Here is a 144,179-nt window from a genome sequence, read left to right on the forward strand (position 1 = left end):
GGGACAGGGGCTGCCGGCCCCTCTGGGCTCCCGGCCGCGGCGGCCCCGGCCTGGCCCCTCCGCCCCGCGCACCTCTGTCCCGCTGCTGGTTCCTCCCTGGCAGATCTGTCCCTGCGCTGTGGCAGGCGGAGAGGAGAGCTCCCGCAGCCCCAGGAGCAGCGCCTTCTCCGGCCGAGGGGGCTCTCCCGGAGGGGGCTGTGGGTTACTGCTAGAGAAATGAGGTATGGTTTCTGTCTAGCGGCTCAGCGCATCCTTCCCTGGCCAGCGCCGTGCTCCCCGGGCCGCAGCCTTGCAGGGAAGCCGACCAAGGGAAACGTCGAGGAATGGAAATCCCATTCCCCGGGCGCAGGACCCGCGGGCCAAGGCAAACAGTCCCTGGTGATTCATGCGGTGTCTGCCACCGCGGCGAACCGGTGGGAGTCTCCGTCGGGGAAAGCGCTGAGGGAAGCGTGAAATAAGTTGGCCAAGTAGCAGGGACCGTCGTTTCTTAGCTGACACAGCAGCGGCGCGGTCAGTAGTCCAGGTGGAAAAACTAAGTGTGGGGTTTATATCAACACTTACGGTATTATGTATGAAGAAGAAAAAATAAAATTCTTGCTTTGTTCCCAAGCAATTGTGATTTCTTTTTCCTGGCAAGCAAACAAACATACAAACAAACCCCATTGAAAGCCATTTAAATGGCAGAGGTGAGCCGGACTCACTGTCACTGTCCAACAGGAAAGATATAAATCGCCAAGCCATGCCACTTGCAGTACATCAGGTGTCAGAGTCCGACAGAGGAGACTTTTACCCCTCAGAGTTGCTGGAATAATGAGTAACTCTGGCAATCCACACAGCTACTTTATGTAAGTTTTGTGAGGAACAATTAATTGCCTGTGATGTGGGTGTACAAATCTAATCTCTAAAAGGAAGCATACAGATAACAAGCAAATCTAAAACTGAAAGTGGTTGGATTCACCTTATCTTTAATTCTGAGCACTGGCTCCTGAACCTTTCCTGTAGGAGAGAAAAGGGAAAAAATAAAAAGGCAGCTGAGCCCTGATAGACATTATAGCAAACCCAGCAGAGCCAAGTGCAGAACAATTCACCCATTCTGTTTCATCCTTGTAAGGTAGCATAGGATGAGGCCCCAGTTACGGTGCTAATTAATGCTCTGCTGTCTGAAAATACAGAAACCATACTTCCATTTCCCTGTGCTGTGGCTTGAGGCATCAGCTGAGTTGCCAGAAGAAGACAAAAGTCAGGAGGAGAAAATGTTGTGACAAGATCATGTGAGAGCCCAGAGTAACTCTGGTGGCTTTAGCTCCAGTTTATACAGAAGAGAGCCCATCACTAGTGCTCTTCCCAGAGGCCATGCAGCCTGCTGCTGTTGGCAGGTTGAACACGTGGAAGGTGTCCCAGTGGGAGTCTGGAGGAAAGGATGATAGCAGCAAGTCAACACAAAGCATCTCTTTGTTTCATAAGAGATAGCACAGAAGACAGGGGACTTTTATTTGACTTTATTTGACATTGGTATTTATTTATACCACACCAGAAGTACTGTGTAATCCCCACTCAAAGCCTCAGTCTCTTTGCCACTTTTCCTTTCTCAAATAATGAGCATCTGTCCTCCACTCCCATCATGTGACTTCTTTTTGATTTGGGAGAGCATTTGTTCAGTCTGTCTACATTTGATACAATGGGTAGAGGAAGATTGGAAGATGTAAAGTAAGAAAAAGCTGGTGGCTTCTATCAAGCTATGCTTTAATATACAAAAAATCAAAAATCTGGCCAGAAAAAAAAAAATCAGGCAATTAAGCTTCATGAAGATTGCTAACTAGATACCTGAGATTTGAGTCCTTTACTGTCTTCTCAAAATGCCTGGGAGGATTACTCTCAGTCTGGAAGCAGTGATGTAGGCTGCTTCTCAGTTATCACAGGCAACCTCTTAATATAAAAAACACATTTCAGAAAGTAGATTTTACATTATAAGCAGGTGCTTTAAGTAAAACAGCAGTGAATTCATTTTCCTCCTGCTGTTAGAGGACTGTTTCAGACCTTCACAGTAGTTAGACACTTCCTACTAATTTCAAGTCTTAAAGTATGGCCATTTTGTATTTGTTTCTTAATATCAACATTGTCTTTAAACCTAAAGATCTCATTTTGTTCTCCAAGGCTTGCCTAGGGCATTTAGTTACAGCAATCATTTTCTTTTTCAGCTTTCACTCGTTTCACTCAGCAAGTTCTTGCTGTGTATGTTGCTCCTGAGAGTGTGTGTGGCAAAACTGATCACGATACACCATGCAAGCCCTCTCCACTTCTCCTGATGTGGTCAAGGATTTCATTATCATTTTAAATGGTCACAGCCCCACTGATGGCTGATGGTCACCTTTGTGGTCAGTTTATATGTGCACCTACACCTGTTTGCCCTTGGATTAATCCTCTCTAATACATGATCTTGAGCATCTCTTCCAATCTTAATGATTCAGTAATTCTGTGATTTTATACTATGGTATTTCATCTCTTTTCTAGTTCTTTAATTTTTTTTTTTGTTTCCAACTAGCATTCCTAATTGTACTTATTGTAGATATCCAAGTAAATTATTGATTTTTCTATCTTTTGAAGAAAAAGATTTTATCTGACTATGAGTGAAACTTTTTCTTTGGGTTGGATTCAGTGGCAGTATTAGAAGTATCCTTTCACTACCTAACCAGGTTTAACTTAGCTACAAACCATACCAAGATACCACGATTACTACAGATCTCATCTCATACCTTTTTTTTTAACTGCAGTTTTCCTTTTATGCATTTTTCTGTGAAATATCATCTTATATTTGAATGGATTTTCCAGATATTTAGGGGCAGGGAGAGTTGATTTTTTTCCCCAACATTACCAGGTACACATTAAATGAAGCTATTCTGTACTTACAGTATCATATCTACTACTATCTAGTAGTATTTTCAAGAAGCCTTTCATCATTTATCCTATCACTAAAACTTCTTTTTCAAAGTTTTCTTCTTCTTCAGTCTTTTGAAACACAGTGATTGGTGCAGAGCCAATATATTGGCAAATGCCACCACCACCACTAGTGGCTGTGCTACAAAAATCATGTTTTGAAGAGTTCCTAAGGTAAAGTTTCTTGACTTTAGGTAAAAGAGAAGATTCATCATATGAGGCTATAATTTAGAGATGCTGGATACCATCCTTGGGCATTTTTTTGGTACTTCCAACCTAAATTTTTCCATAATACTGTCACTCAGTGCAGTACTCACAAAACTGGTAATAGAATACAGGATTGCTTAGGGAAACAGATTTTGTTAAAATATCCCTTTTTTCTTTCTTCTTTATGGGCTATGAAAGGATCAATACGGGGTTGAGTGTAAGCATTATACACTTGGACATTTCTTAGGCACTCACAAAACACTATTTTGACTAGGGAGCTATAATGATGCAGCAATAGCTTTGCACATATGAAATAGATTGCAAAACAGATGATAAATTCCATCTGTATGTGAGCAAAGAATACTTATTATGTGAGTGTGTTTAAAGTGAAACTCTGCAAGGATAAATTTTTGACTCCATAGTGCTTTAAATTCTTTATCCACAACATGAAATAAAACATATTCTATTTTGGCTACACCTTAAGGCTCTGAATAATTCAAACAGACTGTTTAAAAAACCTTGGAATGGGACAGCAAAGAACTGAAAGAACCATTAGAGAACTGGAAAATATGCCATGCAGTGAAAAACTCAGGAAATGCAATGCCTTTAATAACTCAGATTTAGAAGGTGACTTAAGGACACCATATAAGTATATAAAGAACAAAACTTCACAAGGTGTCTTCAATGGAGCCAACAGAAATGTAATAGCACTTAATGATAGAAACCTGCAGACAGAAAAATCAGACTAGAATCAGGCTGGTTTATCTACATCTCCATCCTTCATATTTTATAACATTTTGTAAGGGACTTTTTTTCTCCTTTGCATTTTTTTTTTACTAATACAGAACTGCTATTGTAAAGCAATCCATAAATTAATGCAGAAAAAAAAACCAGTTTGGGGTGATTCTTTATCTTTTTGTATATTAGAGACTCAAAAAAGTTCTTGTATTTTAATTCCAAAAGTGATACCTAGAGAGCATATTCAATGGTTTTCCAACCTTCAAATTGCTCAGTTTCACTGCTCCCTTGGTGCCTGCAGTTCTACATTGCAGACCATGTTTTCTACAACCTGTGGAGTTGGACATTCACCTCCTGCCCTGGCCCCAGGGGGATCTGGTATGGAGAAAGACACCAGTTTGTACAAGGTTGGGCAGGCTGCTGCCCAGCTCATGCACAAGCTCCCTGCAGCTGTTTGGCTGCCTAAGTTCCCCTGTGTGCTCTTACATCACAACCAGCAGAAACCAGCAGAAATCTACACTTCACAAAAAGCAGAGCTGGCTCCTAGTGTTTTTTGCACGACAGTCTGAGGTGCAGGTGTGGCATGGCTGCTGCTATCTGCTGTTTGCATAGAGGCTTGGAGCATCTGTCCTGGAAGAGTGCCTGAGAGCAAGCACAGGGTGACCAGCACAAAGTCTCACGGAGAGCTGGACAGACCTCCATGGCTCCCAAGGTCCTCTGCACAGCCCTGGCAGCAAACCCAGCCTCCTTGTCTTCTGGATATTAGAATAAGATTGGTAACAAAGGGATTAACATTTACATTTCATTATGAACTCCATGAAGGACCAAGTTACTGGGTTGATTTCCACAAACCTAGGCATTGCAGGACCAAACTTTTAGGAGTCAAATATTTTTTAAGGTTGTGATTTCTTTTGAGAAACCACCAAAACCTCTGAAAATATACTTAATTTGAAGATTGTGTGTAATCTCTTTTAAATCTAAATTCAGTGCAGGGTTTGGTGCCTCCTATTATCTCCTCAAGATGGTTCATCAGACAGACTTAACTGTGGCTCAGCATTCACAGCTGTACCATAGCCAAAAGAAAAGATGCTTCTAGTAATCAACACCAAAGCTTTTGTTTATATGCACATATATGTACATATATATTCTGTATATTAATACCTATGATGTATATAATACATATATAGAGTAGATTAATAAATTATCATTATGTCCTTTTAACAAAATATATTTCATCTGAGACATGCAGAGCCAGGCAGCATTCATTAATTATACTTTTTGTTTTAACTTTTTCTTTTAAAGATGTACTTATGAGTTTAAGTACCACACTCCTGTTGATACCTGCTACAAGACAGTCTCTTTCCTTTTTAAAGAAGTAATATCATCACTAAAGAGGAAATCAGAGGAAATCTCAAGCCAGGAGCCACAGCAATGACAGATCAGGCAGGTATTTCTACTGCAAATGTTGCCACAAAAGCCCCCAGGGATCTGAATGGACTGATTACCCTTTGGCTGCTGGGCATCTAAAACACCACATTTTAAATGTTGATATAAGTTTCTTTTTTTATTCTTTGATTTATATAATTCTGTATGAACACCATTAGGTCAAGAGCCATACTGCCTAAATTCTGCCAGAGTTGTAGTTTGGATGATATTTGGGTGCTCATTTGGAGCACAACACAGACGTTACATAAGATTCATGAAAAACCTTGTTATTTCATTCAAGATCCAGACACACATATGAATCCAAAGACATTATTACATTTAGAATATTCTTCATTGTGCAAGGACTGATTCAGTGCTAGCAATTTGCATGCTTTCTGGATCATGTTGTAAGATCTAAGTTGGGCTTCTTGTGTGTGTGATGTCAATTTTGTCCCAGAACTGAGTAAGAAAACATTGTCTTGGATTCTGAAGGACAGTTGAATTTAAGAATGGCATGGCTTAAATTGCCAAGGGAAATGCTGAAAATGCAGTTTTCCTGCTCACATGTTCAAAGTTACAGCAGAAGTAAAGCCTGTGAATATACTTGGCAGAGTAGCAATCCCAGGACAATTTTTCAGCTAAATAAAGTAGGTGAGTGCTGTCTGTGGATGAATTCAGAATGTATTTACCAACAGTATATAACTTCATTGAGTCCTGCCTCTGATGATATCATATATCAATTTTTTTTCACAGTAAACATTATCCAGGCTGGATGGCAATCATAAGCTACCACATAGTTCTAAAGAAAATTAAGAAAAGATGTAACCTATGTATAAGGCAAATGCTTGCTTTTTAGTTACTATCTGAAAGAGTTCTGATTTTCTTGTTCCAAAACATTTTGAAGAGTCAAATGGAGTTTCCAAGAGAATTTCAGTAGGAAGAACTTAGTTAATTGCAATATGTGGGCCTCAACAATCAAAATTTTGCCTTCTGTCCACTTCTCTGAGCCCCTGTGGCTGACCTCAGCTGCTATCCTTGGCACCCAGAAAGATGGAAGTCTGCAGTGGTACAGAGACAGCAAGGCAAAAGGGGCCTGAGCCTGCATGTCCAGCCATGCACACCTGGGAGTTACTTGCCTTTTTCATTTGCTTTAAGACTGTGAAATGCTTCTTAGATTGAGGCACATCTTGTCAAGATTCTAATCCTCAAACATCTGGAAATAAAACACAGCAAGATGACCACAGTAGTGTGGGAGAGATGTGCAAGCTCTTTACACCTTCATACTCCTTAAAACCCTTTGTTCTGTTTCAGTTCCCCTATTTTTATATGTACATAATGAAGCTTACAAACCATGAATTGTGAACAGAACTGTGCAATTCATGTATCATTGATCTATCACTAACACTCAGGATAGTCCTTTTTACCACAAGTGAGAAATAAACACTTTTCATTATATCTGTGTTTGAGTCTTTACTGAATTTCTTTTTAACCAGTAGCATGTTCCTGGAATTATATAAAATGTCAGCTGAATGCAAAAAATTCAAGTAAGAAAACAGTATGGGTTTGCAAAATATCTGTCTCTTCATTTCCTTTTAGAGGTGGTATAATGTACCATGTACAAATTAGAATCATGTGTCAGGCAGGTAGCTAGCTATAGGAAGAGATGCTTAAAACAGCAAAGAAAAAAGTGGAGTGCACATCCAAAGTAGAATTTGTGGATGTAGCAGAAGGATGATGTTTTTAGATGGATGATGAGATAGAGAAAATTGCCTACCTACTTCTTCAGGAAAACAGATTCTATTTAGCCTCGAATCCTATATCCTTATCTTTTAAGTGATAATAAATGGAGAATGATATGGTAGTTGACAAACGACCAGTAATGGTTGGTCAGAGTGTTACTGACCAGCTGTAACATACCTGCTTTACATGACAGTACTTTGAACAACAGTAGATGTCTAGGGGAAAAAAAAAGAAAAAAAGAATGTCTTGTCTTTATTTAGGAAGAATAGTACAGAAAGAAAAGATTGATAAAGTTTTGCTTTTAAGATATTGTAGGAATTCAAGAAAACTCACTGTAGCTAGCAGGAACTTGCATTCTTCTTTTTTTAAGATACCAAACACCTGCTGACCTGGCACTTCAGGAGTCAACTGAGACCGTTTGATTTCAGTCAGCACTGGACCCAGGAAAGGGTGTCTCTTCTAATTAAACAATTAAGACTGATGCTTCCACTGATAGACTCAAATTTGCATATGCATTGCAAATTCTTCTTGATTAATTGCAGTGCAGTGTGGTTTATAAACCCTATGACCTAATATTACACATACACTCTACATTTCCAGTCATAAGGCTATCAGATACAAACATTTTGAATGATTTAAAAACTATGGTTTGATCTCTCTGTAGACTAATAAAGACAGTTAATAGTACAACAACATTATGATGTTGTTTATAAGCATTTCAAATCTTGCCTTTCAATAAATAACAAGCTGAATTCCTCCACTGGCAAAAGCCATAGACATTTTATTGCACTAACAACCATTTAAATTTATTTATTTCAAACTACTTTTTAGTAAGACCTCAATTTTTCTTGCTTGCAATAGAAACTAACAGAAATTTTATCTAGTTCCTTGAGAAATCTGTCTTGCTTCTGTTTGTCTATGCTATGCTAAAGACTTTGCTATCTATAAATATTTTATTACAGAAAACACAGACAAAGGCAGGATAATGAGCGAGAGCTGCAGCAACTACAAGCAAGGGAGACATGAACCTTAAAACACATTCACATTAAGGGGAGGAGACAATTTCGATCCTAGCACAGGCATATCAAACTGAAAAGCAATAAATACCTCAGACCATCATGATTTGTACAAATGCCATCTCAGCTTCTATTCTGATCCAAATAATACTAAACACTTCAGAACAAAATTCGAAGAAAAAAAAATACAGATGTTTCAAAACATGAACAGGTGATAAGTACAGAATTAGTTTCTCAACATTAGGATGTGCTCATCCAACCAGTTGTGGGGTTTTTTTGAGGCAAAGGAAATGTAGTAGATCTATTCTGCCTGCATTTCAGAAAAGCATTGCCAGAGGTGATTTATAACTGAAAAAGGAACAAGCAGAAGGAATGTGAGCTAAGTATGCACCTAGCTCATGGCCAGGAAAGACATTGTATGTTGGGTGCATGTAGACGCCATGAATACAACCAGAGGTCACATGCTAATACTTTCCCAGCTTGTGACTCTATCTGGTCTCAGGACCCCTGAGACAAAGCTGTTTGCTAGATGTTTGTTTGTTTCCTCAAACATCCACCTCCCTTTTTTCTTAGACACCCTTCTTTTTAGCTCATCCTCAGGCTGGTTATGTAAAACGAACTGCTCTGAGCTGCACTGGGACTGCGCTGCTGGTGCAGCCTCTTGTACAAGAGCCACAGATAAGGCAGCTCACATCTAAATGTTGCTGCTCTACACCTGCAGAGTGGCAATTATGGAACCATGCATGTTCTGTTGCTTGGTGCTAATAGGAATGCAACAGTTGACAGAGGAGTTTTTCTGAGCTTCCCTTTTTAACCAGGGGCTGCTTTTCCAGACCCCTGGAGTGCTTACACAGTGTCTGTTGAGTGTAGTGATACATTACCTTTATTTGAAACTTATTTGTCCAAATTACTATGTCAGGGTTTTTATCCAGGCTGAAAAATTGAATTGCAGAGAGGAATAAGTAATCAAAAGGTAACGATATATTATGTTGTGCTTTGGGCTTTTTTTGCAGACAATTCACAAGATAAAAAACCACAAATAAAATATACATTTGAAACAGAAACCAGTCAGTTCTAGATGAACATATGGCCACAGATACCATGACTAACTACCTGTGTATTTAAAAGGAAAATATTTGCATTTAAAAATAAGCTAAGTTCAATTTTTTTTGAGAAAAAACACCCAACACTAATGGATCAAATATTCTGTTTTTAAGAGCCTTTTGAACTTTTTTAGCTGCTTTTTTTTTATGAGAAGTAAAGCAGCAGGATCACACAATAGCAGGAAATTTAGGCTGTTCTGTCCAACTGACAAAACTAATTTCATCCTCTACTCTAATGAAATGAAAAAACTCATCCCATTTTTCCAATGATTTAATGGGAAGAAGACTTTATAAATTCCCAAAAGATAAATAATTTTAACTAATTGCCAGCTCTTGCCTTTGTTCTGTTACTTTCATTGTCCTTGGTGCCCCAGGTGAGTGTATCTGATATTGCCAGGAATGACCACATTCATATAAATAGTATCAATCTCCTGCAGTGTTCATTGATTTGTTTTTCATCTGTTGATCTTAAACTAGTGTACTGGTGATACACAAAATAAAACTATAAAACTACTTGCCTATCCAGACACCTTTTCTCCGTAAGAGAGAGGGTGCCTGTTTTGTGCTTGCCTCCAGCACAGAATGAAGGCTGAAATATCTTCCATCCATAAAGTAGAACATATCTCATCTTATTAGGATGTATCTGAATTTTGAAGAGCACCTTGCCCATCCTAACCTTGAATGGGGTCAGAAGATTTGATGCTAAAAGTTTACCCATGTTGGACCTCTAATTTCATCCTTGTCTCTACTGTCATGAAGGGTTCTGAAATGGGGAGTTTTGGAAAGGGAAACAGATTCAATATTACATGGGGAAAAAAAAGAATCTGCAAAAAACCCCAACCCTTTCAAAAACCAGAAGTATTTACATACTTAGGGAAAGTTTATATGAAACAGAAGCCTGTTAGATTTATTACCAGGATGCACATAGGTATTGTGATGGAGCCCAGGTCCTGGGCTAAAAAGCTTCATGTGGCTCATCCCTGCTACTGCTGGCCATGTCGACCTCAAAGAGCAAACAGAAGTCTTCTGAAATGCCTGCAGAGACTCCGCAGTGCTGCAGCTCCCTCCCTCAGAGTAGCTTCACTGCTCTTTTGTTCCTGCTGGCTAGCAAGCTTCTCATGTAAGCCAAGTAGCCAGCCCTGCTGCAGGTCTGATTCATGTCCTTGTTTTTTATTCAGCTTTCCAAGTCACTCTGCGCCCTCCACTCAGACTAATTAATTAAGTCCAGCTCTGGCTACAAATGAAAACATTTCATTATTTCCCAAAAACCCTCCTGTATGAAATATTTAAATAATCTGTGTCCTGGCTTCAGCTATGGTAGAGTTAATTCCTCTGAAGAAAAAGAAAATAATTTACTGCATTAAATTTCACTAAGGTTCTTCACTAAAACAAACTACTGTTGTAGCTCATTGTCCAGGGTATAGTTGTAGAACTGCCTTTTTGCTTTGAAATAGCTTTGTATCTGCTGGCTGGGTGACAATGAGGCTTTCACTCCCGATGCTAGAGTATCCTCTTCTGCTGGAGGTAGACACAGGCTGCAGGCAGGAGGTCACAGATCTGTATTCCACACCCTGCTGAGCTATTCAGCTGAAAAGCTGGCCACATTGCAGAACGATTCCAGGTCAAACCCAGGGGTGTGGAGACATCATGTACAAATACCAGAGTCTTTCTGTGAAAGAACACTAATCCTGATTTATCAGAGCCAAGCCTCTCTTTAGATAGCTATAGCTGCTGTTTTGGATTTCTCAGAGCTGGAAACTGAGATAGTGTTGAAACATCTCCATAGTGAATTTGCAATAAATGCTTTTTTGTGGTATTTGACTGCAGTTTCTACAGCTAATAGAGATGGGTAAATGGGAAAGATACAACCTGGCTCCAGAGAAGCAGCATATAAGGAGAGCAGCCTCTATGGAGAGAGCATCTAAGAAGTCTCTAAGGACAAAACTTAGCTCCAGAGGAGCGGTTTAGAGTCATCTGTCTGACTAGACAGTTTGGCAGACATTTAACCAATAGTCCTTTTGGTTTAGAAATATTAATCTGTAGATCTTGCATTAAAGAAAGTAAGACAAAGGTATCATCCACTTCAGTGATAGAATTCTGGAACAGAGCTTGTCTAACAGCTAATATAAGAGGTTACATGAGCAATTATAATTTCTCCTGACCATATCAGAGGAGAAAGAAAGGACACACAACCAATATTGCAGCAGTGAACCTTGTTTCTGTGCTGTTTAAAAGATATACATGAATGTTGCCCTCCCATGTTCTGTTCTTGTTCCTGCTCTTCTTTTCCTTCTGCCCTTAGCAGTAGCAAAGTCTTCCATTTTGCACGTTCCAAGCACCAGTGTGCACAGACTTGTTATTAGCAACAATTTTTAAAACTGTCCATGGTGTCCCTAGCCAACAGGGTAGTGGGGAGGAATGCCCTAATTTGAAAGAATTTGGCCTTTGTTTGGAACTTGTTGACTGGTTATCATTTGCTCTGCTTCCTTGCCAAGATTTTATCTGGCTGTATATTGATTCAGTGTGGCCTTTGCTAACATATCAAGACTGGATTGTTTTTACCAACCAGAGGTTTTTCCAAAGAAGTACAGACAGACCAACAGCTAAAATTATGGTCATTAATAATTGTTTTAGAAAAGTTCATATACTTATAAACATGAGTGCCATATTGTTGGGTCACCACTACAAATTCCTTGTTGCTTTCTCCAATATGAAGCATAGATGAGTGTAAAATGAAGGAAAGCTGCATTGCTGCATTGTTCATTCGGGAATAAAAGCATCAGGCACATATGAGAAAAGTTTGATTTGTGCCTTAGCATTTGTAGCTTGCATTGTCTTGTAGCACACATTAAAAACAACAAAAACAACAACAAACAAACACACAAAAAAAAAAAAAAACAGAAGAAATTTCAGCAAAAGATCTACTTATATTTCTTGTGCTATCAAAGTTTAGATTCCTGTTTGCTGGTTTTGGCCTTATATTTATGATGTTTCATGTCAACATTTCTTCCATGTATTTTCTTTCCACTCCTAAGTTGCTAAAAATTATTAGTAAAAAGCAGCTATATTAAGAGTTTCAGATACAAAACCAGGAGAGCATTTGAGTAAGCAGATGCTCCTAATATCTGTGAGAAAGGAAAAAATGCAAGGAATATTGGGAAAAACTGTTAGGAGTAAGCAGTTCCCAAAACACAGAAACTTAAGAAGCCAGATTTTTAATAGGCTGTGTCACAGATGACTATTAAAAAATGAATTACAGAAAAGCTGTGGTGTAGATTCCCCAGAATTATACATGGAAAAGGAGAATGAATTCAACATCTGAGGATAAAAACCCTCAGCTGGAGTTTATGTCTCTTCATGTAACCCAGAGAATCTCATTTTTGTTTGGAAGGAGTGGAACTCATCTCTCATGGGGATCCTCTGATATGTCACCAGAACTAAACTTATATTACATTATCTGTTGCCTCCTACCCAGCTATTTACTCTGTGTGCAAAAATGCCATGGTTTTGATACCACAACCTTCCTGCCCTCTTTAACTCAAATTGGACCAAATCCAAGGGGAGTTCTGGCAGGACACATTGTACTCACATTCATGCACGCATGGGGAGTATGAAGAAGTCTTGATTCCTCAGTGAGACAACCTAAAGTCTTAAGAAATTTCATGTGAATTAGCACTATTATCCCTATTATGGTGTGGAGAAAAGGAATCCCCAGCTTTCAGTGTAGCTCAGTTTAGCCCTGTTCTGTATTACACACTTCATCAGACCTGAAAAAATGCCTGTGGTTTTGGACAATGAACTAAAACCTTGAATTATCTTTTGGTCTTACCATGCAATAAATAATAGAATTTACTGTCCTCTCCTCCATTTATACAGTATGATGGGAAAGATGATGAATTGACTAAAATTCTATCTTTTAGTCCTCTACAGAGAAAATTCTATTATGACAGACTGATTGGACAGGAATTTGTGTATGTTTGTGCTTGGAAGACAATAAAAAAAATATCTCCATAGTCTTGAGGAAACAATCCCTTTTATTGTAGAGAAGTTTGTATACACAGATGCAATGTATTTACAACCAGCTTTTCTCAAACAGATGACTGCCTAACATCCTTCACAAATCTGTCAAGAATGAAAGAAAATGAAGCTCAGAAGCCCAGCCAGCCAGCACAACCCCCAAATTCAGATTAATTCCCAAAGATACCTGTAATGAGAGTAGATGGCATTATTCAGAAAGGAAAAAAATAGGACTGTGACAAAGATCAGTGGATGGATTTCAGGATTGGTTCCTTCAAATGCATTGCTTAGCTCAATCTCAGAGTAGATAAACCATGAACCAAAATTTCAACAACCAGATGGGGACCTGCCTTTTGCCAGGGGTGTGGAAGAGACAGGCAGAAAGAGTCTGTCCTTTCCTTCCCTGGCTTCTGCAAGAACAGCTCACAGTTGCAATCTCTGTGAAAAGAATTTGTTGGTCCTGTGTTCCCCTGGAAAGCTCTTTTCCAGAAAAAGTCAGGATAAGTTCCCCATTTCTTTAGTCGGCAGAATGGAGTCAATGCACTAAGGGTGAGAACAGGTGTCCTCCTCGGGAAGGGTGTGGACTCACATGCCAGCCCAGCCACAGGAGAGATGGCACCTTGGTGTCTTCTGGTGTCCCTCCAAACTGTGACTCAGCTCTGCACTGCCCTTACCTGGGGTGCTGTGCAATGGCACCAGCTGAGCTTCAGCCTGTACAATCGCCCCAAAAGCAGAGGAGACAATGCAGAGGGAAACAAGGAGAGGTAGAGACACACATTATATTCCCTTTTCATGTTTCTTTTCAATTAAAAGTAGAAACTTCATTGAAACAAAAAGTTACATGTGCAGGAGGCACTTCTCTAGAGAAGAAATAAATACCTCACAAAAACATTCATGGATGGATAAGCCCCATGAGAAAGATTCTCAGTACAACCAGTTCAGTCATAAAAGGAATCTAGTCCTCCAACATTTATGTATATGAGAAACAGACAAAACATATCTGCTAAAGCTCAAGGAAATTACATGCTTAGGTTCCCCACAGGTTAGGGACATGTCTCTTAGAATCTGCATAATTTAGTTTACACTCAGCAGAACATTGCGATATTTACAGGCACATTCCGATGGGAAAAAATTTGCGTGTTGAGTGTGAAAGACATAGCTTTGTCACCTAATCATGGGACTTTAAAGCAGGGATTTTGTGACCTCAAAATACTATTTGTGAAGTTAGTGGAGAGGAAAAAGGTGTGTAGGTGGAAAAGAAAATTATCAGAATTTGCTAACTTTCTTTTTGAGCATTAGAAAGGTTTCAGGCTGGGACAAAGTGAGTCTGTGTAGACCACAGGTTCTGGCTTGTGACACGTAGAGTGTTTTGTCTACTGTCATTTCCCATACTTATCCTTCCCAATTAAATATGTTTCCCATTAGCCAGGTTGATGAGAACAGTGCATAAGACTAATTCTTCTTCTTGCAGTCATCATCACTCATAGCATAGTAACTTCAAAAATACTTGCAGAAGAGGAATGAACTGGAATGTAACTTTTTTTGACTTGGTCTGTATTCTGAAGTTGAATGTGGGCATCCGAGAAACATATTTGTAATGCTTTGGAAGTTTTACAAATAAAAAAAAAAATAAGTTACACTCTGAACCCGATTGAGAATGCAAAGTTCTACGTTCTCTAGCACTGTATGTCAGATATGGTGGAAAAAGCTATTCAGTGACTACTGTAACCCTAGTGCTACCCAGAATTATTCTGAAACTAGTTCAATAGTTTCTGAAACACTACTGTAGTTGCAGCAAATTATTAAAACTATCTACAGAATATGAGTCATACATTTTAGGTTTCAATATGTCAGCAAAACAGCAAAGTGTAACCCACAGAGGTTATATCCTGGAAATGAAATTATCAAACTATTGCTTCAATGTCTGTAAAGTAAAGCTATCCTCCCTAGGGACACAGCACTCTCACTTATGCTGACACATAAGGTGGTGGTGGATCTTTAGCAGCTCCATTCACAGGATCATCATATGGTGGTAACAGGACCTGAAGGAAAGGAAAAAAGCTTTTATTTTTAAAAAAGAAATCAGATGATAAAATTTACAGAAAAGAAAACCCCTAAGGCCTTGCCCACAACCAACCAATCAATCAAACAACCCCCAAAATAACAAAAAACCTCAAACAAACCAACAAAAAAAAATCCCAAGACAAAACCCCAAACCAAAAAAGAGTAAATTATTAAGCAGGAGCAGAATAGTTAGGAAAATAAATAATATTCGCTTGAAGTTCCTCCTTTTCAATATGTATACTGTTTTCATTATGAAAGAAAACATGATTTCTTCTCATTTCATAGTAACCTCAGTAACAGCTTGATTTCATCCATTCTCTGCTGGTACCTGAGTTTGTTCAATCTGGCAGTAATAGTGGCTGCTTCTTCTGCAGCTCTCCTCTGTCAAGAGTGCTAAACCTTGTCTCCTGGCGAAGTTCTCAAACTGCCAGAGTGAGAAAAGTCCTGAAAACCTCTCCTTCTGAGCCCTCCCTGGAATAGCTAATAATTATTTTGGAGTAGGGAAAAAGAAAGTAAATGGAGAACAAATTACCCAATGTCTAAATAAATCTCCAGTTTTATACTTCTGGAGTACTCAGCCATGAGAAGGAAGATCTATACTCCCAGAAGCATTTCAGTGAATCCTTCAACATCTGATAGCAATTAGGAAATTAGGACAGGTTAAGTCATATATCAACCCTATTCACTGGAGTCCAGGCAGCTTTCTAGGATATGGGAGATGCAAGTTCAGGCCACACAGGGCAGAGGAGAGATTTGAACCAAGATACCTACTTGTTTAGGCAAGCATGCCAGCCATCATGCAATTTTTAATGGCACCTGCACTGACATTAGTTAGCTTGCATGTGAAAAGACAAAGGAGAAGTTGGTCTGTGAACCCCAGCGGGGACTGAGGGTAAAACAGATATCTGAATGAAGAATGAGTGTACATTTCCTAAAATATCTCAATAAAAAGTAAGAATATCACTGAGGTACACTGTCTGAGATACTTTATGCAGCTGATGATAAATTATTCATAGTGGAATTTCCAGATTTATCAGCATCTCTTCTTGGTCATTAAAGAGCATGTGAAGCAGATTGTCTAAATGTACATAAGGATTATCCATAGGGTGTTCTGCCATGAGAGGATTTCACCAATTCTTACAGAAGTTGATAACCTGCCTTCTGCAAAGAAACATCCATAATCATTCCTTTTGGACATCAACCACAATATATAAAATCAGTAGGAATTGTTCTGTAGATTTAAATAGACTTTGGAACAGACTTTTGTGGGATAGTTCCAAGTATGATTCACATTATACTCATGTGAGTTTACAAACATGCATTGATGACCATGTGTTTAAGTACATCTGTGCATGTTAAGATTACAGAATGGCTACCTTGGCATCTTCAGCCCTTAATCAGAAAAGTTTCATTACTTAGGAAAGGAAATTGTCAGAGCCGTTGCTCTTCATTAATACCATATGTTTGAGCTTGGAAATGCAGCATTTTATGCACTACACAATTTAAAACCCTCATATTTGAAAAGCATTTAATAAATTATGTCACCCTTAAAGGCTGCACACATCTTATGACAATTTATCTCGTGAAATTAGGACAACATTTGTAATTTCAAATATATATTATGATAAAAATAATAAATATATTTTGCAATGTAACCTCAGTAAATCACAATGCTAAAGTGTGTTAACTGTGAAAAGCACTATAGTTGAAATCCCCTCCCTAGCCCTGATCACTAGTTTAATAACAGAATTTATAGTAAAATCCTCACGTTACTAAAAAGCACTAGTTTCTCAAATACACTGAAACATGTCTATTAGTTTATTATAACACAACATAATTAGTAATTAAATCTGATCTACAGATTCCTTTCCCTTTGTGAAGATATAGCAGTCTTACTGCACTTTTGTAATGCTAAGCCCCAACCTGTGATCCATTTCTTTCAGGTTCAGAGTCTGTTTCATCAGGTGTGACAAGAAGTAACAGCAGGTGCTGTCATCCAAAGAATTGTTCATCTTCCAGCTGATAAAGATGAGCTGATAAATAATGGACAAGACTTCTTCCTGCGCTCTGATCTTCTTTTAAATCCATGTGTCCTAAGAATCTTGTGTTTACATCAGTATTATTACTTCAGCATTGAGGTTGCTGTCATTTTCCATAGGTCTCCTGGCCTGGAGAATTAATGATATGTATGAACTTCTCCACTCCCTTCACTCTTGTATGAAACAAAATCTGTCTGGTAGGAGAAAAGTCTCCTGGTGAGGCTTTTACATCTTGGGAGGTAAGCACTCTTCTTCGTTCTGCAGACCCAAACCTCATAAATGGGTCAATGGCCCTAAGGACCGTCAGAAGACATTTTCTCATTAGCAGTTCAACAAGAAGTGAGAGGAGATAGGAATGCCTGTAGATGTTGGGACAGCTGTAGCTACACAGTTTGTGGTATTTGGGAGTGGGGCTGTGGCCAAGCCTCATCCCCAATGGGCTACAGCTGTGAAAAGCAGTATTGAAAGCAATGAACCATGGAGTGTCCAGGTGCACTGACCAGCCACCAAAGGGAACAGAGGGCACACAGGTGCAATGCATGTAAGACGAAGAATATAAAAGGCTGATCTAAAGAGCAAAAACAGCAGACACTTGCAGCCTTCTGAAGTGATGTTACTTTGTATGGGTGAATGCTTAAAGCCTTCTGAAAGTGTATGGTGACACTCTGTATATCATGGCTGTCTCAACTGTGACATGTGCTGCGACAGACAGCGAGGAGATAATGTAAGGCTATGCCTCCAACACTAATGACCATTCAAGTGGGCAAGTTGGAACAGAACATTCCTGGAAAGCTGAGATTGTACAAAGGTAGGGCAGTCCTTTTCTGGAGCAAATTTCCCTGTTCTGTGGTGACCACAGCACACGTGCAGAAGCGGGGTCAAACAGTGGTCATATTCCTGAAGAGGACTGTGGACCACTAAGGATCCCAAACACCCCCTGAATCTTTTTGGGAATTCTCCATCAGAAAACGCTGTGTACTCCATGGTGTTGCATCAGACACAAAGAAACTCCTCCTGGAAGGGATCTGAGTGCTCCTCTGCTAACTTGAAGGTACATAACTGGAAAAACTTTTTGGATTGCAGGTCCCCACCCTCAATGGAACACAACTGTAACCATTATTTTGACCACAGACATTGAAATTACAACAGTCAAATCTTGTCACTGGATCCACAGGTGGTTGTGTCTTTCCTCTCCGCTGTCTGCTCTTAACCATCCATCAATCCATAATGGTCCTTCAAACCTAAATGAAAACCTTATGTGTTGGTTAATGGAAGCCTATAGGCGCTGTGAATATAAAACAGCATAGATATTCAGGCAGTACATTATGCTCTCCAGAGACAGAAAACGGAAACCAAAGGCTGAATTCAGAAACTGGAAGAATAGAAACTCACTCTTCAGTCTTATCTATGAATCTGGTTAGAATGGATGCAATCTAAATTAATTGACAAAGTACAAAAAATATGTGCATGTTTTAGGTACGTGGTACCCCAAGGCAGAATCTCCACTCAGACAACTGAGGCATTTTGTTTCCCAGGCATTACATTTTTGCGTTTCTTTGTTGTGAATTGAGAAAAATGTATGCTAGTTGCCTGAGTGCTGTGGGATTAATGTTTGCAGACTGTTTTAGATTGTCACTCACAAGTTACTATAGAAATTATGAAGGCCACCCATTTGTTGGCATTCAGTGATCCCTATGTGAAGACGTTCTGGCTTTTTTCAGTAGATCAGCAAGCAAGTTTGGAAGATTAAATAGTTGCAGAGTTCAGACCTATAGCATGCCTAAAATCTGAAGGACAGAAGCTCCTAACTTCTTTCACAAGCCCTATAACTGCATTAATTTTATTTTAGAAGCAAGTACCATTTTAACACCATCCTTTAAGGTGCAGCCAGATGTAACATTACTCATTTGTTTGTACAATAGTCTGGTGTAAAAGCATCGCAGAGAGACTCTGAAATCAGAGCTCTAGGCATCTCAGACTAAGAGGGTTCAAACCCACAGCTCCAATCTGCCATATGAATGCTCTAGATTAAAGGTTTTCAGCTGGGAAGGGAGAGAGGGAAACTGGGGCTGTGTAGCCCTATGCTGAAGTGGGACAAGGAATGCTGAGTGCTGGGCTTCGTTCCCAGTAGCATTTAAGCATTTTGTGATAAGCAGTCATGTATAATAGTACCAGAAGTAATCCATAACTGACCCATAAGAAATCCTGTTCCTGACTTAGCTGGTGTCATCTGAGTGGTTTGGTTAATTGTATTACATAAGCATCTCTATTATAAAGCACATGATACAGGATAACCTTCTCTGAAAGAATTAATTACCAAATGAGTTTGCCAATGGCTATAACATATTCAGTTAATATAAGCATAGGTCATTTCATATTTTTTACATCCTAGTTAATCTGGTTTTTGAGAATAAGTTTTTTAAGGCATTGCTTAGAAATATATCTGAGAAGAAACACAGGTAAATACTTGTATATTCAAACAGTTTGTAGCTAATCTTGTCCCAACAGAGTTTTGTTTGTTTCTTTCTTTGCCTGCTTTGGGGGACATATTGCATTATTTCAATAATGACTCCATATCTGTGCAGCTGATTCCACATCTACTTGACCTTTCAGGAGAAAATGTTCATTCTTCAGCACATGTATAAGTTTCCTCATATTGCTGCAGTAATTCCTGTTTGAACTCAAGCTCTTAGATCTCCCCTTTCTGAAGGAGATGTGCTCAGTTCTGTATGAATAAAATAAAATATTTGATCAATTGATTATTTCTGCATTCTCACCCAAATCTCACTGAACTCAACAGAAATCTTTATGTGTTGCCAGAGAGCTTTGGATTGCTTTTTCCAACAGTAATTTGTATTCTCCACTGGATGGAATGGTACAGTTGCCACACAACAGCTTTGAGTTTGAACAGCATTCTGTTTGGCTGCTGTATGAAACATTTGGAAGTTCCTATAAGAAAAAAGCCTGTTGCTGTCTTGTTAGAAACAAACACAACTCTAATATACTTTTATCCAACACCCTCTAGAACTTAAATGCCAAAAAAAGCTATAGATTAAAAGGGTCTATGATAAGCACTGATGGTTATAGTGAGCATTCACGATGTTTTCTCAAACTTTAGTTTTTCAGTAAAAACACCTTGGCTTTATGCTGAAAGACTTCAGGTTACATCACAGAGATGACAGGGACAGATGACAATAAATAGTTGTGTGGAATTAGGGTCATTACTGCAATTTAATCCTAGTCCTGTTGCTATCATTTGGATCTCTGACAAATTGTTTTACTTTGCCTTAGAAGGATCTCACACTTGTAAAACAGGTGTATTATTTGAAACTTCTTAAAAGAAGTTGGAAACATCAAGACAGTCAAAACTCTCTTGGATGACACTTGGATATGACTGTATGAGACAGGTGCTAAATTGTGGAAATATTTATAAACTAAATATGTATTTGCAGAAATTTCAGCCTATGCCTGAAATGTTTATCTCAAGCTCTTCACCACAGCTCTGTATGTACTGCATATAATTCTTCTGCAGAAGCGACCTTTGCATCTTAGTCACCCAAATCTTTAGAGAAGCCCAATGTGAGTATGTGTGGAGGAAAAGAAAAGAGGGCAAAAGGAGCCCTTTGTTCCACACAGGCCAAATACAAAGTGTCAGCAGGCTCAGGCTGTATTGTCTGTTTATTAAAAAGAGCAGGGAGAGTAACCACAGGGTAAATAGTGTTAGATGGGAAGAATATGCCAGTGCTGGATGCAGTGCTGAAATACAGTCACTGCATGCCTTTCCTAAAGCAGGGTACATTTTCTCCTCGATACAGCACAAGGCTGATGCATTAGGTTCAGAGACAACTGAATTGAAAGAAGAGGTTTTAAGCAGCACATGCCTAATTGCACCAGCCCTCTGCTTTGGGCTCATTTCATTTCAGTGATTCCAGCCATGGCCAACAACCGACTTGCACCTATCTGACACCACTGTGTGGTTTGGAGAGGGTTTAATGGTATGCAATCACATTTACTAATTTCATGTTTACTCCCCTGCTGTCCTGTCATTCACCCAGCCAGGAGCAGTGGAATTTCCTCCCACAGCTGTGGTGCTTTGAGGAGCCATTAACTGCAACCTAAAGCACGTTCAGCTGCAGTGGAGCAGCAGCCAGCCTACAAAGAGCTCTGGAGGGAAGGCTGCCATCAAGACCACCTGTCCCATTCAAGACAGTCTCAAATGTACTGTTGGGTTCTTGACTACACAGATGTTATGAAGATCACCTGGGGAAAACAGAAGATGTCTGTGTGCATACACAACTATAGCCAGCTGATTGCTTCACTCTGTAGGCAGGAAAGGCTTAGAATAATTCTCTCTTTGCAATGTTTCCCTGTCAAGTTTGACAATGTGGTTTGTTTGTTTTTTTTTTTTTTTTTGTCTGAGAGTACAAAGGAAAATGTAAAAATTAAGGTTTTTTTTTTTTCCTAAAAAATTTCTGAAATCCAGATCTCCTCAATTTAAGTTCTGTTTTGGAGACTCGAGCCACAAAGTGGTAGCTATTTCCTTTAGTACTTTGTGTGACAATAAGCTCTGGATTATATGTAAATATCACTGTTTATGTAATACATTTTGTATTTTATTTGAAAGTAAATAAGCCTATTAATGTAGCACTTGTCTTATTTCCTGTACAAAATTTACTGGAAACTATTAAATATAGTGATTTTATTGAGGCTGACCTTCAAAGGTTTTCAACATTTCTCTGTGTAGGAAGAAAAGAAGTAGCATTTATCGAGAGTATCTGAAGAAATATGTTTTTTCTATAGTGAGATTCCAAGAGTTCACAGAATCATAAAATATCCTGAGTTGGAAGGGACCCACAAGGATCATTGAAGTGCAACTCCTGGCCCTGCACAGGACCATCCCCAAGAGTCATACCATGTCCTTTAGAGCATTGTCCAAACGCTTCTTGGGCTCTGTCAGGCTTGGTGCTGTGGTCACTTCCCTGCGGAGCTGTTCCAGCGCCCAACCAGCCTCTGGGTGGAAAACTTTTCCTGATATCCAATCTAAACTTACCCTGACACAACTTCAGGCCATTCCCACTGGTCACCAGAGAGAAGAGATCGATGTCTGCCGCTACACTTCCCCTTGTGAGCAAGCTGTAAACCACTATGAGGTCTCGTCTCAGTCTGCTCTCCTCCAGGCTGAACAGACCAATTGACCTCAGCCTCCCCTCATACAGCTTCCCCTCCAGACCCTTCACCATGCTTGTGGCCCTCCTTTGGACACTCCTTAATAATAGCTTTATATCTTTCTTATCTTGTGGTACCCAAAACTGCACACAGCACCCAGCAGTGGGAGAAACAAGAAGTATTAAAACTAAATCCACTTAGAATTCAGTTTTCTATTTAATCCCTTGACACAAATTCACATTTTACACTGACTGTAGGAGAAGGCTGACAGCCTTCAGGAGTAAAGGGAGCTTTTTCCCAGTAGTGAAGAAAGAGGAATAATAATAATTCTGTGGTGAGATGCAGTCAGATGTTGCATACAAGGCAAGCACTAGAGACAGAAGTAGGGATTAGCTTTCAGAATGCTGCAATTAAGCACTTGCATGTAGGAACAGCTCTCCTGGATAAGTTAAAAGTCCATCCAGATACAGTAGTAAGTGGTGGATGATAAAGAAACAGAAGTGTAAGACAGAACAATGAAAGAAATTTAGAAAGAGCAGTGCAAGCATATGTAGTTAGAACTTGCCCAGAATATTCTCTAAACTGTCAGAAATTTGATTGTTAAGGACTTGCTGGGCTAGTGGTCATTAAAGGAATTTTTCTTTCATTGATTTTTCTAGCCTGCATTTCAATCCATGCTGATGTCTAGCACTGCAATGTCTCCTGGTAAGCAGACCCACAGTTCATCTAGGTATTCCAAGAAGAAATACCTTTAGTTTGCTATGAAACCTGCCAGTAGCTATTTCACTGAGTGTCCCTTAGCTCTTTCCTGAGTCAGTGAGCACCCCCTCTGCCACTCATGACTCTAAAGACCTCTATTAAGTTCTGTCTTGTTCTGCCCTCTTTCATCTCACTAAGGATCCTTGCTCCCCTGCAGTGCAGTCCCCATTTACTTTCCTCATATGAAGAAACCCACTTGACAGTTTTGGGTCCAGGCTGAAGGGAGAGCTCCAAGCCCAGGTATGTGAAAGGTGTTGGGGAGGTAGCTGACAAGACAATCACGCTCAGGAAAGTGGCAGGGAGTTTCACCCACCTGACCTGGACAGATGATCTTCCAGATGAGATCAACTGCCCTTTAGAAGCAATTTTTATAAGTAAATGCTTATGAATATCTGCTTCAAAGGTGCTTGTTTCCAATGTAAATGGATGCTTTGGTCAAATGAGTCCAGTCAAAGCAAATGTTTCTGAGGAAGAAACAGGGCAATGTCTACAAAACAGTTCCTATCTTTCTCTTTTTCTTTCTCCCTGTCCCCAGATAAAAAGAGCCCTGGGTATAGGGCCAAAACCAAAGCTTCATATCTGACTCAAATCTTATTTAATATTAAATGAGAGATGTTTGACTTTGCTTCATACACAGATGCTGTTATGGTTTCATTTGGATGCTTTTGCTTGAAAAATCTGTCCAAAATATGCTAGTTAATTACTATTTAAGGATTTCATTACATGTTGTCTTTCAAATAAATCCTAAGAAATCTTCTTCTCAACATGTACAGGAAGTATTTTCATGTTTATATGTATGCATTTCCTTTAGAAACCACACTAGAACAATTACAGATGGAGTAACTGGAAGCAGAATAGCTCAGAGATAATTTATAACCTCATTCAGCAAAGAAGTAGGGTTCAGTGCTCCAAAATCATCTGTGTAAAGTTAGAGCTGGTATGGCTTTTCTTTGGCAAAACTGCTTGTTTATTCCAAGCCACCAGCTCTCCAAGACACTATTTAGGAAAATTTACATGAGTTTATGAAATCCTGTAATGAAGCAGCACAATGCTTTCAGCACTCCAAATAAACGAATAAATGTATATATTTCTAGGATACAACAAGATTTAGGGAGAGATTGTGATTACCCTTGCATGTGAAGAAAATTGAATTGAGGAAGCTATTGTCTTGTTTCATCATGTGCAGCCTCATAAAAGTCATCCAGAATAATGGTGTGATTACTGTCTCCATTCAGAGACATGGAGCAACAGCCCTCTTCAGGTCACAGACGTCTTTCCTACGTCTTGGTCAGCCTCATACTGCTGCATCTCTAGCTGTACATTGTGATTTTGTACAGGGAGAACAGCATTATTTTTTCAATTTTTCCTTTTTTTTTTCAAAATGAGCATTTTCTGGATGAGCACATGCTTTCTCAGGGTATATCTGTCTACAAGTCATCAGTATTGAAGACATTGGAGCATACTTTTACTCTGTGTAACAAATGGTTGATGTCTTGAGTGCAGGAAACTGAGAGAGAACTACTCTTTCAGTGGACTTTTTAATTACTAAACTACATTGTGTATTCCACTCAAGTGTTAACAAGACAGAAATCTGGGTATAGCTCACATGGGACACCCAAATTGTTGAACAGGACTGATTATCTCCCAAGAGTGTGGTTATCACAGCCATGCTTACATTACAGATGCTGCTGGAAAGGCTCCTGTCTGTATCAAAAAATCTATTACTGTTAGTAAATCACAACCATAAAGCACCTCTCAGCCAGAAACTCCCAAAAAACTTCTGCAGATCTTCTAAATTTGATGGATTAATACCCACTCAGCCTTGCTCTTTCTGAAGTTGAGTGTCTGTCCCAGAGTTAATTTAAAGCAGACCTTGCTTTCCTCGCTGCTCATAAGACAGAGGACCAAACCCACAAGCGCTGTGCAGTTTGGAACAGACCGCAGTGGACAGTCCTGTGTCCATAAAGAGTCCCAAGGGACTCTCGGGAAGAGTGCAATTGCTCTAAGGGAGCCACTGAAGTGAAATTAAATGAGACTCAAAGTCCATAAGTGAACTGAAACCATTAACAACCACAGAAGGACAGGCCTCTTGACTACTGCCAAACACGGGCAGCTGGGTGCTCCTCCCTGGCAGGGAGTGAGCGTGGCCTCCAGGCGATCTCAGAGAGAACACAGCCACCCGCTGAGCCACCAGCTGTCACCGCTCCCCCAACCCCGCTGAGGGTCCGTCAGCACCTGACTGGTTTGTGGGGCTGGGAAAGCTTTGTCAGAGAGCCTTGGGGAGGGAGGGACTGGGATGTGTGGGGAGTTCCTGCTCTGCTTGGCAAAGGCTGGGGCTGTGCTGTGTGCTGTGCTGTGCTGCGCAGGAGGATGTGATGAGGTGACAGCAGATGAGGTAGTGCTGGAGCTGCAGCAGGACCACGCCTGGGGGAGCAGCTCTGCAGCAGGGCAGGGCTCCTGCACAGGCCAACTCTATGGCTATAAAGCCCCAGCATGGCTCATTTCTGCTGGGACTCTGCCTCTCACACCCTGCTGCAACTCCCTGCTTGAGCAACACCTGCCTGAGCAAATTCTCACCTCCCCCCTCCATTGGTGCACAGTGTAACTATGACTTGAGCCTGACCTGGAAAATTCACACACAGCTCAGCTTAACGCCCATACATCCTGAGCAACAGGGATTTAAGTTGTCATTGACTTTTGCTGCACTGATGTGTATCCTTGGAATTATACTGAAGACTTTGACTTGTGTTTTGAAGCCCAAAAAGCAGCAGCTGTCAGATGGTAGTGAATCAATCCCATTAGGATAAAAAGCACTAAAGAAAGAACCACAGCAAATTTATAAACACTGTTTTTTTCCTACATTGCAACATACCCAATTAGTGAACCCAAAAAGATTTGGAGGATTTAAATTACATGACCCCATTTCATGTCTTCTTTTTAATCTAATTATCAACAGTGAGAACAGATTCGTCTATTTTATTGTAAATCTTTCACAAATTGTCACATATTAGTTCCAAATTCCAATATGTCAACTGCAAATAAATACAAATTTACAATCTACTTAGGAAAATAGATAAAACACATATATTTTGAACTTGTAATTTAGCTCACAGGTAAATTTATAACTGTCATAACAAATGAAAATGCTTTGGAAATCTTATTTTTAAACTTAAGAGGGTATTTGCCTCAAATTGACACTGGTAATAGTCCATTCCAAACAGTACAGCTGGCTGACAGCAGCTACCTAATAATAGTTGAGACCCATACAAGAAGTGCAATTAGCTTATAAGCAACAGAGAAAACAGGCAGCATGAAGTAATTCAGACCACAGGAAATGCTGGATTTTAATTTAAAAAATCTTCCAAAAACAGGGAAAAAGTGGAAGCAAGAGCTGAATATAGATGGCAAGATGGAAAGTTAAAAAAATAAAGGCACAATCTCTTCCCTAAGATTAAAGGCCAGCTGACAAGGCATGGGACTTCACTGCAAGTAGAATATGAAATGCTGGAGCAGCTGAAGAGCTGTTTGTTGGCAGACGCAGACTGTCATGATACTTTTCTGCAACTCAGAATCAAACAGAAGAGGAAGAACTGCACATGTGGCATGTGCATACTACCAAGACATGAATGGTGGCGTCCATGCGGATCTTGAGCCCTTTGAAGATTAAAAAAATTTCTCATTGAAGAAATCACTTGTGTTGTTATGTTTACAAAGTGCAATTCTGAAGAAAAACAGCTCCAGCATTTAAACCACATTTCTAGGTCTCATGTAGACTATTACATTGGATTACTAATGAACCATCCCCTTTACTTATTGCACTGGGTAGTTCTACTTATTTCCTTTATTTCTTGTCCCTGATTCTTCTTCCTCTTCTCTGTGCCCTGCTTTACCTGCTTTTCCTCTTGCAGGTTTTTATCAGACAGTTTCCAGTATCCAATAAGGAAGGTCAAAGGTCCTTTGCCTGGACTCCATTGGAGGCCCTGAATGGACTCAGAGAGTCACACCAGGGATGTTCATTTGTGGTGTCAGCTCATTTGAAAATATTTTCCTGGTTACTATTCACTGCAAAAAGATATTTGTGATCTAGTGGTCCAGTAACAGTTTGTGGCACACAAACTGCCACACAAGACCAGCTACCTCATGAGCATTGACAAGTTTGTAGGATTTTTATGGAAAACATTTTTAAAGCAGAATTTTGCTCTGAGCTGTCTTCTACTCTGACATATACCATCCCAAATCTGGCTTAGTTGGAAATCACAGGTTCCAAAGCACCTATCAGAAATAAGAGCTCTTGCTATGGTTTATCTGTCTCTGGGATCCATCTAATGCTTCAGTCTGTTTAACTGGCATGAGTCTAAGGGTCCTTCCCTCTGTCCACAGCCAAATTAATCACCAAATTAATAACACAATAATACAAAGAGCAGCCATTCCAACTTTACCAAAGAATTTCTTCTTCTGCTCAGAGAAATCATCCAGCAGGAATGAAAGATCTAACTCTGCACTTCTCAAATAGGTCTCCTATTGCTTTGAGCAAGGGAAAGCAAACTAAAGTGTTGACCAATTAATTACAGGCTACTTAGCTGAGGTCATGTCCGCAGAGGGAATATATCTGCATTAAAAAAAAAAGTAATTTATTAACCATTGTGGATAAGTCTATGTAAGATAAAATCTATTGAAACAATTTCATAAAGCACATAAAGATCTAAATCCCACTTTGAAGAGAGATTTACAGCTTTACATTCTATTCCCACTGGCAGCATGACTGGAGATGAAACTTCCATTGATTGGCTTCAGTAAGAGTTAAAAATAAACAGACTGAAATCCCCTGGCTGTCCAAGAGCACAATAGAGCTGCTACTGCTCCAGAGAACAAATGTCTAACATGGGTTATCTTTTGCACCTGTATACTGGTAATTTTTCTAAACTGGATGAACATTTCCATGGTACTACTGTGACAGTTTAAATTTGTGTGGAAAATTACCCTTCATCCATGGTGCATTTGAGAAGCTGGCAGGAAAAAGCAATCCCAGATTGGGAAAGTGGAAAAAACAATCCTCAGGTTACTATGGATTGGGAAAGTGGGACAAGCAATCCTCAGATTACTGCAGGGGAGCCACTTTAATGCCATGCCAAAACCTCCTACAGACACCTCCAGAAACTGAGGGGAGAGAAGTATTGAAAAAACACTTAGGAGGAGGGAGATCCATATTTCTAAGATGCGATTAATGTACACAGCTGGATTCTCAGGTTCTCAGGAGCCTAAGAGCGTCACATCTTCCCCCTGCCTGGGGTCCAGGCCATTCCCCTGCCCAGCATCAGCTGGCCCTCCCATGTCATAACACAGTCTGTTGATGGAGCCAAGCCAGGCATATTCATGTGGTGTCAAATTTTGATCAAAGGTCAAAGAAGGAGGATCTCTCACCTAATGGGCAGCAGGAGTATCCCATTCACAGCCTGCAGCAGGAGGAGCATATTTGCTCCAGATGGCACACTTGCAAAAAGGATGGCTTAAACCACTTATACTGAGTGACAAAAATCAGATTATCTGGCAGCTGATAAAAGGTTAGTTACAGATCAGATCTATGAGCATTATTTATAATAACCAGTTTGACCAGGAGGACTAACTGGAAATTTCTCTGTGCTGAGAACAACAGAGCAAATGGGTAGCATGAAGCAATTCAGACTACAGGACAGATTTTAAAACAAAATCCTTCTATATAGAGAAGAAAGCATCCAGCTTTGGGGGGGTCTCATCATAAGTAGGACATGAACCTGTTGGAGCCAATCCAGAGGGCCACAAAAATGGAGAAAAGGAGGCTCCAGGGAAACCTTGTAGCACCTTTCAGTATCTAAAGGGGGTCTACAGAAAGCTGCAGTGAGACATTTCATGAGAGAATGTAGTGATAGGATATAGGGAAATGGCTTTAAACTGAGAGTAGGTGTATATTAGACATTAGGAAGAAATTCTTTACTGTGAGGGTGGTGAAACACTGGAACAGGTTACCCAGAGAAGCTGTGGGTGCCCCTTTCCCCAAAGTGATCCAGGCTAAGTTGGATGAGGCTTTGAACAGCCTGGTCTAGTGGAACGTGTCCCTGCCCATGGCAGGGGGGTTGGAACTAAATGATCTTGAAAGTCCCTTCCAACCCAAACCATTCTGTGATTCTGTGATTCCATAATACTTAAAATTTTTACTCTAAACTGTAGCAATCATGGCCAGTCTCGTATTTAAGCTGAGATTTTTGTTTCCATTTGTACAGATTCTTTTAGCTAATGCTGATGACAAGTACATTTCAAAAAACATCCCTGGAGAGGAGAACATACCCTGCAGGTATGACCTGCAGCTCTGTTGGAATTCAAGTAGCAGGTTTGATTCTAAAAATGACATATTTATTTCAAAGAAGAGGACAGAGATTGACTCATATTTTTTAAGAAATTTGTAGCTCATGATTTAAAGACATATTGGTATGAAGGAGCCCTGCTGGAAGAAGTTTCCCAGCATTCATAAAAATGAAAAAAACATCATTTTAATACAGAAGTACACTTGAATATTGGGAGACTATTATACAATTCAACAGACTGTAGTGACCTATCACAGCATTTCAAAATTTTGTAAGGTTTCCTCAAGAGCTCTAAACTCTCAGAAGTCTTCAGTATTTCACTGTTGAAGTCCTATTCTTCCATATTTCATTTTGAAACCATTTTAAACCAACAGTGTTGCACCTACATTTTTTTAGTCATGTGGAGAGGGGGGTTTGTGTATGTTTTGGAATGCAGACATACATGCAGAAAAAGATAACCTTCTTAAGTCTGTGATTTCAGGGGGTGAAGGGAGGGAAGAACTGTCTTCTGACTCACAGTGGAGAATGATGGGGATTTAACTCCACATATGCTCATTCCTTCTGAAGCTCAGTAAAGAGCAGAAGAAAGAAAGAGGCTGCTCAGGTGCACATCAGCTCCTTCTTCACAACGCTGAGTGCACTGGGCTGGTGGGTGCCCATGGAGCTTGTCAGGGAAGGATGTGAAAGAGATGGATACGGAATGTGTCACCTAAGGGTGAAGGCGCTCCTCCTGATTAGAAAGAAGTAGTCAGACATGGGTTTGAATGAAGCTTGCCTCCACCTCAAATACATAATTCAAAATCCAGGCTGTTAGTGACTCTCCTCTTGCCTTTCTGCTGAGCCTTTCTGTACTCAAAAACACGAATTTCTGAGTGATTTTGAGTGATTTTTTTTTTTGGGCGGTTAGCTGATAAATTCCCAAACAGCTCTTTCTCATTAAATATCATCTTATTGAACTTTTTTAGAGAGATGCATCATACCTTAAGGGAACAGATTCTCACCTTATTAAAATTAATGAAGTGTTAATACTGAGGAAGGAAGAAGAGTCCAATGGTCAGAGCCCTAGCTAGGAATGCACAACCTTTCTCACAACCTGCTTTTGCTTTAGATGTCTTCTAAGAGCAAGATAAGCAGAGTTAAATTAAAGGCTCAGTCCAACAATGTAATCTGTGAATGGGATAAAAGGGTTTCCTTTTCTCACAGAAACATTTGGTAATTACCAAATACAAAAGTACTGAGAAGAGCTTTGGTAGTCAGGCATCTCTAAAAAATAGGCTTTTTTTATGAAGGCAGCAGTGAAGCAGGTGGTTTTAATGTAACTTTTAAAAAGTAAGTTTAGTTTCCCAGATAATCCAGCTGACACTCCCACTGCTGAGCCTTCTGGCTCTGTGGGTTGTAGAGTTAACAGCATTTGAAGCTGAGTTACAACTACCTACAGACTAAACAAAAGAGCTATCAAAAGTATTTTACATAAAATTCCTGGTTTTATTCAAAGTAGATTCCACTACAGAAAATGGTAATACTTCTTAGCTCTCAATAAATCCATGTTTTTATTCTTAAACGTCCTGGTTGCCAGCTGTGATCATGGTCTATAAAACTTTTTATGTTTTTCTTAAAGCTTCAGGTAGAGAAGACAAATAATTATGCAAGAGTTACATCTTTCATGTAAAAGTAGTGATGGTTTTCTAAGCCCTTGTGGCTGCATGGGATCACTCATTCCAAAGGATTATAGCTGACAGTCTAAAACCTCAGTGCGTGGAGACCACCCACAGTTAGGAAAACCTGAGGAAAGCAATCCTGGGATTTTACCCAAATGATCCAGACAACCAAGTTTGTGCTGCTCTCATTCTGTTATGTAAATGGTGTAAAGAGCCTTGTTACATCAGCCCTGGGTCACCCCAGGGGCTGACCTGGCACAGAGCCCCCAGAGTGTAGCTTGGGTGGAACTGAGCAGCTCCATGGCAACACCACTGCAAACAGAACTGGCTCTTTTCCAGAGACCCTTTCCTCCTGTAGTCCTTCAGTGCCTTCTGCAAAAAGCAAGACATTGCTTAGCAATCATGTCTTGCACATGTGCATGTAAGCACTAAACTACTATAAAGTGAACCTATGCCTTCCATACTTTGAGGTTAAAATCTGTCTGTTAATTTCTTTCATGTCGATCTTTGTTTCATTTGGTCTCCTTACCATACAAACCCCATCATGCACTGGGAAATGAATCGCTGAACTTTTTCTGCCTTTTAGCTCCTCTCTGTGAGTTTGTAAAGCACTACACCAGATGTTAAGTGTCCTAAATCACAATTTCTATAGATAAATCAGAATTTCACAGCAGGTGTAAACTATAGCATCCTTGAGTCCTAATCAGTCCCTCCACAGTCCAGATCATCACACAGCTAGAGAGCTCAAAACTCTCAGAACCCAGAGGGTCATTCCTGGGGTTTACACTGATAAACTGTAGTTTATGATTAACACAGATTCTTTAACAGATAATATGCATGAAATAAAACCAGCATTTTAGCAATAGATGTGATTTGCAACCATTGCACGCCAGTCCCCTGAGTTTTAAGTCCAAACATCACCAACAGACAAGGACAGCCAAAGGAATTAAGGCAGTTAACTAAAGAAATATAAAAAAAAATAAATATAAAATAAAGCCTTTAAATGCACAACATTACACAAATGTTTGCCATCTACCGTCCTTACCGCAGTGTCATTGGTGGTAATGTACACCAACACATCCGAGTTGTTTCTGCCATTGATGTATCGGTAACAGTTCCACACACAGCTTATCAAGTAACCCTGCAAAGAAAAGGGGTTTATTACTCTGTGCAGAAAATAAACCATGGATGTTTTTCTGATACAGCATTTCCATTCTTTATAAATATTAACATCAGCATGATAGAAGCATGGGACAGTCACTTCCCTGGTTTCAGTGACTGTGAGAATGTCTGGGGGCTCTGTGAGTAATCCAGTGTCATTCCTCATACTGATAGCATTGGGGTTCTTTGGAATTGGGAAGGTTCTGGGGAGACCTTACTGTGGCTTTCAATATATAAAGGGGGCTTATTAAATCAATATATTCCATGTGACTGGAATGCTCTGGGGTCTTGGTATTCTTGCCTGACTAGAGAAAATTGCCAAAGTAAAAGCTTTTATTGACATCTAAAGTTATTTCTGACATTTTAAACATTGTTAAAAATATTGGGGTTTTTTTTTTCCCCAGTGTAAAACAAAAACCCCTGTAATAACAGCAATAAACCTAATGCAAGGTCATAAACTTCACTGCTTTTGTTCTTGGAGCTCGGGTAGTGCTGCTTCCTGTCAAACAACTAGTTGTTTCACTTTTTTAACTGGTTGGGCAAAATGCTCACAGCCACTACATCCTTCACGAGCAGAAGAGATTCCAGTTTGGGCAGCAGAGATGAGCAAAGTGACTGGAAGGAAGATAAGAGGCAGGAAGATGTGGAGGAGCTGGAGCCAGATCTGCAGCATGTCAGTAACACAGCTGGCGGGACTAAAGCAGTTCTCTCTGGAGCTTTCTGCTTCCCATTGTTGGAGGTTAGAGTTTTTCCTTCTGTTTTCTTTCAAACCAAGACACCCATGTAATCACACATGATGGTGATGAGGAGAACTTTGTGTTTTGATAGTGCCCAACTTATAGTTTTACTTAGTAGGTCTGCACGGAAATTCTTCCATAAACCTAATACATGCAGATTAAACTGCCAGCACTGAATTTGCATGTGTGTCTCACTGAGTGAGTCATACTTTTGTGACTCACTTGCACTGATGGCCTTCCAAAAGCCTCTTATCCCTTTGAGCTGCCCTGTGCTTCCTCTGTCTCCAGAGCTGACACACATGAGCTGTGTTTTTCAGGATGCCACGTGACTGAGTGATAGCTTGCTTGCAGATCAGGAAGTTTTTTTTCCACCAGGGCTGAGCTGGCTAAAATCTGGTAAATTTGTTTCCTCTTTTTTCTCAGCACCATACAGACCCTGGATTGACTTACAGCTGTTGCAGACTTTGACAATACTTTTGGCCATCAAATGGGGAGAGCAAAAGGCTTCTGGAGTGAGCTAAATCACAAGGGAAGGTTAGACAGGCTCTGCAGACCAAGCTGTGGGCTGTGCAAACGTACCCCAGGCTACTGAAACAAGTAATTGCACATACATGGAGAACTGCATCTTTTCCAGAATTAAGTAAAATGTCATTGTTAATTTAAAGTGGTAATAAGTAGTTCACTAGCTTTCAGTACTCAGATACTATAGCCTGGAAAAGGTATAAGAGCCAATGCAGAACACACACTGAATATAGTACACTTCTGTGGGGACACAGCCTGTCTTTATAAGAAATGCTTTACATTAAGCCTACCTATTTGCAAAACTATCCAAAGTGAGGGAAGCCCTGTTTTGGATAATACAATCCTATCTGGGAGAAGCTAGTGGGAGATTTTTTTTTTTAATGCTTCCATTTCATGTGGTGAACAAAACACACTTTACCCCACAATGAACATCTACAGCTTTCCCAGCTCTGAACCCTAGCTCTGCATGTACAAGCTGTTTCTCAGTGAGTCAGGTCTGTCCCTTGAATTAAGGAGGTCATCAGCCAGCACACACCAAGGAATTGGCCCCGAGACACTGACCAACCCAGGAGGGAGAGTAGCAGCAGCTCGGAGCATGTCCTTGTCCAAGTGCTTTGGACATGTGCCGCTGGTCTGCAAACCATGAGTCACAGAAACTTGTTTTCCTCAACCTGTAACCTTATTTAGCTCATTCCTAATAATTATTTTCTACCAATACTGCTGCACTGTTAAATGGGGCTCCTGATTCAGTTAGCAATTTTCTTTCCTGAAAGACTTGGCTGAGGTTTCAAATACTGCTTTAAAATGTGTGACTGGACACAGAGTATATAGATACATTGATTTTTATCTCAGAAGACTAATGTTCATATTTGAAATTGGCACTAGATAAAAGGCCTGAACTCCCTCAGCCTAATCCACCCTGAGTGGATCTCCTGCCTACCACAGCACAGACTGGTGACAGACAGTGACACCTTTTGGGGGAGGCAGCCCCAAGCAACCACCATGAGAAAGGACAGGAGCGTAAAAAGGCTGAATGTAGAAACAGGCACTGTGCCTACCTCTAGCTAGCTTCCAGTCTTCCCCTTTGGATGGTGGGAAATTACTTGAGACCCTAAGGATCTGAAACCCACAAAACTTTGTCACGCTGTCTCTCGCTGTTGCAGTTGCGGACGCACCCGTTCAGTTGCATAACAGAAATGAACTGCAGACCTGTGCTCATCAGATGCTGACCAGCATCTTTGTGGAAATTAGAGGTTCTTGTATTGTGCTGCTTCCTGTAACACAACAAGGGAAAGTCTGTGCTGATCCGGGTCACAGCAGCCCTCTGGGTAACCCCTCACTGGCAGCAAGTGCAGGGTGAACACCACAAACCCAACAGAGCCGCCTCAGGTTAGCAGATGCCTGCACTGAAGCCCATTTGACTCCCCAGCTGCTTTGAATTTTCTATTTACAGAGCTGGGATGGGCTTCAGTAACTGGTGAAAATGAGATAAAGATTTCTACACAAACTGAAATTTATATGAAGATTTCAAAGGGATGCTAATGGCAGACCGGTTGACCACATGTATTTCCCATGTTGGTGTTACAGAAAGAGAAAAAATGAATTGCTGTGCTGATAAAATCTGGAATTAAATCCATCTTCTCAGCACACTAGAATGTGTATCTTGTGAGTATAAAAGGGTTTATAAGAACAACTGCTTAGAACTGAAAGAAACGGTGTAATTGGAAAGAATAATATTAAACCAAACTACCACTCTGCAACACTTTATACGGCACCTTACAGGACCAGGACATCAGCTGTTGGCTCAGTCACACACACTGAGGTATGCAATTTAAAGCAACTGACCCCTGTTTTAGAGATGATTCTCCCATAAGTATCCTGTCATCATCAGTGCTAGGACTTGTCCTAGGCTTTTGTGGAACAGGGGACAACCTCGTGGCCGTGTACTGGCCATTCCTGGGAGTGGGGATCAGAGCTTGGCTGTTGGGGCTGTGCTCATAATCCCAGCTGCTGCCTCATCAGCCCTGCAGGAAGGTAGCAGATGCCAGGTGATGTGCTGCAGGTCAGGGTTCCCCCTGCCAGGAAGAATGTCCTTGAGCTGAGATACCAGATCACTCAGGGTGAACACAGAACTTCATTCTTATCTTTCCCATCTGCTGAGGACACCAGGACATTCAGAGTGGTCTCATCTCTGGGCTCAATATCTTGTACATGCAGCTTACAGGCATATTATGGAGAACAGTGTTAATACTCAGTTTGCTGAAGACCAGCCTGTCTCACTGAACTGGAACAATTTTTGGCTGCTCCACTGGCAGCTACCTTTTCCTACCTACTGTTCAGAAAGAAAAAGGCCAAGGAAGAAGCCATATTCTGAAGCTGCAGAGTGCTTGGGGCGCCCTGGAGAAAAGGTTTAATCTGCTATGTTTGTGCTCATCTGAGCTCATTTGTGCCTAAGGAGCTTCCCCATGATGGGGAGGTTGAAGCCTCAATTGTTCTGTCTCAGAAGCTGGGGTTGGCTGGAGGAAACCAAAGCTCTCTTCTCCAAACCAGCTGCAGAGGACACAATTGAAAACTCACTGAGTTGGCTATATGCAATTTGAAGTCCTGTGTACATGTATATACATAAATTTGTGCTGGTAGGAAACATCTATGTTTCATGGTATGCAACTCCAGTTCAGTTTCTAGACAAAAACAGTGAATGGAATAGCATATTTTGGTCTACTCTGAAAAGTGTTCAGTGTGAAACCACCTGAAATTCCCATTAGGTGCTTCAGATGCAAGTAAATGATAACAACTAAAAAGACAAGTGCTTGAGTGTGGTTAGCTGGCTTTCTTACCACCCTCTCTTGTACACAAACCCATGACTGCAAAACACAAACTCAGCATCTAATACTGCATAATCTTGCTTTCTGCTCAGTAGTGTTCTTCTCTGAATGTAGCTTCACCCAAAACAAAAGTGTCATAACACCAAATATTTCTGAGGAATTAGGTTTTGTATTTCCCACCAGTTGAATGCAGCTTTTCCTACTGTAGCTTTTTCCAGGTCACGATGTTTTGGTTCCTCTCCCTATTTCTAGTTGAACTCCAGAGGGAGAGGAGGCATATTTTTTTATACACATTACCTTTCTAGTTTCAACATATAAATGTGGTACCATCTGTTAAGTCTATCAGAGATGAAATGTGATGCATCTGTGTGTGTTCAGCTTTTATTTGATGGAGCAGATTCTGTACATCTGCATAGCAGCTCTTCTGGAAACGTAAGAAATTCAAATGAAAATGCTAACTGTAATTTACCATGTGTTTCTGTGTAAGTCACATTTTTTGTGACTCATTTATATGATAACACATTGCTAGAATGAACATTATATGAGCCACATATACTCTTGGAAAAAACATGTTTTACCACTTAAAAACAAAATGAGTCTTTGGCTCTAATGATTTCTTAGGTTTCTTGTCTCTGTAGTAAGCATTTTTGCCATTCCAATTTTAGTTGCCTTTTTTTAATAAGCTTGAAGCTTTCTTGACATACTTAGTCAATGAAACATCAGACCCACGTAGGGTAAAAACAAGATGTTGGTTGCATCAGAGAAGTTTTTTAGAACACATTCCTTGTGGAACCTGAAAAATCTATGGATTTATTAAATTCACACATATTTCTTAGAAGTGCAAATAAAATCAACTGTGTGGTTGTGAACATATAAGGCCAGAAAGCTAAACTCTATTGCTAAATCACAGAAGAAAAGTGAGCATAGTTTCCAACAGCACTTTAATACACCCTATCTGCTGGGTTTCTTGAAGTAGCTTCAATAACGTAATCTAACCAAGTTTTGAAGTAGCTTCATAACCTAATCTACCTCTTTTGCCACAATAACATTCCCTGTTGTTCCCTGTATGTTGCCAAATACGTTGTCTGGAAGCACCATCTTTGGAGTCAGTGTGACTCTTTGGGACTTGTCTAATCTAAGGCAAAATTGCTTTGCAGAGAGAGCAAGACTAATCTGAAATAAAGTGCCACAGAAGAAATACAAAACCAGCAGCACTGTGCTGTGAGAAACTCATAGAAGGGTGCAAGAAAAGGGCAAACACACCAGCATATTTTACAAGAGGTCCAATGCTCAGGGTACTAGTTGGAGCCACAGGTGATTGTTTTTCCTACATTAATTTGTCTGATCTTATTCTGAGCTCCTTTTGAACTTCTGACCCACAGCAGGAGGGGGCTGCTGTACTGGACTGTCAGCCTGGATGTGGTAGTTTCTCATGAGCCCTTTCCAGCTGCTCTGGGTGATGCTCCATCTCCTCTTTCCCTGGTACCTGCCACCTCCAGGCCTCTCACCCACTAGATTTGCAAATAAATTCTCATTCCTTGTGTCCTTCTGTTGCCTGGTCTGACAGTTCTTTATGGTGCTCCTCCCAAGAGAGATTTCTTGGATTTATTTACCTGCTCTACAAAATTCTTTCTGAGACAGGGCACCAGAAGGGAAGTCATGCTTCCAGACATGGTGGGCATCATAACTGGCTAAGAAACTATACAATTTATACTTTTGGTTTTTCTATTCCTTTCTTAATATTCTTAGCATTTGATTTACTTGTTTGACCAGAAATGAGTTAAGCTAATATTTTCACAGGTCCATCTGTAACAGCTACAAGACCCCTTTTATAGGTGATCATTCTTACTGCAATCCACTGCAGTGTTTTTGAATCAAAAGCATGCTTCCTCAGTGCCCACTACTAAGATTTTTTTACCACTGAGTTTCTCTACTATTTCCTTGTTCAGTCAGTCCATCCCATGAGATTCTCTTGCAAAGATTTCTTGGCTAATTATTTTCCCTATTTTGAATGACATTGCAAAAAAATGTTGTTAGATTTCCTTCCCCTTCCCAGATCTCTTATGAATGCACCAAGCTACATGGGTTGCAGTGTTGGAAAGACTGATAATTTATTTTTATTCCCTATTCCCTAGCTACAGTCAGTGAGGTGACCTTTTCTCCCTACGCATCTTGGGTGGTTTTTAAAGTTTTTCATGAGACATGCTGCCAAACATGTTCTGAAAACACAAGAAGTCTGTATCAACAAGTTCTCACTTGTCCACTGCTTTAAAGGATTCATAAGTCATGAGTTCCCCCAATAAGCATCTATATACACTTCCCCATTGTGGACTATATGTTCACGTGTTCGTCTATGACACTTTTCACAATTTTTTCATGATGTCTATAACCCTATTTTGTATAGGTATCAGGCTGATGGGGGGTGTAGTTATCCAGAACTCATCTAAAGACGGACCTCCCAGCAAGGGACATTCCATCCATGACCAGAAGTGACTTTATACACAACAGTGCACTTACCTTAAAAGCCAAAATGATACTTATGAAAAGGAGGATGATCACAACCAGACACGTAGGGTTCACAGACATAATCTCTTCCTTGTAGGGAAAATTGTTGGGCTGTGTAAGCAAAAATAAGCAAAACACTGTGAGTCAATCTCAGAAGTCATTTAAGAGCCATTCAACTAGTGCAGTCTATAATTAACAGCTTACAAAGCTTTCTGTGTTCTACTAAATCTGGAGCTCTCCCCACCAACAACCAATTTCAGTAAGTGTGGCTACGACAGGCATTGTGAACACTCAGCTGCCAAAGGCTCCCTGGAGGGCTGAGGGATTTGCTTTTTCCTTTGGATGTGGTGTGGGCTCTCCCTTGGTGCACACTGGGTTTGTATCTGACACAAACTAGCAGAAGTCTGACAGCTTTGCAGCAGGAATCTTCCACCATGGGAAATGGCAAGCAAATCTCATACTTATTGAGTAATCATTACACTGGCACTGGTTGCCAAAGAATAGTGGCAGCTCTTTCCAGAAAGTCAAAGCAGGACAGCATAATCCTTTCATCTAATATTTTATGACATTTCAAAATACCCTGAGTCTATTCTACTCCATCTCATTTTGGCTAAATTTGGACTACTTCTCTAGGAGCACTTGTTAGTGCTGCTAAGTATGTGTCCCATGGAGTCATGGGGTCCTACACAGGGCCACCTCACGATTTCAAGTTGAAATGTGGAAATGTGGAAATCTGCCCCAGGCCCTTCTCTACATACATGAAATAGAGGTGACAAAATGAATTTTCCTGCTCACAGGTTCTAGTGATTTAGAGCTGTGAAACACTTTAGGATCAGTGACTGAAAAACAGCCCCTAAAAATGTTCTACTGTATTTTTTATTGCTTAAAAACTCCACACCCTTTGAAATGAATGGTCCAAATAGTTCTGAAATACTGCAAGATACAAGTTCCTGTTCCAGTTAGAATAAACCATTGTTCACAGACAGAGCTTTCTCCACAAAAGATAACTCCACTGCAACAGTAGCTCATTATATCTGAATGCAATAGTTCCTTCCACACAACTCCCTTTTCCCTTACAGGTCTAATTACTTAACCAGGCCAGCTCTGCATCCTTGTCAGGACAATTAACTAGACCGAGCTATAACTGTATTCTTGGCAATGATGGTGTAAATCCAGAGTAACCCTTTAATAACCCTTATTCCAGCACTCAGCCCAGTGCATCAGGAAATTATCTTTCTTTTGGACAGCTGCTACTGAGAATAGCTCTTTATTTAGCGCTTCCATGAACTGTTCAGAGTGGTTAACATCAACAGCAGCTGTAACTGTTTGCAGATAGATGTTACATAAGCACATTTTCCGCTTCTTGACAGCAATGTTTCTGTTCCCGCACTGAATTCCATGACTGAAGTTTTTATCATGTTATCTTCTTTGTCGAGGTAGAGCTTTTGTAGGGAACTACCTTGCTATAATTCAATAAGTTACTGTTTTAGTTTTTTTCCACAGAAGGTCATTCTAAATATAGAGGATGCAGTCACCCAGAGACCAAGAAAGCAAGAATATATGCAAAGAAACGATGCACTGAAAAATAAAAACTTTATATGCATAAAATTTAAGTATTAATGCCCCAACCTGCCATCCTGTTTGCAGAAGGGACACCAAAACTTAGGAAATTGGAAAGTCCAATCAGTAAAGGACAGTTACAGTAAATCTGTACCCAAATGATTTTTTCAGTACTGATCTACCATTAAAAAAAACAGTCAAAATAGTTTGTGAATGTAATAAAAAATTCCTATTAAGACTTTGGTTCTCCAAAGAAGAACCAGTTTTTTAGCAACCAGTCACTGGTCAAAGAGTGGATGACTGCATGCTGTGTTTTTGGACATAATCTAATGGGCTGTTTCTAGACACCAGCTCAAAAGGGATTTGCACAGAGGCAAGAAGAGGGCAGGCAAATGACCAAGAAAGTTCCCACTTCCTTGAAAAGCAGGAACACCTGCTGGAGCCATGAACCCTGGTCAAATCCGGTGCAAGGTGTGCTGCTCAGCAGTGCCTGGCCTTCTCCTAATATCAGCACCAGTGTTTTAGCAAATATTTCAGCAAGGCCAGGAGAGCACATGAAGAACAAGTACTGTGCTTTGTCCCCTTCAGGCTCAGCTTTCTGGCTCTCTGTTCTGAAGAGATGAGAGGTGTAAGCAGCCACAGTGAGGCGGTGGGGGCTGCACCCATGCCATGGTTACCCCCATGCACAGGTGCCTGGGAGAACTTGGTGCAGAGTGTGAAAACCAAAGACAGTCCCTTCTGGAGCTTCCAGGCTTCCTGTGTGGGAGAAAAGCTTTCAGTTCTCTGATGGATAGCCCAGGAGCATTGGGTCAGCATGGAAGAAACCCCTTTGGCTTTTTTGCTTACTGGGCTGGGCCAGCCTATGAGCAGTCTGATCTTGAATCCCAACTAAAAACCCCTTCAGTGCTGTAGGAAAACCAGTTTATGAAACCTGCACCTTTGGCAAAGAAGCGGGAAAGATGGTAGGAAGCATCTCAACTGGTTCCAGTCTAACGCGGTACAGGGACCACACTGGAACTGGTGCCATTAAGCAGCCCTTGGGGTCCCATCCCATGGCTGCAACTGTTCCTAAAATCTCATTAATTCTCACAGAAAACAGGTACCAAGAGTGGTTTGATGCACATGAATCAAACCACTGGTCTTCACTGACTGCAACGATGAACTTAAATATTGATGTGGATACGTGAGGGGGGACAAGAAATTCTGCTCCTCTCTTGGGAGTTTGCCCTCCTGAGGGAAGACCAGTAGCTGAAATCCTGCTGCTGGGAAGGTTCCAGGCACCAGGCTTGGTGCTGCAACTTCTGAAAAAAGATCAGTGCCTGATGTTGTTCAAGGCTGGATGAAGCTGTGACTGAAATATATCGGGGTGGGAAAAATTAAGCCTATCACTGGAAATACAGAAGTGATTTTGGAGCAGAACATGACAAAATTTTCTATACAAACAAAAGGTAGTTGCAATGGTGTTGCACTGGCATGCTAAAGTCATAGTTAAAGTATCATTTATAACCTTGTCGTGGACGTGGAGAGGCCTGTGCATATAATAATATACCTGATGCATTTCTAATTAAAAAAAATACTGCTTATTCATATCAAAGCCCTACTTGACACTTAAAAGGACTCTAAAATGTGCATGGAAAGTACATTTCTACTGCATTGGTATCATACAAACACACAAGAAGAATAAAATGACAAAGGCCAAAGCCATTTCTCATTCCCTCAGCCTGCTTGCATGACCTTTCACGTTTTCTTTCCCCTTGGATCACAAAAAATCCACTTTAAAACACAGTGTGGATTGTCACTCCAAGTTACAATCCTCCAAGTGTCAAAGTCTTACAAAATTGAAAGGAAACAGCAATGTGTCTGTAGAATTTGTAAAGCTCGGCTATGAAGTTAATGGTACTTCTTTGGAATTATAAAATGGCATTAAAAATGTCAGAAAGGATATTTTGGTTTTAAGCTTTAATTTATAGGAAAAAAAAAACTTTAGGTTAATCTCTTTTATGTTCTCTAGGCATTTCTCCATAAATTTAAAAGCATGATTGATACCACCTGAATTGCTAGGCAGCAGCATTGCAGGCAGTCCCACAGTAAAGCTACTTAATATACTTTGAAATTTTGTTTAGATGAACTCATAGTCCTGCACTGTGATTAGAAAAAAGTTTGCATAACTCAGTTGCAGACCAGCCTGTTCTGCACCTCTGCTTCAATCCATTTCATGTGCTGTTACCAGGTAACAGAAGATGAAGTGTTTAATTTGTTTTAAATTACCCATATATCAAAGATTTAGTGGGGCTAAATGAAAGAAATGTGCTTTAGGTCAAACTGCTTTAGACCTCTGCTTAGACCAAGAACTAAAATGATTTTTATTTTACACATGTTGGATTTGCTGTATGCAAAAGATTTTGCTTTTAAATGACAATGATATTGACCAAGATATCCAGTGTAACTCTTAGAAACTTTGATCACATGATCACCATAAAACTTACTATATGCAAAACTTGTAACATTTACTTATTTTACATGACCCTTCAGGCTAAGATGCTCTTGCAATCTATGGCAATTAAGTAGCACACCCGAGTGCAGCCGGGTATCAACAGGCAACAAGAAGTTTCCAAAGACACTGTTCCTAGGAAAGAAGAAGCCAGTATAGACTGATGCTACCAAACACCCTGTTTGGAACACAATTGCAACATTTTCAGCTATGGCTCTGACCAGCTCACTGATATGTACTCATCATCTTGCTAAAAGTACACGGAGAGTTTCTCAGTAGCTGTAACTCATTGCCCACAGACTGACATCTGGCAGATGTAAAAGTAACTATAGTATGATACCAAAGTAACTATATAACAATACCAGATAATAGTGAAGTAGAAATGGTTAAAGAAACAGGGGTTTTCTCACCTTAGAGCAAACAAAAAGTTCTTCTGAGACTGCTAAATGCATTCTGTTACCAAATGCAAACTTTCTTCCAGATATTCAATAATGGATTTGAAGAACAGTTGTGATTTTTCATTTACCTTATGGAGCTGTGCCCCCTAAAATATCATTTCCCAAATGCAAGGCCATTTTAGAGGAACAGAGACTGTAAGAATGCCAGGAAGAAACACAATCCTTGTTTCCTGCCTACCCTGGCAGACCACTGCAGACAGGGTGAAGGCAAGACAACCCTAGGGCTTAGGGTTTGCAAACCGGCAGGAGGGATCACACCCCAATGGCACTGCATTTATGGTGGTATTGCTTGCATTGATTTTCACCCTGTCCCATCTCTGAGTATCTGATAACAGTGGATGGGCCCTTCACATCTCCCCTTTGCTTCTGCCCACTCAGATGTATTCACTCTGAACCAAATGTAACAACCTTATGCCAACAGATGTAGCACTTCCAGGTAAAGGGACAAGGGGTTCCAGTTCCGCTATTTGTGCTTGGGACCACAGCTAGGACACAGGAGGCATAATCACCTTCAAAGCAGATGCTGAACAGCTTCAAAACTTTTTTGAACAGGAGACATTAGCTGTTCAAAATTCATCACAGCTATTGGTAGGTTTTCCCCATCACTAATCTCCACCACAATTGATAGAATACAAACTAATCCTTGTTTCTAAATGAACTTAACTTGGACTAGCTTCCAGCTGCTCATTAGCATTATGCCTTACATCTAATTTAAACAGCCTTTTAATACCTCATTATTTAGCATATTAAACTTCTAATGGCACTACCTCTTAGTCTTTCTCAGAAGCAGGAAAAGCTGGTTGTCTCTCATCATTCTACAATATATCCAGCTTTTATATAGTTTTTTTTTAGGAACTTTTTTGCATGTTCTCTGACTTTCAAGCATTGTTTTTTTTACAACCATACTCCATAAATAGATGAAGGAAATTCATACTACCAACAGAGAAGGGAAGTCTCCTCTCCCTTACAATGAATTGCTTTTTTTTCTGTCCACAAACCTCAAGAGCAATTTTTGCAAACAGCAAAACAACCTAGGGACTCTAGTTTTGGCACTTAAATCCCTAGGCTGCTTACAGGGTTACTGCATCCCAGGCACAGTTGTCAAACCGTATGCTCATCTGTGTTGCTCAGGCTTTTACAAGTTTTTGCATTTGTCTCTGTAGCAACATTAGTGGCTGAACTCAAGTTCTCAGACAGTCTAGCTCAGCTTCAGCCATGGGTTTTATTAGAAGTGAATTTGCTGAGAAAAGTCACAAGTACTGGGAAATGCAGAGATGTGCTCAGTCTGGGCAATGCAGGGTAGGGTCTTCCAGAGCATGACACAGAACAGCCAGATTATACTCCTGCTCACAACTTCCCACCAAAGGACTCAATCCCTCTAGACTATGAGCCTGGAGAAGCCCTCCCATGGCTGACATCAGCTTGTGTGAAGTGCTTCTTGGGGTCCAACATTATTAATGGAAATCGGGAGGAGCATGAAGTCTACTGCTGATTGCTGGAGACCTTCCTCTACTCAAAATAGAAACTCACTGGCAGATGGTCAGTTTGACCACAACCCTTTTCAGTCTGCCAGCTAACCCCTCCTAATCCATGTGGTACATCCTGTATTGATCCAGTGCTTTATTGCTGCTCTGAGCATCATGCTGTGAAGTCAAACATCTCATCAAAGTCCATTATGCCCCTGCCCATCTTTATCGATGAAGTCAGTAATCTTGTCAGAGAAGGAAAATGAGTTTGCCTGCAGGACTGATTGTTCATGAAACTGTGCTGGCGGTCATTAATAATTTTTTTCTGGTCTAATCCATTATCAACTGACCGTCCTCTCAGCCCCAGCCCTTCTGTTATTATTCTGCTTGGTAGCAATGTCAGGCTAATCAGCCTATAATTATCCTGGAAATCCCCCTTGCCCTTTTGGGCACTGACAGTTTAGTGCTCCTGAAGTCCTCTGACATTTCATTACCAGTCCAGAATATGATTTACAACAGCAAGACAAAGATATGTGCAACCAAAGATTCAACACTCCAGAGCAGCAGTACAGAGTGCTCTGCTGCACCATACCCAATCCCTTCCAAGGCCTGCTCTTTCTCTTTCTGCTACAGAAGGACCTGGTTTTTTTTATCTGCAAGGAAACAATGGATGTTTTAGCACATATTTCAAGAGGAACAGCTAGTCTTTGCCCTTCTAGTGAGTCAGCTCCAAATGTAGCACCAGATTTTCAGCAGAAGAGCAGAAGCTTTTAAGTGCCCATTTACCAGCCTGTTTTTGTCCCTGTCATATTCTTGCACAGTGACCAAGACTGAGTAAAATCTGGTTACAACTCATGCTCTGGGAGGTGGGTGAAGTTCTGCAGCCACAGAGATGCTTGTGCTGCCAGAAGAGCAGGGCTGGCACTGATGCAGCAGCAAGGGTCTGTAGGCAAAGGTCAGGCCACAAGGCTCCAGCAGTGACAGTGCCAGCTGTAGTACTCCCAAACCATGGCTGTAATTTGCTCTTTTCCACTCATATCTCTGAGAATCTTTTGATTTATGCCTCTGCTTCTCTTCCAGCACACCATCAGCTGTGAATGCAGGTGGGTGTTAAATAAGATGAAGGATAACAGGCTCCTGATACATCCCAGCTCTCACTGGCATGACACATTGCATCTTCCTGCAGATTTGTGTGGCTACTTCTCTGCCTGCTGTTTCTCATTACCTGGTATTTATACCAGCCAGCTTTCCATCCACACAACAAAGTTCACAGCCAAGCTAATCTGTATTCAGGTTCTCAAGGCAGATTTTCAGAGACATTTGCAGCACTGGCTTCTCCAGAGCTCTGCAACTCCACGTGAACCCTGCTGGATGTGGGACGTGGTCCTGTGATGAGACAGAGGCTGGTGGGCTCTTGTCTTTGCTCTAGGAGGTTGTGATCATATCTTGTCTACTTATGCAATACTGGCCATAGATATTTGGCCAAAGCAGAACGAGAAGGGAGACTAAATGTCCCTAGGACATAATCCAAAACATTTTCTAGCAAAACCAAACATACACTCAATCAAACTCCTGCCTAATTAAATGTGTTATAGCTACTGAATAAATTAAAAGGAGCAACAAAATATCCTTGAAATAGTACCAAAAACAAGCCACTGGATATGAACACAATAACTGTGAATGCAAAAGCAATTATTTACCATCCATGTCTTGCAATATGAGTCTCGCTCTAAATGAATGGTGCTGAGAACTTTCACATCATTGCAAAACTTCCTTCAGCTTTTCACAAATATTGTAGTAAGTTAGCAATGTAGCCTTGCAAGGCTGTTGAATTCAGACTGGCAAGAACTGAAAGAACTTCTCAAGGACTGTATGAGAAGGATACCACTGGCTAGAAATACAGGACAGAAACTCCACCTTATAGAAGTTTTTCCCCCCCAAAGCCCCCAAAGGCCTGTGAACATCAAGTGATTTACCAGTTGACGGAGGTAGTCCTGAATTGTGCTGGGATAGACGAGTACACTGATGGCAACCAACGTGTTGAGAGCAAAGTCAAAGATCTGGTAACAGAAGAAAGGGATGATCCAAGCTGCATGTTGCTAAAAAGGAAATAAATTAGAAACTCATCAGCTGTAAGTTAAAATAGAGGAGTGTATGTCTTTCTACAGGAATCTAATGAATATTTTACATTATGGAGAATTAAATCAGCTAAAAGAAATATGACATTCAGCCAAAAGGTTTGGCCAAAACAATTTGGCTGCTCTACTGCAGTCATATGTGCGGTGCAACTCCCACAACTTGATACATTAGGAGATTTCTAATTAATAGGATTAATGTTGGAATAAACCACAGGCTTGGGAGGTGAATGGGAAAAAATTCCCTTAACTTTGATAGGTACAAGATTCAGCTTTCTGAATTCACCATTTGCCCAGAGCTTACTCATATTTGAAACTGCAGAAAATCAACACAACTGCAGCAGGGGGCCCTGGGCTACCACTGATCTAAGCAATCAGTTCTGCTGCCTCTTCAACTTCTTTTCCCTCTCCCAGTGTTCAGCTAAACATGTAAAGAAGCACTTGTGTCATGGTTTGACACTGGCACGATGCCAGCACCCCCATGAAAATGTACTTTTCTAAATAATTGCTGTGAGATGTGATCAGGAACAGAGCAGAGCAGGTCCAAGCTTAGTAACAAGAAAAGAACTTTATTAAACTACTACTACTATAAAACCTACAAACACTAAATCCTGGATGAAGACTTTCCAAAACACCCCTCCTCCTCCCACCTAATTTCCAAACAAACTCAACAGTGAGACACCACCCAGGATCCTGATCAAGTTGCTACCCTTCAGATATTCAAATACTCAATCTTTCAAGGGAGACAGGAGTCTCTCCTGTGCCACAGACCCCCCAGGAAACACAATTGCCACCCTTGTGTTTCCATGTCACACATGGCAACCACCCGGAGAAAATCTGCCATGGTGACACTCTCCTTTCCATGTCACAGTACTCTCACCACCATGCATGGACAGACTGCTCATAGGGCTCCTTTAAGGATGCTTTGCCATGGACCAAAAGAGACAACAGTTCAGTTTCTCATTTTGGGACTACAGTCCCCCCCATTTCCCCCTGGGGCTGAGGGTCCAAGAACAGAGATCTTCTTCTCCTCTTCTTCTTCCTTGAAGATAGAGGGCTTCTCCACACCTTTTCCAACTCTCCTCTGTTCTCTCTACTCTGCTGGTAATCACTGAAACAGGTCTCTTGGCTCACCAACGCACCCCCCTAAGTACACCTTCTGTTAGAAGAATTTGGTTCAGTCTATGGCTAACAGAAAAGTCCAGCCACAAGCCACTCCATCATCTCCTTCCAACTCAAGAATTTCTTCTTCCATCATCTTGGATCCCAGACTGTCTCTCTTGTACTTCAAATCAAGGAGGAGTAGTATTTTACAAAGCCTTCATTTCTCAGGAAAGGGTTAAAAGCTCAGACTCCCTGGACAGCTGATATCTCTGCCCAGCAGCCGATTCCCAAGGCCAAGGCTGGGCGCCTTCCCCCCCCTCTCCTTCTCCTCCGCGCCGGCAAAGTTACAGGTGCCGTCCGGACTCCGTCTCTTCCCTCGCGGGGGGGGATGACAAAGGCATCTCCGCTTCTCTCCACCCTTCCATCCACAGGAGCTGGCTCGGTTCCAGTCCTTCTACCCCTCGGCTCACCTCAACCAGGCCTCATGGCTTCCCCTCCCCCACCCAGCCCCATGGCTGGGCAGGGGAGGTCTGCACAGCACCTTGACCGGAACCAAAGAGAGCGAGCTCTTGGGAGTTCCTGCTTTTAACCCCCTGTGTTCTCAGAGGCGTATCCCTATCTTCAGTGGTCACTTCAGGTGCCAATATCCAAACTTGACCACTGATTGGTTTGACCCAACTTCCTGAAAAAATCACTTCCATGTCAAACCACGACAACTTGTTAGAAAACAGTTTTCTTAATTTTGCTTCTGTGGAGTTGTGTGTTTCACTTCATAAATTACCTTGTATGCGCCATATGTAGCCATTGCACAGATCAGAATCATGAGGAGAGAAATTGCGGTGGCAATGCACATATCTGGAAAAGAGACACATCACATCAATGATTGCAGACAAATTCAGAGCTTGGTTCAGTTAAATTGCTACCTCCCTTGTGCAGGGCATTTCAAAGGGCAGGGTGGGAGATGGGTGGAGATGGGGTCAGGTGCACCATTCAGGCATTGCTGGAGGAAATCTCTGGCTTTTGTGAGGAACCTCCTAAATGCAAGAAGCACAGACAGTGCTTCTATCAGCTCAAGCCTGCAGCATTACACTGTGCAAACCATTACAGCTTCTATAAGACTATGGAGATGAATGGTCTAGTTTTCCCAATGATTTTCAAAACTCAGGAGCAGTTTTGACATGACTATCTTACTGGTGGTGCTGATATCTGTAGTCAGAATGTGTCTGCTTTTCTGCACTACAGATTGTTTCTTCAAAAGGTGCTGCATACCATCACCCATATATCTTTATACTGGAAAAGGAGCAAAACTGGCAAATAAAGTCATTTTAGCAGAAATGTCATCTTGAAATTTTCAATTTCAACCAACAGTACTACAAAGATATTTATTAATGAAAATCTATAACTGTCAGGAAAGGTAAAGCAGTAAAGGAAGGAAAATATTCTATTCTTTGAAGTTTTGATTGGAGGAATTACAGGACTCTTATCTTTTTCTTCTACTGCTGATCAGTTTTCAATTAACTTTTCATTAGATTTAAGATGTTCCTAAACCAGGAACAGTTGGAAGGAGTTCCTGGGGGGAAAAATAACATGTTTGGTCTTTTCATATGCACCTCCCTAGGTATCATTGCACACCACTGAATTTCTGAACTTGACCTTACAATGAGTTTGGGAGTGCAATGGAACATTGTGCCTATTTTCTGAGGTGAGGTATATAGGACATGGCTTTAGAGATCCCACCTCTGCTGGTATCTGTGAGGTACGTGCTGTTCACATTGCTGTCAGCAGGTTTGAACTACCTGCCTTGATGAGGTACGTGGAGGAGCTCTGAAATGCACAAACACACAACAGTGTTCAGGATGCTCACTACCCTGACTTTGGAAGCATCGAACTGTCAAGATGGCATCATTTCATCACAGAGCTGCCACAACATATAACTCCAGCACATGATGAGGAACATCCCACAGCATGGAACAGTCCTCAACTCAACTCCCTGCATGCATCAAAATCAGGTTCTGGGTATGGACCCTGGAGCCTTCACCCAAGTCTCTGAAAGGATCTGGCAGCTGTGGACAGGTCTCACCTGCCACCACCAGGAAAGCAGTGCAGACTCACCCTGGTCATGGCTGAGGAGGAAGGACAGGCACTAAGTCTTGTCTGTCATTATTTCCAGCCTACCAGAATGATCATCCACAGTGAACAAAAGACCCAGCCTTTGATCCTCCTGTGCCTGAGGGAGCACAAACCGTTGCCCTAGATGGCACTAATCCAGATTTCTGCTGGCCCTTGATGCAGAGAGGACCCTCAGCCTTGTGAAGCTGGAGGAAAAATGAGCAAGAGGAGACTGCTGCTGGCAGGTGAGGACATCTCCAGAGCTGCTTGTGTTCTCTGGCTCCTTGGGCACTGCACCTACCAACAGCAGGATTAAGGACTTCAGAATCCAGGTCTCTCCTTTTCCAGAACACTGCCTGTGTCCTAGGTTTCAGGATTCATGTTCTCTCTCTCTTGCCCGTAAAGCTTGTCCTTGTGATTGCATAGGAACTCAAATGCCACAGAAAAAGTTCTGTAGCTGGCTACTTCCTAATTACATTTGAAGGATAAAGTGCCCTTTCCTGGCACTTGGGAGGACCACATTCAAACCACTGTAGTCTGATGAGGCCCTGGAGCACAGATGTCCTTTCTCACAGTGCAAATGCTTGAATCTTTGTCTTATTGTCAAAATAAGCAGGTCTTGCCCAGGAGAGGGGCCCGCACTCAGCAGTGAGTTTAGCTCACCTGCTTCTTTCACAGTGGCTTCCTGCAACTCAGCTCATGGGTGCTACACGATGCCATCAGGAGGCAGCTGGGCTCCCTGCTCATCACTCAGGAGGGAATGACATCTCAGTGCATCCCAAATTGCTCTGCAAATGCACCTCCTTCTCCTCTTAGAATGTGTAGAGAATCCAGACAACCAGTGCAGTGTTTGAGCTGCATTACCTTGACCAATTTCTAGGTTTTTAGGAGCTGTAAAGGCTGTGCTGTGCCTGTTAGAAGTGATCTGAATTCTGCCCTCAAGAGGAAGAAGCATCCACAAAATATACCTCTACTAATAAAAGGTACTGCAGCTTCTTAAGACACTTCTGGTTGTGTAGACATTTATTCTGGCTGCCTACATACATCCTGTGAAATCAAAATTATTTTGAATAGACCAGGTACAATTAAGTTAATGGAAGAAAAGGAGAGAAGTGAAAACGGCTACTGTAGCCACTAACTTCAATTGAACCTCTCGTAAAAGAGGCTCTTGGTTCAATATTTTGATTCTGACCACCACTTTGGAGGCATTGCTTATGCATTTGTTCTTGATCCCAACCACTTACTTCCTGCATCCAGGGGGAAGCTGCTGTCATTGTCATTTGCAGCAGATGCAGATGTTTCAGGTTCCACTTTGCTGGTGACAGTGGCAGTACTGATTCAGAGCCAGAGCCCAGCAAACTGTGATGAACTTGACACTGAAGATCTGGTCTGACACACTCATGCTCCCTGTCTCCAGTGCCTCCCTAACTGTGCTCCATCATGCCAAGTCCTAGTTGGCTCAAGCTAGTTCTTTCTCATTTAAGGCTTCATTGGGTTTTTTGAGCCGTGTCAGCTTCAATTAATCAGAGTGAAACTAGATATGCAGCACATTAAATGAGAAACTGACAGGGGTGTGTGGGTTTTTTTCCAGCCATGCTGTGCTTTCTATGGCATTCATAGCTAGAAGGGCTGTACTTGGACTGCTGAAGGGGTTATCCAGCCTATTTGTCCTAGATGGATTTTTTAGTTTTCTCCTTGGGATTTAAAGAAACCAGTTGAGTTCTTCTCTCGTTGGGTTTAAAGAAACCAGTTGAGCTTTTTCAATTCTTATACCTTGCAGTGAGATCCTACTTTCCTGCCTCTTTGGAGAGAAGATGCTGCTGGGGCTGGGCAGAGCTCCTGTCACAGGGTACTTGTGCGCACAGCAAGCTGCAGCTCAAGCTCCCTCAAGTCACCTCAGAAGTATTTCCTTGCCTTCCCCGTCTCCTCTTGCAGAGGAGGCTGATGGTGGGTGCTGCAGGGACAGGGAGGAGCAGCCAGCAAGGCCTGTCCCTGAGCCAGGACTTGTGTGGAGTAATGAAGACCTCAAATCCTCATCTCCTGCCCCAGCCTCGGAGTTAATCACTGGCCCTCAGCTTTGACAGCAGGGGCCAGAAAGCTGTTGATCAGCAGCCTGCAATCCTCAGGCAGTTTCTCCACTCTCCCTGCCTTATTTATCCAAGAGCCTCCTGACTGCCAGCTAAGGATTACTGCCTTGCTCTCTCCTCCAGGCTGCTTGTGCAAGCTTGATGCCACTGCTACCAGTCACCATGCAGCCTCCTGGGTCACAACCTGCACAGCAGCAGCATTTTCTTCCTGGGAAAGAGAGGAGGGCAATGAGAAGAAAAGAGTATTCTGCACCTTTGAGCTCAGTACATTTATTCCAGAGTATAATATTAAGAGGGGAAGACGCTGCCCTGAATATCCTATACTGGGAAGGGATCGAGTTTTTTGCCCCTCCCTATATCTGGGACTAGCACTACATGGGAGGTGTTGATGGACTGGGACAGGAATGTACCTACTCCACTACTTCCATTTATCCCCCAGCAGAAGTCTAAGCCTGATATCTGTAAATTTCTTTATAAAATTTTTCTATTTGAATTAATATTTTTAAGTCCTGGGTGCACATCATATTCAGCAGAAAGACCCTCACATTATTCTCCCCTGTCCTGAGATGTCTGCTTGTCCTGTGTGCCCATTCCAGGGCAGGGACATGGGCAGATTTTGACCTAAGTTGCTGATATCAATGTCAAAGTTCCCCTCAGTTCTTGTAGGGCATGCAGAGGATTTCAATGTGGCCTGTGAAGTATCACACACACATCTCTGACACTATGACAGCAGTAAATAAAACCAAGCACCACCCACTGCTTGTTTGGGCTGTTGACATGTCAGGATGATGATCTGTGAGTCTGAAGAAGCTGAGCAGAAGGCTCAGGCAAAACCCTCTGGGAAGTCAAAATGAATTATAGGGCTTTTCCATCTCCTGCTCTGAGATTATTAGTCTTTTAACAACAGCAGTATTACATTGAGCAGCTCACACATTTCTAATTTTCCCTAGTCCCGCTTCTAAACTCCCTCAGGAAATAATAAAAGAAAATAAAGACTAAATGGGCTCAGCTGAATATCCAGCACAGGAGGAAGCCCAGCATTTTACCAGGTTCTGAGATGTACATCTTGGAGAGCCACACAAATTGGTGTCTTCCAGTACCTCCCTCTGCCACATGGTTAAGTCTTGGCAGACTTTCTTCCCCTTACTTCCTTTTCTAGAATAGAAGGGGAAATAAATAGCCTAGAGCTTTTTCCTAAGTGTTCAGGTAAATCCTTTCTCTGACTAATCAAACAGGTACTTTGGAGGCTCTGGTAATGCCCTTGGACCCACACTAAATCCTGGAATTAGAACTGATGTTGCACTGGAATTTTCAAGCAGTTTGCACTAGACTGGCTGTGGCTCTGCAGGTGGCAGGAATTTTTCACACTGCTGGAACAGAAAATTGAGAATTCTCCATAAACCAGGCACAGCTAGAAGTAAATCTGAATACAAATACTGGGAGAATTCTGGTTTCTTGGAAGTCAAGGGAAACCTGTCATTAAATTAATTTGACTACTGTGACACAGGTGATAAGTTTTTTTTCCAGATGATGTTTTCAGATCTCTTATGGGGGATCCTCTTACAGGAGAAAGGGAGTGACAAATTTTACATGCAAACTCTGTGTCTGCATTTTTTTGTTGTTGTTTGCTATTGACAGGAACATCAATAGGAGTGAGAATAATGGCTATTAGTATTTATGTCATTATTATTTGTCAACAGAAGTACATACAGATAATAACTTTGGGACCTTCTTTAACATAAAAAATTAGGTATCTTCCTGTATTTCATGCACATGGTTTCAATGCATGCAGCTAACCTGAAAAACACTTCTTCAAAAAAGATAAATAAAAGTAGGAAAAGAGAAGAGTATGTGGAAATTTTTCTGATGATTTATCTCATAATAAAACACTTCATTACATTTGAACAAATGCAGTCATACTTAAATAATAGAAGAAAGAAATTATCTCCTGCCAGCTATTTCCAGTAACCATAAAAGTCAGTAGTTTGACTCAACTGCCTTTACTCAGTAAGGCACCAAACCAAAGGGAGTCAAAGAATAAAAGGAGACATTAATTCAAGTGTTCATTCGTAATTTAACTGCCTGTGAAATGTTCTCTTTACCAAATGGAAATTGGCTTGCTTGGACCATAAGCCATCCTTTCACAGTCTTGCAGGATTCACTTCAGAAGCCTTGATAAAAATATATAGAAAATACAATTTTCAAGTGTAGATGGAAATCCTCAATGTACTTTATCTGACAGCTACTGCATTACAAAACAGAATTACAATTTTAAAGCCTTGGGCACTGGCAGGCCTCTGATGTCGGCTATATAAAACCACACTGACAGACAGTTATTACCAAGGTTAATCTCTGAGAATTAGGACAAGGCAGTCAGTTTTAATATGTCAGAATCAGCTAGGAGCCCATCTGTATCTACTATGGTCCTTACTTTCTTAAATCCAGTTATATAAAAAGATTTTTAGTCGGAAGTTGTAGGTGGTTTTTCAATGAAGACACAATAAAGTAGCAATCACCCCTTATCATTAATTCAGTGTAGACCCTCAAGGCATATTGGTATTAAAGACCTTGTGGAAATAAGCATCCCTTAAATGATACCCAGCATCTCTGACACAACAATGGGCCATTTTTTTCCTCATGAGTGGGGCTATTGCTTCTTCTACAGACATTTTTACTGACTTCAATAGGAATGAGGAACGGACTTAGAACCTTTAACTGTAGATGGGGGGATTCTGAGCAGAAAGACACCAGTGTGATTAGAAACAAACCTTGTTCCAGACTACTATGAGAAAAGTTGAATGTAACCATCTTTTGAGCAGAAATGAAAATAAATAGACATTTTTATCAAAATTGAAGGAGAACTTCACTAGATATGAATTAAACAGTTAAATCAACAAACAACCAAATAATTTGAAAATATTATGGAACAAGGAAACATTTTCAAAGGACAGGAGGTTTTGTAGGAGACAATAAATGGCCTAGCTTACCCTTCTCTGAAACTACATTGAAGATTTTCTACGATGCCTTTCAGTCATAGAAGGAATTGCTCTGTGTTATTGCTAATATGCCTGTGACTGTGCAGTTGATATTTGTATTTGCATCTATTTGAGCAGGTTTGTGCAAGTCATGCCACATGCACAGGGGGTGCATGAACACATCCAGCACGCACGAACGAACACACTCAGCTGTCTGAACAGCAGCGTGGGCTCTTGTGCATGTGCAGGCACTTGGGATGTGGTGCTGTGACATGCAGAGACTCCCTATCTCCCTCTGACCTGCAAAATTCCCCCAGGGCTTTCAGCACCATGCTCGGGGATACATCTCCCTGCCAAGGCTCTACCTCTGCCAAGCCAGGACACAGCAGAGCAGATGGATTGATTACTAATGGGTAGGTGGCAGATAAGGTTACTACTAGGAAACAAGTTTGAACTGTGTCATGACACCTTTCACAATAAAAATGCATCTGTAAGATACAAAGGTGAAGCAATAATTAAAAGGACAGTAATTACTGAAATGATAGGACAGTTACATAAATGCTGGAGTAATGAATGCTAATAATTAGGGAATTAGTACTTACTGGCATCATCCATAAATTCAAATTCACCCCCTAATTCAGCACTAGTCAGGTGGTACTGGTCAGGATCAGTCAGGGCACTCAGCAGAATCAGCAAGACCACTGAATTTATAATCTACAGAGAGGAAAAAGGGAAAAGGATCAGTGAAAGTAATCCATGAAAAACCTCTGGGAAGCACATGCCCACCATATTTCACACCAACTATGACAGAGACTGTTTTCCAACTGTACAGCCATAGTACTTAACTAACACTGCAATTAATTACTCTAAGTTGCTGTAAGCAGGACTTACTTCTTCCCTAAGTGTCAGCATGAAAATTAAACAAAATGTAGATTACCTCTTTTCATTGCAACTCTATTCCACAGCAGAAACATTACCACTGCTCTTTCAGACTATAAACCACGTTACCACATCCACCAGTCATTTTGAGATTATTACAAATGGGTGCTGTAATCAAGGACTATCAGCATGGCAGAACTAGAATTGGGGGCAGACCCTGCAAAACTGCTAGATGATCAAAGAGGAGCTCAATTACTGGAAAGGGCTGTGTTTTCAGAGGCCATGAGTGAGGCGCTGGTCCAGGTGAGCTGCTAAATGAGGAGGCCTGTGAGGGTGGGAGGAGGTGGCAATGTGAGCCCCATGTCTGAGGCTCACATTCCTGTGTCATACGGCACAGATGGACATTCACAACCACCAAGGCCTTGGCTATGAGATGCAGTAAGTGAATTAAATGCCAAAAATATCAAGTGATCCAGTAGAAGCGGATTGTCAAGTATCAGCTATGAACGGATTGGAGAGGTAGCCAAGAGCTGTATTTTAAAACAAATCTGAACAAAATGCTCATATTGCTTTGAAGTGAAGAGAGCTAATTGCAGAAAAGAAGATTGCTCAGCATGAAATAATGCAGCCAGGCTAAAAGCTTATTCTACAGAACTAGGAAGATAACTGGTGAAGAAAATGGAAATAAGAAAGCTGAAAAAAGTACGCTTAGAAAGATGGATTTTATTGCTTTGGTTCTCACTTCAAAGTCATCCTAATCTGATCACAGGTTACTAACAGCAACAAGAAGGTATAGGTGTAACACAGGTTATTTCAAGACATAACAGACTAGAGAATTTCTCAGGTAAGATACATCCTTTTTGATAGGTAAATTCCATCAAGCCCAGCAGATACCAGATCTGTTAGCAATCTTTGAAAACTGCTGAGAATAGATTGACTTAACAAAACAAGAAAAGAGCAAGCACAGTTTATGCATTTTCAAAGCAGGAAGGTCATGTACTGAATTTCTAGACAGACTGTGAGAACAAAATAAGAACAGATAATCAAGCAGTCTCCCTGTTAACACTTCAAATTTGTATGGTGACAAGTAACAATCACCATGGGCTTGTCAAGGACAAACTGCAAGTAATTTCTCTTATTTTCCTTCTCTGATGATTAAGAAGCCTTATGGACAGGGCAGAAGCCGTAGATAACATCTCTGCATCTTAGCACACCTTTTGACATTAAGAGATTCTCACAAATGAGCAAGGAAAACCAGGTTTGGTTGAATGTGCAGGAAGGTGAATGCACTGACAGCTGGATAACTGTACTGAAAGAACAGCTGTGGATTTAAACATGGATTTAAAGATTCACAGCCAGTAAAGAAGATATATTGATTAGGGTTTTCCAGTATCATTGAGAGACTTGTTATTTTAAGTAACTTGTAACCTCTACCTTTCTCTAATTTGCAGATGATGCCAAGTTGTAAGCACTCTGTGAATTAACATTAAAATTATTTTGACAAACTAGAGCAAAATTCAGACAACAGAGCACAATTCAGCACCAAAAAGCATAGAGAAACACATTTGTGAAGAACTTCAGAAGAACGTGAGGCAAAAAAACTGAGGAAGTGACAGCTGCTCAGAAAGGAGTCTTGAGTATGACAGTGAATTAACTAAACACAACTCAGTGGAATCCCATAAGCTCATCTTTATGGCTACATCGTGCTGGGCAGTGCTGCAGAAACTTGGGCATTAGATGCATTAACTATCCTCCCACCTGCCCTCCATGGGTGTCTGCAGATAGGATTCAAAGTCCTCCTAAACTGTACAAGGAAAAACTCTGGGGAGGATCCTGCATCAGAACAGAGGGTAGCGAGACATCTGGAATGTAGGACAGATAGGGAAAAAACTGAGGTTGCTTAGCAAGGAGAAGGTAGGGGGAGGTGCTCTCAGTCTTTTATGAGCAGAAAGGTGGGGGAAAAAAACGAGGCAACAGACCTTCCTCCAGATCCACTGGGTAAACAGATCTGAATTATAGCAAAAGAAAACTTAAATTAAACAGCGTGGTGAACAATAAGAAAATAAGCAGATAGAGATTGTCTGGAGGGGGTTAGAGATGGTCATTACTGCATTTTTAAATAGAATAGTTAAATAGCTTTTTGTTGGGGACACTGTAGCATGATCTTGTCTTGGCTTTCTCTTGGTTTTGAAGACATCTGATAATAATCAAAATTCAAAGTTATATTCTACAACTCTTGCTGGGTTTTAACATTATGTATAACTCCATCTCACAACCTAGTTCTTGTTTTATACTCCTTTGTGGAAAGCTAGAAGATATAAACCAGTAATAAATATGTTACCTAAGAAGACTACTCAAAATGTCCAAGCAATCAGAAACCATAAATGTAGAATGTTGCTATTTTAAAGACATATTTTTTGGGTACATATATAGCCACGAAAATTCATAAAATACTGACCTAAGCACTCTACTTTCTCCTTATGGATGTGTCCTGATTCAGATTATGTGATTGTCAGCATTGCCTTAAATTCTGTATAAGACACAGATTGTGTTTGCCTGATCTGAAGTCTGCTGCAGTCAGTAGGAATCTCTCTAATGCTCTTTAGTGCATCACTTTTCTGTTCTATCAGTTTGTTCTCTTGAGATCCTCATAATCATCTGAGCACTTTCCAGCTGTGCTGTCAGCAGTGCAAGTGAAATACACCACGTGTTTGTTTGCTCCCTCTTTCTCCCAAAATGTGTGCACAGTTGGCTGTATTGTGTTCATTAGTGTTTTCCTTTTGTTTTGAAAGTGATGTGTCTGTTGAATTTTGAAAAAATGCTGTGATGCAAAAATACTGTGTGTCTAAAAACTTATTGATGTAATGTTTTCCAAGGACACACAATCAAGGACAAGAGCATAAAAAATTATTCCCTGTTGGTGTAAGAGTTGAAATCTCCATTCCAGGAAAAGCAGAAGAGAGTCTTTTGAAAGGGCCAAAATTTATTTGAAGATGTTTTACATTTCTTCAGCAACAAATAGTGTAACAACCAATTAGCATTGTTTAGAAAGCATTTTAATTATGCAAAGTTTCAGGAAGCCACTAAACCCTGTATCTTCCCAGTGAGACACACTGTCCTCCTTTCATGGATGGAGAAACTGAAACGTGTCCATGGCCATACAGCAGTGGGGTTGCAGCAGGATGGTCTCCCTGGATTGGGGTAAAATAACTTGAACAGTGTTCTGTTTGCAAAGCTATCAGTGGTAAACAAAGAAGGGGCATTCACGCTGCCTTTGGTGTTGAACCATGGCTGAAGCTAAGCGTGACTCAATCCCCAAGTTAAACATTCTCACAGTGAGATGAAAATGTGGTAGACCTGGTAAAATACATGGATAAAGGAACAAACAAGTGACACTGCTGATAGTTTACCTAAAGCTGCTGAGCTGGCACAGCTGGCCTGGAGACATAATGGCTGACAGACAATCACCCAGTCCCAAACTTGAGCAGCGGGGTCTTCTACCACACCCCTTCTTGGACTGCATGTGTGGGGACTTCTCCCTTGAGTGGGGGTGCCCTTCAAGGTTACCTTTCAAGGCTGAGTGAAAGAAACGGGCCCTTGGTCACTGATATGGGTAACATCGATCTGTTAATAATAATTAAATATCAATTAATAATTTTTTTTGCTATCTTTAATACAATTACTTCAGTATTGCTTCATGGTGTACTATAATCGTTGTTATAGCTCCTATATTGTGTAGTAAATAATTCTCATTAAGATACTTTTGTGTAATCATTACAATAATAAAAAATTATATATATTTATTAATATATATCTGGTTTGCTGTTCTTTATCCTGTGGGACAAAGTTGTATAAAGGTTCAATTATACCTATATAATCCTTTAGACCTAAACTGTTGACAAAGTCTAGGGTTAAGACTAGATCCAGCCATACCCAGACTCCTCTATGAGGAGTTTAAAAAGCAAGGGAATCCTTTCTACACCCTGTGACTCAGCAGGAGGGTTTCTTTAATAAACTTTATCTGAAGCTCCACTCTGCCCATGACATGTATTCAATAAGAATAAAATGCAAGACTTTGCACTATCAAGTCAGAACCGTGACCACTGGGTCCTACAGCTGATTGCAGCCCCAGTGCTGCCAGGGCTCAGGAGAGGAGCTCCAGAGACACGCACAGGCCTTATTTGACCTCCACAGCCCCAACCTGGGCCTCTCCACACCCCTGCCCATGGCCCAGGACCCCATGCAGGTCAGCCTGGGGTCATCAGTCTCTGTCCCAGTGGTACAACATGACGCCAGTCTCCAGCCACGTTTCCTGGGTGGACCCTGTAAAGGCACGTTGCAGCTTGTCTTCAGTTGTGTCCCTGGTCCCAGCTCTCTTTGCTTTTGGTTGGCCCCCCTGGTTTATCACCTGTTGGTGAACCCCATGATCAGCCCCAGTTCTGCTTCTGGGCTCAGTCCCTGCAGGATGGTGTTCAGAATGCCCTAATAACACACTGGACAAAGAACCTACAGGAAGTCCTAAAAAGGCCCAACTGTGCCCTTATTCTGACATGGAAATAAAATAACATTTTTTTTTAAATCCCAAAATCTTACTTCTCTGGCAGCCAGATAGAATTACATCCACTTTTTTAATCAATGAAGGGGAGGAAAATAACAGCTTTATAGAGACCACAGAATGTATGAAGCCAAGGGGAAAGAGGAAATATTATGGAAGAGACATCCAGATATTGGAGAAGTAACTGGAGCACCTGCTGTGGGCTTACAAAAGATAATTTCAGATTTGAGTAGAAGACACTTGAAACAGCAACAGCTGTTTGAGGACGACGCATGCAGGCATGAGCAAGACAGGCAGCAGGTGATGAGCCTGGGACTGACCACCAGCCACTGACGCTGCTTCCACCTGCACTGCGATAAAGAACCAGCGGCTTAAGCACAATGCGAGGCAGTTCTGCTGGAGCGAATGTCCAGTGTTTAGGATGCAAGGACACAACCTCATGTCTTCCACTGGCAGCATCCAGCAACTAGAAACTATAAACTAACATTTCAGACTTCTACCGTCAATAAGTCACCTTTTTCCATGTCATTACAGAGGTCAGCAGTGAACCACGGGAATAAAATGCACTGTAGCAACAGGTGATCAGAAAACAAACATCACTATAATTTCAGACCTTTTGTAGAAGTGCAGCTGCATGGTATCTATCCCAGCTTATCTAAAATAAAATTAGTTCCAGAGCATGCCATTAATACCAATCTACTGATGATCCCTAACTCAAGCAGACAGAGAAATGCTTTTGCCAGCAACTTACATAAATGTCAGTAAATACTGAAAGAATTGCCAGGAGTTACAATGGCTTTCAGTCAAGAGTCAAAATAAAACAGCTTTGTTAAAGGAGTTCAGAAGAGGAAATATTATGCTCTCTTTAAATCAATACACTGCATTAAAAATAGAATGATGTTTCTATTGAAGTCTACAGGTTCCCCTCTACAAATATTCTACTACAGTTCTCCCAAGACTTTCTAATGCAGTGAAGAGAGATACCCATAGTTACAGGAAAAAAGAGGCCCCCACAACTTTTTTTTCTTTTGAGGGTTCAATTTATAACTGAATCCATGCATGTAGCAGTCTGAGTGTTATGGGTGGTGAAAGATGTTCGTACAGTTTTAATTCTGTGACTGCTTTCAGCCTCACTGAACTCAAGAGAGATCCACTTAAGCACTCTCCTTAAATCTCAGCATTGGTGGAGAACGAACTCCCTGCCTGTTCCCCTTTTCACAGTTCCAGGCCTGGTTTCATGACACTGTGAAGCCCTGTAATATGTAGGAACTGGCACATGGAGTTCTAGCATATTTTTAGTATCCCACAAAACTGGCATGGTTTAGTTTGTTGTCCCCTCCAGAGATACTAAGGAAGCAAATTGCCAAGGACATTAATTTTAGTAGTAAGAAATCCTAAACATTTTTAGTAAAACTTAAAAAAATCTCAAGCAAAACCCATGTACCCTCTCCTCTGTTTGTCTCCAAAAAACTCAAGGCAATTTTATGAGTCTAGGTACCTGTTCTCTACAGAAATGATAGAAACAAAACATCAGTCTTAAACTACTTTTGCTCCTTGAAATGAAACAGAAGAGTATTTTCTAGCACTTGGATATTTGAAGTCAGTATCACTATCAGAAAAAGTAAGAATGAATGGAAAATGTCTATTTAAGTATCTCAATGTCTAATTCTCCCTATCTACCTTTCCCTTTTCACTAGGCATGTAATTTGCACATTTTCTTCATTTTTTCTTTAAGCATAGAAGATATTAATGAAAGCAAGAACACTTTTGTTCATCAAAAGGACAAAAGAACTCTACAAAGGGAAAAAAAAATCAGGGTCAGGATTTAACTAGCTCATGGTAGACTTGCACTATCTGGGGTGCCTTTCCCAAACTTCTCAGTTAGTGTAGATAATGAATTAAGGTTTATTGCCCCATATAGGAAGCTTTTTCTGTCTGTTCTCTGTCTTCCCGTTAGGCAAAGTTTTGTGTTTGTTAGTGTTCATTGGGGGCTTTTTCTGAACTCTGACTGAAGAAAAAACAAGGAGGCAATTTCATCAATAAAGTTTTTAAGCTGAGTGCTGCAAAGAGCAGGCAAATAGCACATAAGAAACCAGAAACAAGATGTCCCTTCTGTGTACCCAAGTTTCTTGACAAGTCTCACAGCAGTGATACAATCTCTTTCCCTCTGGGGGCACAGGAGCTACATCTGAGCACACCACAGCCACTGGTGTGAACTCCAGGAATGGAGGGGCAGGAGAACCCTGGCTGTCCGAGTAGACACCTCTCTCATTTCTTCTGCTGTGTAATCCTTCTGCCTCATGCTAATGAAAATGTTTAAACGGTCCAGTGCTTGGGGACAAGCTGCAGATGTGTTAGTGATGCACAACTTAATGAGTGGTCCAAGTTAGAAACCCAGACACCCTCAATTATCTTCCCATCCAATGGAGCAAAACAGCCTGAACAGAAACAGAAAGAGGGACACTTGAACTTGGGTTAAAAGGGAATCCTTTACTCCTTTGACCAGTGAATCTCATTATCAGGCATTATTACTGAAGCCTAAAATTTGAAGGAATTCAGAAAAGGATGAGCTATTTATTAAGGAAATGCAAGTGTTTAGTCATATCACAAAAGATCCTAAAACAAAATATAAGCCTTCCTGCTTCAGGTGACTGCCCAACTTTAACATTACAGGAAAATAAAAGAAAATGTTGTCCCTGAACAAGTTGCTCTTTCTCCCTGTATGGTTTCTCAAAGCATGGTTCCGGCTGCTATCTGAAATATTGCACTGGAATAGGGAGAACATTAGTCAGGTCAGAAGTAGCAATCAGGTTTTTATATACTTTAATTTGGAGAAGATGGGTTAGAGTCTGCAATTCTTGTCACTATCTTTCCATGCCACTTATGAGAAGGCAAAGAATCATCCAGGCAGGCTTAGACTAGCACATTACAAAGTCCATATTATAGAGAGCATATAATAGAAAGCTGCATTAAATATTTCAATCAGACTTTATACATAATTTCAGCTTTGATTGCTATGACACTAAACTCTGAACTTTAAAGACTATGCTGATTAAACTGATATAGGAAGTCCAGAATAATTTACCAGCACTCTTCTATATAAATGACTCAACTACTGCCTACTGTCAGCCTTTTAACAGGCTTAAAGCCCAAACTGCAAGAGGTCTGTTACTAGTGAAATATGGAAATGTTTAAATTTATCTAAAAAAATTTTAAAAATTAAAAAAATAAAATAGATAGACAGATTGTGCAATATGCACATGAGAGGTTTCTACCTCCCTAGAGATAGAGTTTAGTTCGTTATATACTTGTGAGAGACTGAATTGTTACGGTTTGTGTCTTGAATATTGTTATGAAGGACTTTTTGCCCATTAGGGCAAAACTGTATAAAGAAGCTGAAACCACCAAAGCCCTCCCCTCCCTGAAAATGCCTCAGGAGGGGAACTTGGGACTGTGAGTTAAGCTGCCTAAGAGAACTTGAGATAAGATAAAGGCGCCACTATTGTTCAATCATCTCGGGTCTAGGGAGAAGGAGACAATACAGAGGGAGAGTGAAGTATAGCCCAGGAAGCCAAACCCAGCAGCTGTCCTGAAAATCAGCTCTGGCTGGGTTTGAGGTGGGGGAGGCCATAGCCCACAGACTCATCTGCTGAGTTTGCACAGATTCCCCCCCACCAAGGGGGCAGGAGGTGAGTTTTGGGCAGGAGGTGAGTTCATAACCTCAGGTCAGAGGCAGTGAACACCCATCCTCCCTTACACCAACCGGCTCAGCTGTGAAACCCCCAACCCCACAGGCCACATCCACAGGACATTCACATGAGAGGCAGCTGCAGGGGTGCCATAATCCATCAAAGACCCCCCAAAGTGCTCCCCAGACTTATTCCTGAGGCCTTGCACCAGAGCACTGCAAGGGATGCAACTGCTCCAGAGCCTGTTGCAAGAGAATGTGCCAAACTCGTTCCTGCAGGGGAGGTTCCTGAGCATTCCCAGCTGGCCTGAGTGTATATTAATCCATTGAACTCTGTGTTTTGCAGGACCCTCACCACCAAGAAGACCAGAAGAACAGGATCAATAGGACACCATCAGGATCCATGGAGTGGTGATATTTTCTACTTAATCTGTCTCTCTGTCATGCTCTTCTTCTCCTTCCTCCTTTTTCTATTTCTTTATATCTCTTTCTACCTCCCATTTGCTGTTAAATAAAATCCATACTACTGACTTTGGCATGTGGTCTTGCTTGCACCTGAAATTGGGCAGAGGCATCTTTTTGACAATTTTAATAACTGTATCGTAATATTTTTTTAATCTTAGTCCTTCTCTGGTTTAAGGAAATAAAGTATTTGTATACAAATTTATCAGTGGTCTTTTTTACTTTTCCATCGTATTTAAAGGAAGTTTAACCTGTATCTAAGGAAAGTCCTGAAAATGATTGCTGAGGTCTTCTGCCCAGCAAGACCTCTAGGGAAATATTTATGGAGAAATATAATCACATATATAATTATATCATTACCAGATCAACTCACAATTTCTCCTAAAGGTCATCTTGGTTCAGGATGCAGGGAAGAACTAGCAAAGAATTGGTATGCAATAAAACCTTATTAGAAAAAGAGTTGTTCAGCTGGGATTTCTTTGGTTTCTGCATTTGTCCTTGACTTCCAAAAATGCATGTTTGAGCTTCACAGGTGACTGTGAAAGCTTGAGGGCAGACCTGCTAAAGCGTGACTGTGAAGTGAGTTGTGGCAGCTCCCACAGACCTAGACTTTTGTGTGGACTTGTGACAGAGGATGGGCCAGGCAGCATCATTGTAGCTGCTCACCTGGGCTGGACTGTCCAGGTACCCACTGGCCCTGGCCAGCACACTGTGTGTCCTTCAGCCACTGCAGCCCACAGCGCTGTCCGTGCTCAGAGTCCCCTCCATCCTCCTTGGACTTGGCCACCGCACTGCTGAGAGGACTGTGCTCTGCTTTTGAGAGCAAGCCACATACAAGCACTTCATTAAAAAAAACAACCTCACAGAAACCAACACCAAAACACGCAAAATCTTTGATCCATTATTCTTACGTCGCCACCACTGGCAATATCCACAGAAGCCATACAAGTGACTGCACCCTTGAAGCACTCTGCAGCCCAAGACAGGGATTTAGTTATGCAAGGAAGAAGTGGAAGGATGGTACAGTACAGATAATTACTGAAATAGTATAGAACACGATCACATGTATCCTGTCTGGCTGGCCACAGCTGTTTCACTGTTGGGAAATGCATCTCTCCAAGGTGAAAATCTCCCACAAACCTGTGTTTCTGGGACAAAGCATTTGTCCTGTCTGTTTTAAGCAGCTTAATATATCTTTGGATAGAACAAGACTTTGCTCAGCACATGCCAGCAACAAAATGAAAAGCAGTCACAGCACTCTCAAAACCCCTTTCAAGGCTGAGTAGCAGGATGACAACAGTTAGAGCTGACTGCAGACATCTGAAAAAGAGCTGACCCACAGGAGGTCCAGGAACAGTGTGCTAAGCTCAAGTCCATATTAATTCTTCAGGGATGCCTCCCTGGCAATTCACCTCACATTGACCAAGAGCACTCTCTCACACCTTCAGACACAAGTGTGGGTTTTTGCTTCTTATTCTGCTGTTTGGAGATTTGGAACTTTAAACCTCCAGCCCTGCTTGAGAGCAGCACAGAAATCGCCCTGCACATTTTCAAGCCTCAGCCACTCTAAACTTCCAGAGTTTTACAGTCAAGGCATAAGCCTCACAATAAAACAAGAGAAAAAGAAAGCAATCAAGGAAATTAATTCCTGGCTATTTTGCAACATCCGTTCCATATGTCCAAGAATATATAAGACTAATTGCATTTTCACTGACGTCAGTCTAATCAACGATCAGTTTAGGAAGCTTAATGTGTTCTCCTCTGGCTCACTAGGAGATACATATTAACCTTCAACAGAACTTCCAAACACATTTTACTTGATTAATGTAATACCTCCTCTCCTTTCTATAAATATATTCATGATTTTTTTGTATAAAAACCCAAATGTAATTAGAGCATACTGAACTCTTAATGTGATTCTTTCCTTCAACAAGCATTTATGTAAACTTTGCTCCTCTTACAACCAACCATCTGTTTTGTCACTGGAGGGAATTTATTATCCAGTTGAAGGCCTTAATAAGAAAAAAAGGCTATTTTACAAAGGTTTGCAGTTTCTGAGCTGATAATTATATTGATTACATGAGACAACTGTGCCATTATCAAGACAACTGATGCAGATTATCAGCTGTCATTGCAATGATTACATACTCGATGAAATACTCTACCGTGGTGTTTGGGGATATAAAAAAAAACTGCCTATGTTAGGGGATTAGAGCTTACAGACATTTTCATAAATCCTTGTGTTGTGTCACAAACTAATAAACAATTCAGTAAGTCCAAGGGCTGCCCAAAAGACATTTTCAAGATATTTTACCCCTCCAATGACTTAAAAGGTTTTTACAAGAAAAAACATTTTTAATGTTTTAATGTCATACTGATGTATGAGACGGTCTGGGACAAACTAATAAAACGCTGCTTCTACTTCTTTCTGCAGCACAGGAAACACATCAATCTGGCTATTTTCACCTAGAGCAGAAAGCACAGGTAACTTGGGATATGGAGTACCAATGAACCTTTGTTCAGATAACCTTTTTGGCCTGTTCAGGGATGGATTCTGTCACACACAGGTAGGCTCTTTGCTAGCTATTGTGAGCTAAGCTAGAGTGATTAGGCTCTTTGCAAGCTATTTTATTGATTGTGCCATTTAAATTCCTCCCATGCGTTCCTTTATTTCGTAATTCAACTGTAGAGGGCCTGAAGCATGAATTGGAGAAAAAAAGATGGGATAAGGTCCTGCACTGCAGAAACCAACCTGGGCCTGTGCATAGCACGAAAGAGTTCATTAAGAAGTTGTCCTGATGCCATTCTTGAAGCTAATAACTGTTCAATTATTTAACAATGTATCTCTAGAGAAGCTACAATCAGAATATGGTTATTGAGAAGGTCTTTCAGATAAGATACTTTTGTTCATGCTAATAATCATTATTGGTCTTTAGTTTTTGCTATGACATACCTAAAATTCATACATATGCTTTCAGTTTGTTAAGAAAATACCATACAGGGCCTGAGCAGGTATTTGTGTGCAGAATCAGTCATTTTTCACCCCCCGGTCTTGAAGATAATGAAATGGATGTGATCCAGTCCAAGAGCATATACCCTGAACCTCCTTTGACTCCAGTCTCAGCTGGATATTCGACATGTACATCAATCATCAGGGAAGCCTTTAAAAGTAAGATTAATATTCTCCTTTATTCATAATGAATTCCAAGTTTTCTCTCCACTCTCCACAATAGCAAGCATGTGCATAGGAAGAGTCTAAGGAGTTACTTGGGAATGTTACTGGGTTTTTTCCATGATCTTGTCTTTCGTCTTATGAAGTACATACTATAGAAAAACTAATGATCATTTTATAGACATGGCCCTTGGGAAATAAATATTTGATCAATTCAGCCATTTCTATTAGAAGAATTGGGAATCTCAAGTAATTTCACATTAGGACACCTTCACTTGCTAGTGGATAAAATTCACCTACTGCTGGACACTACATCTCCTACCAAGGGATGGGAATTAGGAATGACACTGGCATCACCCAGCTCTTTCCCCTGAATATAGAGCCCAGGTCTTGGCCATGGAGGAGCAAACACGTGGTGAATCCACAGCAGGCCCCGTTCTGCAAGAATCCTTTGTGCAGGGCCAGCAGTACTGGGCTGTCACTGGGCAGTGCTGCAGGATAATCCCACCCAGCCCCCAGCTACATCCCACTGGCACAACCCGGGAAGCGACATCCCGGGCTGATATGAAGGAACTGAGCCTTCAGTGGGCTGGCTACTATGATGCTTCATACAGACATAAAGTTGAAAATCCTTTATTTTTAGCCCACTTCATTCTGTATAAAGACAAAGCAAGCTGATTTTCTAAGTCAAACACAAGCCCTCATATCTGTATTCATGAAAATTCCCACAAGCTAACGCTGATATAACACCTCAGGCTTTCTGATTGAGCAATTTTCCTCTTTTCACAACTTCAGTTCTTCTTTCAGTTTTGAAAATCTCATGATTCTCCCAGAAAATAATCAAGAACTTCTCCTTAGAATTTCTTTATTTTCCCTAAAAAGGGCCTTTCAAGGGACCCTCAGTTACAACTGTTTGCTGATGTGAGTAGTCTCAGGCAGTGTAAAGCTGGCAGGAGAGGGGACGGAGCAGCGTGCAAGGATGCAGTGCAGGGATATTTTGTTTACATGAGCAGTCACTGCTGATCTCTACCCCCTGCCAAGTAAGCCAAGATTATTGAAATCTTCTAACTGGTATTAAGCACATTGCCATACATGCTGTTTTGCATGAGGCTTGAAAAATGCCAGGACATAAATGTGACCTAGTCACAAAATATGTATTTTTATTCTCCTTTTGACATCAGATCAAGTGCACTCTACCAATCTTGTCGGGATGTTCAACTTTAAATCAGTGATGCCATAGCACATTGTGCTTTTCTTTTCCTTTACAATATAAGTCTACTACCAGTACATTTTTTCATCATTGGAATCAATCCTTTTATTAAAAAAATGACTGGGACAGAGATAGATATTAGACATGCTTTCAACAGTATATTCAGAAAAATCCAGAACTGAAATGTCACAACTAGCAATTCATGCTGAGCTTTCCACAAATAGCACCTCAAACATTTCACCTACCTCGGCAAACAACTTTGGCTTGCTCTATTTATGTTCTTACTGCACATCCTTCAGTGAGAGCCACACAACTCGATAACTTGTGGTTATAAAAGGTTCTCAGGCTTCCATTAGTTTTTATTTTTAGCCCCTCACTGTCAGGACCTCAGCGAGCACAGAGGGAGGGCAGCAGCAAAGCAAAGCAGTGGCAAAGGTGAATCCAGAGCAGGCCCCGTCCTGCAAGAATCCCTTCCCAGGGCCACAGCCCTGGACTGGCACTGGGGGTGCTGCAGGATCCTGGGGGACTGTGGGACCTGTGCCCAGGGCTCTGCTGCACTGAGGCAGGTAGCAGGAGGCACTGGGCACACAGAGCTCAAAAAAGAAGAAAAAAGAAGACTCCTTCTTTTGTTGTTGTTTTTTTTTTTTTTTTTTTTTTTTAACTGATACCTTACAATTTCATTTTCTCCCCACCAAAGTCCATCAGAAATATCAGAATTCCTGTTATCCCAGACGGTGCCAGTGGATCCTCACGGTGTACAGAAACCCCACTGTCACTGTCAGGAGAGTGGAAAATCCTTCCATGACACTCAGCAGATGTTGCTCCTTCTTTGTGTTTTAGACAAGGAAAGTCTAAAACTCAGGAAGAAGACACGCTGTGTTTATAAATGCTGTCACTGACAGGGGTGTTGTTATTCTGACTCATCAGCACTGACTGGGTCACTTGGGAATTGAAATGCCCTGTCTCCAGCACCCACTGGAGACCAGAACTGAAGTTGGCTCATTTCAGCATTGTCACTGTCCTGAATAGCACAGTGACAAAATTTAGCTATTGGAAGCGACTTTCTAATTTCACTTGGCTTATTTTTTTTGAATACAACACTTGTAAGACTTTTATGCCCCAAAATGTTTCTGTGTGACTATTGTGGCCTCTGATTTCATGTTATAATACAGAGACATGTACAGTCCATCTCAGATAAAACCTCAAAAATTAATAACCAGCCAAACCAAACTGGTCCTGTTTTGAAATAAACATAAACCCCCAGCCAGCCATAGTACTGACATTTTAATCCTCAGCATAATGTTTGTATTTAACATTGCAGCACCCCCTGTTAAGCTTTTCTCCCCAAGGCAGCTCCTGAAGTGTGGGCTATTCTATAACCCCACTAGATATTCTTTTCAGGAAATTTCCCCCGGCTGCTCCAACCTTTACAAGTTACCTTTTACACTGAAGTACCTCAGTGCTCAGTGACAGTATGCACATTGCACTGTTATGCTATACTGCAATATCATGCAGTGGTGTGTTATATTTCTCTAGATGCAATACCAATGGCTCTACCAGGAAGAAACGGCTGAAACACAAGAGCTATAGAAACATTAGTATTCTGAGATCCATTATGTTCTAAAATAAAGTTAAATATTTATTTCCCAGCTATTGACAGGTTATGAGACCATTGTGTCCGTGGCTGCTGTGCTTGTGCTGGAAAAGCTCTCTGTTCCTGCCCCTCACTTTTGTGGGAAAGCTCCCTCAACAGCAGCACTGGTGACTCCACGTGCACTCATGTCCCACTCTCCCCACTCTTTGTAGGGCTCCAAACACCCAGTTAAAACATTAAAACTAAAAAGCCCCCAGCTTTTCGATGGAGGGGTGGAATGCTGAGACACAGCACAGATGCTGTGCCAGCACTGCTCAGCAGCAGCCCAAACTCTGGTGTGTAATCAACAAACACCTTTCCAACTCCCAGTGCACAGCGTGGCACCGGGAGGATTGCTATGGGAAGATTAATTCCATCTCAGCCGCTATTTTTTCCACATTTACCCAGACATTAAATTCTGCCACCTGAAATTATACTAACTCAAAAATGGTTCAACATGAAAATGAAACATGAAAATGTTGTGTTAAAAGTCTGCCAAAACTTCCAAGCTACAGCTTTTTCCTCCTTCTTATGCTTCTACTACTCGGTCATTGTATTCATTGTCATAGAATTAATAAAACTTATACCTCACAGGTAGTGAGAAATGAAAAAGCAACAAGAAAACTATTCATTCTCTAGGTTGATGTTTTTCCTCAAATAATTTCCTGTAAGGAATAATGTCAAAGAGTATATAGAATACATGTTGGCATTGCAAAAACTCAGAGAGGGTTTTTGAACTTTGAAGTAATGCTCATAGGTCATGTGTGGTTTGGAGTAATGCAATCACCCAAAATACATGCAGAGAAAAAAAAATGCCACCAAGGACAACATCTATTTTTATTTAGCCCTCAACAACACATGATAACCAAACCATAACTGTTCTTCTGAGTCAAAGAAATCCACTTGTGTATGACTTTGTCAACCAGATTTTCCAACTAGGGCCATTCATTCAAGGACCTATTCCTTCCTTACTTTTTTTCCCTAACATAATAGGCGATCAAAAAGGTTTAGCATTTATTATCTACATGCATCTAAATCTCTAATCTTAATGAATAAATTTAAAATCCAAATACTTGCAATAGCGAAAAAAGCACAGAAAGAACTGTGTACTGTATCAGTTTGAAGTAATTTAGAAATTCACCCTGAAAAAGTTATGAAAGCAGAAGAACCAAGATATGTAAATCAGGAAATACCTGCTCATAGGAAAGAAAATTTAAGATCAAATTTTGCAGTAAAATACTATGTGAAATTGGCCCACTGGTATTGAAATGTTTATAACAGATTAGGTAACAGTCTAAAAAGCTATCAGATTTTGTTTGTATCCAAGCCCAGATGATGCACTTCCCTCTTCCTCAAATAACTTCAGGTCCACTGAACAGCTAAAAAAACCCTGTCTCTGTGGAGCCAATGTGAAAAGGCTTCGTTCAGCTGAAGGCAGAAAGAAATAATAAGCCCCCTAGAAGAAATGTTCAAAAGCTTTCAGGTCATATTACAACTTAGTAAAACTTAATTGCAGCCAGGCAAAGAGAGGCATCTTTTACAATACCATCAGTACAAGCTGTGGATGTTGCTATTAACTATATTTTATTAAACCAGGGGAAAGAAATGGTTCAACTAATGCACAATTTTCTCAATGGTGAAATACATATTTTACAGGTCCAGAGCTAGCCAGAGGACCCCACGAAGGCTTTTCGTAAACACAACAGAACATTTTATATGATTTCTAGGACATAAATGTCAACCTAGCTTTTGTATTACACCGGTTGAATTTATTTAATGAGCTGTCCTACAGTGGAGGCAGCCCTGCATTTTTCACTTGTTTCTGCAGGGAATTTCAGTAGCTAGCAAATAAGCCCGGGTCTAATCTGCTTCCGTCTGCAATCATTTGAAAAATGATGCTTGGCAAACAGCTCTGCACAGCCTTGCCATCAGACAGAGATTGATTCCTCACACCAAGAGACTGAGCAGAATGAGAAGTGCATCTACGTTACCTACAGCAAACAACCAGGTCTTTTTATACTGAAAACTCTGCGATTATGGCTGGACCAGCTCTGGGAAAACTGTTTTTCCCACATTGCAAAGGATGGGGAAACAATTGTCAGAGAGGAACTGAGAGCTTAACGCGGCTCCTCCTCACCGAGTCTTTTACCCGGGCCAAATAACTGAGCGTCAAACAGCCTTTGGTTACTGATGGTAACGCTGGTGCCTCCAGGGTAAATTCCTCACTCGTGTCCCGTAATCCTGGCAGAAGAAAGATATCTTTCTAGTACCTGCGAACTGGAAGGTTTCGGCTCCCTACCAGGCAGACCAAAACGCTACAGCCAAACGATTACCTGCCATCCGGGGGACAGCAGTGACAAGAACGCCCGATTGCTTTAGGAAGCAGCGACCAGAGATGAAAAAACATGATTTTCTGCGCGGAGCGCCCAGGGGCCGGGCAGCCTCGCTGGAGCTAATGCACCGCCGGGGCCCGTGTGCTGCATGCAGCCAGCTCCAGCCTGAGACCACCCCGAAGTTTGGGGAAAAACCTTTCCCCCAGTGGTCTTCACTTATCACATCTTCAACCCTCGTACAGCTTTTGGGTTGAGACCCTCCCGCGCCTGCCCGTGCCCTGTGTCTCCTGCCCGCTGCCCTGACCCCTGAGCAGCACACGCTTCGTGCCCCAGTTTCGGCAGAGCCTGTGCCTGTGCCTGTGCCCGCCGGGATGAGCGGCGGGGAGCGCGGCGCTGCCTGCGCACGACGGTGCTCTACCAACGCGGCTCCTCCTGAATCCCGCCTGGGCCGCCGGGCAGCCGGAGCCGCTGCGATCGGCATCCCCGCCCACGGAGCAGCCCCTCGGGCTGCCCTGCAGCCGGTGCCGAGCTCCCGGCACGCTTACCAGGTACCAGACGCCGAGGATGATGGTGCCGGTGCGGACATGGCAGCAGAGGCAGCAGCTGTTGGAGTAGAAGCGTGCCCAGGGCGAGCTCAGCATCTCGGCGGCTCCTCGGGGCTCCGCCGCTCCGCGTCTCTGCCCGCGCCGTTCCGCGGGGCGGGGCCGGGCTGGGGCCGCTCCTCCCGGCGGGCGGGACCGAGAGCACGGCCCGGCCCGGCCCGGCCCCGCCGGGCGGGCGGAGGGAGCTCTGCGGCCCCTGCGGGCACCTGTACCCGCAGCAGCAGCGCGGAGCAGAAGCGCGGGAGGGTTTTGGGCTGTGCAGTCCAGGGCGTTCAGCGAGCTGGCAGCCCGGCCCCAGCGCTGCCGGGCCAGGGCCGCTCCCCGCGGGATGCTCCCCGGGGGCCGCTCCCCGGGGGCCGCTCCCCGGGGGATGCTCCCCGGGGGATGCTCCCCGGGGGCCGCTCCCCGGGGATGCTCCCCGGGGGCCGCTCCCCGGGGGCCGCTCCCCGGGGGATGCTCCCCGGGGGATGCTCCCCGGGGGCCGCTCCCCGGGGGATGCTCCCCGGGGGATGCTCCGCGCCGCGCCTGGAATAAGCCCGGGGAGGACGAACCGCCTCGGCGTTTCCTTGGCAAAGCTGGTAGCTCGTCTTGCAATTTTCGAGTGGCAAAGCAGCAGAAATAAACTCAATTTCTCTATAAGGAAAGATAATATCGGAGGAGGTAATGGAATGTTTTGAATTTACCCCAAATTCTGCAACCATGAACATTTGTTTTCTTTCACAGTGTCGTCCTGATCCACTCCCAAAGCGGCTGCTATTGGGGTGGCTGGAATTTCCTCGTGTAACTGATATACAAGGTAACATTAGACTCATGGCTACTACCCATAGTTAATGCCCTGATGATGGTGGGGTGTGAGGGGGACACGTATCATTAGGAGGAAGGACCCAGTCCTGCATATTCAAGCACTGATGCAGACTTGAGCTGAATTTCCTATTAAGCAGATGACTTTTCATGTTTTATTATTTGAGGCTTGCACTGTCTTCCAGATGAAATAATGAAGAAAATACTGTCAGAAGATCTGTATGTCTACCCTGACCCTAAGCATAATTTATTTACTGCCATCCATCTTGGCTTGCTACCAAATTCCACGATTGATCATCAAAATATAACATTGAAAATGCTCCAATTCTTCCCTATATGGCTGCTTTGGGGCTCTTCATTATTTCATACATACATACATCTGCACAGAACAGGAACTTCAAGATGAAAGCTAACTTGGCACAGACGAACATTTCTAACTATGCTTTATCCCTACTTATAAAGCCGCTATAGTAAATTTAATTAAAAATACTTTAAGTAGGAACTTTACATAACCTCTGTTCTTAGTCTGTCCTTTTTAAAACTGGCAAGGGGTTGGCAGGGATTTTTGTGTGTAAAAGGAAAAGCCACACTGAATTTATAATTTTGACTAGATTCTATGCAAAAGCCAAATATTTTCAGGATTCATATTGCAATATATGTTATGGAATAATTCGTGATTATGTAAAAAATATATATGTAATAAATGATGCCTGTACGAAAAATTCTTAAAGTTTTAAATCACAAGCCGGAGATGGCAGCAAGCTGAAAGACCTCATTTACAAACGAAAAAGCATGGGTCTATGCGAAAAAGCATGGGTCTGTGCGGAGATGAGCTCCTTCGCAGGAGCACGCATCTCAGTGCCAGTTTCCCCCTTACTCAACATCAGCATTCATCGGTTCCCAAAAACAGCTTTGTCCAGCTCGGCACAGAGAAAAGGAGACCCATGAATACGTGAAGCAAAGCGAAGAATAGGAGAACCTCTGCCTCAGGCGGGAAAAAGTGTATAAAAACTGACTGGACAGAGGCAGCATTTGTGAACAGAGGTGATCCGATGCGGTAGAGGTCGGATCAGCGTTCACCCATCGCCGATCCCGGGCTTGGCACTGCCTTTTTGGTTGTGGCTATCTACGACCGGATCCCGGTCGTGAAATAAAAACCTATTTTGTTAATTATTAATTCGGCTTGATCATTTTTACTTATAACAATATTAAAAAATGAAACTAAAATTCTTGTAAAATGAAACCTCAATATTGACAAATGTTCAAGAGGCCAAAGGAAGATCACCAACCATGGGGTCTGGTCTATCTTACTGGTAGCCTTGAGAGACCTTGTCCTTTAATACCAGAGAGTAGGAAAGTCAGAGGTGAAACCCTTGTATGCATGCCCTGTGGAAGGTAGGAGCATCTGCTTCATGAAGGCTATTGACCAAGGACCTGACCTTTTCAAAGCAGAGGTGGCAATAAATTAAGGAGGATTCCATAAACAAGGACACAGTGATGCAAACCTGGTGGAAAAGGGACAAGAAAGACAATGACAAAACCCAGAAGTGTCAGGTTACTGACTGATGGCCCATTGAAGAGCTTTGGGCAGGGTCACCTGGAGTTTGTAACTGATAAGAAGGGGCAAACAAGAAGAACAGGAGGGTTTCGGATATTTGAGGAGGACTCTGCAAAACTTTGGAAGGACTAATTAGAGGAAGGGGATTGTGAAGGAGCAAGGGGAGGGAATAATTAGAAGAGGGGGATCAGGAAGGAGCAGAGGGAGGGTCAGATAGAAAGGGGTATAAAAAAGATCAATCGTGTGCAGAGTCTGGTCAAGCAGACTGCCTGCTCACCCTCACTTCTTATAAAACCTTTCTTAAGTGTCTCTCTGTGTAGTTTCCACTCTCCACACTGTGTGTGAGGGCTGTAAGGAGCAAGTGCCAGCTGCTGGAGGGATCAGTCAATGATCAGTGGGTGGGTGGGTGTTATTTGCTTGCAAGCATCAAGCTGGACCAGCTGGTCTCTACTTGGATCTTCCATGAGTCCTATGTGTAGGAGGCACAGATGAAGGCAGCACCTTGTCTGTGGCCATCTGTGCAGCTGTCCCTGCTGGGCTCCTGTGCCTGCAAACAGGAAAGCAGCAGCTGCATCCCTCAGCCTGGGATGGGCACAACAAGCTGGGCTTTAGCAGCCAGGCAGGAGGAACTCAGGTCCTGGAGCTGTGAGAGGCAGATGCTGTTTATAATATCCTCCAGCACAGCCCTCCTCTCTGTAAGGAAAAGTTAACTGCATGTCTGCTTTCCTTATGGTTCCCATCAGTGGCTTTAACCCCCATATTCTCAGGAGAAAAAGGAAGTAAGAATAAGCAGCAAACACTAATCACTTCAGAGCAGTTTCCTGTATAATTATTAATTTCCATTCAAAAAGCCTGATGGGAAAGACACATCAGGCTTCACATCACGCTCACGATTTATAACTAGCTGTATTTGGTTTCCTTGGCAAGATTTTGGTAGTGGCGAGGCTTCAGAACCTGAGTATTGCCACAGGCACAGACCCTCCTCAACACGGCCTCTGTAAGTAAAACTTCCATGTCTCTCCCTTTGCCTTACAAAGCAAGAAATGCCAAGCGTGTGTTACAGAGGTGGCTTTGCATCCAGAGTACCCGATCTTACACCCTGATGGTGGAAGATCATTTAAGTTGCAACAGGAGCAACTTCTGAATTGGATGATATCGAAGTTTTGTCAAGGTATCAGAGGTACAACAGATTTTCAAGATTGTCATCTTTATTCACCAAAACTTGAACAGGACCAGTATTGTACCACTGTCTTGCTCAACAAGTGAGACAAGTGAGAATTAACAGTTTATATAAAAGCACTTGTTTCAGCTGTGCTGAAAAAAGAAATAATTTTTACCGTGGCATCCATATGGGAAGAATTTTTTCCGAGGGAACATTCAATGCTGAAATTAAACACTGCACAGGGTCAAAGCCTGGCACACCCTTGCTCAGCCGCTGGTCAGCATGTCGGCTGTGGGATGTACTCAGAAAAGAAATGCAGGCTCATGGCTCCTGCCTGCCCCTCCTTACCACAGCAGAGTTTAGATCACTAAATTCCGTTCATACAGCCAGTCATTCCCCACAGCACACCCTGAGAGCTCTGCCAGCCAGCTGGGAAGGGACACAGCCCGACTTTGCTGCCTTGCCAACTGTTCTCCGTGCTGCAAGCTGTTTAACAAAACCCAGTGTACTCTGTGTCTTGCTTCTGCTCTGTATTCCCCATGTCTCCTCCGTGATCTTCTCACTGCAGGGACAACTTCTTCCTCCTGCCAGAGGATGCTCTGGTCCATTTAGCATTTTCGTGTGCTTTCTAGTGCTCACTAAAATTGATACCTGGTACTTCCCAACCATGTTAATACCCATCTGAACAAGATTGCTGGAAGAAGACAGTTGGCTTAGAAACTGTTTGTGATTCCCACCTTCTTACCTGTACTCACAGCCCAGAGAGGTGGTGCAGCATAGTTAAATGGCTTTGAATAATTCAGGTACACTGTTGCCCAGCATTATCTACAGCACTTAAACAAAAGGGCAGCTCAAGAGAATCGCATCTTCTGCTTGCAGGATTAGCCACGTGCTCCAGAGTGAACAAAGGCATTGTTAATTGTTTTGTATTTGGCAAGTTAAGATAAGAAAAGGGTTAAACATTGCCCAGAAACCAAGGTCTGGGTATTGTCCTCAGGCACAGGGAGGTGACGACTTTGAGAAACATACTCTTATCCTAGAAAAGAGCCATTTTAAGAGTTGTTTTGTTCAGCTTGTTTCAGAACCCCTGTTTCAGGATGGCTGCAAATGATTCAAGTATTTAGAGCTGTAGGAATATTTAATGCAATGAAGTTAAAAAAAAATACCTGTACTTTCTAAAAGAAGCAAGCCTCCAATAAAATTCTGACAGTACCCCTCTGCCACAAAGACTGGCCAACATGCAATCAAATAGGACTGCTGCTACGATTCAAACTGGGTTCAAGAGGTCCTTCATTCCCCTGGTTTGCATAAAAAGGATCTGAGTGAGAACAGTATTTTTCTCCAGCATGTTACAACTCAGAACACGGAGCCTGTAAGAAAGCCATTGCAATGACACAGCTTGATATGCTTGCAGAGCTAAATTCTTGTGTTTCAGCACCAAACAATGGACAAGAAATGGTTAGTTGGTTGTTTTTTTTTTTTTTTAATTTCTTTTTTCTTTTAAAAGTTCTGTTTAAATTTTTAAAATTTGTTGAGAGAAATGCCTGGAACTTTTTAGCTTACTACTGGGATATTTTATCATGATTTGTCTTATAGAAAATAGTGATTATAATATCTTAGGAAATTTATATACTTACACATTTTCCTTCCTGATGGTAAAGTGTATTTGTTATTAGCTTCCTTGGTCCAGAGCGTCATAATTCTACTTGAAGATGCTGGTTTTAAGAAACATGTTATTAAAATATTTTGATATATTGCCCTGCCAAGAATTGAAACGTTCTCCAAGGAAAAGTTTCCTTTACTGCATGCTTCTTTCCCCCTTTTCTTACTTGAAAGCCTCTCAGTTTTGCTCTGAAGACATAGAACTCACAAGAAGGCTGGTGAGTTCTAGAGTACACTGAGATTCAGCTCTTTTTTCATCTGGCCTTCTCATTCATGCCAGCCTCACAGATTAATTTTAACATTTTGGATGAGATTAAATAATCCGTGTTACATTTGCAACAAACCTCAAAAATAAGCTGGGCTGTTATCTAATTATTGGCTTGGCAGCAGATTTGAAATTTGGTAACAGTGAAAAATGTTCTTGTGATTCGTGTCAATTGGCAATGGAATCAGCAAATGCTTATATCTGCTGTGTCAAAAGTGGACAGTTCCCTGTGTTATGTGTAATATGGATAATTCGTGCCTATAGGGTGATACATGGGTAGAAGTTTTATATGATTAAAATATAGACATAAAGCAAACCAGCCAGGGCCAGGGGGTTGCCTCACAAATGTTGAAACCATTGCCGATAAGGCTACATTTACAAGTTAATACATGTGGCTCCTCGGAGATGGGCCGTTTCTTGGGATGATCGAGGAACTCCCAAGCGATGATCCGATGATCGATGATCGATGATCGATGATCGCCCCGACAACTCCCCGAGACTGGGATCTCTGGAACCTCTGGAGGATGCATCTCAATGCTGGGTTCCCATAACTCAATCATCGATGTACATCGCTTCCCAGACCTCGAATTGTTCAACCCGGCGCAGAGAAAAGAGACTTTATGAATATGGGGGACTTTGAATGGAAAGAAAAGGCTGATCGCCCGAAATCCCGGCCTCAAGCAAAATAAACTGTATAAAACCTGCTCGGCAGGATGGATGGGGTGAAGCATAGGAGAGCCTCTGCTGGAGCGGTCCGACCTGTGTCTCACCCAGCGCCCATCCCGGGCTCGGCACTGTCCTTTTCTTTGTGGCTGGCTCAGATAGAATCCGATCGCTATAATAATAAATATTTTTTCATTTTTAATTTGCCTGGGTCAATTTTTACCTATAACACCTGGGATAACTACAAAGAACAGTTTTGAAACTTTCTGACAGAACAGCCAAATAAAGAAAGAAAATAGAAGTTGTAAAGAGATGAGGTAGCAAAACGACTGATGCTTAGAATAAAATGAGGAAGTTGTGGTAAATCTAAGGGGTATTGCAACAAAGTGACTAAATGCTTATGTATAATAAAAAGCTTGATGCACTTGTACCAGACTAAAATCATGTAGCAGACACCGGTGTAAGGCCTCCCTCCAGATGGCCACAAGAAGGACAGGAAGCCAATGACCACCTGGAAAGATTATGAAATTGCTGATCCCAGCTTATTGATATTTCCTGATTTGGACTAACACAAGCACACTTGAAAATGCTTTGTAGGCTTAAAACCAGTATATATACTCTGGTGAACTTGTAGTGGTGTGTGCCATTAGTGGAGCGGTGACTCCCCGGCCACCCAGCGCTGTTTGCTTGCTTTCTTTAAAATAAAAGATATAAAAATAAAATTTGGTTTGGCTATCAAAATTTTATATCAGTAACATTGTTGTGATGCACTAAATAGTTATTTAGTTGTTGTTTTGCACTGGGTGATTGGGAATTTGCACTGAGTAGTTTTTATATCGCACTATGTCCCATTGGTCTATTCCACACACCTTTCCCCTTCCCCCCAAGCCTCAGGTGTGATGGGCTCGCCCTGACCCGCTCTCCCCTCCCCTTCTCCTCACCTGTGTCCCATTGGATGTGGCCCCTCGGTTCTGCCCCACCCATTTTTCCCTGGGCTCAAAACCCCCCGGGAGGACACTCCTGCTCTCTCTCTTTCTCTCTCTTGGACGCCATCAAACGCCTCGGCCTCTGTTACCCCCTGAGGTGTCACCTCGATCTGAGGTGGCTTCTGATAATAAACAGGATTTGGTCCCGAGGAGAAGAGCGCCTGTCGTCTTTTATCTGTGTCCATGTAGGATTCCCACCCTGTGATCAGAGGGGACAAAAAAGGGAATTCCTACATAACATATTCTTGAAGCTTTCCCTCAGATACAGTTTGCTTTCCATGGGCTGCAGTCTCCTCAGAGATCTGCTCCACATGGAGTGCCAGCTTCCAAAAGTATGTGGTTCTTTTGTGTCCACTTCTGTTCTCCTCTCCCTTGCCTGTGCTGTTCTTTCTTAATCACTTTTGCCAGGGCTGCCAGAGGCTCACGTTTTGCCTTGCAGAAGATGTTTACACTGGAGTTACAGCCTGGCTCTGCCAGTACTTTAACAATAAAAAAGCTCTGTCTTTTTGCCTTTGAAGTCTGTAAATTTCTGGAATTGTTTCAGTTCTCCTGGTTTTTCCCCTGCTGGCTCAGCATACCTGAGATACTGAGAAGTGGAGACATCACCACTGTTTGCAACTGTTATCAACAAAATTGGAAGGTGCAGGTGTCCTGTATCCAACTAAAACTCATCACCTCTTCCTCCACCAGGCTAATTACCTCATATCCTCATATCCTAATAATTTCTACCCTACACAAATTCGGCTCCAAATTTTTTTGATAAATTAATTTTCTGCTCATCAGACATTGCTTTCAGTCCTTTAAGTATGTTTATTGCTTCCCTCACTAGTGTGGGGATCTAGACAGTTTTGTACAAGCTTTTAAAACTGCAGGCATCAGACATAACAATGTTCATTTAATCAATAGACACAGTATTGGGATTGTACCCCCATTCCTCTTCACTTCTTGGATTAAAACATCCCCAGATTGACACTTGACCTTTTACTACACCAACCCAGTGGAAGGTCATGCGTGGAGATTTTTGGTCTTTTGGCCTGAATGCTTATGCTGGACACAGTATTAAACTGACTGGGACATTTTATCCATAATCTGTAGCCAGCTATAGAACATAAAGTACAGCATACAAGGATGAAGGCTGTTGGATAAATTGGTTGTCGTGTTGCCAGCAGTCTCACTGCTTGCCAGATTGCTTGTGCAAAGGAAATCTCAGTGACAGTTTTTAATACTGTGTTGAGTTTGCAGAGAGGTCACAGGCCTTTGATTGATAGGAGAGGCAAACCTTCTAAGAAAAGCTAATATACATCAAACAGCATTTACTTCCTTTTAGTTCCATTAGTTAGATTAGTTAATGTTTAATTTATGGATTCATTTGAGTATGGCTCTACACTGGGAATGTTTCCAGATTTAATTCTCTTCTTCATTATGCCATTATGGGTTTTCCTCTTCTTTTAAAAGGACACTTTTTTTTCTTTTAATATAAAAGAATATAGATATTCCCCCCCAGCCCCTCCTGCCCCCCCCCCCCCCCCCCCCCCCTCCGATTTGATCATCAAACATGTTTTGTTTATATACCTGTTTGGATTTTTTGGTTATATCTAGTAGAACTCATGATAATTTTGTTTTCTATCAACAATCTCAGTCTAGTGATAAATCATGTCCTTCCATTCTATTGAGAACAAATACTGATTCTAAGTACAGTCAAGAAGATTTGAAACAACACATTTTCCATACTGTAATTTATTACTGCCTGTAACTTACACAGGAAGCACTTCCCAGTTTCAGATTTTTAGATGCCAGTCAGGCTTCAAGCAGTAACTCATCACTTTACCTGGGGACCTGCTTAGACTTTGCCCCAGGTGCACTTTATTCTTTGGCATATTAAGCCAAATGTGCCAAAACCTGGAGCTTTGAGCTACCACCAAATTTAAAGCAACTGAAAAGCATCAGCATCATTACTTTGAATATCTATGGAGTTATCCCTCTTTTCCTGCTCTCTTCCAAGCCTGCTGGACTCTCAAGCAAACTCCAGGAATGCCATCCAGCTCTTCTCAGCAGTGTTCACAGCGGGCAGAGGTTTGCCACGGAACATTATGGAAATTTTCAGTCTCACATGTATTGTTTTCTATGCTAAAAAAAACACTTAACTTTCTCATAGTGTCACATCCTGTGCTTGTTTACCCATCCACTACCTATTAGGGAGTCACCAATGGAGATCAATTGCTTTCCAGCCAAGCCTGCAGAGCATGCCATAGGAGCTGGTGGCTTTATACTATGGAAATATCAGCTTGGGTTTGTCCCCTTCAGCTGTCTGTCCTGAATCCCCTTGATGATTGATTTGCTGAGCACATGATAGCAATACAAACCCCGTTAGCCAATATGCGCCTTTTTCTGCAGAGGCAAACTCTGAGTACTGTACATGCAATGCAACCTTTTTTCTACACTATAAGTAATTACAGGTCTGTGGTATGTCCTTCATGAAGTGCAGAGATACAGCACTGATGATATTACCACTTCAAGAGCAAGGGAAACACTTTTGTACAGTGCTGATGGTGCAGAAAGTTTAATTGGATTAAGTTTGTTCCAATTTGTAAATCAATTGTATGTATTAGGAAATGCAGCTAGAAAATCTAGATTTAAAGCTACATAAGATGGATCCACCAGTACTATGTGTATGTGTGTGTGGGATGAGACTGAAGATAATACTGTATTCTTTATATTGTTTCTTCTAAAGGAAAAAAAGTTCAAGGCTGCTAATATTCTCCTAATAATAAAAACCAAAGATACTCTTGGCTTCTCTTCATCACAGTCTCCTAAACATCCTCCTAAGATACCTAATGCCAGAAGTAACAGTGATAGTTTAAATCATATCTCTAATGTTTCATCTTTTGTATAGCAAATCACATAATAAATGCCAATGTAATTCTACTGAAGTAGCATTACTTGCCAGCTGACCACCAAGTGCAGTATAAACATTGTTTCAAAAGCACATCTTACAATCACACAGCTTTCTGCTGTGTCCCAGTATAGGTTATCAATGTATATTACTATACAGTGACTGTAAAGCATTTTATAGACATGCACATGTCTGAACATGTTTGATTATAGCCTCAGGCAACTTTGCGAAATCCTGACTGAGCCAACATTGCAGAGCTGTCCCAACTCACAGTGGTATTCACTAATGGACTAGTCAAGGCACAGAGAAAGTGTAATTGCAGTAAGACACAATTGTCACTCATCATCTCCACTGCAACTCATTTAGTGTTAAACATCTATGCATAAACCTTTGGAATATCAGAGGTTTAGTCTTAGCATTCAGAAACCCCATCTCTGCAGACCAGAATGATACATTTGCTACATTGGAGATGTTATGGGTAAAAATTGACCCAGGCAAATTAAAATGAAAAAATATTTATTATTATAGCGATCGGATTCTATCTGAGCCAGCCACAAAGAAAAGGAGCCGAGCGCGGGATGGGCGCTGGGTGAGACACAGGTCGGACCGCTCCAGCAGAGGCTCTCCTATGCTTCACCCCATCCGTCCTGCCGAGCAGGTTTTATACAGTTTATTTTGCTTGAGGCCGGGATTTCGGGCGATCAGCCTTTTCTTTCCATTCAAAGTCCCCCATATTCATAAAGTCTCTTTTCTCTGCGCCGGGTTGAACAATTCGAGGTCCGGGAAGCGATGTACATCGGTGATTGAGTTACGGGAACCCAGCATTGAGATGCATCCTCTGGAGGTTCCAGAGATCCCAGTCTCGGGGAGTTGTCGGGACGATCATCGATCATCGATCATCGATCGATCATCGATCGATCATCGATCATTGCTTGGGAGTTCCTCGATCATCCCGAGAAACGAGAAACGGCCCATCTCCGAGGAGCCACATGTATTAACTTGTAAATGTAGCCTTGTTGGCAATGGTTTCAACATTTGTGAGGCAACCTCCTGGCCCTGGCTGGCTTGCTTTATGTCTATATTTTAATCATATAAAACTTCTACCCATGTATCACCCTATAGGCACAAATTATACATATTACACATAACAGAGAGAACTTTGTTTTCATTTTTAATGTAAAATTCACTGATCACCAACATGACATTCTCCAAACCCAAACATAGTTTGAAAGTGCAAATCTGTACATATTTCCCCTTCCCTTTTGATGTTTAATGTATATGAGCCTTTAAACCACTTAACTGCCACATAGGACAGTTTCGTATTTGTAAGACAAAAATACTCCTCACTGTGAGTTTTACCATGCTGATGCTGATGGAGACATCCTTAAAACCCTGACAGAACACCCTGCTGATAGCTCACTTCATTCAGACCAGGGCTGAGCTGCTGATTTGCCATAAGAAAAAAAAAAGAAAAAAAAAAGAAAAAAAATGCAATTAAGAATTCTTTCTTCAGTTAAAATACATTTTTTTGAGGTGGACTGCTCAAGAAATATTAGGAATATTTGGCTCTAAAGAGTTTAAAGCCTCCAGCAGTATCATGTCCTCCGTACAGCAGCAACACAAAGCAGAAGTGAAACACTGTTTGAAAGATAATATGTGGTGCTCTCAAGAGATGTTAACATTATATTAAGTGTTCACATATAAAAATGTGTTCCAGTACAATGCTCTCTGGCAGCACAAATTCCAGTGGCATAGTAGTGCAAATTCAAGATTTTTAGAGATGGAATTCTTAATGCAAAGTGAAGCACTTGCAGTCCTGCTTTCCCATAGTGATCTTGTGCTGCACAACATGTTCTGCCTCAAAGTGAAACAGACAAAAAGTTATTTTCTAATGTGACACATATGACTTCTGGCTAAAATTGACCATAGTCTAGCATTCACATGATGTGATTGCAGAAATCCAAAACATATGGCATTCTTTGGGTATGTAAAACCTGCCTCTCTCAATCATCTGTGTGAGGCTCTGGAACCCTTCAATTATTCATCTCTATTAAATATTTTTTATATTCAAGGATGGTACAAGTTTAAATGTTTTAATCATTACAAAAACAGTCACTAAATTTTATGTTCTGCATGCCTGCTAAGGGCTCACAGAAAAAGACATGCTCCTAAAACATCATGAAGAATTTCCACAGTTAACAGCAGGCTGCATGAGTTGGATGACTTTGAACTGCATGTCTGTACTATATGAATATAAAATAGCACAGTATTGATTTGCCAGCTGAATTCTATCAAGTGCTGATCCCACTCCAGAAAAGCACTTAAATACTTTTTGCTACTAGTACTACTGTTCAAAGGTGTTCAATACACAGGTGAAGTCCAAGTAACATTATTTTTGTTTATTAAAAAGACATGTTTCATTTTTTAAAAAATTAAATAAACACATTTGTTTAGAGCAAACTGCTGTTTGCACCTCAATTCTTGGAAAATGCAGAAAATAATTCCAACAAAAATGAGAAAAATATTGAAAATATCCACTGATTAGATTTTAAAATGTTTTTTTAAATAACCAGCCAGGCATGATGGTGACAGATGGTATCTACAAAGGTGGACCTCAATTGTTAAACACAATTGTGCGAGCCTCATACTTAATGCAACACCAATATTAACCCCACTCTACACAGGCCATAGACTTGACTTAGAGCAGAAATACCAGAGAGCCAGCTGGAGTAAGAATAATTCTCAAGTACATCACAGCCCTCATCTGATTTAACAGCTACCTTTTCCCCTACTGGAGGTGGGGCAGAGGGGCAGGGCAGGCATGGATTAGGGTGAGCTGGCAGTGATGCTGCTGGGTGTTGGCCACTGCTCTGCAAGAGTCACCATGCAATCTCAGATTTGATTTTTCTTGAAGTGGCTACTCAGACCATGCAGGCAAGAGTTCATGGAGAAAGAGTTTAACCTGAAAAAGTTTCAAAGCAATTGAAAGACTCCAACTTTGCAGCCAAGCTAAAGGGCAGCGTAAGGCACAAAACTGGAACCACATACTTCAAAAGTCAAATGAAAGATGATGCTGGCACAGCAGGGTTTCTTGTAAGAGATGACTTGAAACAGGCACCTGAGGCAGCTGTCCTGTCCTAAACTGCCCCTGACAAAACTCAGTTGGGCCAAGAGTATAGGCTTTTTTTATCACTGAATTTATAGATTAATGAATTTATAGGCTTTATTCCCCCTCACACTATCACTGATGGATTGCATTTTTCTGTAATTCAGAAGCCATATGGCGGTGGTTATGAAAAGGATACTGTTTAACACTGCAGTAACTTAAAGCAGTAGAGTCTTTGAAGAACCTGGACCTGAAAAAATCTCAAACTTCTGGAGAAAATCACCTTGGTAACTGCAGAATTTGATTGATAGAAATACAATTCTTGAGGTGCATTTTATGCATACCACAGGAAAAAACCCAAACCACTTACAGAAAGACAGGTAGCAGTGATGTAGAATTTTATTGTAATCTGTTTTCTGTTCATAATTTTACTGCAATCAAACAATAAAGTATCTGACCAGCTTTATGGCATTTGGTGGTGCCATTGTTTTTTGTTTTGTTTTGTTTTGTTTGTTTGTTTTAAAGTACAGTACAAGGTTCATCTGATCCAATCTTTGTTGGCAAAAGCACAGTTGAGACAAGATGGCCCAGCAATCTATTCAGCCAGATCTCAAAACTCTCCAGTGTTGGGGAAATCCACAATTTCCCTGGGGAGATTATTCTAATGGCTGATTGTCTTTGTGCAAAAATTTCCCCATATGTCCAATTGGAACCTCCTCAGGAATAACTTGTACCCATTATCCCTTGTCTTTTCCATGTGGCTTCTTGTAAAAAGGGGGTCTCCATTTTTTCTTTAAAAAGTGGAACATGGTGATAAGGTCTTCCATAAGCCTTCTTTTCTCAAGGCTGAACAAACCCAGTTCTCTCAGCCTTTTCCCCTCTAACAGGCTTCCCAGTCTGTGGCTCTTCTCTGGACCTTCTCCAGCCTGTCCACATCTTTTCTGCACAGCAGGGACCAAAACTGAGCACAGTATTCCAGTGTGGCCTGATGAGCACTGAGCAGAGTGGGACAATGACTCCTGGATCTCTGCTGGTGATGCCCTTGTGATGCAGCCCAGCACCCCATTGGCTTTCTGTGCCAGCACAGCACTGTTTGCTCATGCTGATCTGATTGTCCACCTGGATCTCCAGATCCCTTTCCACAGAGATGCTCCCCAGCTGGGGAGATGCCAGCCCGTGCTGCACACCTGGGTTATGTTTTCCCAGGTGCAACATCTGATGGTAGCCCTTGCTGGACTTCATCAGATTCTTGTTAGCCACTCTCCAGCCTATCCAAATCTTCCTGCAGCGTGGCTTTCTTTTCCAAAGTGTCCACTTTCCCACTCAGTTTGGTATCATTGGGAAACTTCATCGTGGTACATTTGATCCCATCTTCCCAATCACTTTATGAGGATATTAAACAGCGCTGGGCCTGACATCGATCCCGGGGGACCCCACTTGTGCCACACTGCCCATTTGAAGAGGAGCCATTTACCAGCACCCTCTGGGTGCTGCCTCTCAGCCAGTTCCCACCACCACAAGGAGCACTCATCTACACCACAGCCCATCTGTTTCTCCAGAGGGAGGCTGTGGGAAACCATAATGAAAGCCTTGGAGAAATCCAGGAAGCAACATCCACCACCCAGCCCACATCAACCAAGCAGCTTACTTTGTTACAGAGGGTGACCAGGTTTGTCAAGCTCAATTTGTCCTTAGTCAATCTATGCTGGCTTTTCCCAATCCTGTGCCTCATCTGACTTGTGATAGCTACCAGAATGTTTTGTTCCATAATTTTCCCAGGGACTGAAGCAAGATTGATGGGCCTAAACTTCCTGGGATCCTCCTTTAAGCCATTCTTGTGGATGGGGGTACATTAGCCTTTTTCAGTCTTCTGCCATACCCTGAAGTCCACAACTTCCCAAAGATGATGGAGAGCAGCCTTGCAAGGTTGGCTCCTGTAATAGCTCACCCCCCACTGCTGGATCTGTGTTTGCAGCAGCCTGGATTTTTGGTCCCAAGGCCAGGGGCCCAGCAGTGCTGGTGCAGACAGAGGTGAAGGAACTGTTGAGAGCCTCTGCCTTTTCAGTGTTACCAGTGACTAATTCTCCTGCCCTGTTTATCAATGGGACAGTAGTTGTCTTCTCTTTCTGCTTGCTGTTTTTATACCCAAAGAACCTGTTCTTGTATTTTTTTGACACCTTGACCAAATTCAATTGGAGTTGAGCCTTTTATTTTCTAACTGCATTTTTGCACACCCTGGCAACGTCCACATAGTTCTCAGTGGGTATTTATCCACATTTCCATCTCTGGTATGCTTTGCTTTTGAGTAGACTCAGAACCTCACAGTTAAGCCAAGGGGGCTCTTGGTCCTCCTACATCTCTTATCTTTAAAGGGCATGAACTGTTTTTGCGCTTTCAGGAGAGCATTCTTGAGAAAATCCCAGCAATCATTAGCTTCTTTATCCTCCAGGGAAGCTTTTCCTGGAATCTGTCCCTTTTTGAAAACAATTAACACCGCAGTGATTTCAGATATGGCTGCAGGTATTTTCCACGTTCACTAGCTGCCTCTGTGAACAGGTGAAAATGCGAGGTTACTGATCATTCACGGTGCCTTTGAAGATTTCTGAGAGCAGAAGCAAAGCTTGCATATGTCCTTAGATTTTATGCCTAGTCACTCAGCCCCTCAGCAGCAGAGGGACAGCAGTTGATGCAGCTCCTACTCTTTTGGCTAACTGGCTCAGGAAGGCACTGGTCTCCCAGGTCCCAAGCCTCTTCAAAAGACACATTAAAGCCTGGCTGTTTGAGAGAAAGTCCAAGTTACAGAATCACATCATAGAGGAATTCTCTCCCATCTGGAGCTTTGTTTGCAGACATAGCTCAAAGCATGATTTTGTTAGCTACATAGGTAAGGTTGGCCAAGGAAAGAGCAGTCATGAAAAGCAAACTGTGGCAGCCTTTGTCAGAACAGCCTCTGAAAAAACCCACCTCACTAACAATGTATTTGGTTTTTACTTCACCAGGTATTTGAAATACAGAATCACTTAAGTTAGAGTCTATCGATCAGCTAAGTGGAAATGCTGTTAATACAGGACTTCCTATCTGTGAGGAAACAGGGAACAACCTCATATCTAGTCAGTTTTGAGTTCATTGTGGCAATCTGGTTCTGAGTGATCTATGACTTACCCTCTATCATGGACTGAATTAAAAATAATAAACCAAGTTAAGGGATCACTTAATGCTATAAATAAGACAGCAAATGCGCTTTACAGTTGCAGATGTTCCTAAGCATGTTTTTTTAAAGAGTATTCTATGAATTCCTGAAACCATGAGTTTCATGTTAAGAGTTTTAAATGCACTTTTCAGGAAACTGAATATTAAATACATCATCAAATACATTAAAGACATCACAGTTTCAGTTAAAAAAAAACAATTTTCAGTGAACCAGAAACCTTCAGCTTGGTACAAATAGCCAGAAATTAAAAGAGCAGAAGCTCAATAGTTTCCTCAACTGAAGGACCCACTATGGAAATCAGACAATTTTTGTAATGCAACTAAGTTTCAGCAGGAACAACCCATGAATCATTAATAACATGATACATAACACAACCAACAATAATTCCCACCCCCCACCCATGAAGAAACACAAATCATCCCACCTTGCTCCCAACAACCATCCAAACTAACAGCAATTGTTAGTCCTGCAGTGAGCAAAATCCATTGTGTTGCTACATTACTTTCAAGATAAGAACTATCAGTCACACAGCCCTTCCTGCTCCTTCTCCCCCACATTCATTTGGTTGATGCTCCTTATTCTTAAATGAAGTAATTCACTCAGAATTTTAACAATAAAATGTTTTTAGCAGAGTACTTTAAGAAGCAATTAAAATTTTCAGGCTTTGTCTCCTTCCAGTTACAGCAGAACAATGAAGAAATCTTTTAGTACTGGCCTGAAAAACCAGAACTGCTAATTTTTACTCAGTGGTCACCAGGAGGAGACTCACAGGTACAAGTGTCCGTGAGGGACCTGTAATTTTAAACAACTGAAATCATGTCTAGCAATCTAGTTGAGTTAAAGGCACAGCAACTATTAGATGAAAGTTTGCTTAAACCATGTACTCTGATGTCTGCACTTCTCAAAAGCCTTATTCACAAGATAATCCCATGGCTAGGAACTATTAATAGCGCAGTTTCAAATGAGAGACAATTCAGTTACAACACAACAGTACTAGCAATATTTCTATAAATTTTGAAATGCTTTTAATATGTACATTCTTTCTTAGTAAATATTAAAGTAGTGCTCTTCACTTGCACTTTTTTCTTTAGACTTCTGAAAGGGCATCAGAAATACAGTTTTCACCCCCCTCCAAACCAATGTACAGTTACCTTTGTAACAAGCACATATGAATTCTGTACACCTTCCCCTCCCCACAAAGGAAATAAAAATATGCCATGGCTATCCAATTACACATCATCACAAGTTTAAATTACACATACAAATAATTCCAGAGTATTTAGAAAAAAACAACATATTGGATTTATGAAACCATTCCATGCATTCAACAGCAACAGAAAAAAGAAAAAAGGAAAAATAAAGATTAAGTTCCTTTAAAATGGTGGGTTTTTTTGCTCTACCCAAATACCAACATCTGGATTCAGTGTATCATTAAGACTAACCACTGCTTGAATCATAGAAACATGACAGTACATAGATAACCAAGTTTCTATTTATAGACAATATGAAATAGAGTTACTACCTCTTCAATGAATGTCAAATAAAGCAAGTTTTGCTTTCTAAGACATTGAAACTGCATATTAAGAAAACATTAAGAGGTGCTGCTAAATAGGTAACAACATTTTGAAAGGAAGGCTATGTGACCCTGCTTAGCAGTAGCAGCTAGTTAGCAGGGTTCCTATGTTTTAGCTAGTTTGTTTCTTTTTCCAGAATGACAAGATATTTGACTAACCCAGAAATATCACTGATTTTATTTTCAAGAGAAAAATAAAAGAATTTATGCAGTGAAAGTCCTTGGGGGCAGTCTCTTTCATTACATAAAATCTTTGTATTTTCTATAAAAGAGGCTCGTAGCATAACATACATAATGGAAACAGATTTCAGACATACATTAAAAACCTGAATTCAAAGGGTATTTTTTAACCTTTATAGTAAAGTCAAGTAAAATTATAACATTATTTACATGCAAAGGACTCTGCATGATTTCATAATATCCTATTTTTCATGTTTACCTTAAGATACTCCTTAAAAAGGCGTACTTCAGTTCTAAATTTATTTCACATGAATCATGACAAATATCACTCTTAAACATTACTCCCTCCCAGTAAATAAATCAATACCATCAATATGCTCAATTTATTTTAAGAGATCAATTTAGAGTGTCATGTTCCTTACATACAGGAGTTAATACCTGTGCAAGTTAGTATCCATTTATTAGGAAAGCTCTCCATTTAGCAGGTGCATTTTCAGTACAATTAAACCCAGCTTGCTGCATTATCTGCTCTTGCCTTGCAATACTGTCAAACTGCAGTTGAGTACAGTAAGAGTGCAAGATTGTTGATCAGTACCATGTGTTACAGCTGTTAACAATTCTGTTTGTGCCACTAAACCAGAAGTCAATTATTTGAAAATGATCCTGACTCTAACTGCACTTACCAGTGATGTTAAATACCATCCTTAGCAAACCAATTTTTGTAAAGGTTATTTACAGTGCACATGGCTGAGCATGTACCTTACAGACACAAACACATCTCCAGTTTAATACCACCTCATTACAGTGCCTGAAAATGACAACACATCTTCAATGCCATTTTAATTAACAGTTTCAAGTGGGAAATGGTCTTTATTTTACAACTGCTTCACTTGTTTAATTTTTTTTTAAATATAAAAACACTAACTCCTGTCCAGAAGTCTAAACACATTCTACATACTACAGGTTAAGGCAGTAAAAAAATGTGTTCCTGATAACTGTTTTTGACAATGTCAATTAAAGCTGTCTGAAGCTACTCCAGTTCTCCAACAGATCTCTGAAATCCAAGTAATTTGTGAGTGAAAAATTCACTTTGATTTCTTCAGCATTTTAATAATGTAGACAACAGAATTGGGTATGGTAAGTCAACAAGTGTTAGGAGAAGGGAAATTTGACTTCAGTTCATTTCATGAGTTTAGAAGTTGAAAGAATAGTTTTTAGATGGGATCCTGAATCAACCAAGAACTGTAGGGAATGAAAAAGATAACCAATTTTATGCACATCACCGCATTCTTAAAAATATACTGTTATCTTCAATAATTCAAGTAAGGTAATAGACATTATAAAAAATAACTTCATGAACCATACTCAAGTTTCAAATCACATTCTCAAACTTTTAACCCAAAGCAGTTTTATTGTGTTAACTTCATAAAATAAACCATGAAGGTCTGACTGTACAAATGGTTAATGATTTGCACTTGTGATTCCTGCGATAGCTAGCAGACTTGCTAACCAACTTACTGTATAGATATGGCAGATTATGTATTGAATCAAAGCACTTTGATTTAGGCATGAAACAAATTCAAATGGTTGACATTCTGTGCTTCTAATGCATCACTCGTAAGAGAGGCAAGAAACACCCATTATTGTACAGACAATTATTTTTACATAAAACCCTTCCTTGAAATTAATATTTTATCCGCAGCTGTAGATGAGAGTATAATCTGTTGTAAACAGGGCACTGTGTTGTAAAACCAGTTTTTTTTTTTTAATTAAGATCTCTCTCCAAAAGTTGGAAAAACAGACTCTTCAGAATGTCTTTCAAATGTAGCATGTTCTGTTTGCTATATCATAAAGTTACTTTCATTTGATTCCTTTTTAAAGATGTTTGTGTTCACAGCAGTTCTGTTTTTAAAAATTGTTTCAAATTTATATAAAATTCTGTACATGTTCACAAATTATTGCATAAACAGCATGATCTTCATGACAATATTCAGCAACACATGTCCATCTTAGGAAGTTCACGTTTCCCTTCTTGCTTTTTTCTTCTTTTTAACTTGTTTGGGAGATTCCCAGCTTTCTTCAGACTTTGCTATAAGACAAAACATTATTATAGTGTTAGGATAGAGAACATTTACACAGAATTGGCTTTTAAAATCCTGGATAACACACACTGTATTATTACAAAGTGATTCAAATCAATCAGCTAGAAGTTTTATTAACCTGCTTCAAATGAAAGTAATTTCATTTGAAATGCATCTAAAACAATGCTTGCCAATTTCATCCTACTTTTTTACCCCATAAGTACTTAGAGTGATAAATGTCAAAAGTCATTCATTTTGCAAATGTATTATTTACAGTAGAATAATTGTTATTTTCTAGCCTAGAAATAATGTACATGTACACAACTGACATTAAATGCTCACTTTTACCAGATTATACTGCTTTTAACCACTACATATGAGTAGTTTTTAGAAGTACTGAACTATGTAAAGATGTGGTTACATGGAACCCATAATCCAATACAGAAGCACTACGTTCTTAATAAAACAGACTGCTTTAAAACATCCTGGCTGCCAAAAGTGGTAAAAAATGTTAAGTATTGTACATACTGAGATGTACAATATGAGATGTTCTCTCAGTTGCTGAGACACGAATCAATCACAAAAGATTTCATATTTTAGAACCAGAACAAAAAGTTCTAAGTTGATACATCGACTTGAATATATGCCATCATTTCATGTGTTCAAAGCCAAGAAGCCAATTAATGCAGCTGAATGAGATTTTGTAATTATAAAGTCATCATGTTTCTTCTGCAGTCATTAACAATTCATTTAGTACTTCAACACTTAGCCAGCAACTTATTATGGATTGTCAGTATTTATTAATTTTATTTAAGAATCTGAATCAAAGCATTTTTTTTCCCAAGCAATACCTTTCACATCCTCACTTCCCTTCTAAATTTCCTGTTTTACTGTGTGAGTACTGCAAATGCTTTCGAGTACGAACACTTTTGTCAAATACAACAGAGGGTACATTTGACATTTCTGGGCACAGCATTATTTTCAAAAACCAATATACCTGCAGCAATTTAGCCAGATCTATGTGCTGTTAGACTTCAAAAATAACTCCATCCAATACCTTTCTACTCCCAAATAAGCAACTGTTTCCCTCTATGATTACATGGAAGCATATGGGAAAATATGCTAATGAGTTAAACTGAGAAATCAAAAGACCTTAGTAGGCTGAAAATCGGATTATTTGTATTTTTCCCCAAATTTCTGGTAGCTAAATATTCTGTCAACTGCAATGTCAGGAACCATCTGTTCTCCACTGAAGGCTTGCAAGCAGCCCTTTGAAACAATGTTGGCAGAACTCCTTAGTCACAGCACCGAGCTCCAGTCCCAATGGTGATGAGTACATCCAAATGTCTCTTAAGGACCGGACAAGTCCAACGGACATTTTCAGTCATCCAAGCATATGAAGCCAATTTTTCATCACAAAGAAAACTAAAATATTAAGGTAGTATTAACTTTAATAAAGTAAAAAATATGGCAAGATGTATAAATAAGTCACAATGATTTCATATGGCACTTTAAACTCAAATCCCAGGGCAAAGCATTCTGACAACACTCCATGGAAAAAGTAAATCCTAACTTCAGACAAATAAACTGCACTGAGAGATACTTACTCTGTGGAGGAGGCACACTGTTTTGCTTAATATTGGGACTAGAAACTTCTGTCTCTTGCAGCATCTGTGGCACTTGGGAAGCAATCTTGTCAGAATTGCTCTCTGATACAATTACAGATGGCTCAGTAGAAACAGCATGTGAAGGAGCCTCCTCAGACTATTTGAGAAACAAAAATAAGAGTTTCTAAAAGTTTTTTAAGTAATATAAAAGCAAACACTTAAGTGGTGTTATTTTAGCAGTACACTTAGCAGCTGCTGAGAAGATGTCATTGAAAAATGAAGCCAATATTAAAATCCTTAAAAATTTTAAATTGAGGCTGTTAATACTATGACTGCCATCTAGTGCCAACATTTTTAATTGCATACAAGCAAAGATAAACGACACTAATTCTTAAAATACAGCCCATGCAAAGAAAGGCAGACCAATCTATAAATCACCAAGACCCTAAAAGGATTCTAGAATATTCTACAGAGATGTGAAACAGTGACACATATACATTTGGTCGCAATATAAGCAGACAAGTTAAATAGGACCAAATAGATAACTCAAACCCAAAACAAATTGCATCTCCAGTCATTCCTATAAACCACTCAAAACACTCTGTATGCTTATAAAATAACAAATACTGGCAAAAGCAGCCAGCAAGTATTTCAGTGGAACTTACTGCAGAAATAACTGCCAAGTAAAAGGTACTTGTAGTATTTTTCAGTTATCTAGTTGATTTTGAAGGTTCCCACTACTGAGACAAAATATAACAATACCTTAGTGTGTAGCACTTATTGTAATTAAATCACAGCAAAACAGGAAAAAAAAGTTTGACATTCCAATAGGAAAGTCAGAACATAAAAAACTTAAGATCCCACACTAAGTCACCAAATGACAAAAGGCTTCAAAAAAGAATGTATTAGAACACATCATATCACCAAGCAATAAACCTCAAACTTTAAGATGTTATTAAGAAATCATAGCTGTAATTGTGTCACAATAGCCAAGACCTGGAACTATGAAAACCAAATACTGAAGTCTACATCCTTGGATGCAGATGTACAGATCCTACATCACCAGTTTTTACTGCTTCCATCACTATAATGTAAGCACCTCACAAATTTAGCCAGAACATTCAAGAGAGCAAAAAGATACAAATTTATTTTTTAATCATATCATACTAAGCAAGAAGTTAAACCACTTTAATTGAAAAACCCCAATATATTAGTTTAAAGGATAGAAGTTCTCTAACCTTCCATGAATAGTTTGCTGTGCTCTTACACATCAACTGAAACAAACTTTTTTAATATCCATAATTGCAGCATTTCTCTCACTCTACTGAAAAATTAGTAATCTCAAATTTTTTTATACATCAATCATGCTGATAAAATGAACTCCCACGCTAGAGGAATTCCAAACTTAGCCAATTCTAATGTTGTCTAATAGTTAGCAATCATCAGTGACATAAATAAATTAACTTAACAAACTGTGATTTCTAAAACAAAGGAGGACATAAATCTTCTAGTACAAGGCAATCAATTCAGGTATGGTATCATAGTTTTGTTAGAACAGTCACACTTGACCAGCAGGTAAAGCAACTCAATTAAGATTTTAATAGCTCAGCTGTCTCAGGTTGACTAATAAACATGTTGCAGCTTGAGTGTTACAGCGTGCAGTATTACTGCAAATGTAATGATACAAATACATACAACACTATCTGGAAATTTTCCCATATACTTCTGTCTGAATTTTGGATACAGGAAAGTGGGTAGTGATGAAGACATTAAAAAATGGATACTACTCTTTGCTAGGATATTCTCTGCTAATTCAGAAAGAAGGCCTGAAACAACAAATAAAGCCTATTAGATAATATAAATAGTTATGTGCATAATTCTATGATTCAATAATGAAGTAGTGACTTGTCAAACTGTTACTTCTTTTTCCAAGTATCTCTCTTCATTTAAAACTTGTGCTTGTTGATAAAAGCCAAAAGGTTTCCATGCAGCCCAATGTAGAGTATGGGGGAAATACCATCACCAGATACTGTGATGTGAAACACAAGGTTCAACATTCAGCTGTTTCTGATGTTTATGAGGATATACTAAAGAACAACTTCTTTGTACTCAGTTTATTTTTCCCTGTATTTAATTCTCATGTTTTGGAGCATTTTCTTAAGACTAAACTACCTACCTTGGAAACTCAAGTCATCCGTTTCACACATCAGTCACAGTCTGTTTCTAAAACTTTTTACAACAGCCAAGTCAAACAATATTGGAAATCAACTTTGTGTGTGTGAAATTGCAACGAAGCCAAACCTGATGTTAAGGAGACTTGATAAAGACTGACAGTCAGGTACAACAATTCACAAGTTGTCCTTTATCAAGTCCAGTTTCAGAGAATGTTAGTAATGATTTTGTTTGTCCTTTGCCCCCACACCAAGTTTAATACAGAACACACCTTGTTTCACAGTTACCACTTACACAACTATACACAGACACATCTATAAACAGATTGAATTTAAGATTCAAGAGTAACAGAAGCACTCAAGCCCCTCAAAAACAGTGCAGTGTAGGTCTACATGAGATGCTGATGCCATCAAATCACCTAGGAAGTTGGGTGTGATTATAAACAGTAAAGCACTGAGCAAAATCTCCTGAAACTGGGCTTGTATTTTGGCACTGCTGACAGCTTGTGAAAAAAATTAACTGCAGATATTTTTCAAATCAATTTAGATTTCTGAACAGCAGAATCTGTAGTCTTCCAGGATGCACTATTATGCCTTTTTCTACAAGTCAAAAACCTGCCACATTAATGTCACAATCCAAGTTTTCTGTCTACACATTTTCAACTAAAGCCTCTAAAATACAACAAAAAAAAAATCACACTTCCAGGAATAAAGCCACTTGCATACACAGGCAGATTTCTTTTCAAATACAGCTTCAAAAAAACCACCACAAAACCCAACAATACACTATTCAGATACAATAGGCAGCTGTTGCCAACCTTGATTAATCAAGTTGAACTGATCTAAATTAATCAGTTGTAGCAAATAACTATAGTAAAGCTCTACTTTGATAAGCCTTAAGTACGTCTGAATGTGCTTTTCAAGGCATTTTCTGCACTTTTTATTTGTATTATTATTTATTTGTATTTATTTAAAAGTACTTCTGCACTTCTTATTTGGTAACTTGCAGCCCCTTGTAAAATATTTCACTCATGTTTTCATTTGACTCTTACGACCTCATTATTTTTATGAAACTAATGCTTAGCAATTAAAAATTAAATCTCAGTATTCTGACATATACTCTCTGGTACCGAACTGCTGTGTCACTAGTGTTGTTCACGCTTTATGGAAATAAAAAACAAAAATCAAAGCCACTAGAAATATTAAGTATTTTACACCTTCCTAGAATGTGATGCTTCGTAGGGTAGCAGTACCTAAGAAAGCTGCTGTTTGGAGAAAGATTGAAAGAGAATTTGTATTGTCTAGAATATGTTTCAACTGTGAGCTGAAGCAAACAGTTTGTAAATTGGTTCAAATAAAATATTTTCTTATTCAGCCATTAAGCTCAGTACAGCTATCAAAAATCAATTTTAGACTGCATTTAAGTCAGAATATATTAAGTTAGTAACACTTCATTCTGTTGCAATGAAACAGTAGAATATGTCATTAGTCTTGTTCTCAGGCCTATTAGTTCTTAGGTTTCTACATTTCCAAGTTTTAAACCATTTTTTAAAACTCATAACTGACCTCTACCTAGAATTCAACTGTTCCATTTCCTTTATATTCATAAACATACAGCCTGAAATGGTATTCCTACTGTAACCTTATCTACACAAATTATTGGGTCAAATGACTTGAGCACTTCCAAATCAAATTATAACATAAATCAAATTTTGCATCCCTACCTTAGCTGGTTCACTAGTACTTATGGTCTTCAAAGAAAAAGCTCTTTCCTGCTGTGCTTGAACTTTTGAGGTATCCGCCTGAAATTGCTCTCCAGCTTCTCTATCCAGTTCTTCAGCATCCTACAAAAAGGGGGGTAGGAAGGGAAAAAAGAAGAGCCTGTGTTTGCAGTCAAGTTCCGACTCTCCTCCCCTGTGAATGAGTTTTGTTGCCATAATCAGCTTCTATAACTCAGAAAATCAAAAAGAATAATTGAACTAATTGAATGGGCTCATTCTAGCCTATGCTAACACTCAAAATGTATAGAACAACATAATAAAGAAATACCCATAGAATCCAATAAAGCCCAGAACGCAGGATGCTTCATGCATACTAACAAAAATCCCAATCTCAGAATGAACTGCACTTCATACTTCTGTTAAATTATAAGAATGTGAAATTAAAATGAATTTACTCTACACACTTTGCAAAAGTATCACAATGACACTTGACTGCTCTTGGTTCTGTGCTTTGTTACAAGTTTTAAATGCAAGCTGTATAGTTTTCTATCCTTATTACACTTCAATATTTTTGCAACTCAGTTTAGTTTACCATAATGCTTGTGAAGTAACCCTCAGTACAGAAAATGAAAATATATCCAAAGTATCCAAGAGTCTCAACCTTTACTCCTTAAAGGAGTGGTTAAAGTGGAAAGTTTTCATTTTAAATGTGGAATTAGAGTAGTTACACTTGTTAGTGGCACTAGAAGAATCCTGTGGTCGTGAAGAGGTCTCTGAGTTTAAACTGGAAACACTGTTCCCTCACTTATTTCCTTAGAAAATGCAGTCACAGCCTAAGTCTGATTCCTGCCAGGAAAGAATACATACTGGCTTACTCTAAGCTCTTCAGTTGGCTTCTACTGCCTTAACAAACACTGAAGTCTAGAAATGAGTGTGAACATTTAAGTATAATCAATGAGAAAGATGAAGATGTTTAAATGAACGTTTTCCATTTTTAGAGGATAAGTATACAAATTTTAAATGAGTTTGAAGTAAGACTGGCAAATCAAGTTACTAAACTGTTATGACAAGGGTAGCTTCTGTGAGCAGTTCAGTCTGCTCCTGTCAAGAAAACTCCCAATTCTACACAAAAATTTAATACAGGTAAGTTCTTATCTGTAAAAACTGATTACTTCATAGACTGATGGGCTGAAAGAAAAAGTAACAAAATTGGAACGGTTGGAGAACAATGAGTAGAATAAAAAATCTGATTACATTAATATAGAAAGTAGGACTCTACCTGACATACGTAATTTAAAAAACAGCTCACAAGCAATGCGAAAAAGTTCAGAATGCCCTCACTGACCTCAAGATTCATGTAGGACACTCACAAATACCTATTAATCATAACTTATTAATCTTGACTTAGAGTCATAGCAGAGACCAGAACAGATTTCAATTAAAAAAAAAAAAGCTGCAGCCCTAGTGCTCCCAGACTGAATTTGCCTCAAAAGAAACAAGTGAAACCAACACAAGCTCCACCTCTGCACAGACAACTTGAAAATAAAATTTCCTGTAACAGCAATTTAATGTTTTACAACTTTAAAGAAACTGAATATATGATAACCCTGAAAGCAAATCCAAAGCAAGTGTGACTTAAGTTTTTGCTTTTCCTCTCTAAATCAATCATATCCAATGAGATTCCACTGAACATAGGTCATTCTATAACTGTAAAGAATGTAAACTATGAAAGGCTGTCACAATAAACACAAGCAGGATGCATTCTGATATTAAAAGCTTTCTCCCTTTAGCAAAGTACTTGTTTCATCTATTCAAACATGATTCAATTGCCATGTGAAGTGCAATCTGCTTTTGCTATTTTTACATATCTGCTTTAATGCAATTCTTCAAAAGCTATTTAAGTAACACAGAAAACTCCAACCATCCTCAGTTTGAAAATATTCTTTCCCTCATTGAAATCTGACTCACTGAATAGCTCCACCAACTGAGCTTGAAGCACTGGCATTTACCATTTCACATAAATCAGATTAAAACAGTACTTCAGAAAACCATTATATTCTCACATAATTGTACTTGAAGACAGCTTAAGAGAAAACTTCAATTTCTTTAATTCTCCTATATTCACTAGCTGTATTCACCAAAGCAGCTGTCTTTCAAAGGACATGAGGAAAAGGCTTCCCATGCAGAGGACAATTCTACCTGGAAGCATCCCAACAGTACATAATCCAGATTTGACAGAAAATAAGTAATTCGGGATAAATAATTTCCATGTACTTTGTGCTTTTCATAAATCCAGCAAAAATACAGATTATCCCACATTCAACTTATGAATACAACAAATTAAGGAAATACTAGTAAAATAAGAATTACCTTAACTCTTGAGAAAAAATTGTACAGAATCCAATCCCACAAAGAATTTCATTTCCCAAAAATAATTTTTGTTCAAGATGCTGATAGCCAAAGGTAAGGCCGTTTTGTGAATTCCTTGCAATTACCTTTTAAACCACTAAGATATTACCTGGGCAGGACAGTTGGCTTCTTCACCCTGCTTCTTCTTTTTCTTCTTCTTTTTCTTGGATTTGCCACTTGTAGAACTCTGAAGAATTTGCTCTGCTTTTTCTCTTTCGTTATCTGAAATCTTCATATGGGAACAGAAGGTATTTAGCATTTAAAATGACAATGAAACATACCTTGTATAGACCAAACATAAATCAATAGCCATAAGGAATTGCATATACAAGTGGAAATGAACACAATCTTATCTATTCAGTTCATTCTAGAAAGACCACATTCTTTACACGCCATCTGATAGTACAGGTAGAGGACTTGGGAATGGAAAAGGCAACAGACCACCAGGCACTAGCAGCATGGAAATGCTGTTTTTCATAGTGTGAATTAAATATTGTCAAGAAGTATTTATAAAAACAGATCTAAACTCTCCCAGTCTATACTAATAATGTAGTCCTTATAATTCTGGCAAGACATAAAAGTTTAAGATGGAGCTGATTTCTCTCTTCTCAGCAGTGTTCAGTGTTTTCCTTCTCTGTGTACAGAGCAAACACAGTCGTGCTATTCTTATCAGTGTAATTGTGATGAGAGATTACCTTTAGCATTACCCTTTATGTTACTTTAAGAAATGGCAGTGCTAAGGCCAAAGTCCTGGACCTAAGGAGAAAATACCACCTTTTACCTTCTGAGTATCAGATCTCTCTTCACGCTGAGGAACAGAAGCAACTTTTTCTTCATCTACCCAGTTTCCCCACTCTTCTGCTGGTGCATTCCAATCAGAGCTTGGATCAGCTGAAGAAAGTCCATCTACAAAGATTAAAAGATTTTTTTCAGGAATATTGCCTTACTCTACAGGTGTTCATTTCCAGTTAAAAAATGAAAAAAAAACCCTACACATATATCCACTTGATATCAAGATATAAATAGTAATTCCCTGCCTTTCTGAAAAAAACGGTAAATACTTTATTGATAAGTAGAGGACTTTTTAAAGTAACAAGTATGACAGTGATTTTACAGAGCCTAATCACAGCAGCAGCTAGCTAGATGCAGTTGCTTCAAGACATTTTTCTAAACTATGTGAAGAGGAACAAATTTAAGAGTTGTTATCTATCTTAAGCAGTTCTCTGTATTTTCTTTCTAGCTGGTGAAAAAATTAGGATGAACCGTAACACTGATCAATCTTGCCTTGGTAATATTCCTTTACAAGTGATATCTGAAACTGTAAATCTTACTCATTCAAGTAATCTTGTAACTTTGCCATTTTTAATAATATTTTTTTCCTAAGATTCTTAAGCCCATACTCTATTTTGTTATTATTCATTTATGATGGAATGATAGGTTCAAAGGGTCAGTTGCATAAAAACAAAATATCAGAAGGGAAGAACTAAGCGTTAGACTGTCTGTTTAGAGGCAAGTTGCAGCAAGCCGATTTTAAACCAGAACACATTGTAAAAGACTGCATTTTTATTTCACATTTATATTATCACAAATATTTCTCCCCCCCAGCCCATATCAAATTGAAGAACAGGCAAATTTGGCCTACCAACTATGGTGGCATTCAATTTAAACAAATGAAAATAAAGTCAAAATAAAGAGCAGTAATAAATCCAATTAAATTTATTGGCAAACATTATGAAGCCAAAAATACATTAAGAGATCTTAAGATTAGTTAGAACATTTAGAATAGTTAGAAACTTTCCTAATAAAAATATTATCTTAATGACACCTACTTCAGATGCTAAAATTTACTGATTTGAAAAACATTATTCAACACTTTTTAGTTTACCTACTGCCATCTCAGTAGTTGCTTAAGAAAAAAAATTCCATTCTTAGTAATAATAAAAACTAGTAATATTTGTACATACAGTTAGTTTTCTTATCCTGATAAAGCAGCAGGGTATATCTGTGTATCACTTTGGCCTAAACTTGCATTTGCCCACTTCTGTTAGTGTACTCTTAGTTGACAACTATGACAAAATTCTATTAAACAGAAGCTTCAGCCATAAATATTCTATGCTCAGACACGTGAATCAATTATGCTTTTGATAAATGTAAAACTGGTAACTTTCAAATGATTAACTGAAATGTGCTTTCTTTATGCTTAAACTAGATAAAACACAAAAGGTAAGTTTCAAAATTATCTGATAACAGAGCAGTCATGCCAACAGTGGTGGAGTCAAGGACTGCATCAATCTATTCCACTTTTCCAGTCATTTAACTGCAATAAGTTGTTCTTAGAGAGAAGGTAACATGCAAGGCTGCTTCTGTCAACTTCTGGAACAATTCTTCAGGTCAATGCCTAATGAGATGCACTATGCTTTTTCATAAACAGGGAGGAGAAAGTGGGGAGTAAACACTAACTTTACTACAACTCCCAAGTAATTTCAGTTATTTCTGTCCTGTATATACTTCCTATATATGTAAAAGCTTCCTAATGTTTGCTAAATGAGAAAGCAAGTTAGATTAAATACAAGAGTCTGATGTTGCCTTAACTTTCCAGTAAGGTACAAACATGTAAAAACAAACTGACTCAAATTCTATCTACTAAATACATATTTTGCAGACTTGCAGTAGATTTTTCTCATCACTTGCAGCAAGACTGTTTCATTACAAAGATTTTTCTACCTTAAAATGCATGAGCTCTCTCACTTCTGAGTTTGAATAACCAAGTATTTTTCCTAAAATTAACCATTTTCTATCAGAATTTATTAAAACACTTCTTTCTAATTCCTTCAAACTGTCTGTTAGCTTACAGAATTCAAGTACTTCAGGTTTTTCCTCAGATACCCACCACTGTCTAATAAGGGTAGCTAATATAAATAACTACACTTTAACAGTAACTAACATTTTGTTAATGAACATTTTAGAGGAACATACTTAACCCAGACCATTCGTCATCAACAGGGGGTTGAGCATGACTTAAATCCCACTGAAAATCAGAAGTACCAGCCTGAGAAACTGATTCACTGTTGGAACCTGAAAGGAAATAAATAAAATTGTACTTGTAAGTTAGCAAGCTTCCTGAAGTTTTCTTGGGGAAGGAAGTCCAATCAAAGTAGGAAAGGAAGACAAAAGGCTCAAAGAAAAATGTCAGATTTTAAGGACTGCAGAAGACAGGAGAATTAGTAGGGTCTTGTGCATAAGGTATATTCAGAAAAAAAGGAAGCTGAAGAAGAAAGACAAAATAAAGTCATGAAAAGAACTCAAAAAGAGATAAGAAGGGTGAGTAAAAGCAGTCTTCTCAAACTGAAAAACATGAAGAAATTTTATGGGTAATAAAACTGTTACCCTGTTTTCATAAGACCTCTTATATGGAAAAACTTAAAAGAAAACACCACTAGAAAGAAACCTCATTAATTACATTTGGATCAAGCAAATTATACATTACTAAGAATCCACTTCTCATTTAAAGCAGAGGTTTCAAGAACATAAAAGCAGCAGGATGAACAAGATTAAGGCCAATGCCAGTCATGATAACAGAAGGTGTTACACATCTAACATAACTGTTTTCAGAAAAATAAACAACAAAAAAAAACCAATTTCATAAAAAATTAAACAAAAACTAATTGTAAGAAATAAATTAATATTTTACAGTATGATAAAACTTCTGAGATTCAGTTTGAATAGAACGTGTGTCTCTATTTTACATACACCTCTGCAAAAGATACATCAGATGACAGAAATATGGACATGTTCTCATTTCTTTTGTGGTCACTTTGCATTACAACATTGTTGGCTAAGGTGCATAAAAGAAAACTAATATACTTCACTTTTTCATTTTTCTCTCGAAGTTGAAATGGTGATATTGTAGCAGAATCTTAGCTCAGTGTGCCATCCTACTTTATTTACTAAACTGTCCTAAGTTTTAGCTTAGCGACTGAACTTGGATTCAGGTAGTGGTTTGGGAGTTTTTTTAAAATTAAAACTCTCTCTGTACAATTAAGATGCTGGACACTGAGCCTAAGTTCAACAGTTAAAAGCCTGTAAACTGCAATACAAGCAAATGTAGCCTAAGTGCATAAGCACTTGGTCAGCTACTTCCGAAAAAAAACCTGCCATGCCAAGCTCATGGTGTAAGCAAGCAAGAGCAGAAAACCTGACATATGATCCCTTTATTGCATAATAAATCATTGTAGGACTTATGTTAGTGGTTTAACACACAAGATTTATTATGAAGACAGGTTTGTACTCTATAGCACACAACCCTTCAAAAAAGAAAACCCCAGACCTTCAGCATTTCCATTTATCATATAGAGAAAAGACTCAAGACTTGAAATCCTGCCTATGGAACATATTTTCAAAGTAGCGATTTAGTTCCTTGATGGGGAAAAACTCAATCATCAAATAACAAATCCTCTACAACACTGGGGTAAATGGGCTTTCCTAGAAGGAAATTTGCTGAGCAACCTCTAATGCCCATTATTTAGACCTAACATGCAAACAAGGTGGCAAAATAAGAAATCACAGAATCACTGAATGATTTGGGTTAGAACATACAAAGATCACCATGTTCCAAACCCCTCTAGTTCCCACCTTCTTACTAATATTGTGTGATTGATCTAGCTTTTGATTATCAACTTAATACAGTTACTTTATGGCATAATTTCAGCATAGGAAAATAGCTTTTTAAGAGTCTTCTGCCTCTTTGCAGTACTATTTTCAAATAAAAATGAGAACATGCATATTAGTATCACTTGGTAAACTCTATTCCACCTGGTGAAGTAGAAGAGAGTAGAAAAATCTTTGGAAAGGCACACATACCAGAAACTCCAGGAGTTAATCCAAATGAGGAGAAAGAAGTAGAATTCTGTTCAGAGGAATTAATCCTTGCATCCACATTCCAAGCAGCTGTGGTGGAAGGGGAGGAAAAAAAATAAAAAGAGCATCACACACTGCTGGCAATGTTGAAAATTTAGCTATTTAGTTATGAACTGGATTCAAAAAACACTGGCTAGTGCAGCCATGATGACATTTTACATAACTGGACATTAATGCTGATAGAGATGTGACTTTATGAACACACAGCTTGAAACAATTTTCAAGCTTTCCAAGACCATCTTCCCCTTACAGCCTTTTCTATATATAAATTTCTCACAAAAGAGAAGTCAATTGTTTTTTGAGCCTCATACTATTATTCCTCCCATTACTGCAATCATTAAGTTTTGAAAAGTACACGTAGATGGAACACAGCTTGCAGTATATAGTGTATATATATATTAAAAAAATATATATATATTTGTGTGTGTGTATGTTATTCAGAACAATTTTTGATGAATAGGAGATACTGCTTAAAAATGAAGACATACTAGGCTGTTATATGTAAGGCAGAAAATAAGCAGAAATAGCCAGTAAAAACTACTAGTGGTTTTTATTTAGAATTACATTTACTTAACTGGGGGAGAAGGGGCTAAAAACTGGACAGGTATTCCAGATGTTGTCCAAAAAGTAGACAGCCACTAACCCCCAACTTATTGACTTCTGTGTTAATGCATCCCAGCATACTGCTGCTGTCCTTTGCTACTTTTGCTACTAGGATCTACAGCTAGCTCATGTCCAACCTGGTGCCCACCAAGACCCCTTATCCACAAAGCTGCAATCCAGGCAGTCAATATCCAGCCAGGGTTGCTTCCAACCCAGATTCAGCACTTGACATTTGTCCTCACTGAACTTCCTCAGGTTCCTGTTGGCCCATTGCTCCTATCAGGTTTACATCCTTCTGGATGGGATCCCTGACCTGGACTGTTTCAACTGATTCCTGCCCCCACATTTAAGTCTGATGTAATCTGGAAACTGGATGAGAATGACATGGTTGTCTCTTCCAGGTCACTTTTAAAGATGATAAACAGGACAGTTCTAAGTACAGCCCTGTGATATTCCCCTTGTCACCAGCCTCCAGGGAGAGCAGGACTTACTGACCATTACCTTGCTGACCAGTTTTTCACCTGTTCTAGTTTGGATACAACAACACTGTGAGACAGTATTGAAAGCATTAGTCAAGTCAGCATTTAAAACTTTCACTGTTCTCCTTCATCCAAAAAATTATCCATTTTACCAGAAGCAAATCAGCTTGTCAGACATGATGCATCCTCAGTAACAAAACCAATAAAAAGCTGGTCAGTCACTACAAACTACTTTATTAGAATACACAGCTGAACACATCAAGTCAGAACATGAAAAAAGCCCTTCACTTCTACTTGGCAACGGTAAAGCTTCCAAGGGTATATCAGATCTAGCCTCAGGAACTTCATTTCAAAATATGACAGAGAAATAAAATAAGGTCTAGACTTCTGCAGATTATGGATGGGGTAGGGCTGTGTTTTGGATTTGTGCTGAAAACGGGGTTGGTAATACAGGGATGTTGCTGAGCAGTGCTCGTACAGAGTCAAGGCCTTTTTCACTTCTTGTATCGCTGGCAGCAAGGTGGCTGGAGCTTGTCTTCCCAAGAAGTAGTTGGAAGAGACACAGCCCAGACAGATGACCCCAACTGGCCAAAGGAATATTCCCTACCATGTGGCATCATGATCAGTATATAAAGTTGGGAGAAGGAGGAAGGTAAGGACATTTGGAGTTACAGTGTTTGTCTTCAAAAGTCACCGTTACATGTGATGAAGCCCTGCTCTCCTGGATATGGCTGAACACCCATCAGCCCATGGCAAATAGAGAATTATTTCCTTGCTTTGTTAGCATGAACTGGTTTTGCTTTCCCTATTAAACTGTCCTTATGTCAACTCTTGAGTTTTCCAGCTTTTCTCCTTCCAGTTGTCTCCCCTGCTGGTGGGACAGTGAGTGTGTGGCTGGATGGAGCTTGGCTGCTGGATGGGGTTAAGACTCGACAAGTCGGAAGTAACACTGCTGACTACAAAGGAACAGTGCTTTCCAGAAGAGATGAGGATACTTAGACTGAACAGTGGGAAGGGCCATGTTGCAGCATTTACTAATAAGTTGATGATTGTTGCCCAGAGAGAAATCAAGAAATCTCCATTATTACTATGGACAGCACAAGTAAAGAAGTCAGAAAATAGTAGTGAGCACTAAAAAAAAAAGTTTCTAATGAGAAAAACAGTGTGACACTAAGTGTCATAAGAGTTAAACAATGTTTATGCCTGGGGCCCAACAAAACACCTGCCAAAACCATACACAATTGATCATGTTGAATCAACAGAATAGACTTACAACTTGGGTTTTAAGACATTATTTAAAAGAAATTACAATTCAAAATGGTTTAATAATCATCTCCAGAACTTTCTGAAAGTGATATACAACACTGCATTCATTCACAGAATTTTATGTCAGATAAACTCAAAAAACCCAGTTTAACTGTACACAGAAACATAGATACTAAGCCATCAGAACTTACAGTAAACAGAAATTGTTCCCTTAACATTTCACTAGACCATGTCAAATTTTTTTTAATATATAAACATAAAAATAGTTCAGGGATCCACTACTAAAAAATACATTTATGTAAAATTGTTTACATGAAACAAGTTCTTGGAAATAGCTTACCAATAGGAGTGAACAAAGACCGCTCTTTCCAGGGCCTGCCTACCAGGCTTACACCCCAGTCCTTTCCATTTCCATTAGCATCTCCAGTGTCTTGGCCCCAAGCCAATGTCTCAGTCTTCCTCTTCCCAGCTGCAGTTGAAGGAACAGATGTCCATTTCTCCTCCCCTACACCAATCTGTGAGGAGATTTTTACCGACTTCTCATTCCAGCTTCCTCCATTTACTGTATGGCTTTCACTCAATCCTGGAGAAACTTAAATACAACAATAATAAAATTATTATTTAAAATAAGAACTGGATGAAGAATTAAAATATCACTTATATGCACATTCACCTAATAAAAAACCCCTGAATGAACAGCAGCTTTGCTACACCAGTGTGATACAGACAGGGCTGCTGCTCTTGTCTCAGCTGATTTTCCAGTTCAGATGATATGCACCATCTGTCTACTAACTTGAAGGAGGAAAAAACAGCACCAACTGCACTCTCTTTCCTCATCCCTTTCTTTGTAGAGCTGATGTACTGGTGAACCAGTGCCTCTAGATTAGAAAAAGGGTTGGGAGGGTACTTGCAACGCTGTCAGCCGATTTCTCTTGGAGAGTATGGGGATGACTTGCGGAAAAGCCCATGCACTAAATGGAGAGTATTTTCTGTTTCATAACTGCATGCAGCAGTTCTCCAAGCAGGATGTAGATGAAATTACCAAGTATTAGAAAATACTTCCCAAACACTACACAGGATTTACAAAGAGCAGATATCATACTGACCATAGAGTCCTTCACAGTGAGAGACAGAAATCATAGCAACATTCAATTTGTAAGCAATATATTTTATGTTTCACTAAGGTAAAAGACCACAACACTGCAAGAGTCTCTGTTACATGTTATCCTGATGAGAAATTATTAGCCACTGCAAGTTTAATGTATACTTTGAGAAGTCAGCAGTACACTGAGACAAAGATCACAATAGAAGTTTTTTAAATTTTTGTCCCTATAAAATATAAGGTCTAGTGCACCCAGCCTCCCTTCCTATATATCACAAACCTTTATTGAAGTGCTTTGTATATCAAATCTCCTTTCTCGTTTTATATATGCAGTGGAAAAAACAGAAAAACTGTTGCTCTACAAGCAATTAAAAAATATTTGCATATTACAAGTGTAACACTTAAACAGTAAGCCAAACCCTTATGCACAAGTCAGTATCATATGCCAACAAAAAATACAGACCAAACATTTTATTTTTCAAATGAACTTGTAAGTCAGGCAGCATCAACCTGCCCAATTCAACCTCGCCTCACTGACACAGAATTAATTGAGATATGCCTAGATTTTCTCAGACAAATCAATTCCAAAGACTGACATCTGTAAGGTCACCATCACTGTACAAAAAACACTGCCCTTTCCCTACAGCACTAGCACTGCTCCTGTCAGTCAACGTCCTCCTAGTGTAATATGAAGTATTTGGGAAAGGCAACAAAAGAATACTGAAGAGACAGAAACCAAACTGCAGTTGCAGCTAAGGTCCTGAAGCAGGAGCTTGATTATTCTCTGTTTATTACATACTCTCTTGTAAAAAACTTTAACTTCTAAATGACCAGCCAGTTCTCACTGAATCACAGAAAACTGAAGATTGAAAAGGATCTCTCAAAGTCACCTAGTCCCACCTTTTGTTCAATGCACAGCTAACTTCAAAATTATACTACATTATTGACGTTCTGGAAAACAAAGGCTGATAGTTCAAAGCATCTCTGGACACAACCTCATGAAAAGCTATTTTCCTCATGACCTGTCAGAACTGCCCCTTATTGAAACTTGATTATTGTCTCCTGTCCTCCCATTAGGCATCTCTGAAGAATACAGCTCCCTCCTTCTGTGCAATGGTACAGGAAGTTTGTGTGTGAAGCAAAGCTCTCAAAATCAAGCAGAAAGGGATTCACTTTCTAGATCTGTGTGCTTTTAATAACTCATTTGTTGACTTGCTTATTTACACTAGCTATTTTTGACTAAAACCACACAGCTAATGTTGGCCATATGCAAGTAACAACCATCTTGATTTCATTATCTCAAACTAATTCATTCAAGTATTATTACAGCAGTATCTGTTATTAGAAAACTGTTAAGATTCACTAGCCAAATATTTTAAGTTATGTGTATGACATAGGTCAAGTATATTTTTTATAAATATGTATTTATATGTAAGAACTTTCAAAACTAATGTATTTATGCACCTCAAAGGAGAATGTAAAGAACTTAGTAACTTGTATATTCAACCTGAAACAAGTGTAAATAATAATCAGGACTTGTGAGTTCTCGGCAGTTATTGATTCCAGGGTTTCTTTGAGAAAATAATTCATTAACACAAATAAGTGAGCATATCTGAAAAGCCAGCATAAAGAATTTTTCAGCAGAGCTTAAAAATAAATGTTACTGTTCTGTACATAAACATTTTTATAATAGGTAATCTGTCTGAAAATTCGAAATCCTGAACTGTATTTCTACATGTAACAGACTGCTTTCAACTTCTTAAGAAATAACTGCAACGTAGAAGTATAATATTTGTACAGCCAAAAGAGCCAGATGTACGGTAAAGTTCCATGTCGGTAACTCAAAATCCGCCACTGGCATTTGCTGTTTTCACTTCTGTAAAATACTTCTCTAGTTATTTAGGATGCCCAATAATAAACATTTTTTACCTTGTGGAATTGATGACTCCCCCTTTGCAGGTTTAGAACTGTTAATCTGTGCATTCAAAAGTGCATCACCTGATTAAGAAGAGGTAAGAAAGCTAGATGAAGCTTTTTTAAACAGCAACACCTGTAAAAATCTTCTAACAATCCATTACCATTTTTTTAAGAAAATAATATATTAGTACCTCACAGTAAATTAAGACATTTCAAAAAAATTAAGGATAAAAATAAAATACCCTATTTTTTATTATTTGTGTTTAAGTTGCAGACAGAATGCACTCAAAGTGACTTAGGAGCCATATACCAAGTAACTGCAGATTTCAAAGAACTTAAATTACTTTCCCAATGAACAAAGAGCATAAATCTAAACCACAGGTTATTTACAAGCAAAGAGTGGCTCTAAGTATTTCAGACCTGTAACTAGTGCTAACTTCTACCTCACCATAAAAACACTAGATGCAGCTAAATTCTTTCTGGATTAGTCTTGTACAAGGTGATACACAAGATACAAAAAAAGTAGATACGGATTCTCACTGGAGAGGTTACAGTAGTTACAGTTAGCAACAGTGCATAAAGACAGTTGGAACTACCATTTCTTGAAACTCTGTTAAACAGACTGAAAAAAAAAGGCATCAAGAAACAACTGATCTAGTCATCAGGGCAACAATTATGCACTCAGTCAAGGTGTAAATGAGTGTCAATGAAAAAGGAGGGTGAGGCACACTAATTTTAATAAATTGTTTCAAGGTATCAGACAGTTGTTAGACTTAGTCTTTTTGTCACTTTGTTCACTAGAACATTAAGTTTCATTTAATAAAGCACCTACTTCTCAGTTTTACCCAAACAGGAATTCCTGTGCCTACACATGCTTTAAACCAGCCCATGCAATCTTTTGTTTCTGTAACAGCAGCAGCCATATCTATTGAATCTGCAGTTACATAATTGACTACTAAATCTCAGCCACATGTGCCTTACCATTATGAACAGCTTTAGTACAGAATGCTACTAAATCTACGTTGGAAAAGAATACCTATGTGTTAAGCAGTGAATGATATTTGAGGCATAGCCTTCCCACAAGGAAGCCCTCAAAAAGTTAAGGAGCTGGTGCTACCTGCAGCAGTGCTGAGGATGCCTTTGAAGTTTCTGAAAACAAAGGGCACAGTCAGAGAGCACAAGGGAAGGAACAGGGACAGGCCTACACAGCTGTACAGCAACCAACAGCGCACCAGTGTGGATGGAGGCCAGTGCCTCAGCCACTTGCTCCAAAACTCTCTTGAGCTTATCCAAAAATACAGCTAGAAAAGGGGGAGTTGAGCACAATGAGAAAGTACTTTTACACAGCTTGAAATAATTTCCTCAAGTTTCACCTCCAAATATACCCAATATACATCCCAATCAGTCACTATTTAAGCATTCAAGGTATCTTTCTAGGACAAATTCACAGAGCTACCAAGCATCATACCTTTATTTTTTCTGAGACCAACTGGAAGTGATGGTGTAGGCATCAGCTGTTCAATGGATACAGTAACCGTGTTTTCTATGCCCTGGAGATTGGATTCTCCTGAGCCACCATCGTTCAGCACCTTGTCTCGCTTACGCTGCTGACGCTTCTCTCTGTTACTGATTTTTGTTTCCCAGGCTCCTAAAACATCACCCAGATGAAAACATCAATAAGTCAGAGAGGAAGGAAAGATTTTTATATTGTATCATATCAAACAGAGGTCTTAACCAGTCAGCTTCAATCTTAGATTGAAAACACAAATGGCCAAAGTAAGTTTTTCTTTGATAATACTTGGCTTCACAGAGCAAAATATGAATAGCATGAGTATCTTACTATCCATAATTTCTCAGTTTTTGTAAGATTACTTTTAAAGAAATCAATTGAAGTTATTAAATATTGTTGTTTCAAAGATCAGACTTCCATATATAATATAGTACTACGAAATTATGAGTTTCTCATGTTTCTTTGTGAACCAAACACAAGTAAATCTTCAACAGCATTTAAGCCATAATGTTTTCATTTTGTGTATGTTTGTGTTCAGTACCTTCATCAACTTCCTTTCCATCTAGTCGAGATGTATCCTGAGCTGTTTTGGAATCTCCCTTTGATTTCTTTTTTTTCTTTGACTAGAATAAAAGTAAAACATTTTCTTAATGATTACTTACTGATTACTTGGCATAGTAATTCAGAACTCCCTCCCCTCCCCCCTCCTAAAATACAGGAATAAATTTAAAACAGATTGTCCTGAACAACCCTCTGTGAAAGACTTACACAGCACAGAATTGGCAGGTGGGTGGAACATTACTTATGCTGCAGAGTACAAAGCCAGGTAGAAGAAGCAATGCTGGCAGCATCATGGTCACAGAGGAATAATGAGCTGTTTAGCAGGCAGATGCCACTCTGTCAAAATTTGTTTTGTGCAGAAGTATAAAGTTACACATGGAGAAATATATAATGCCAATAACTCCTTTAAAAAAAAAAGGTTAAAAAAATCCAGCTTGGAAATTACTTCAAAACACAAGCTGTGATTAGAGCCTATACATTCCAAACTTTTTTCCCCTCAAGGTTTCATCAGTTATGGCTTCTTGGATATAAGAGCTAAGTTAAACAAATAGGAACAGACATGACTGCTTCTACAAATAGTTTTGGTGCAACAGGTAGCAATACAGAGTGTTGAAAAGATAGTATTGAGAAAAAACCCCAAATATATTGGGAGAAAATATATTGCAAAAAGCCTTGGAGCAAATTGACTTGACAACCTTTTTAGAAAGAAAATACAGTAATGAAAAGCTTTTCAACCTAGTAAAGAAAGGTCTAAGAACTATCAGATAATCATGAATGAAAAACAACAAGACTTTAAAAAGAAATACGGTTATCCACTCAAATGTTATAAGGGGAACTATTCACTTATTCACTGTCTCTGAAATACTCTAAGAATGCAGGGCATCTTTCTGGAAGACATCTGCCAGAGTCAGACTAGTAATTGCCAGCTGTATACATGAGTTGCCACTATTTGGTTTTGTAGTCTTCAATATCCAAGAAGTGTCTAACAACCTCTCTAGAATGCAGAATTGATAACACCTGAATTACTACTACAGCTGCTGCAGATATTCTATGGGCCCCCACAATGGCTTGCAGCTCATATGCCTTAAGAGTTACCATGTCCCCAGAATAATCTGTAGCTTCAATACAGGTACTGAGAGCAGTACAGCTTGTTAGTGCAGCAGAAATGATAAAAAATTCACTGCTTATATGCAATGCTGCATCACCACACCTAAAACATTTAGGGAACTGATTTGAACAGTTAAGTCATGGTTTAATGTACATGGGGACCCAAACTACAGATGCACCCAAATTGAATTTTCATTTGCTCAGCAGACTACCTTTGCCCACATACCAGCTAACTAACTTCAGAAAAGCCTCCAAAAGAGAAGGGCTGTTTTCAAAAGCAACCTGAGAAGAATTGGTTCAAAAAATATGAACAAGTCAAATTATTTGCTAGGGCAACTTCTAAGGAAAGAATTGAAAAGGAAAGTGAAAATTACATTAAAATTAGTTATAAATTGCCTCTTCAAGCTTGAACAGAGAAAGATTACTAAGTTTTTACCTTTGTCTCCCATTTGCAGTTACACTGAGACTGGAACTTGAGATCCTAAAGTTTCCATCCACAAAGCCTTAACTACCCAACTTTGGCACTAAGAGAACACCTGGAATTACTTCAGAAGTCTCCCAGACAACAGTTCAAGATTAGTACTCCTCCAAATTGTAACTTCAGATTCCTTAAATAACTAGCTCCTATGTAAGTATTGCCATCAAATTTTATACTTTTCAGGAAAACACTGAAGTTTAACAGCTGAAAAAATTTTGCTATTAACAAACACTATTTTTAAAAAGATCAAGAATGGAAATATTAAAAATGTGTTTACTTTGAACCATCTTTTTTATCCAATTAACCCACCACCTGCTAAACTTTACTGTACCACTTGCTATCTCAGTAGCAAACTGACAGAAACAGCAAGAGATGCTAAAGCCAGAGCAAGCCAGCCAGTCATTCTGCAGAAGTCTATGCATTCAGAGTGTCACCTTCTGCAACACACAAAGATGCCAGTGTTGGCTCTGCCAACAGCCAAAGAGCACATGAGGAATACTGCGAGCCTGCCAAAATTTTTTAAGTCTTTAGGATGCATTGTGCCCCATGCAAGAACAATAGAAAAATAAACCTTTCTTCTTGATCCCTAGCTGAGTAATCATTTCTAGTATTCAAGACAAAGCAGTTATGTGCTTGCAAACAGAATGGATGATGACATTTTAACTTCCCACGATCTCATCCACAGAGTCACTTCTTAGGGAACAGTCCCTTATACTAAACACTAAAAAAAACCCTGTACTGTGGCAAGTCACTAATTGCAGAATAATAAACCCTGTGAAAAGCCAGAGTCCAGACATTACCCAAAGCTTCCCCTCCCACAAAGCAGAAAAACATACATGAAATTCACAACCCTGAAGCAGCCAAGAAATAGAGAAACATAAAGGATGTGTGATTTTCACTGAACGCATATATTGGAGCACAAAAAAATAACCATGCCCTTTAGGCCATAGATTATATGCATATATGTACACACATGCACATACAGCTTCAATCACAGCCATTGCCTTACACCATCCATCCCAAAGATGTTACACAAAGACACTTATACAGCACCCCCTGCAACCTCAGCAGGTTTGTAATGTTACAAATGTTACAGATGCCCTGAGAAGCCCAAATAATTAGAAGCCTCTACAGTTACCTGTAGTTCAAAGGAAGTTCTTACGTGTGCTTTTAATTGAATGGTAACAATTTACTCCTGACTCAATCATTTTTTGCCCAGGATCCCCCAAAGTGGTATGAAAACACAATTTGCATAATCATCCACATCCATTTAGTGGTACTCATTTCCCAGAGCTGCAGCTTCAGATTCACATTTTAAAATTCAGGTCACTATGTTTGCAATTTTAACGTGAAGTTAAGTTTAGGATTTAAACACCTAATCTACTTGAAAACCTGCAAATAGAGTTATTTGTTCAGATTCAAACTGTGTTATAGTCTTGGGGAAAAAACCCAGCAAAGTCAATCTGATATGCAAAACATGGGGAAGAGAAAGAGCCACAGAGCAAGGAACTTTAAGGCAAACCTATTGCACAGAAAAGTCACTCAATTTGCCAATTGCAAAAACATTTAAAGTCCTACAGCAAACTAAAAGGACACAGTCTTTTAGCCAAAATACAAACCGCAAAAGAAGTTACTGGAGGGTAAGCAAGTGTATTTATTCAAGCTTGAATGAGGTAAAGAAATGACAGCAATCATGGAATGGCTTGGGTTGGAAGGCACCTTAAAGATGATCTATTTCCAACCCCAGCCATGGGCAGGGACACCTTCCACTACACCAGAATGCTCAAAGCCCCGTCCAGCCTGACCTTTAACACTTCCAGGGATGGGGCATCCACAACCTCCATGGGCAACTCGTTCCAGTGTCCATCCTCACAACAAAGTGTTTCTGACTGTTTGTATACAATCTTTTATTCTTCCTCAGTATTGTTACAACAAGAGCATTTTATTGAAGAAAATAAGTCAGAAAACAATGACAGTGGGAAAACTTCATGCACATTAGTAAAAGAATCAAGCAAAAAATTATCAAAGGCCCAAGCATATCCATGTTGCCCATAAATGACAGCATATATAATAAAAAAAAGAAGATTAGTCCTCACAGTTTAAAGAATAACACAGCCAGTAGTAAGGTTACCTTTTAGATTAGACATTGCAGATTGATGTTTAAAAATATATTTTTAATGTAGCTGTTTAATTTGCATAACAAAAAGACTCACACCAGACTTCAAAGCTCACATGTATCATCAAAAATCAAGAACTCTAATTACTAATGGAAACATCTGGCAAAAGAAATAAGCAGGCACATGGTCTAAATCCTTTGAATAGTAGTCCCCCAACTGCTAGACCATTTCCAAGGCACTTAATAATACTATCATTATGCTGCAGCCCCATAAAAGCCATCAAGATGAAACAAACTTTATTTCTGTAGGCTTAACACTGTCACATGATGAACAGACATATCAGTGTTTAGTGGGGGGCTGGGAGTGGGGTTTCCTTGACTAATATTCTGTCATAAGGCATGTCTCAGAAGTTAAGAAAATACTACTTTAGCTCTTTTCAACTCCAGATTAGATTAGTACTCTTCACAGTAAGAAATCTGCCTCTTCATTCATATTAGTAACAGGATTTCATACCAGAACCAGAGTTATTAGATATTGAAATAATATAAATGAAACTTCAACATTTTGTTTTGTATCCATAACTAACCTTTTCATTCTTCTTTTCTGTGTCCACAGGCTGCTTTATATTGTCTTTACGGACATTTTGTATTACTTCATCTTCAGATACATCAAGTAAAGACCGTCCATTAGGCTGTGTAAACATTGAGCATAAATAATAAAAAAATTAGAGAAAGCAGATGAAGCAAAGCTCAAACTACACTATTACTGAAATGCAATTACTTGTTGACAGAAAAATGCTTGTAAGATTATTGAATAAAGCAGACCAAATTGTGGATTGTTGTTCAAAGGATCTACTGCAATTCTGTATTTACCAAAGACAGAAATGAAAAAGGAAAGAGAACAGGTCTTCTCATTTCATCTCACTCCTATTCAATCCAGGAATTTCATAACAAAAGGTAAATTTCTGAAATTTACCAGCTTTTAAGAATACCTGTAACTGTTCTAAAAACTGATTCAGAACAGCTACAGTTGTACATGCCATAAATTATCTAATTAAATTAACACAATTACCTCTTCGTAGCAGTTCAGCAAGAGGACTAATTTTTAAAAGTAATTTCTACATTGAGCAAACATCTGCAATTTCCCTCCATACATAAGTTAAACTCACTTCCTTCACAAGTTAAACTTCATAGTAGAAGAGAAATTAGAAACCAAACATGAAGCATGACTAAGCATGGTACCCCATTGTTCTTTTCAGACAGACTTGGTTACAGGTGTTACCATTTCCCCCTCACACAATTAAGGAAAGAAAATTAGCATGTATTATTCAATATATAAAATTAAAACTCTGGACAATCATTAAGCGAGTCTTTACATTACTTCTGACAGCAAAGGCATATACCTTAGCCTATATATTCCCCATACAGAAATGTAGTAATTTAGAAATCATTTACTTCTAACAAAAGGCTATGACTGAAGTTACTCTGCTTAACTGCAGAAAAGATGACAATATTATACTACAGTCAGCCATTAATTTCACTGCATGAAAAATAATTGTTAAGAATAGTAAATGATAGAGTCCAAACAAATGTCACGTTCAGAATGACTCAGATAAATTAATGACTGAAAACTAAATAAGCATAAACAGCTACTTCGAACTTGCTTTAATTCCTGAAATTCTTTCAAAATAAATTTCAAGCTCTATTACCTTTAGCTATTTTTTTGCTATTAAAACCCAAAAGTTATTATAACTCTGCATCACACAAACCTAATTGCTTTCAAGTAAAACAAAAGCCGTATCACAACTTAGTTTGGCCTATGCCTTCAAATATTAGATCTGATTTTCAATTTAACTGTTACAAGCATTTAAGTCTTGCCACATTGTATTATGCTTACAAACCACCCTTGGCATGATTTCACTAGTGCATAACATAGTATTGCTTACTGTAGTTAGCAAGCACGCCAACTTCTTCAAAGTAACTATAAATAGACATTGAAAGATCAGGTCACCTAACCCCTCTTCTCCTTCAACAATCAGCTTTAAACTAGGCTTCTAATATCTAATATGCAGTACATTTCCCTCAGCATTCTGAAAACAAAGTATATTTTACAAGTCTGGTCTAGGAACTCTCTCTAAAAGTTCTTCTCAAAAAAGTCCACCTTATTGGTATATTCCACAGGGATACCAAAGAACTGATATTTAACCTTGAAAATAACTCATTGTTAAAACTCAGTTCTTATGCCTCTCTACTTTCTCCAGAGACTGTTTAGCAGTAAAGTTAGATAACATATTTCATGCATCTGGTATTGGATGTGTATCAAAAAAGTTTACAGCCAACTAACTTTTTAAATTCTGTAACTTGCTTCTTAGCTATTACATATATACCTTAAATTGAAAACTACTTTCTTAATCCCTCCCAACTATTCAATAAATAGAAGTTTTAATCTTAAATTTAAAAATACTTCAGCTTTTTCTCTGAACTAATAAACTAATTCATATCCATTAAAAACCCCCTGGAAAAATTCATCCACATGACTGTTCAAAATGCTATCTGATCATGTAAACAACAACCTTTAGAAATATGTTAGAAAACTTGGACTTTGATACATTCAGGGAGAAATATATCCCTTAATTGTAATACCCTCCTTTCCAGTGGAAGCTTTCCACATTTATTTTCTGCCCATAGATGAATCATAGAATTTTAACCAAAATGCATGTGACCATTTTTGGTTATACCACGAAAGCAACAGAAGCGACAAAGAATAAAGTTTTTCTACAGTATTCAGAAATGTTTAATTTTAAAAAGACAACCACAGCCCAAAATTTAAAACTTTACAGGTAATATATTAAACATCCACTGACAAAATTAATTAGCTAAAAATTGTGCAATTTATTATTTGCCAACTTTTCAACCCTCATCTTAAAGCTGCCAGGCATGATGCAATAAGGCAGAAGTAATGCTGTCAGTAACAGTATCGATTACTGAATGCTTTTCTTGCCTGAGAACCTTAAAATTCCAATACTTAAATAAACCTTTTTCCACACACATTTATATGAGGGTGTTAAGATATACCAAATGTAGAAAAGGTTTTGCTTAGACCATCGAAACAAAAAGTACTCTTTAAACACGGTAGTGCAAAGGATAACTCAGTTTCATGCTTCAAAGAGTATTAATGAAATGTTATCACCTGAATCTTACAACGCTGTATTAACCAAAGTCCTCAGTTACACATTATGAAGATTCCTCTGCTTCGAATATCTTTGGCCAATGAAACAATCTGTTTACCAATGTTTTCTGTAAGCTTCTCTTCAGAAAGAAACTAAGCAATTTTCTCTATGAGGCCTGAAGACTCCTAGAGCCCTACTTTTGCCATTTGACCACTAACATATACACAAACCAGCACCTGAGTATCAGCTGAAAGTATAAAGTCTTTACACAATCTAAGTGCAAATAAGCAATAAACAGCCATAGCTCAGAAAGTTCTTTTAAGCAGACCAAATATGAAACTTCCTCAAATGAATGCAAATACTTTTTCTAGAGTGCGCAGCATTTATTCTCCACGTGCACGACAAACAATACGAAGTACAAAGTCAATTTGGTATTTTCCACATCTACAAATAGATGGTGTGAATGACTTCCTAAAGTGGTAGCAGAGCACAGAAGATGGCCACTCTCAAGTTTCTGTGATGTTTGGCAGATTGCACAGAACCATGTAAGAACAGATTCACTTTTTTCTGCTGAAGTAGGAGAGAGAGGCACAGTAATTATTCAGAAGAGGAATGAATCAAAACTAAATACCAAGTTTTACAGACAGAAAAAAAAAAAATCTAAATGAGGCCAAAGACCTCTGCCTCTTCCAGGAGTTAAAATAAAAACGAAAAAAGAGAAAAGCAGCTTCAGGTTTACTGCACAGAATCTGATGTAAAGACACCATTATACATTGCTCCTAGCAGCCTGAGAAAGCCAGAACGGGATCTGTAAACTTTAATGTTAATGAATGCTAAACAATTTCAGCTCCATTTTTTTCTCAGTCTGTTCACAGCCCGTAAGTAAACAGAATCTCATAGGTACTACTGTATTCAGACAATGTAGTGTTATTCAAAGAAACCAATTTTACTAAGAACATGAGATAAGTTGTACTCTACTTACACAGGTACTGAATAAAGCCACATGCAAGGAAAAAAGCAATCAATACTCTTCCTCAGAAAAGCTACAGAGAAGAACAGTTCTGATCTTGACTGATGAGTGTTACACATCACCTGCCATACAGTGAGCTCAGTAATTCTGTATTAAAGTAACCCTACAGCTTTTAATTAGACATCTGTAGTGTGTTCTTAGCCACAGACTAGTTGCTCTAAGCTTTCTGAAAGGTTCACAATGGAAATCTAGACCCTGGCATAGCAAGCCCTGTAGTAAATCTACTGGTAATAGGCTTACTCTTTTCCCCTCCCAGCCCTCCGTATTAGCATCGCAGCACACGATGAAAATGACCAGGCAGAAATATGTAAGAATTTTTGTTGCATCTCTAAGTTTTCAATGTTAAGTTTTCAATGTTATTTTGAGAATTTTTCACATGTAAGTCAGAAAACACTGGAACATGCTCATATTGGTCTGTCTAAACTTATCTTGGAAAATGAGCACAAAGCAGGCCTATTAAACTTTGTCACTGGTATAAACTTATTTGCACTACAGTTAATGATTCAGTTTATGCATTTCCTTCTGGAAGAAGGTAGGATTTTTTCTATCTTACCATGGAAATGATGAATACAAAGTACTATAAAAATAACTTCTAAAATCTTAATGATAAAGAATGACAGCTTAAAAACTACTTTGCTCTTTTGATTACAAAAATATTTACTCCTAAATTGCCTTAACTTTAGTCTATTCCCATGTAAACCAAGCTCAACAGAGTACAATTACTCAAATTCACGAAAAATGACAGTTTTTATATAAAATTACTAAAGTTTATTTCCACGAAGCTGTATACTACAAAGCATTGTCAAGTCCAGAGTGATATCTACCTATTCACTCAAACTTTGGTGGAGGCATTTTTTAATATCTTAGGCAATGACTTGCAAGAGTTTATGATTTGTTTTCATACTGGAGTTTCAACTAAATAAATGAAGCAAAATCAATTTAATTTCTAGGATTACTCTCTGCTGTCAAGAAAGCACAACGTATTTATTTGACACTGAAGTATCTGCTTCTCAAGATGGCAAAAAAATTACATCTTTAGCATGCCTTCTCCAAAATGGAGAACCTAGCTACACTGGAAATGTTCTGAATCATGTTTCCTCTTCTTGGTGTTCAGCAGTCTCCTGCAACTTCCAGAAACAACTTCAGTAGTTCAGTGTTCAAAGACAGGTTGATGGCCCATGCAGACTTTTTTTTTGTTTAAGATGTTCTAGCCTTACACTCTCATTAAAAAGTTCCCCAAACTTCTCAAATCTTAATGCTGCCTCAGATTCAAATGAAGATACAAACCCATTGTCTCTCCTTTCATCATTAGGGAAAAAATTCAGATTTTATAGAGCAAGATATAATTATACGACACAGTTGTAAAGGGCAGGGGACATCTGTTACACTTTCATTCCTATAATCCATTTGGACATAAACAGGATTACAAACATCCTAACAATATAAAAGCTATAAAAGCAATCCCTTCAAGCCCCAAAACTGTGACAACTATAAGTTTTAAAAGGACAGTCGACAATTTTTGCATTCTACTAATTTTCTCTTAAGTGGACGCATACTGTCAAAGATGGAAGGTTCTCACACCACAGATTAAGGCTTTAAAAAATATAAATGACAGGAATGATCTCTTTTTAAGGGGCTGCTAAGACACAGATTTCCTTATTAAAGGAGATGATCCTTAATGTAATAACCAAATCAGACACATTCCTACTGAGGCACGCTCAAACCAACATTGACACTAACATGTTCCATTGAAAATACAAAGCAAAAAGCTTACTCGAGTTTGAATCATCACAGCATTTATATGGCTTAAAATGCTGCTTTCAATAGTCTTTACCTGCCTAGACTACAACTCCTGGCTTGAAATTCTAAGCCATCCTAAGGTCTCCACTACTGGTTGCTAACCCTATTATTCAGTGATTAATAATAGCAATAGTAGCTTTCATATGATTTTTGTTTAAAATAAAATGCTTCCAAAGAGCCAGCCTTTTCCTCATCACCCAGGGCTTGTTTAAACGCGTAGTTTACTACAGTGCTGCTCCTCCAGGTTTTCAAAGCAACAAAATAACCCGGACGACGTGAGACTGCTCCAGAGCAGCCAAGACTCCCCCACCCCTTCCTTTCACAGGCAAATATCGCACGGCGGCTCGGGGAGAGCTCTATGGCAGCCAGATCCTTCCCACGGCGACGGGGCCTGGGGAGCGGCAGGCGGCTCGGGGCCACTCGCCAGACGCGGCCCCCTCGCCTCCCCACTGGGACCCGGCCGGCTGCCACAGCCCGCCCAGCCCCGCCGCTGTCAGTACGCCTTTCACCCCCGCCGCCCTCCCGGCCCTCACACCCCTCTTACCCGCGCCGCTTTCTCCGGCAGCTTCTTCCTGTTTCGCTTCTTCTGCTCATCGCCTTTGAGGTTCAGCTGCCCGGGGCCAGGGCCCGCCGACTTGCCCTGGCCCCCGCCGGCCGTCAGGCCCGCGCCGACCGCCTCGTCACCCTTCCTCACGGCCGCGCTCCGCGCCGGCTTCTTGCGGAGGCCGCCCCCGCAGGCCGCGGCCAGCAGCAGCCCCAGCAACACGAACCCCAGCGCGGCCGGGACCGCCAGGGCGAGCCAGGTGGGCAGCGCCTGCGGGTCGAGGCCCAGTTCGAGGCCCAGTTCCGCACGCAGCAGCCCCAGCCCGCCCGACAAGGCGCCTCGCACCCGGGCCGCCGCCTCCTCAGCCCACCGGGCCGCCGCCTCCTGCCAGCTTCCCGCAGCCATCGCGGTCCCCGGCCTCGCAGAGGCCCGAACCGAGCGGGGCGGCGAGGGCGCGCTCAGGCCGAGCGCATCGCGGCCTCGGAAGAGCCGCGCAGGCCCGCCCGAACCGGAGGCACCGGGGGTGGGGGCAGGACGGAACGGGACGGGAGCGGAGCCTCCGCGGGACGCGGCCGCCTCCGCCGCGGGGCCGCCCGGGTCTCCTCCTCTTCCTCCTCCTCGCGCGTGACGTCACGGCCCCGCCGCGCGCCCGCCGCAGCGCGCCGCCAGCGCCATCACCGCCGCGCGCGGGGCGGGGGCCGCGCCTCCCGCCTCCGCCTCCGCCTCCTTCGGCTCCTTCGCCTCCTTCGGCTCCTTCTCCTCCTCCTTCTCCCTGGCGCGCCCGGCCCGGCCCAGCCCAGCCACGGGCGGTGCCGGCGGGGAAGGCAGCGATCTCGACGTGGCAGGCAGCGAACGGAGCGGGAGCGGCCGAAGCCGAGGGATTGGAGTCTGAGGTCATCAAATCCAACCTATCACCGAACACCACCCTGTCAACTATATCTTGGCACTAAGTGCCACGTCCGTTCTTTTCTTAGACACCTCCAGCCCATGCCAATGTCTGACCACCCTTTCTGTGAAGAAATTCCTCCTAATGTCCAAAGTGAAGCTCCCCCGGCGCAGCTTGAAGTGATGTCCTCTCGTCCTGTCACTAGAAGAGGTCGTCCCCCCGCCCCCACCTGGCTACACCCTCTGTTCAGGTAGGTGTAGGGAGTGATAAAGTCACCCCTGAGCCTCATTTTTTTCCAAGCTAAACACCCCCAGTTCCCTCAGCCTCTCCTCACAGGACTTGTGCTCCAGCCCCTTCACCAACTCCATTGCTTTTCTCTGGACATGCTCCAGCACCTCAATGTCTTTCTTGTAGTGAGGGGCCCAGAACTGAACACAGGATTTGAGGTGTGGCCTCACCAGTGATGAGTGCAGAGTGACAGTCACTTTCATGGTCCTACTGACCAAACCATTTCTGATACACGCCACGATGCCATTGGCCTTCTTGGCCACCTGGGCACACATTAGCTCATGTTCAGTTGCTGTCAGCCAGCACTTCCAGCTCCTTTTCCGCTGGGCAGCTTTCCAGACACTGCACCCTAAACCTGTGGCACTGCATGGGGTTGCTGTGACCCAAGTGCAGGACCCAGCACTCAGTCTCATTTAACCTCTTAAAACTGGCCTCAGCCCATGGATCTGGCCTGTCCAGATCCCTCTGCAGAGCCTTCTTACCCTCCAGCAGATCAACACTCTCACCTAATCTGGTGTCAGCTGCAAACTTGCTGAGGGTCAACTTGATCCCGCTGTTGAGGTCATTGATAAAGATGTTAAACAGAGCTGGACCCAGTACTGATCCCTCAGTAGTGTCACTGGTGACCAGCTGCCAAATCCATTAGTTCCATTCACCACCACTCTCTGGGCCTGGCATCAAGCCAGTATTTCATCCAGCAAACAGTGCATTCACCCAAATTGTCAGCAGCCAGGAGAATGCTGTGGGAGACAATGTCAAAGGCTTTATTGGAGTCCATGTAGGCAGCATCCACAGCCTTTCTTTCCCTCATCCACCAAGTGGGTCACCTTGTCATAGAAGGACATCAGTTAATCAAGGATGCTTTAGCGTGGACTGTTTTCACTTTTCAGAAAATATTAACTGTTGTTGCAGCTGGTTGCACATTTCAGCCACCCTAACATCCCAAATAATGTATTCTGTAAGTATTTTAAGACGTTTAAGATGTTGCACTATATAGATAGAGGTGACTGAACAGTGATCAAGTTATAGTTTTAAATACATCGATCAAAAAAATATGCCTAACAAATTTGAAGGCATCATTGAGCTACAGTGAATGTTTTGTGGTTTGTGTTTTGTATATATTACATATACACATACAGATACATATACATATACATATACACATACATAGGTAAAACCGAGGCCGTAGAACAGAAAATATTGTTCATTTTAAAGAAATCACCGCAAGAACCTGCTGGGGATGAATTCCACAATCCGAGCGATTGACACGATGGTTTTCACTGCTGCGCCGGGGCACCACCAAGTGGCAGCATCGTGAAGAGCCGAGCTCTCGTCGGAAAAACGTTTCTGTCTTAAAAAAGGAACAAAGGGAGCGGATCCGCACCTGGAAATAGCCAGTTTCGGTTTGATTCGGCTGGTAAAGTAAGTTAATCTGAAAGGAATAAATATATTTTTATTCTGAAGCAATGCGTTAGAGCCATTAATAAGCATACAGTTGTAGTAAATTGAAATATTTTGAATAAAACAGTTGGGAACAAATATACTACTCTGACTATATTCATCAAATAAAGCAAACATTTTATTTGGAACTAATTTTGACACATATTAGTCTAGTATTAATCTTCAACTGTATTAATAGATCTGATCAAAGTTACCCCAAGGACTCTTCCAGCAGTGCTAATATAAAGTATCATCTTTCTCATGCCATTTTCCCAAAGATCACAGCATAAGATTAACACATTGCACACTAAAAAAGAGAAAATCATGGCAAAACCAAAAATAATGGAGACAAAGCTTAAACTTATTTTTTAAAATGTCAGCTCTGTTGACAGTGCAAACGTTCCTTGTTTTAGCACAACAGCTATTAGACATACCTTACGCAGTACCTTACCACCATATTTAAAACTCCATACCTGCTGGTTCCATGGCATGAAGGAAACCCAACTATCGCTTTGCAGTCTCAAAATACCTCTTTTAAGAGGTTTTAATGATTATCTTGAACGATATTGAAGCCATGTGTCTTGCAGCCGTAGACATTCTTTAGGCTAGAAGTCAGATGGATATGGCAGAAGCAGATAAAGCCTCTGATCAGGTAAATAAGCAGAATCCCAATAAAAACACATTCAAGGCTGTTGTAACAGGAAATTGAAAAAATCTTGAATAAGCAATTTTGCTGTCTTATATGGATCATGACTCTGAGTTGCTTTAAGGTGAACTCAGTACATAATTCACTGAAAAACTAAGTCATATACCCATTATTTTTGTGGAAGGAGGGAGCAACAACAAGAAGAATATCCCTGATCCAAGAATCACCATCCTTGGCAATGTTAACAAGTAGCTGGAAAAGGGATGAGTAGTCTGCAGACAGAATTTTCTTTGAGAAATTTCTCATCTAGGTCATGGCTGGATGCCTTGACCTAAGACTCAGCCCAGGCTGAGGAATGGGCTCAGAATTAAGTGTTGGATTAGGAGAATGAGAGTCATCATGCCTGGAGATGCACTTGGTGTGGAGCTACCAAGAGCTGCCAAAAAGGGGTAGAACATGAAAGAAATTCTTCCCAGAGACATTTTTCATCCAGGCCATGGCTGGGCATGTTGGAGAAGGCTCAGATGATGTCTGGGATTAGGGTTAATGTTAACATTACATACCTGGTTGGGAGAGAGATAAAACCTGGGGTTACAGTTGGTGTGGGGCAGAAAAGGAGCAGCCAGAGTAAGGGGAAGGCTGCAAAAATACCTCTTCCCTGAAATCTTTTTAATCTAGTTGCTAGATCAGGATCTGAAAATAAGGCTTGACCCATCCTTTGCATTCAGACTAAGTTAGACTTTTAACAAGGCAGAGCCAAGAGCTCCATTTTGGTAAAAATATTTGCTGTAGGAATTCTCTTAGGATAACTTGTTCGTCACGGCTATGGCTTGGGGACTTTGGTTGGTCTCTGCAGGTACCAGGTGTTGATGTTGTGGCTACAATTAGGCTTAGAGACAGAAAACAGGCCAAGTTTGAATACCCATTGGAGTGGGGCTGGGAAGAATTATTCTCAGCGAATAATCAACCATCTGGTTGATGGTGAGGGGCTTTGGGCTGTCTCAGCCTGAACCTGGGATTAGGGATCTGGTTATGTTCAGCTTTGGGAAAAGACTGAAAGCCTAGCACTTCATTTGGTCAGGGATTGAAAAGGGATTGCCAAAGGAAGGGACGGGGCAAAAATAATTGTTCCCTGAGGACATGTTCACCTGGGCTATGGCTTGAGAATGTTGAGCTGGATCTCACCTGACACTTACGTTTGGTTAAGAGTTGGAAGAGACACGAGGAGTAGAAGCTCCAGTTTAGTCCAGTTAAGCCTGGAAAGACGTTGCCGAAGGGAACAGTAGAGTATCAGAAGAATTCTCTCCTGAAGTCTTGTGCTGTTGTCTTGGTTTAGACACAAGTTTAGGGGAAAAGCACTGTGGAATGAGTGTTTCCTTTAAAACAAAAAGGGTTCCAACAATCCCTTTCTGTCAATAAGAAATGAATACCAGTGGATGAAAGTGAAAAAAACCCCAACCATTTATTGACAGAATGCCCACATGGCACAGTAAAAAGTAAATAAATGCTAGATATTGAATTGTCAGAACTTAGCCCCCTCCACCCTCATGCACACACACACACCGGAACAAAACCCCAAAATGCCAGGGAAAGAAAAAAAGCCAACAGAAGTGTGCCACTTAGTGGGGACAAAATGGCATGGGTTTTCAGGGAAAGCAAACAAAAAATACCCCCAGTAGATTCAAGCAGCAGTTCAGGCAAACAGATGTGAAACCTGGTGAGTCTGATGTCAGTCTCCTCTTCACAGCAGAGGAAGCAGGTGAGCTTTCTCCTGCTGTCTCAGCTTTTCCCAAGATGTGAGGCCGAAATGGAGAAGCCCCTCGTCTTTCCCACTAGTCTCTGATCTCGGACCAAAACCAAACCATCCAGTTCACTTCGAAGTGCCTCTGAAGAATTGCTGCATCAGCCTCTCCAAATCCAGGAAGGACAAAGAAAACCTGCCTGGACTAACAAAAAAAAAATCCATGCTAACAAAAACCCAGACCACAGGGCACGACATTCACCTGGGGGTGAGGCTTTGGAAAAGCCCACCAAAGAGCTTCAAGGCTCCCTTCTCCCTCCAGACCCATCTTAAAGCTACAGCAGCCATTTTTGGGCATGAAGCATGCAATCAGGGAATAGACTAATCATCATAAAATCACCCCAAGACAGCTGTGCTTAAATTTACGTGAGGACATGTTTGTCTGAGTCATAGCTAGGATTCATGGTCTCATCCAACACAGAGTCTGGGGTAGTTGGGGCAAAGTCCCCACAAGCACATAAATTTGAGGTTGGGAGAGAGACAAGCACAGAGCTCAGTTAGAAGAGAAGCTTGAAGGAGGTTGTTGAGGGAAGGTGCATGTTGCAAAAAATATTGTCCCCTGAGAGCTTGTTTACCTGAGACATGGCTAGTGGACCTGGGCTAGAGCTCAATTGCCTTCTCAGAGTGGTCAGTGATTGCCTCCTCAGAATGGTCAAAGCAAGACTTAGAATAGTTACAGTTTTTCTGATGCAGTGCTTCTGGAAGGATTTCTTTCCTAAGGGAAAAGGAAGAGCTCAGTTATATGAGTAACCCATGTCTCTCTCTGACCTTCAAAGTTCACCTTATTTTTTTTTCCTGTTGGCATGGTCAGCTTTTTGAGCTGAGACAGAATCCTAAATCAAAATTCACTGTTAAGGAGTAATGTGTTCTTCAAAGTCTTTCTCAATGTTACATTATTTTTCATTTTAGTTCACATTCTTGTGCATAACCATATAATTCAAATACAGAAACATTCTGCTAAAAATGCTAAACTCAATTCCCTGTGCAATAGATAAGTCTGTTCTCATTAAACCTTGCCATAAGTAGTGTTTAGTTGTCAACGTTAAGTTGTCATTATGACCGATAGAGCTCAATGTCTTGGGAGGTGAAGAACACTTTGGCAGACTATTCATGTTCAAATTTCTATCAGCCCTAAACACTGAGAAGAATAAATATGCAAAGACTTGCTACCCATCTGAGAATTAATTGAATTAATGGAAAGCAAACACCAAACTATAGGCCTATTAACTCTTATCATTGGTTGTATAAAATTGCATTAAGTGTACATTAAATGTCTCCTGTAATATGTGTTTGGAGAGTTTTCACAGCTTTTTTTTTTTTTTTCCATAGGCAAGACAGTTTTCCTAATACAGGTGTGCTGTTCATAGAGGTGGCACTAAGTTAGCTTTAAACTATGCGGTCATTTATTCACATTACAATTACAGAATCCAGGCATGCAGGCTCATTTACACATTTAGCCTGTAGCACTGCAGTCTGTGGTGCTGACTGTCCTGTGCTGTCAGTACCTGAGCTAGCAAGGGTCAGAAAACTGCTGGGATGTCAGTGTAGACATATTCAAGTTCTTTTGGTTGTTCATGTATGTCCTACTCTAAATAATTTTGTTACAAGCTTAGACTGTTTTCTGTCATTCTGTGCCAGAGGTAGGTGGAAATATTCCAAAATACTAAATCAGCTCAGGGGAATTACAGTTACAGAGGAAAATGTCTCACTTTCAGTGAGCTTTCAGTGCAGCACACCTTTGATGTCTTGTGTAGGCTGACCTAGAACAGAGACTAGACAGAGGTAAAGAATAAAGTAGGTATTCATTAGGAGGCTTCAATAGATACACCTTGGACAGCACAAGAGCCCAGCCAAGGCTACACCCAAGATGAACCCAAAATGGTCACAAAATAGATGACTGGTCACAGGATCTCACACTTTTATAAATTCTGGTCCATTAGCATATTGGAGTTAATTGTCCTGTTATAGCTTTAGGTTATGAAGTCCCATACTTGTTTCTCTCTCTTCAGTCCACTGTTGTTTATGCTTTTGGGCCTGAGATTTGGATCGGTTGTCCTTGTTCCCCAGTTTTGTCTACCTACTCTATGAAGAGAGCTTACTATCCCCTTATATGAAGCTTAGAAGTATATACTAAAGCAGTACAGATTCTGAAAAATATTAAAGCTAAAACCTGAGACATCACCTTAGGCATGCAAAGGAAGCTTAATCTTGTTCTGTTCTCCCTGATGGCTCATGTAGCAGCATGCTGCAAAGCTTGGCCATCCTTGGCTGTGAGGTCTACCACAGAAAAGACCTTTTCTTGGCAGCTGTAATCTTGGAAACCCAGAAAAACAAACCCCTTGCCTGAGGTAGAATATCATGTGTTTTCCATTCCTTTTTTTAGTCAATGGACAGCTGTATAGTCCAATGGGAGAAGGAAAAAACCCACCAATCATGAAACTATGAATAATACATAGAACATGTGTGAATTCAGTCCAAAACGTCAATCCTAGAGATGATATTTCCTAACTTCTGGGTACTTGATTTGACATTCTTAATTATTCTTAATTGAAAAATTTACACACAAAATAGACTTTTTAGAAAATTGAATAGGAAAAAAAATTCCTGGTTTTAAAATCTACTTCAGAGAGACATCATTCCCATACAGAGTAAAAACTTGAGCCTCATTTAAAACTAATTGAAACCTGACTCTCTGAAAGACTGCAGTGTCTATAGTATATGTGTCTATGGTGCTCAATAACACAATCCCAGGGACTGTTTCAGTTCCTGATTCTGGGTGGCACACTCTGGCTCACACCCACACTGCTTTAACTGATGAACTGTGTCCATACTGAATGGGTTGTGCCTCTGGGTTTGATTTGGGTACCATGGGATGTTCCTATAACCCTGAGAGATAACTGCTATTTCTTTTTAGGTTTTTTTTTCTTAGGTCAAGCAGACACAATGTGAGGGCTGTCTTGCAGCCAGAGAGAAGTTGAAGTTTTTAAAGAATAAGATTGAGGGTTGCATGCTTTGCTGTGTGCTGTAAGCATCTGTGAAGATATTTCAACACATGAGGGTTGTGTATAGAATGAGATTGAGGGTTGCATGCTTTGCTGTGTGCTGTAAGGGTCTGTGAAGATATTTCAACACATGAGGCTTGTGTAGGTCCAAACCACATCAACAGTGCTTAATGTAAAATATCCTGAGCATGCTGTCTGAGCTTTGGTTGGAAAGTTAGCTGGTGTGATTCAAACCAAACTCATGGTGCAAATTTCCTCCTTGTAATTGGCCAAGCTCAGCCTGAAAGTGTAAAGTAGAGCATGAAATACCACTTAGATTTCTATGGAATTTGTGTACTACCTGCCAGACCAATGCTTTTTGGTAGTCATGTAGTTGTTACTCAATCATTCTGTGTATTGTTTTGATCTAACCCAGAGCACTACTGTGCAAAACATTCACATTTAGAAATACAGAGTAAATTAAATTGGAATGATTCATGTATTCCCATTGCCTGCAAGAAGTAGGGCTAATTCTGAAGTTTGATCAGGGTGCTCAGGCTTGCCCAATCAGGTTTTGAAAGTCTCCAAGAATGGAGATTCTTCCGGTTCTCTAGTTTCATGTGCTAGTACTTGACTACACTCTAGTGAAAAATATTATCTTTATCTCCAGCTGGAATGTCCTGTGATGTGGCTTGAAGCCTCTTATGTTTTTGCAGTGCCCATCTGAGAAGAATCTATGGCTGTTTTCTCTGCAACTCTTCTTAAGTTAGCTGAAAATGATAGTTAATTTCCTCTCAGCCTTCTCTTTTCCAGGTTAACCAAAGCGGAATCTTCTTTTAAGGCATAGGCTCCATCCCTGTAAGTATGGAAAAATATTGAGAAAACGGTACATTTTACATAGAGAAAATAGATTTTAGAGCCTGATATCAGTATGTAAACAAACAAACAAACAAACAAAAAAAGAAAGCTCAGAACTAAACAGATACTTGGGGCTGAAAACTAAACCTGGACAAAAGCAAGACTTCCTTTCTGCAAATAAATTTTAGAATTTATGTATTTTTAGAGTTATTTATGTCTTTTTAGAATTATGTCTTTTGCTTAGTCTTTTTCTTGTTTTAGTTGTTTTTAAAAAGAGATGATTTTATTTTGAAACAAAAAATTTTATTTTCAAACTTTTGGCATGTTTGAACAGAAATATTTTATTGCAAAGAAGCTTAACTGTTTCAATCTATAAGGATTTTCCACCTTGCCTTCCAACTAAAACTTTTAGTCATCAGTTTGACCCAAATCCATAAACACTTCCCTTTAGTTCCATTTTACCATATTCACAATTAATTCATTATTGTGTGTGTTGAGCTTTAAGAAACATTTTATAGTTTCCAAAAGGTGAACAGGCATATTTCATTAAAAAAAATGAAGACCTAAAAAGTCACAGGTGTTGAATTCCAGATATTTTTCAAGGCATTTCCATGATCATGAACCAGTAGGATCACTGGCAATCACTGACAACTGCACACTGTATTTCTGAGCAGCATCCCAACTTTCTGCCTGCAGCTGTGCTGTCTCTGTGCCATCAGAACATCTTACTGGACTATGGCCTTTAACCTTAAGAAAACTCTGCGGTCCCCTTTCCTTCTTCCTTTTCATTCTATTTGTAAAGTCCCTTTGAAGTAAAAAAAAAAAAAAAAAAAAAAAAAAAAGAGTAGTCCTCTAACCTAAGGAATAACTTTTATGATACTTGAGTTTATTTTGTGTCATTTGTGCAGATTATTCAACAACTGCTTCTCCTTTTTTACTGTGTCTAAAGTAATAATTCTGTTTCCTGTATTAAAAACATACTTTCAAATCCTCTCATGAAGTGTAGGATATTCTTTTGGGGAATTCCACTCAGAAACAGTTAGAAAATATTCTCAGTACATCAGCAGTCTGTGTGCATTAGGGAAGAAATAACATTTCTTTGCAAGAAAATGGACTCCTATTAAAATCTAAGGTGATACACTTATACAGGTGCCAAAATGCCTCCAACAGTTACATTCAATTCCTAATTTTTTAGAGTAGTTATATTTATGGTGACTGTTTTTCTCAAACTTTTCTCTGATAAATCCTGAAATACTGTATTTCTTGCAGTATCATTTGAACAATACTAAAGAGAGATTTTTTTAAAGGCCAATAGAGTGTTCATTTATTCTACAGGGCACAAATAACATGTTGCATGCTTCATAGTGGATGCTAGGAGTTTTTCCTTTCTTGTTGGTCCTGTTTCTTTACTGCCATTTCTGGAACCTCATGTGTTTATCCTTTGACTTACCTTTCTCCTAGACCTTTCAGTTCCCTGTGATCCTACTGTGTTTTTCATTCCAGAGTTATGCCTGCACTCTTGCCCTTTTCTAATTCCATACTTCCTGTAATTCATTCCTGGCTACTTCTTTTTATAAAAGATGTAATGCTATAATATTTAATATAACTGAATAAAACCCAATATAATAGAGCTTGAAAGTTTGCTAGCCTTTTCTAGAGTTACTCCATGTGCATGTTACATCTAGTTTTTATCCTGTCTGTGTTATCATAAATAGTCAGACCTGCTACAAGAGTTGCCTTAAGCTGGTGAAGAATTGCTGAGGCTGGTTGGGAAAAACAAGAGCTGAGCCTCTTTCTTATCTTGCACCTGGCTCAAGTAAGGCCTAACAACTGAACGATGTTCAGAGCAAAGTGGAGGCCTCACTGCCCAGTGTTGTTCCAGTGAAGCACAGAAGAGCACCCGTGCCTTCAGTCCCTTTCATGTGCCAAACAAGACTTGCTACAAATCTGGTCCTTTAAGGAGATGTGGATGCATGAAAAAGCTCTCTGGTGAATATCAGACAGCCTTTAACTGCCTCTTTCATCAGTGGAGGAGGATCAAAGTGTTTATTTTACTCTTTCTATCAACTATGAATTCTGATCCAAGGTAGCCAAGACTGCCATGGAGCCTGGTTTGCTTATTAAGTTTCATGCCCTAAGAATGCAAGTGAAAAGAGAACATGCCTTACATGTGTTGTTACAGTCACCAATCCCCACCTGTAGCATGCAATTGTTCCCTCCTTTTGGGATGGGCTAAAACTTATTGTATGAAAGAAGAGGGGTTAGGGGCAGAAAAAGAAAGAAAAAAATATAAGAGAGAGGGCAAAACACCTCTGCTTGTCTGGCATCAGTCAATGGACTGTGTCTCTCCTCCTTTCCAAAGAGAAACATTTAGGTATTGGAGTAGTTCCAGGAATATTTATTTACATGTAGATAGATATATAGATACACACACACACACACACACACACACACACACACACACATATATATTTATAATAGATCTCTGTTACTGTACCTTCGGTCACTACAGATATTAGCTCTCTGCAGTTAGTGCATTTACCACTGTCAATCCAGAACCTGTTTTCCTGTTTATTCAATAAACAGTTCTATTTGTGACTCTGGATCATGTAAGTTCTTACTGAACTTGGCCAGAGCTCCAGTATCAGAGTGGTAAATCACACTATTCCTGAAGCTTGCTCACACACATTCTTATTGATTAGACTCAACTCATACTGTTGAAATTGCACTACTTGTGAACCTGTGCTCATCAAAGTTCTTACTGAACTTGACCAGACTTAGAGAGCTGAACTGGTTATAATCAGAAATTAAACCCAGCAATACCCAGCCTCCCTGATCTCTGAGGACCAGCTGGAACACAAAGGGCTTATTTTGTGTCAAATTTCTGTACTCTTAATGGAACAAGTGCAAAGTGTTCAGGGCAGGTCAATTCCTCTTTTTATGCATTATTTCAATTTTTTTTTTGGTGGGGTTAGGTACACTGGCACTCCCTTTATGCAACCCTTTGGACACCACTGCAAAATTGCTTTTTGTTACAGTTGTAAGGACCCAAACACTTGAATGGATCAGGCTGGCTGAGAAAAGGAAGAAAGAGGCTCCATCTGTTATATGATTTAGAGAAAAACGACATCCTGAAATAAGGAAAAAAATTGTCTCGGTTTTGTACTCCATTTTTGGCTCTTTAGAGATCTCATATCAGTCTTTGCTCCTAGGGAATACTTGGCACATTTCCATCCTGATTAAATTGTCTGTCTAGACTGATAACTATCCAAGCCTCAATAAAATTACAGCCAAAATGCAGCTTTTGGAGCTGTCTTCTGAAGAAGTAGGGAACTAGAGTAGTTTAATCTTCAGGAGAGAGGAGAAGATGCTGTGGTACTGGAGAAGGACCAATCAGGAGAATGAAGAGTAGTCAGAGGCTTGCAGTGTTGGAAAATTGTTTGGGACAGCTTAAAAGAAAACTTTGATCTGGTCCCTTGTGTACACTTCACCAGCCATGGTAGCAATATACTAGGGTGTGAGGGAAAAGTGAGACCTGCATTTAGAGTAATAATGACACAGAAAATGGCTTATTTGTTTTTATTATCAGAATTCCTAATCAATTAAATGACATTTTAACAAGAAGTAACTGATTAGGAACACTGGATGTGGTTGTTAAGATGCTGCAGCAAAGCATTAGAAAATAAGATTTCCATCCATTTAATTAATTTTGTCTTCTGTAAGACTGTCAGCAGCTGTATCCAGCATTGAAGAATGATATGGGTCACCTACGAAGCTTTGCACTGTGGAGTCAAATAGAAAAACCAGGTGAACAGCACACAGAGAAAAATGACCAAGTGTTGGACGGCTGTAGTTCACCATGCCTTTCTTGCATTAATTCCCTCAGTCATAAGCCACCAAAAAGAATAGCAAGACTTCACACTTCTTTTTGTTTTCTGAGGAATGTGCTGATCACATTTGCATTTTTACTCAGGACTAACAATCTGATAGTGTTGAAAATGTAGTCTTTTCCATTCAGCTTGTCTTTAGGTAAAATTCACGTTAGACTTGCATGTCTTGATATTAGGTGTTGCTGAACATTCCTTGCAAGTGCAGAATTTAAAAAGGAACAAAAAGGGGGCTACAATTTAACTACTTAAATGAAATTTGGATCATCTAAGTTCTTCAACTGCTTATTTTTTGTATTGTTAATTAACTTCCCTTGAGAAACCCAATAATACGTGTAATGTACAAACAGAAAAAAAAGGACAGTTTCTGTCCATGAGACCATACTTCCTTTCAGAGGAATTTTAGTGGTTATCTCCTATCACCTCTACTTGGTTCAGAAATATTTACTGAGCATATAATCCTTGGTCATGTTATCCTTGGTCCCAGGCACAACATACAGAAATCTTGAATCCTGTGCACATGCAGTTAGTTCTCTACATGGGTACTCAGTGCCCTCTTCCACACATATTTTTGCCATGCTTTTTGTGCTAGTCTCCTAACTTGAGCACTTTGGTGGCTTTGAAAATTTGGCCTTATTGTAAAAAGTGGGAGGAGTTTACAACAAAGATTAACTACCCAGAGACCCAGGAACTGAAATGCTTCTTAATGGGGAGAGAGGCATAAAGATGTGCCAAAACCATGAAATCATACCAAGAAGAAAAATGTCATAAATTCCACTGGACTCAATATGGTTTTTTGTATTGGCATGTACCTGTGAATTTAAGCCCAAACATCCAGAAACTGGGCTACAGAGAAGCAGCAGCAAGTTCCAAGTAGTCTAAAAAGTTTTTTTTTTTTTTTTTAGCTTTGCCTCAATGGTGCTGGCTAGGAGGTGGAGGGGTGGTGGAGGAGAAATTTTGTGCATGGGGAATAAATATACATTACCCCACATCTGAAGTGTATTTGTGTGATTTGGATTCTGTTTTCCTGACACCAGTCCAGGACAGTGAGTTGATTTTTTGATCCTACCCAAAAAAAAAAATAAAAATATTAGTAAGAATATTTTCAAGATGTAATTATTTTTCTTTTTGGTTTTGTTCCTCTTTTTGTTTTGACACTAATTAGCTGCAGCACATAAGACAGAGCTGCTATTGCACAGCACAGCTTTTTCTGAGTACTAGGCAGCAATAGCACAGGACTCTGCACTCACATGAACCCGAGACAGGAACAGGCATGGGTGGACTGAGAAGGAAGAAAGAAAATGGCTTAGAACTTAGACGATATTTTAAAAACTCTGGTTTTGACCACTTGGGACAGGTTTGATGCCCAGGAACCTTTGCCACCAGAGAGCAATGGAAACCTTTAAGTACACACATCACCCACATAGTTTAAAAGACTCCCTTGTCTGTCACTGAATAACATGGGTTGTTCTTTCATATTTGCTCTGAATCCAGTGGAAAGACACTAAAGATCAGTTGTGGTAGTAAGGCTCTCTTAATAGTATACAAATTATACTCTAGATACAAGTATTTTAAGTATTTGAAATATTTGAACTCTTATTTTTTCTTTTTTTTTTTTTTTTTTTTTTTGGTAAATTGGAAAAACATACATTCTATGGGGCATTAGATATTTTATATGCAGCTTTTCAGGGAGCAATCTGATAGATACCTAATTATTCTAAATCCACGTATCCACAATGTTATACATATGACTAAATTTCCTTTAATCTTATGTGTATTTTTTCCTCTTACTCTTATGGAGATGAGCATTTTCACTACAGTCTTCAGTGGATAGGGGCATTATGCAGTGTGTCTACAATTACTTTCTCCCCATTCCGCAGCTGCATGAGAAAATGACATCTCTCTATTGCTGAAGTCACAAAATAGCTGATATTCTAATGATGGTTATTAAAATTCAAAAATAATTACTTACTAATGGTCTATCAGTGGACTGCCCCTGAGACCAATGCAGTCTTCAAAAATTATGAGTAAACTTGGGGGGGGGGGAACTCTTGAGATTTCTTTTCTCAGCAAGGTATGTGTATGGTCAGGGACTGAATGGGATTCTTCATATTATCCAGTGCAAGAAATGTAGCAACTTCCAGTCAGCCTGTGCTCACTGTGAGCTGCCCGCAGCTCTGCCCACGCATCTTGTCCTCTCCAGCCTGTCGTTCTCAAAGTTCCAGTTCTCTAAATGTGAGTTTATACTTTTCAGCTCTCTTCATACCAGAAGAAATATGAAAATACTTGAGGTTCATTTTTAAAGTAGCATGCAAGAATGAGGGTGGCACCTCTAACAACAGTTTGAGATGATAGATCACTGTCTCCTTCATACCTCTCTCCCACTCTGTGAAGGAGAGGTAAACGAAGAGAAATACATGCATACACCCATATGCACAACCTTCCTAAGGCTATGGATATACCTGGATATAGCCAAGGTAAAAAAACTGTCTTTGATAGGTGGTAAGTTTACTGAATTAAATTCTTCATTCACCTCTGTTAAAAGCACATTTTGGTCAGCAAAGAAACAGTTTCCTTTACTACACTAGTAGTAAATGCATCATCAGAGCAGATGAGTGAATGAAACAGGAGCAAAAGATAATGTGTAATGACATCACTTGGGTATACCCAGCCTACAGCCCATGCCTTAGAAAGTCCACTGAGACATACATCACATATTGACCAAGGAGTCTTGAAATAAATGATGGCTGAGAATACTCAGTCTGACAGACTTCTCAAGCCAGTACTAATCTCTGCTTCAACTAAATACCAGCTCTACTCCCCCCCATCTCCTTGACTGGCCTCCTTTCATTCCTCAGCTTATGTTTTCATGCTTGTCTTACCCATACTTTTTGTTCTGTCCTAACTCCTCATCTAGTCTTTCTTCCTCAGCTTTCCCATTCACAATGATTTCCAATCTTCTCCTTTAGATTTGTCATCTGCTCTTGGCTACTTGTTCTAGAGTCTGTTCCTAGACATTTCCCACCAACATACCGGATCACTAATTGAATCCATCTCTCTTTCCTATCTCCTTCTTGCCAACCTATTTGTTCACTTTCACACTCCTCTAAATCTTCATCTTGACCCCACCTTGAACTAGGTCTAAGGCAGACACATCAACCTTTTATTTTCTCTTGATTGTTCCCATTCCACCGCTCTCAGTGCCTTGGCAACCCATCCCAGCTTTCCTCTCATGTTGCACCTCTGCACCACACCACACCACACCACACCACACCACACCACACCACACCACACCACACCACACCACAATTACCATAGCATTTCTGCTCTGGTCAGCTCCCCTTTTTTTCTGTCCCATTCCACAAGGACTCAATGTTGGGACTGTTGAAAGTGTATCCTTGGTCTCAGATGACAGGCCTGGACCAGCCAGCCATGATGTTAGTTTGGAGCCTGAAAGGCTGTGAAAGTAGTGTGCAGCCCAAGGCTGGAATGAGTGGATGTACTGCCATCTCTACTGGAAACATGTTATGCAAAGGCTTCAAGGTTTATAACATGGACAGGCTTTGATAAAATTTTGTGAAGATAGCAAGAAGTTTACGTTTGACAAATAGGCCACCCTCCTTGCAGACAGGAAGTCCCTGTACCAAAGGATGAATATATTATAGCTATTAAAAGAAAAGGCTGCCAGAATATTTTAACATGGCCAAAACAGTGTGTTGTTTTTTTGGGCTTTTTTTCCCCCTCTTAATTGTGTTTTCAGAAACAGCTGAAATCTTTTGACTGAAGTTTTCTACAAAATTGTCCAGAGGCAAACATCCAGCATGGAAAATTCCAGACTAAGCTATTCATGTATAGCAAAACTATATGCTGCTGATAAGAGGGAATTGGGTTCAGAAGTGATGGATAATTGTCATAATAGTACTACAAGTCCTACTACAGCACACTAATGTATTAAACAGGTAATCTACTGCTGCTACTAAAGGGTAGCAAAGGCAGTGTGCAATTTCTGCTAGCTCAGGTAATTATAGCATTTCACTCCATTCATTCAAATCATGGAAATGTCAGTTTGAAGGCTAATGGAATACTTTCAAGGACATTAAAAAGCACAGACAAATAGTGTTTTGTCAAAATCCCAAAGATAAATATTGTGGAAGTTTATGTAATACATATGTATGTGACAGTAGACATCTATGTCTGTAATACCATTACAGGAACATTAGGTTTGATTCTCTCTCTAAAATGTTTTATCATTATGGTTAACTTAAATGCTTTACTTGTGTAAAATAAGAAGACCGAGACTCTTTTCTGTTCAAATATGCAGTACTGCTGTATTCTATGTTTCTGGTAAATGATTACAGAGTAGATAGAGGAATATTGCATTTTTGAAATGCTTTGAATAGAAAATAGGGTTTAGTGGGGTTTACTAACATTACCTCTTCCCCCATTTTCCCTTTTTTTTTTTCCTTTTTTTCTGCAGGAGCCGTGGTAGCATTATGGGATACCATACTGAAAAGGGGATTAGTACTTTGATGAAGTCTCTAGTCCTGTTCCATTAGGTTGCTCTGGAAATAATTACTGCTGTGACTAATTTCTTCCCCAGTAAACAACATGTGAAGGTCTTTATTATACTGCAGATTGAGTTTCAATTTCTCAACAACTTCTAGAATGCTGCTAATTCAATTTCTCTGTATTTGGCCACCTACCCAAACAATGCCAGCCTCATCAGTGCTAGAAAATATCCTTCCAGCAGATGGCAGGTATTGCTTATCCAATGTAATCCTGTCATCCTGATCAGTACTGCAACCGTGAAACTGGGAACATCAAGAAAATCAGGAGCTAAAACCTGAATAACTAATTCTCAAGACACACACACTTCAAAAAATCTTAGGTAGCATTACTAAAGTTTGTCTTATTTTTTATACATTTAGTTAGTACAGAATTCCTAGAGTATGCTTCTCTTTTATTATGGAGTATTTTTTGAAAAAAAAAAAAAAAATTTGAGTGAAATAATGAATAGAGATCTAGCTGTTCAGCCATAGCAGAAACTGATCTTATTTCAGCATGTGTTATGATGTTTGAGTACTAATATTTCCTTTTACTGACTCACATGAATAGCCACTGATAATGTGAATTAATCAGTCAGAATTCTTCTTTCAGTGTTGAAATCATTTAGGCATTTTAACAAGAGAAACTCATACAAGTCTGGACACTTTATAGTAGATTTAAAGCCATAGTATGCTTTACACTGAATCTTGACATCTGCTCTATTTTTACTGCCATTCATCCTACTGTACTCATTAGTTCCCTCTATCCTTTATGTAAGTTCACAGAGTCAGAGAAGTTACAGTAAAGTTCACCTCATGGTGTAAGAAACATAAAATAGACTAGCTGATGGAGAGCTCTAATTTCACTACAATGTGCTCCAATCTGTTATTACTTGTCTACTGTTTAAGAAAAATGGTCCAACTGGGAAAAGACAAGACAAAGGAAATAGTAGGAAATAGCTTGATCATTGCAAAAAGTCACAGCCTGAGTTATTTTCCAGATCTGAGCTAAGACCATTTTACTTAAATTATATGACATTTGATTTCCATTCTTATTTTTCTTTGATACTTTCTGAATCAAAGCTCTCAAACTCCTACATAGGAGATGCTGTACCATCTTGGATTTTATTCATTAGCTGTTCAGCTGAGAAGATCAAAACTGTTCTGTTCTTCCATGGTACCTTAAAAACGTTCTGTGAAGGAAACTAGTGAGGTTTTTTTTTTTTTTTTTTTTTTTTTTTTTTTTTTTTTTTGGTGGGGTTTTTTTGTGGGTTTTTTTTTGGCTTGTGGGATTTGGGCTTATTTTTCCCTAGCTGGCTGGCTTATTTTGTTTATATGGTGCTTTAGGAAGCTGTTTCTTTCCAGTATTTTATTTTAAAATTTCCTCTGTCCTGTTTCTATCTTTTCTTCTGTGAAACACACTTTAGACAATGATCAGCTTCTGTCAGGACAGGGATCCTCTTCACTCTTAATGTGAAATATTACCTAGTTGCTTAATATGGTTCTCTGAATAGAAATTTAAATGCTTCATGAACACCTTGAAGTTAAAAGGTCTTCAATTTCTTTTTAGGATAACAAATCTCTTGGCAAAAAATAGATAATGCCAGCTGATGCTTTGTTGATATTATTACTACTGATGGTATTAATATGTTGGTAGGAGTTTTACCCACATCTAATTTTGAACATATACCATAGATCAGAAGGATCAAAAAGAGATTGTTAGACCATTTTTCCATTGGTTATCTAGTGTAAGCTTGAGTGATACAAATATTGGTATATCTGTTACATTTATCATTTCACATCTAAACATCTATACAGACCAAACCATGAAGGAAAATAGCAGGAAAATAACAGTAAGAGGAACTATTGAGGTTTAAATGTGATTTAGTGCTGCTGGCAATTTCACTGTGGGATTATAATCAGCATAACTTCACATAAGTTGTTTATATTATCTGATATATAAAATGAGTTGGAACTTAATCATGTCCCGGACCATTTATTTAGGCATGAGATCTCCAAAGCATGAAGCTCCTATATCCCCACATTGCTGGAACTTTATGTACAATATGTCCCAGAAGCAAGGAAGGATAGAGAAAGGAGAAGAGAACGATAGCTGTGGAACTTCTCACAACTCAACACATATTATGAACAATCCAATTTGAAACCAGACGAGTGCTTGCAGAAAGAACATCACTCTTGTTAGAATACATGAGGGTGCAAAGAGATGGGGTCAATTTTCTTAGTCATGCTGCAAAGCACTTACATCATCAGTCACTCACATTTCCTTTCATTGGAAGCTCTCATGGGAGATAGGTACCTCCAAACT

General features: G+C 40.0%; 2 protein-coding genes and 2 long non-coding RNA genes across 7 annotated transcripts; 2 read left to right on the forward strand and 2 right to left on the reverse strand.

Annotated features, from left to right (window-relative positions):
- Positions 1 to 4,243: 4,243 nt before the first annotated feature.
- On the forward strand, positions 4,244 to 6,757 carry LOC137470690 (uncharacterized). Of its 2 annotated transcripts, XR_010997207.1 has the most exons (3): positions 4,244 to 4,538; positions 5,253 to 5,322; positions 5,762 to 6,757. It is a non-coding gene; the product is annotated as an uncharacterized lncRNA (long non-coding RNA). The 2 variants fall into 2 exon arrangements; XR_010997206.1 differs by lacking the exon at positions 4,244 to 4,538 and having other exon boundaries at positions 5,047 to 5,322.
- A 6,422-nt stretch (positions 6,758 to 13,179) lies between these two features.
- On the reverse strand, positions 13,180 to 73,975 carry LAPTM4B (lysosomal protein transmembrane 4 beta). Of its 2 annotated transcripts, none has more exons than XM_068184307.1 (7): positions 73,817 to 73,927; positions 55,942 to 56,053; positions 48,950 to 49,023; positions 46,906 to 47,028; positions 38,967 to 39,065; positions 32,250 to 32,345; positions 13,180 to 15,222 (listed from the first exon to the last, which is right to left on the reverse strand). In XM_068184307.1, exons 1-7 carry the CDS (start codon positions 73,910 to 73,912, stop codon positions 15,148 to 15,150), a joined length of 675 nt encoding a protein of 224 aa, XP_068040408.1. In that variant the 5' UTR covers positions 73,913 to 73,927; the 3' UTR covers positions 13,180 to 15,147. The 2 variants fall into 2 exon arrangements, with proteins under 2 accessions (XP_068040408.1, XP_068040399.1); XM_068184298.1 differs by lacking the exon at positions 13,180 to 15,222 and adding an exon at positions 30,454 to 31,576 and having other exon boundaries at positions 73,817 to 73,975.
- Positions 73,976 to 91,182: 17,207 nt separating this feature from the next.
- MTDH (metadherin) lies at positions 91,183 to 125,135 on the reverse strand. 2 transcript variants are annotated; one of them, XM_068184319.1, is made up of 13 exons: positions 124,523 to 125,135; positions 118,566 to 118,670; positions 114,258 to 114,339; positions 113,675 to 113,854; positions 112,219 to 112,287; positions 109,528 to 109,779; positions 106,783 to 106,869; positions 104,899 to 104,997; positions 102,704 to 102,828; positions 102,032 to 102,151; positions 99,517 to 99,636; positions 95,622 to 95,778; positions 91,183 to 94,022 (listed from the first exon to the last, which is right to left on the reverse strand). In XM_068184319.1, exons 1-13 carry the CDS (start codon positions 124,925 to 124,927, stop codon positions 93,952 to 93,954), a joined length of 1,872 nt encoding a protein of 623 aa, XP_068040420.1. In that variant the 5' UTR covers positions 124,928 to 125,135; the 3' UTR covers positions 91,183 to 93,951. The 2 variants fall into 2 exon arrangements, with proteins under 2 accessions (XP_068040420.1, XP_068040426.1); XM_068184325.1 differs by lacking the exon at positions 99,517 to 99,636.
- Positions 125,136 to 125,203: 68 nt separating this feature from the next.
- On the forward strand, positions 125,204 to 127,163 carry LOC137470724 (uncharacterized). Its single transcript, XR_010997222.1, has 2 exons — positions 125,204 to 126,654; positions 126,912 to 127,163. It is a non-coding gene; the product is annotated as an uncharacterized lncRNA (long non-coding RNA).
- Positions 127,164 to 144,179: the final 17,016 nt, after the last annotated feature.

The sequence above is a fragment of the Anomalospiza imberbis genome, chromosome 1 (assembly GCF_031753505.1).
Source record: "Anomalospiza imberbis isolate Cuckoo-Finch-1a 21T00152 chromosome 1, ASM3175350v1, whole genome shotgun sequence".
Classification (NCBI taxonomy): domain Eukaryota; kingdom Metazoa; phylum Chordata; class Aves; order Passeriformes; family Viduidae; genus Anomalospiza; species Anomalospiza imberbis.

Bases quoted from the DNA above. Each gene is read 5' to 3' on its own strand.
- LAPTM4B (XM_068184298.1), bottom strand. From the start codon at position 73,912: ATGCTGAGCTCGCCCTGGGCACGCTTCTACTCCAACAGCTGCTGCCTC. The intron at 47,029-48,949 runs GTAATTTATGAA...TTTCCTTTTTAG, and splicing joins CTACATATGGCGCATACAAG to CAACATGCAGCTTGGATCAT. The intron at 32,346-38,966 runs GTAAGTGCACTG...TTTTCTTTGCAG, and splicing joins GTATCATTTTGGCTTTTAAG to GGTTACTTGATAAGCTGTGT.
- MTDH (XM_068184319.1), bottom strand. From the start codon at position 124,927: ATGGCTGCGGGAAGCTGGCAGGAGGCGGCGGCCCGGTGGGCTGAGGAG. The intron at 106,870-109,527 runs GTAAGCTATTTC...CTTCCACCACAG, and splicing joins GTCTTTGTTCACTCCTATTG to CTGCTTGGAATGTGGATGCA. The intron at 102,829-104,898 runs GTATGTTCCTCT...TAATCTTTGTAG, and splicing joins TGACGAATGGTCTGGGTTAA to ATGGACTTTCTTCAGCTGAT.